We start from the raw sequence: 121,896 nt of genomic DNA, 5'->3' as shown, positions 1-121,896 counted from the left end.
AGGACCCCCACCTTCAGCCCCACAGCAGTGATGACAGGGCTGGAAGCTGGCCAAGCCCTGCCCCGGGAGTAGCCACCACCTCACCCTCTGCTTCCTTGCCCTGTCTCTGAGGCCATTGTCCCTTCTGGCTATATTACGTTAGGATTCCAGGCTCAAGGCCATGCTAGATGGTGAAGGCTGCTTGAGGCTGAGTGCAGGCTAGCTGTGGCTTCCAGCCCAGCACAGAGGTTCTGGATATGGTGATGTGGAATCTCCACCCTCCTCTGATATGCAGATTCAGCCACTGGTCATGTCCAGGTTCGTGGTGGACCAGGCTGGAAGTTGAGTCTGTTCTACCTCCCAAGTCCTTGAAGATCTGCCCACACCTCTGCCACTATGCCTCCACTGCCACAAGGGCAAGGGTCCCCTGCCATCGTCCTCCTCTCTGCAATCTTTGGGTTCTTGGTTAACCTTCCCTCAGCCTGGACACCACAAGCCCTTTACGGCACACAGGATACCACTCCCCTCCTGGCCCCCTTCCCTCAGGTCTCAGCTCCAAGATCTGAGGCTGCCTAATAATTCAGGTAATGTGTGTGTGCGGGGGTGGGGTTACCTCCACCAGAGTGGGTGGTTCTTCTGTAACCATAGCCCCTGGGGACTCAATCCAGCTGTCTTTTGTGGCTGGGCTAACTGCTGTCCACAGCCTGCTGTGAGGCACAGGAAAGGGGACCTGGGCTATGGTAGGGCTCCTGACCCTCCTGGAGAGAAAATGAGGGATAGGTTGCTCCTGGGTGGGGGATCCCCATGTCCTACTCTCAGACCAGTGGAGCCTCAGCCCCATCCTCCCAGTGAAGGGTGAAGGGGACAGGCTTCTGGGATGCTGGTGTGTAGTCCGTGAATGGTTACCATTCCTGGATGTCAATATGGGCAGGGGGCATTGAGTCCCCTCAGGGGTCAGCTGTGGGGCTTTGCCTGCTCTAGGAACTACCTGGAACTCTGGCAGACTGTAAATAACCTTCTGAAACCCAAAGAAAAAAGCTATGCATACAAAGGCTTCCTGTGTTAGGCACTGTTCTAAGCACTTTATATGGATGGGCTGGGTTCTTCTGTCACCATTTCACAGATTAAGAAATTGATGTTAGGTGACTGGTTCAAGGTCACACAGTGAACAAATGAGAAGCCAGGGTTCTGTTCCCCACCTTACCACAGATGCTATCTTCTTCCCTAGCCTCAGTGGCATGTGCCATAGGCCAACAATGCCTGTCACCACAGTGAAGCTTGTGAGGCCCAGAGCCAGTGGTCTGTGTCTGGGCCTGCAAGCCCTGGAATGTGTGTATGGGAGACAGCCCCTGGTCCCTGCGGGCAGGCAAGCTTTGCTGTGAGGCCCTCTCTCCTCAGTTCTGACTAAGACTGGTTACCTCCCAAGAGCAGTGAGTGTGCACTGCCCAGTTCTTCAAGAGCATTTTCCTTGTACCCCTAAGCTCACAATTGTCACTCAGATCTGCCCCTGATCCCTAAATGCCCCAGATCTGGACATTGTGGGAGCTTGCACGCACGGGTAGGGCAATCTCCCCTAAAAAAAAACAGCTTTTAGGGACCAGGCCTGCTTACCAGAAGGCTTCTGTTGGCAAGTTGTTTCCCAATCTGAGCCAAACCCTTGTATGACTCTTACCCATGGATCACTTGGACAGCAAAGTGCCTTCTGCCTCCGCTCAGCCAGGGGCCTGGTTTATCCCATCCTGCTCTCAGGACTCTTCCACTTTGGCCCCAGGTTGTGGTTCCCAGCTCCTGATCTGGGGGGGATGGGCCCTGGGGCCCCGGACAGGCACTTCTACCCTAGCAGGAAAGCTGCCTCTTGACCAGGGTAAAGGAGGGAGCAAAGGGCCCCTGCTCAGAGCCTCAGAAATTGGATGCCCCATAGCGCTTCCCCACATTAGACCACAGAGAAACTGTGAGGAATAAGAAGTTAAGCTGGGCCACAGGCGGAGGGTCAGTCAAGGCTCTGGAGCACTGTCTCCCAGGCCCAACCCCTGGGATGGGGCAGTTCTGCACTTTGTCCACTCAGTGCTGCCTGCCAGGTGACCCTGAAGGCATGTCCACCAGCTGACCCTGCAGAACCTTGCTCACAGGCTATGAGCATGGCCTGGACACAGTCCAAATGTTCCTTGGTGTAATGGTGCCAGGCCTCTTGGGGGCTGATGCTGTGATCACAGCTGGCTCACTCACCAGCCTGCCTAGTGCTCTGCTTCCTCATTCCCCTGCCAGTATCCTCTGGTGAGGGGGTGGGCCTGCTCTTTGCAGAGGCATGGACACTCATTATCCACTCACAGATGGGCCCACACAGGGACAGGAGGCTGCGACAGGATCTGGTTTATTCTGCCATGGGAGGGTGGTCCTGAGAGTGGCGGGTGCCACCCTGTCCCGGGCGGAGGGAGGGCCCAAGGGCCAGTTAAGGCCAGTGGCGGGAGAAGCAGGGGGCACGTAGCCCCTGGAATGCGGTGAGGCCAGGCTGAGGCCCAGAGGCAGCTGTGGTAGGCCGGGGCCAGTGCCCCTGCTGCCCAGGGTGGAAGGCACCGGGCTGGGACCGGGCCATGGCTACAGGGCCGTGGACCCAAGCCACATGGGCACCCCGGGAAGTGGGGTACAAGGTCACATGACACGGAACATGAAACACAGGCACACGGCTCATGAGTAAGCACATGGACAAGTGGGCACAGATTCACAGGCCCCAGAGGGACACCCAGCCTTGGCCGGACACATGGACACAATGGTGGTGTCATACACACCACGGGACACACGGCACTAAGGGACATGTGGACTCAATGGCTACAGGGGACAGACCCAGGCCATGGAGTGCAAGGACAGGGAAAAGGGGCCTTTTGGCACGACTGCACTAGAATCGTGAGAAGAGGGCAGTGGGGACTGGTCTGGAGGCACCTGGGGGCAACCCCCATGCAGAACCCCTCGGGGACTCAGTCTGTCTTCCACACTTTGTTGAGTAGCTTCACCACTTCATCGTAGATGACAAATACGATGGCCACGTCCAGGCAGACCCGGCCCAGGCGGGGGATGGTGCCCTTGTAGAATCTGGGTTGTGGGGGGAGAGGTAGGAGGAGAGAAGGCAGATGAAGAACAGTGTCCCTGGACAGTGAGAGTGGGTCCAGGGATCGGAGGGACAGAGGACAGGAACTTAAAGGTAAGGACTCCCTGAGGGATAGCCTGGGGCTGGCAGTGGGTATGGGGTAAGGCCCAGGTAGAAGACTAGGGAGGGCCTAGGGTGGGGACCACAGCCCTGCCCCTCCCCCACTCACGCCTTGAGCCCCTCATTCCTCAAGATCTGCAAGCCACAGTCCCACGTATTCCGGTATTTGTGCGCCTCCAAGCCCTGCGGGATAGCATCATGCCATAGGGTTCAGCAGCTAGCCCTGTCACAGACTCCCTACCCCCTTCCTGGCCCCAGCCCCACCTGCATGCGGGTCTTGATCACATCCAGAGGAGTGTTCCCGAAGACACTGGCTGCACCAGCGACAGCTCCAAACACTCCAGTGATCAGTGGGTTCATAGGCTTGTTGGGGTTGTCCCCTGGATGTGGGTGGGAGTTGCAATCAGAAAATGATGGGAAGGCAAAGGGGAGGGCTCTTCAGGGCTGGGGAGGAGCATGGACCAGAGCCTAGGAATGTGGGGGCCCCAGGAGGGCAGGTCCTGGCAGGGAAGATTGAAGAGGAGGAGTGTAACCCAGAGTGGCTGAAGGTAGGGTCTTGGGGTTGCAGACCCAACAGATACATACCTCTGTACCAGTTTCTCAGGGAAGTCATGACGAAGAAGCGGATCGCCTGGTTAGATCCCTGCTTCAGCACGGTGGCTGTGAGGCCCTGGTAGGTCCCCTTCAGCCCTGGGGAGTCAGCAGGCATGGGAGTCATACTGGTGCCTTCCAGGCCTCAGCTGGGGAATGGGGAGCAGGGCGAGTGGCACACCAGAGCACCAAAGCAGGAAGCGGAAGTTCAGGCCAGCCTGGCCTAGGTCCCTGGCCCTACCTGAGAAGGAAGGTATTATAGCTTACCTTGTTCTCGCACAATCTCTCTGACCCCATGGAAGAATCCTCTATACTTGGGGTTGGGGGATGTCTGGTCATGGATGAACTTCACCTGTGAAAGGAAAGCAAAGGCCCTGGCTGGAAGGGCACACTTGGCCCTTTGGCTCCCAGCCCCAGGGCTCATAAAAATCAGATCAGGGTTGGAGATGCAGCTCTTCACCTGGAAACAGGGCTACCCGAGGCCACCATGAGACACAAGGCCCCAGCAAGCAGGAGGGCTGGCCTTACCAAAGAGTCGCTGCAGTTATGTTTGCTGGTTATTTCCCACAGCTTAGGCAAGAAACATGTTATGTTTTCTGTTTATAAAAGCGTTTTTTTAAAAAAAACCCAACAGTCAGTTGTCCCATGCCTTTAGGACAGAGTCCAGTCTCCAGAGGAGGTCCTTTCTGCACACTTCCTGTACCCAGCCCCCCAGGCAGTTCCCCCTGCACACCCTGTCCTGTTCCAGCAGGACCCTCTCCACCTCCCTGGTCTCCATGGAGCACATGGAGTGACCCAGCCACCCTAGCACCCCTCTGCACAGCCTCCCCCAACTGGACCCTCCTCACCTTTATGGTCTCCATGGGGCACACGACAACCACGGCTTCTGCCACGCCGGCACCCAGGCCACACAGCAGTCCCCGAGTGCTGTCCAGGCGTCCCTGGGGATCTCGCATGTGGTTGCTGAGGAACTCAAACATCCCGAACCTGGGAACGCCAGGCAGTGGGGTGAGGGGGACTGCAGCCCCCGCGGATGCCCTCCCGCGGCCACCCACCCAAGCCCACCTCACCTGACCGCCGCTTTAGGGATGGAGCCGTAGAGCAGGGAGCTGAGGCCTCGGTACAAGCCCAGGACGCCATGGCTGCGGACCGTCTGCCGCACGCAGTCCCCTGGATGAGGGGGCGTTCAGCGACCCCAGCCGCTCTAGAGACCCGCCCCCCCGCAGTTCCCCGCAGCCCACCAAGGGGAGCGCAGGGTCAGGCCGTGTCCTCTGGGTGCTGGCCCTCTGTGGCGTGCCGCCCCGCCAAGGGCAGCCCCCTACTCACCAATGCCCCGGTACCGCGGAGGGTGTGAGCGCTCGTCCAGCTGCAACTGTGTCTTCACGTACTCGGTGGGGAAGGTGATGCAAATTTCGATGCCGCCTGCCAGGCCGCCTGAGGGGACCAGGGACCGGGACTCTGAGACCACCGCCCCGCGGCCGGGTCGTCCCGCAGGCCGCCGCCGGCACACCGGCCCCTCCCCCGCCCCGGACTTTGTCCCACTCCATTGGTGTAGGGGAGGCCGGGCAGCGTCCCCTGCCCCGCCCACGTAGTCCTGGCTAGGCGCGGAGGGGCAACGAGCCGTGCGATCCCCCACGCGCTGGCTAGGGACCGGGGCCGCGCCCCCCGGTCCGACCCGGAAGTGGGGCGGGGCCTCGGCGTCCCGAGCCCACCCGGAAGCTCGGTGGGGCCAACAGAGGGGGCAGACTGGGGGTCCATGTCCCGGAGGGGCCCACCTGCCAGGATCGCCTTCCCCGGGTGCGTCAGCTTGGCCTTTCCGGACGCGGGCGCGGCGGCCGCCAGAGCGCGGGGAGCGGCCATGGCAGGCGAGGAGGCGGGGCGCCCGGCGTCGACCTCGGGTCCGAGCCGCCTGCTCTCCGCGTTTGGTCCGCGGAGACGGCGGCGGCGGCGGCGGCCGGTTATGGCCCGGGGGGCGGGGCGGTCGCGTCAGCTCCCGGGCTCCGCCCCGCGTGGTCCGAGGCGGGCCCCGCCCCCGGCCCGCCCTGCGCCGGCCGGGAAACTGAGGCCGGGGCGGGGCAAGCGAGGCAGGCGTCGGGGCGGGGCCGATAGCCCGGCCAATGACCGAGCCCAGGGTCCTTGGGAGGCGGCGCTGTGCCCGGGCCTGGATCTGTGGGTTAAGGTGCAGTTTCTAAAACCCGCCCCGGCGTCAGGCAGAATCCGGCACGGGAAGGAGCAGGTCTCATGGTCGTGGCGTCTGCCTGAGCGACCGGAGCCCCGAAGATCGGGATTGGAGAGATGTGCAGACCACTCCCTCCCCCATGGGGCACATGGGGCTAGTCCCATCCCTGATATTTGAGGGTTTGGCATTCCGAAACCCAACGGGTTGTGCGGCTACCATTCCCAGTTATGTATTTAGAACTCCATGCAGAGCACGCAGGAAAAGATCCCCAATACACCCTGGCTATCTCCCCCTAGGCAGCTTCCTCCCTGGACCCACATCCCAAAGAGGCCCCAGCAAATCTTTTGTCCCCTGCTACCCACACCAGCATCAAGTAGGGAAGCTTTGCCTTGATAAACCGACTTTAATATTCATGATCGGTAGGAGGCTCAGGGCCAGGTTAGAAGGTCCTTTCAGTTGCTCCTGCAAAGTGGCCTGGAGGGGGCAGCTCCGCCAGTGCAGAAGGAAAGCTGGTCGCCCCTCCCACCAAGGGTGGGGAATCTCTGCAGAGAACTCCCCAGGAATGCCTGGCTCCAGCCAGAGAGCCTGGAGGCAGAAGTCCACCAGAGCTGTTCTTGGACAGTCAGTGGCCACCCTGGCCTCCCCTGGTTTGGGGATGGCTTAGAGGCTGCCATCACCGGGCCTCAGCCAAAATAAATAATGTCCAGGTGTCCCTGCCTCCCATCAGGGTCCTCTGTGCTTTCCGGGTGACACGCTCCTCGAGGTTATCCCCGCAGAGGTGTGTTGCCACTGAGCGCCCACTACACGCTGAAGCCGTACACAGGAGGCTGGGCGAAGGCAGGTGCAGCAGCATATCCATAGGGGAAGCCAGCAGGGGCAGGGCCTGCCCCAGGGCCTGCTGTCAGCATCAGCTGCTGGCCTGCAAAGGGAGAAGCAGAAGGAGGGTTAGCAGAGTTCCTACGGCCCCTGAGTGACCAGGGGCCCAAGGAGCAGGGTCGAAGATCAGCCCTGACCGCCCAAAGCTCAGGCACTGGAGAAGAGGGGCCTGGGGACAAGGACAGTGGGAGTTGCTGCTGTGGGGCCAGCTACAGAGGCTGGCCAGGCTAGAGGGTAAGCTAGTCCCAAAATGGGACACTTACTTAGCTCAACTGGCTGGGTCTCAATCATGCCCATCAAAATCTAAAAAAACCAGATTGACATTAATGGTGGTGGTAAGAAGGACACAATGACCCTGAAGAGGACACAGTGGTGGGAGACGTGCTGCATGCTCACACCACACCCTCAGGCCTTTGTTAGTACCGCAACACACTCCAGAACCCAACAGCCTTTCGGTGCAGAGGACACCAGCTAATCTGTTCAACTGCCAGGCCATTCAGGCAGGCTCTCAAGTCGAAGTCAGCAGCAGCCTCACTGCCTAAGAGCAGGCAGAGCAGCACACAGCAGCAGCTGAGAGTTGGGCAGTGGCTAGGCACACGGAGCAGGCAGGGGCACCCTCACAGAAGGCAGGGACCCTCAGGAAAGGGAGGACAATGGCCGCACCTCAACATTCTTAGATACTGACCTTCTCCACACCCGGCAGCCATTATGGCCCTTCTGTCCCCCACCCTGCCCATTCCCTCTCTGATCTGAAGCCCAGCCAAGGAAGGACTCCCCTTGCTAGGGACAATGGGGTGCCACCTACCGAACAGGAGAGGGGTGGGCTCCGCCACATGCTCCTCTCGCTTGCGTAGGCTCTCCGAAGCGTCCAGTCTGTCTACCTGCAAAGAGGTGCGAGCGCTCGAGTACCCACCTGACAGGCTGCGTTCAGTCTGGGCCAGGAGGTGAGTGTGGGGCCAGAAGGCAGCAAACACAGCCTCCAGAAAAGTCAAGTGGGGATGGCTGGAGGGCAGACGCTGTACCCACAGTGACTACTGCCCTGCTCTGCAGGAAGGTGAAGCCTCTATAACTGGGGGGACATGGAGTGCCCAGCGGGGCCCTAATGATACCCCCCCCACCCCGCCGCTGTTCCACCACAGCAGTGGCCACTGACTACATGGTGCACATGCATCATAGCTCACAGGGCTGGGCCCTCCTCTGCATACAGGGGCACCTCCAGGACGACATAACACTTCCTAAATCTAGTTAGTCCAGGCTGCCCACCCCTCCTGAGGAGACCAGTCACTTGACATCTGGGACATCCCACCTGGCAAGGCGGATGAGCCACTTCAGAAATGGGGGCAGTGACAGCCATCTGAGGACAGGCTGCCTCCTTGCTCTTCCTCAAGCCTTTATCACGGGCTACCCCATGTAGTACCCATGGGCTGGAGTAGACACACCGAGGGGGAGGGAACAGAGCAAGGTGGTGCCAGAGGCCTGAGGGGCAGATAGCACTGTGCTAGCTAGCGCAGGCGGTAGCAACTGTGTTTCTGGGACACCCCCTGCCCCCACCAAAACATGCACTTGAATCAGAAAGAAGAAAAAATTATGTGCCCTGTGTGTACTCGGGCCTGGGAGAAAGCAGGCCAGGCACCAGAACCCTAGCCGAAGCAGCCTTGTTGTTGGTCCTGTGCACCCCTCCCCTTCCCTCCTTGGGACCAGAGCTGAGGTGAGGAAGGAGCAAGACAATGCAGAGGACTTGCAATCCATACTCTCTTCCTTCAGCTGGCTCCCACCCAGGCTGAGGTCTAAGCGAGGCCTGTATCCTCCCCTGCGAGAGCCAGGGGGTTCAGGGATGTGGGTTTTTCTCAGAGGGATGGTCCTCAAGCTTCCCAAATGAATCAAGAGGCCCTGGGCCTGGTTCTCTAGGCAGGAAGGGCCTGGGGCTTTCTTGTCTGGGCCCTTCCACCTCACAACAGTCTAGTCTGTTAGGCCCCAGCCCACATCCCACCACTGCCTAAGAAACCTTTATTGAGCCCACCCTATCCCCAACGTGACAGGAATCAGGTGTGGTGCTGGTGAAGGAATGTGGGACAGCAGCCTGCCTTCCTCCCAGGCTACGGGAGGTGTCTGGGGACCCAGGGCGAGAGAGCAGGTCCTTCCAGTAGGAAAGCAGCTGTAGCCCAAGCACACTGCTCCACTCTGAAGTAGCCATGCAGCTGCAGTGTCGACCAAGGTGACGTGGCCACGAGGATGAACTCCATCATCCATCAGAGAGAGGGAGTCTGCTCCTGCCTACCCCTCGAGGCCCCTTAGAGGGCCCAACCCCTGAGGCAATGAAGGTCTGAGTGATGTGAGTTCCTCTTATGTTAACCCATGGACCTTGACTCTGGGAAGAGATTCAAGCCGTACATACCCTTATTTATGTAGGGGCAGAGGAGACAGACTGTGGCTAAGACAATTTAGGGATGGGAAAAGCAGAAACCGTGGAACAGTTTCTGAAGACAAGCTCCACACAGCACAGAAAGTTCCTTTAGGGAGCTGCCATCCACTGTGGTGGAGGAACCGGGACTCTTGTAAATCCTACCAGTCTGTGTACTTAGTAGCCTGGAGATCAGCCCACATCACCAGGACTGCCCCTCTCCTATCCCCTGAAGAGTCTTGGGAGTCCTCCTGCTCAGATGTGCTGTGCGAATGGGACTAGGACACACTCTGGCAGTCTCTACTCCTGTAGCAGGGAGATGATCTTGAATGACCCATGGGACAGTCCTTTCCAGAGGCTGGGCAGCTCCCAGGAGGCTCTGCAGGTGGCAGAAAGAGCAAGCCCTCTCAGGCCGAAGCTGGCAGTGCCAGATACCCTCTGCCTCTGCACTTCTTGTTTCTTTCCTAACCCCGCACTAACCCCCCTGAAAGCCTCCTCCCTTCCCTCACACCACTGAAAAAGACCTCAGCCTAGTGGCCTCTTAGCATCGTGGGGCCTCCATGTGGCTAGAACGTGAGGTGTATGGCTGGATGGGCCAGTCGGTGCTACTGTGGTAGCTTTTATGCAGCCTTAGAAATAAACCAGACTAGGTGACAAGGGTCTCCGGATGGTGCCTCAACTAGGCCCCAGACCGGAATGCCTAGGGCTTCCACACAGGGAGAGAACTGGCAAAGAAAGCCAGAGTAGGAGGCTAGGGCCACCAAGTGGTAGAAGCAACTTACTGAGAATGAATGTGGCCTGGAAGGGCAGGGAGATATGCATCTGAGCCCACATCAGCTTTGGACCCAAACCTGTGCCTACAGCTGTAGAGGGGATGACTACCTACCTACCAAGGTGTTACCATTCCTACTAAGTGCTCAGCAAAAAAGGGTTACCACGACAGATGCACCCGAGCTCCACCGGAGGCACACTGAGAGGTGAACTGACCATATGGGGATGGAGCTCACGGGCTGTGCACTGGAGCTCTGCCACCTGGTGCCTCACTGTCCTCTCACCACAAAAGACCTTGGCTGCGGGCAAGCTCACCCGTCATGTCCCCTAGCAGTGTGCAGGAGAGCTGATGCAAGGGGAAGTGCTCAGTTCTATGCAGAGCTCCCCGAAGTGATTTTCTAGAATGGGTTAATGCTGGGCAGAAAACCACTCAACTGTGAAGGCATTAAGCCACTCTCCAAGGTGGGCAGGGCTGGCTGGGCCATCTGGGCTGACTCCCACAGGCCACCAGCCACCTCAGGGCCTCCACAGACCTAGGCTAGAGTCACAGCTGTGCTATGTGGCAGCCAGGAAGCCAGCACAGAGGCTGTACTTACTTTGCTAAGGTACTCCCTCATCACCTGGATGAAGTAGGGCATGGCCAGGTCCACCAGGTTGTGTCTCCAGGCCAGCTCCAGCACCACATCCGGGGGAAGCAGGTCGTAGCAGGTGAAGAGAGAAGCCGCGAAGCACTCCCGCTTGCCCTCATCCAGGAACCACTGCAGCAGCTTCTCAGCCAGCTCGGCATCTCTGGATTCTGCGGCATGCTGCATAGCGTCCTGCAACCAAAGCAGATGCACACCTCAGGTCTGCCCTGCCTGGCGCTGCCTTGAGTCCCTTTCTGGGTCGGAAGGATACGGAACAGTGCCAGGCTCTGTGAAGGCCATCCTCGCCTGCAGAGGGGTCTCTGCCTTGGATGCCCTCCGGTAGGAAGGAGTATCAGTTCCAGGAGGGCCATGGAGGGCACCAAGTGTGCTCCTGGCAGCAGGCTCTCACAGACCTGCTGAGACGCCAGAGGGAGGTGACATGCATGGGTGCAGCCACCCTGGGAGATGGGCTCTGGTCTTGTAGCTGGACTGGCATGCAAAGGAGTGCATGGGGCTGCTCGGGGGTAGGGCTGAAGAGGGATGGTAACAGCGCTAGCAGGGCCAGATGTAAAGGTCAGAGTCCCTGTGCTTGGCTCAACAACCAGCATATCCTTGCAGCAGCTGCAAGGGCCAGCCAGTGCTCAAGAAACAGCAATCTGCCCGTTCTTCCTGACAAAAAAGTCCTCTCAAAAATCCCTAATCGCTACTTTCATATTTGTCTAAAACATAAAGAACCATACCCACCCAGTGAGTAGTCATCAGTAAATTAGTGATTTCGATTTTCTAGCCACGATGGTGAGAACCGAACGGCCTAAACTCTTCTGGACCCTCCACCAGGCCTCTGCAGCAGGTGTTCCCACAGTGCCCTTCCAGACATGAGACTGAAGGCTGCAGGGGAGGCCTCTCAGTTGGGAGCCACAACGGGTCTCAAAGGCATTCTGCTTGCCCACCAACCGCTGCCTGCTGTGGCGGTCCCAGCTCCCTGTCTGCTCAGTCTTCCGACATGAGATTCCTACATGGGACCCAAAGTCCTCTAAGCCAGCTCAGTAGAGGGCCCTCTTGTCCCTGCTCCTGAAAGGAAACTCTCCCACCTGCTTGTTGCCTCTGCTGAGTCCTGCCTCATCCCCACACTGTTCCTACAAAGTCACCTGGCCTTTTTATGATGGGGAGCAAAGTCAGGGACAGCTCAAGTGACAGCTCCAGGACGCCTTCAGGTCTCCCTGAGCCTCTGACACCAATACCATCATTGCTCAGCACTCTACCCACGTGTCCTCCAGTCCAGCAGGGCCCACCCATGGTTGGGTGTGCACCCAATGTTAATGTGCACCCAAAAGTGGGCACTTCTCTTCCTCCACAGGCCCGGGGACTGTCTCACGAACTCTCATAGCATCAACCGCCATCATCAGAAAGTGGACATTTCCGGAACCCTTGTGCTCCAACTGTCCAAGGCAGTTTCCTAGAGGATTCAGGGGCAATAAGCCCCACAGATGATCTCTCAGTCTGTGCCCTCTCCCTGCATCCTGAAGCTAAGCTTGAATCTCAGATTTTCCCACACCTTCCCACTTCTTATCACCATACCTGACCCATGTCACTACTGGCGCACCTCTCTACCTCATCCCCCATTCCTCAACCTCCCTCCCAAACCACTGCCAGCACTTGCCAAGGCCGTGCTCCAAGCTCTCACCCTGTCCTTCACTGTCCCCAGTCTGTGACTACACCTCTGCAAGCTCCTGTCCTTCAGTCACGGGCACGAGGGGGTCCGTGAACCCACACGCCTGTGTGTGGGCCCCTAGCTGGACTTCCCCATGTCCTAACACATCCTCTCATGCTCCACCTGTCCCGCTGGTTGTAACAATCCCAGCTTCCCACGTGCAGTTACCACCCTTCCCCCAACTCCACTGGCTCCTTAAAGTGCTTACCCGACAGCCAAGCACCGACTGTGCTTTTACAACCAACCTCTGCAATCTGGAAACATGCTTCTTATTGCTTTATGACTGTCCTAGAAGCCCGCAGTGGCTACTCACCAAGCCCTCCAGGTGGCACACCATGACCCACTCTCCCAGGACTTCCACGCATGGCGGGTTCTGCTGCCAAGGCCTGGCTGACACTTGTGTGTGTGTGGTGGGGGGTAGCCCGTGCATCGTGGGCTCTCTACCACCACCCTGGCCTCCACCTACTAATGTAGCACCACTCTCCAGGTGTGAAAACCAAACATTCCCTGGGGGTCAGTGACCCTCACTGAAAACCAGGGCACTGGAAAGTATGCCCACAACTTTCTGCCTGTGGCTTTGTCCTTGTGGGTTCTCCTCCTGGCACACGTTGCTCCAAGTGGGATTGCTGGTTGGAAGGGGCCAGATGCCCTGGTGGCAGCTCCCACAGCCCTGCTCGCTCACTCACTCACTGCACGAGTGATGAGGGGCCATGCACTCAAGACCCTGGTGTGTACACTGGCAGGAGGGGATAGCTGGGAACTCCTAGTCAGGGGCAGTTTCCTGCTGGTGTGTTGCATGCAGCCCCACTACCTCCCCCTGGTGCCAGTGCCTGAGTACCCTGATGGATTGTCTCAGAGTTCCTCTGTCAGCACCCGAGGAAGGACCATGAGCACTGTCACTAAAAGGGAGGACAAGTCACATAACAATCCCAAACTGGAGGTAACAGTTGGGATGAAGCTTGACGTGTCCCTGATGTCCAGGGTTCTGTGGCGTTGGTCCATGTGCTGTGAGAGATGCCTGTCTTCATCCTAGAAAGGAACTCTGGAATGCCAAGGACAGTTCTGGAAGTAACACGTTTAGGTCAAGCTCATGGCCTGAGAAAAGGCTCCCCAGAGGCTCGTGGCATGAGGAACCCTTGGAAATCAGCTTAGCCACACAGCACAGGGCAACAATGGCCCTCTCATTCAAGAGCAGTTTACCCCACTGGGGCGATGCTGAGGCCAGGTGGAGCGAAGGCAATGCCTTCAAGGGCCTGGGATCTCTCCAAGCAGCCCACCGTGGCTGTCAGATGTCCGGATCCAGATCCAGACCTGAAGGTGGTACTGAGCCACCGCTCAATGGCAGAAACAAGTATTATGAATGTAATTTTCACGTTGGGTGTTTTTGTTCCCCATATCTTGATCGACAGAAAGCAAAGTCAGTGCCAAGTGAATGCTGCCACACTCGGTGTGGATAGAGTGAGACTCACAAATGCCTGCTGGGAAAGATTTAGCTCCGCAGAAGCTAGTCTTCTGATCTAAATAACTGTGAAGAGGATCTATGTTAATGACAGATAATAATCTTCACCCTGCATTCTACAAACATGTCCCCCTTAACTTTATCCTCTGTGTCCCCACCACAAGCATCTCCTGATAGGGGATTGTGGCCTTCTCACCACTTGTCCCCCCCCCCCCGCCCCCCGCAAACATCAGGAGGCACACATGAGCAGGTGAGGCACTGGGAACCAACCTTGTAGAGACGGTCCTTCTTGCAGAGCTCCACACTCTGGGCCCACCGGTTGTTGCCCTTGTATAGATAAGCTGCAATGCGCCTGAACTCAATCAGCTGGTGCTTCTCCAACCGCTGTGCCAGGGCGATGTTGTCAAAGTTGTCATAGGCATCGATAGATGCCCTCAAACCCTAGGAAGATCCAGGCCATTCCGTGGGTGAGGGACACAGTAGAGTGGAACCAAGAATTACTCATTGCCAGTTGCTGCCACCATGGCCTCAGCAAGCCCTCTCCCAACCCACCTCTGGTGCCCTGTGGGGCCTACAACCCCTCCTGTGCCAGGTCAGCCCTTGGAGAAGAGGGCTGGGGTGAGGAGGGGCTCTGCAGTCCCTGGGTTGCCCAACACTGGCTGCAGGGGTCCCTGTGGCAAAGGGAAGCCACTGCCCTCCAAGAGGGCTCCTTTCCCCAGACCCACCTGGTAATCCTCCTCTTCTGTCAGTAGGTGGTTGAGGGCTTCATTCACACTCTTGTTGTTGTGGCTCTGGACTGACCGTAGGTAAGGCTTCACTAGGGGCAACTGGCCTGCCTGACAGGTCAAGAGAATGGTTAGGGCACTCAGGCAAGTCATCAGGGCACTGAGTTGGGGGTCCCTGTGACACACTGATAAGCCAGCCATGTCTCCTTCTGGACACCCACAACTGATATACCCTACACATATGAGCACGTGAAGGGCTGCCTGGGTTACTGAGTAAATGCCAGTTTCATCTGTGGATATTTTGGCTGAAATACAAAGCTATATCTGAAACCTGAAGCAGTTTGATACATTTAATCTTTACATTTTCTAGGGATCAATTTAAAAAAACTACTTATTAAGGAACAGGGCGCCTGGGTGGCTCAATGGATTAAGTGTCTGCCTTTGGCTCAGGTCATGATCCTGGGATCCTGGGCTCCAGCCCCGCATTGGGTTCTCTGCTCAGCGGGGAGTCTGCTTCTCCCTCTCCCTCTGCTGCTCCTCCTGTTTGTGCTCTCTTGCTCTCTCCAATAAATGAAATCTTTAAGAAAATGAATAAAATCTTTGTTTTAAAGATTTTATTTATTTGACAGGCAGAGATCACAAGTAGGCAGAGAGGCAGGCAGAGTGAGAGAGGGGGAAGCAAGCTCACCGCTGGGCAGAGAGCCCAATGTGGGACTCGATCCAGGACCCTGGGATCGTGACCTGAGCCAAAGGCAGAGGCTTTAACCCACTGAGCCACTCAGGTGTCCCAAAAAACGCATAAAATTTTTTAACAAAAATAAAAATAAACTATTTACTAAGGAACTACCATTCAGATGACCTAGATGACCTTGGCCCTACATAGCCTTCTCTGGCTCTGGGATGCTGGGTCACTCACCTTTGAAAAGAAGCCAACAGTCCGGGTGTGGTCTAGCCGGGGTGCCAGCACAAGCAACAGGTCATTGATGAGCAGAGGTTTGTAATCCAAATAGAACTGCAGGGCTTTATAGTAGAGCTCCACATTGGCAACCTGTGGGTGGAGACAGAGCCACAGTGGAGACAGGGTTGGCCCCTGTCAATCCCCAGGCTGCCGCCCACATGTCTCAGATGCAGCACACTCCACCATAACTCCTTCCGGTTTGTGGCCAAATGCACTTTATCAGTGAGGGTTGTTGTGACTGCCCCCTTTAAGACCAAACACTCCCTCTCCCTCCCAACATGCCCCCTTTCCCACCTCTGACCTTTTTCTCCTCAGCACTTGCCCCTCAATGACCTAAGAGGCAGACCTTTGTTTCCTGCCTCGCCCTACTATCTGTTTGTTGCAGGGCTGATGCTCAGCTCATATATGTTGAGTGAATGAATGAGGGGTAACAGGCCAGGATAAACCCAAACACTAAAACATGGTTTTATCCAAGCAAGATTCCCCCAAGCCTCCCTGCAAAGCTCAGCCTGAGCTGTAAGCAAATTTGTAATGCATAGTATTATGTGTCACTGCTCTCAGACAAGACACCATGGTGTTCAGACTGGGCACCCTGTTATGCAGAGGGCTGAGTCGCTTCAGAGTGACCCTGTGACCCTAGGAAGGCCACCCTCCCAAGCCTGCTGACAGTGGGGCCTGGTGCTCAGAGGACAGCAAGGTGCTTCTTGCCTCCAAAAGGACGTGTGCCAGGTCTGTGGTGAACAGCATGTCCAAGGGAATATGCAGCGGTCCAAAGGTGCACACAAAGTGTAGTGTAGGAACATTAGTCATGCTGGGCGGAGGGGGTGGGCACCGTGGGAGCTTTCTAGCAACACTAGGTCCAGGTGAGCCAGCAACAATGTGGGCCCAGTGACATGTGCAGACCACATGGAAGAGGACTATCTATAGCCCCGGTCATTACTGGTACGCTTGATGGTTACTGACTTTATCCTCCTCTCCACCCCCTGATTTGGATGTGCCCCTCTCAGAGCAGAGCACTCACTGTCACCACAGATTCTGACCTAGACTGGCCCCGGGGTCCCTGGTGCTGCCTGTCAGTGATCCACTTGCATCAGAGCCCTGGAACCTGCTAATCTTCTAGCCAGGCCCTTTTACTCAATGGTATCTGGATCCAGTCAAAGGTCTCCAGCCAGACTAGATGTCTAACAATCAGAAAGGGAGTGGGGACGTAAGGTGGGGTGGAAGGGAAAGGGCACACTGTCCCTGCCTTCTGAACAAGTCATTGCAGCCTTCACTAAAGCATAGCCAGAGTGCTCCACATCCCTCTGCTTAAACAGTGGAAGGCAGAGCACAACTGGCCATGCTCCGTTCCCCGACTGCAGTGACTGATAAGCCGGACAAGACCTGGCCCAGCCACTCCGGGTGGGTGTTGTATTGGGCTGAGCCACCAGTCCGGTGACATGTGGCACTCTGAAGCATCCACTGCTCCCATCTAGGACACTGGCATCTGTGTGGCACCCTCTTCTGGAGCCATGCACCGGAGGGGAGCACCAACAAGGTCATACCCATTTGTGTAGTTCATAAGGACAGCCCCCGCTGCCCCAGAACTAGGGACAGGGCATTATTCCTGTTTTGAAGAAGAAAATCAGGCTCAAAGATTCTGTCATGAGCTCAAGGGTGACCAGTGAGGGTGCTCTGGTCCTGATACTTACTGTGCTACCTGTGAGAAGCACCTACTGTGGGCCAGGCACTTGCTGCTGATCACTTGGCACACAGGAAACATGTCATTTTATGGATCGGGTCAGTGAGTTCACAGTGATGACACTAGCTCTAAGTGACAGAGATGGCAAATGGCTGAGATGCAACCGGGTCTGTGTCACCCCTGCCTGGCCCTCCACCACTCAGTCCTATGACCAAGTGATCCTGAAGCTCTCCTGTTATGTGCCTACAATGTCCTCCCTGCCAGGCTACCACACCAGCTGGTGTCCTCTACCCCCTTCTCTCCTCCACACGTGAAGTGACAAGTCTCTCACGCAGCAGAGAGGCAGAGGTATCGATGTGTTGCACCAAGAATAGAACTCAGCTGTCAGTTGCGTGAACACTGTTTTGCCACAAGATATGGTCTTGTCAGGGCACCTGGGTGGCTCAGTCAGTGAAGTATCTGCCTTCGGCTCAGGTCATGATCCCAGGGTCCTGGGATTGAGCTCCACGTCGGGCTTCCTGCTCAGCGGGGAGTCTGCTCTCTGTCCCTTCTCCTCCCTGGCTTGTGCTCTCTTATACACGCTCTCTCGCTCTCTCTCAAAAAAATAAAATCTTAAAAAAAAAAAAAAATGTTCTTGTCTGCAAGCATGTGACCTCAGACCCAAGATGTCATGCTGACTTCCATCTTTCCTCAAGAATCTTCTGATCCTGACAACCATCAAGGTAGACTGCACTCGGGTCATGGGCCACAGCAGCTGCCTGGACAGCTTATAGCACTCCAGACACCGCTAAAAAACAAAAAGCACCGCCGCCTCAACCATGGCATGTCATCAGCTTTAAAATGCACCCTGAGGGGTGCCTGAGTGGCTCAGTCATTAGGTGTCTGCCTTCAGCTCAGGTCGTGATTCCAGGGTCCTGGGATCAAGCCCCACATTGGGCTCCTTGCTCATCGGGAAGCCTGCTTCTCCCTCTCCCTCTCCCACTGCTTGAGTTCCCTCTCTCGCCGTGTCTCTCTCTGTCAAATAAATAAAATATTTTAAAAAAATGTACCCTGATATCATTTGAGTTCCATGTGAAAAAAGCACGCCTAGAATTGATCAGGTATAGGTTTTCCAGCATGTTTTTCATGTGTGCTGGGGTCACAGGAATGTGAAATCTGCCTACCCTTCCATCAGCAACCTGCAGACCTGTATAGGGTGGGACATGTGCAGAAGGCCACTGATTTCACATACCACCACACTGAATAGCACTGCCATGTGTGACCTCCGGGGCTGAGACCTGGCTAGGTACCCCACCCGTCACCCACACCTGCCCTCAGCAGCCATATGTGGAACAAAGGCATACAAGTTCCTGACCCAGATGGTGAGGAGCCCATGCCTGACCCCCCCAAACCCTACCAGGAGAAACAGGACTGACACACAGTCAAAATGCTGTCTTTCACTGACAGACAGCAAATGGGAGAGACCTGTGGGCAAGTTATTCATGTAAGGCCACTGGGATAAAACAAGGACACTCAAGGCGAAAGGTCTGAGACTGATGACAGAAAGCTTCATCCCCTTCCTTCAAATACACAGATCTCACAGAGAAGGAGAAAATTGGAAGCTGGGCCCACTCTGAGCCCGGAAACAAAACAGCAGAGGCCTGCTCAGTGCTTGCACCCAGACCTGACACCTTCCTACAGTATTTGGCAGCTGGTGGAACAGTTTAGCACCCTGGTTTAGCCCAACTAGACTACTGGAGGGTGGAGGCTCCAAGGAAGAGCAGGGACCCAGAGGCCAGCAGATCCGGGCTCAGGACTCCACCTCCACAGGTGTGCCTGCTGCTCTGGGGCTAGCAGTTTTAGGGGAGAGACGTGCAGAAAAAATATGTCAGGTGATAGAAAATATGAAACAATACAACAGGAAATGGTATAGACGGGGTGTGGAGGTGGGTCCCAATCTGACAGAGAAGAAGGAAGAGCAAACACCAGGGTCTGGCTGTTCAGGACCCTTATGTGGGAGTGAGGTAGGGAGAGTGGTCCTAGACCCTGCCCTGCCTAAGCATCTCTTCCCTCTGTGTTTATGGAATCACCTCCACCTGCACAGAGGACAGTGAGACTCACAAGATGAAGGCAGATACAAATACACCGTAGGGAGCACAAGTTGGCCTTCATTCTGCCCACCCCTAGGACAGGCTAGCCAGAAGCAGACAGGAGCTGGTGCTCAGGCACCCTCTTACCTTGGCAATGACATCCTTGAACTGCCCTTCCCTCCAGGCGTCAGTAGGGTGATTCATCATGGTAAGGACGGCATTGTCGTACTCTTCATACTTGTCATAGAGGAACACCAGCTCTGCCCAGAGGTGCGCCTGCTCTGCAGCTCTCAGCACCTGTGGGGACAGCCATGGCCAAGGGCTGGGCTTGTGCCACACATGCAAATAGCAGCTAGAACCTCAAAGAGGGAGAGATTACCTTTGGGATGTTGACTCGGGACCAGAAGAGCTCCAGGTGCTCTGGCATCTTCTGAGGCTTGAATTTGGAGTAGAGGATAGCCAGCTCTGTGAACATGCCCATGTGGGCCCGCTCCAGGCCCAGGGCCGCCTCCAGCAGAGAGATCAGTTCCTCAAAGTACCCCCGATCCTGACAGACCGACAGACATGCTTGATGTCCCTACATCAAGGGACAACCCTAAACATGGTTGGGGTGGCCAGCCCTGCTCCCTCTCACTCTGGTTCCAGCCTGCCTGACATGTCTGCGCTGAGTCTGACTGGTTGCCATCACATTATTGCCTGAAAACCTCAGGGTTCACCCCCAGAGGACAATTTCACACCCTCCTCACTCCCTGTTTGCACGGTGTGGATAACTTTACTCCTGCTTCACTGAGAAAAGGAAGCCATTAGAAGCAAATGCCTGTGTTGACCCTGCCAGCATCTGTTACCTACTGAGGCTGCTGGGCCAGTAACTGTCCCTCTCTCCCTGGGCATCAGCTTCTCCCTCCACAGCTTGCCTTTAGCAAACATCCTGCTTATCCTCCCGTCCTGAAATGCTCTTTCTTGACTCCATGGCGTCTACCATAGCCATCTTATTTTTCTACTCTTTGCAGCAAACCCCTCAGCAGCACCCTGCCTGGCTGACTGCCCCTCCCCGCTGGGCACAGACACCTTGTTTTCTGGACTTTCTTCTTACTCTACCCCAACCCACATTGGAGAGCCCTAGGCTCATTTCCTGCTATTCTTTATCTGCTCCCCCCAACACCCCACGACCTCACTCAAGTTGTGTGTCTTTATGCCCCATCTGTGTGTCAACCAATGACTCCTATTTCATTTCTCTAGCTGAGTTTCTTCTCTGAGCTCCAGGCCCTGTTTCCCTCTGCCTCTCCTGACACCTCTATGTGAACATCCAACTGGCAGCTCAAACTTGGTATGTCCAAAACTTAATCCCCATCCTTCCCTTCCACCAGTCTCTGCCTTTAGTCTTCCCCATGTCCACTAGTGAAAACTCTAGCTCTAGTTGTTCAGGCCCAAAATAAATGGAATCATCCTTGACTTTTTTCTCTCACCCACACACAATCCACTTGCATACTGACTCAGCTGCACACTCAAATCCCCTCAAACCTGACTGCCTGATCACTTCTTACCCCAGATCACTCGCCCCAGGGCTCTCCTGGTTGCCACCTATTGGCCTGTTCCTAGAAGAGCCTGTTCTCAACATGTAAGCCAGAATGGCCCCTTACCTTCAGGTCCCATATCCTGCTGTGAGTCCTTCATGATGGCCTGTGTTCCCTCACATTCCTTCCAGGGCCCTTCCCCAATTATTTGGCATGTTTCGCCTCCGGACCTGCCCTGTCTGCTGAACCTTCCTTCAAACATCCCCATGACCAGGCCCCTCAGTTTCTCCAGGTCTCTGTTCAGGGTCCCCTTCTCAATTAGTGTGACCTTGATAGTCCCTTCGTGAAGTTTCACCCAGGCACTCCCGGTCTCCAAACAGGCTCCGCTGCCCCCTGTAACTCATCACTTCTAAACGTGATGTTTGTTGCCTGTCTGTCAACCTCACTGAATATAAATTCAACCAAATGAGGGTTTTTCTGTTTTGTTTACTGATAGCATTATCTAGAATAACACCCAGTGTACAGCAGGTACTCCAACACTTGCTGAACAAATGAAATATTGTTAGCCACCAGACTGCTTTACTACTTTCCCTGTTTACTTTACAGTTTTATTTCTTGAACTTCTGTGGAATAGGAAAGCATATATCACTGAGAAGTCATCCAGCCTAGCTTGACATTTTAGACTCCAGTGGCCCTCACTTTCAGAAGCTCACAGGCCCTTGAACCCTGCGACTAACTAAGTACCCCCATAGCCCTTACTATCCTCTCAGTGACGGGGGTCTGGGGATTGAATTCTATGGGAACAGTAACACTGCTGAGCAAAATCCAATTTGCAGTCTGCCCTGCAGATCCCACACATTCACACAGGCAGTTCTAGGACTCCCACAGACAGAGGTCCAGGGCCTGAACACACTGATGTCTATCAAACACTTGACAGCAGAGAGGAATTATGACACCAACACAGACAGCTCCCACTCTTCAAAGGCCCCCTGGTGTTCCCTACCCCAGGCTGGTGCATGTCCTCTTTCTCTATGGTACCTGATAATCACACCCTCTGTGGGCCACACCCTCTATGGGCCACACACTCTGGGGTATGGGCTGTGTCTCGGCTATGACTGGTCCAGTGTTCCCAGAAAGTTACCTAAGGGTTATTCACACATGCAAGCCACTGGCTAGGCTTCTGAAGGCCCAAGGACACAAGAAGAGGGGGGAGTACTCTTAAAAACACAAATACCAGCCAGCAGTGAGGTCCAGGATATCTAACAACCAATCTGATATGTGGATGGGCTGTCTAGCACATGGAAAGACTTTCCCATAGAGACAGTGCTTCATATGCCTACCTGTGGACGTGACACAAACTGAGGGGATGAGGGTCCCTTTATGTGGAGTGTTTAGGGGTCACTTGTCATCTCCACTGCCAGCAGAGATCATCTCTGGCCAAAGACTAGTTACCTGGTAATAGCGTATCAGCAGCTCCAGCTCATCTGCGTGAATGACAATGTGAAGACCACACAGCTGTGCAAGGCGGAACTCCTGCCCATCCACGCAGGCAAAGCACACCTATGGGAGGGAAGGCCAGACAGTGTGAGTGTCCCCCAGACAGGCACAGTGCCACAAGCCAGGTATGCAACTATAAATGCAGAAATACCAGCAAACAGGGTTTTTAAAGTTAGATTCTGAATAAGTAAATAATTGGAAGGTGAGCTGTGTAAGACTGGGAGAAAAAATAATGACATTTTTAATGTGTAGGCCATGGGGGTATTTGAGACCATGGAGAGAAAAGGGCTCATGCATTACCTCTAAGCCCTGAGGCGTGAGGATCTCTTTAGGTGACACAAAAGCAATGCTGGAATTGCAGGTTCAGGGTTTGAAAATGGTTTAACGAAGTTCAAGAATAATGGTAAAGGGAGCACAGATCATCTGAGTGCTGTTTATGTGGGAGGAGCTTACTTTAATAAATATTTTTTAAACTGAGCATTTGTTTTAGGCACTCTGTGGTATGTACACTTAATGATAACAAGTTCTAGGAAGTAAAAGAAGCCTCCTGGGCTTCTGCTCAAAAAGACTCATAAGGGGCCCCTGAGTTGCTCTTTCTTTCCTTCCTTCCCTTCATCCCTCCCTCCCTTTGATTTTATTTATTTTTTATTTATTTACTGAGAGAGAGAGAGAGAGACAGAGACAGAGACAGAGAAAAACACACGAGCAGAGGAAGGGGCAGAAGAGAAACAGATTCCCCGCTCAGCAGGGAGCCCCACTTGGGGCTCAATCCCAGGACCCTGAGATCATGACCTGAGCCAAAGTCAGATGCCACCCAAGCATCCCTAAGTTGCTCTTCTTTTAATGGCTGAAGATGGACCTCATACCCACAGGCAAAGTTGGCTTCTCTTGAAGTTTCCCTACCTCCCCATCTTCTATATATATGTGCATGTGTTTTCCTGGTAGACAAGGCAGAAAACCGAAATAAACAAAAATAACCCCACAACCCAGAGATAACTGGTCACTACTTCAGGACACAATTGTTACCCGCCGTTTTTCTTGTGAAATCTCTCTCTCCTATACTCACACCCAGAATAGAATTACTCTGGACATTCTACTTACTTTTCTCATGGAATATTGAAACCTCCCTTCCCAAAACCCTGCCTACTCATTTTGGTAGAGTTGCAATATGTACACTATTTAACCCTGCCCTTGATTTTGGACATTTATGTTGATTTTAATCTTTTATCAAACAGTACTTCAGAGATTCACTGAAGCCAAATGTTTTGCACCTCTCTTTACAATATTTTTTCTACTTGCAGATAATTCCGATATTATTGGAGAGCTATAAGACGTGCCCTTCCAGGGGCGCCTGGGTGGCTCAGTGGGTTAAAGCCTCTGCCTTCGGCTCAGGTCATGATCTTAGGGTCCTGGGATTGAGCCCCTTATCAGGTTCTCTGCTCAGCAGGGAGCCTGCTTCCTCCTCTCTCTCTCTGCCTTCCTCTCTGCCTACTTGTGATCTCTTTCAAATAAATAAATAAAATCTTTAAAAAAAAAAAAAAGACGTGCCCTTCCAATTTGCTACAAAAGACTAAAGTGCCAATTTATACTGATAATACCACTAATAAGGTGGTTTTTAAAAATATCTTAAATTAGGACAGTACTTCTCATGCTGATTAATTCCATGCTATTAAGACAGCTTCTGGGAACTGACTGGTCCAACATAGAACTCTCCAGGGCCTTTGCTTCAACCACAAATGCTAGCTTACAAGGTTCTCTGAGCCTTCCCAGAAGACTCGGAACCCTGCCTAGACAAGGCAGGCATCCAGATGCATCCCATCTGACACAAGGATGTGGAGGAAGGAAGGATAAGGAGGAAAGGATTGAGAGACCAGTGGTCACCTGGAGACTTTCTATGCTTACCTCCTTCCATGTCCGCGTGCTGTTGGCCTTGCGGCTGCTGTCCACCGCTGCCTGATACTCCCCGAGGTGTACGAGGGTGGAAGCCAGGCGGGCAAAGTTAGAAACACTGCTGTACAGCAGCTTGGCGGCCTCATACATTCCCTCCTCATAACAGCGGTCTCCAACCTATGAACAACCGGATAGCTTTGCTGAGACCTTCTTAAATGGGAAGGTTCCTTAGAGATGGTCTAAAGTTCCTAAGTGGCAGGGGTGTTTCTGATTTCAAAGAAGGTGAGTATCTTTCTGATCACACAGCAGCCTGGGCCACCACAGAGCTACTGAAGGATGAAGTGTGCCCCTCAGGCCCTGGACCTATTCTCCATCGCCTGCTCCTATGTCTGCTGTCTGTCATCTCCCAGATCTGCTCCCCAGTGGGCCTGGCCTCAGAGATGTGCTCCTTGCTGCTTCCAGGCCGGTCCCTTCCTCCCCACTCACAACTACCCACCAGAGGTGCCTGCAGACCACACACCAGCCCTGGTTCTTGCTGCCATCCACAGATCTCCCTCATTCCCTGACAGCTTTAGCTCTGAGGACCTGGTGTCTCTCATGACAACAGCCAGTCACTGTCAGCTGCCAACCCTGGGAAACCTGGCATGAGAACCTACTCTCTGCCTGCTGCCTCCCCTCCTTTCCAGCTCACTGACCTCCAGGCACCCCAACTCCTGCCCACCATCCCCATCTGTGCCCAGCTAACTCTCCTCCTGGCTTGCTGGTGTTGGCAAGCCATGGGGCTCTACACTCACTCTCTTGGTTGTACTTGGCTGTACTCACTCGGCCAAATCCCAGTCCTGCCCAGAGATGTTCTCTGCCAACTCTACACCCAAGACTGCAGAGCTAAATTCAGATAGCTGAAACCCAAAAGTGCCGCCTGGGCTCTCTGGAACTTCATGATGGTCACCCTAGAAGAACTCGCAACACTAGCAACCCTACTCCCCCAGCCCAGGTACTCGCTCCTTGTCCATCATTCATTTCCTGTCTTCTCTCCCCAAATCTCCAGCAGATCAAGCTGAGTGCCTGGCTTCCCAAAACCTGAGGAGACAGACACAACCAGAAGAGTCCTTCCATAAGCACTGGGACTGAGTCTGCCCCCTTGCTGCATCTGTGGCCTCACTTAGCCTCATTTAGCCTCCCCTGCTCCATGTCAGCAGCCCAGCAAGCCTAGCAGTGATTTTGTTCTCTGTACTAAATCACTCCGACGTGGTTAAGGACTCAGAGATAAGGATTGGGCAGTACTATTCCTTTTCCTTTCACTTGCCTGTATTTACCAAGTCTTGTTTTAATCAGTGACCATAACTTTTAAAATTGCCTTTATAATCAGAAAACTAACAAAGGTGTTAGAAAATGAAGCCTTGTCTAAAATCTCCCTCTGAATTCATAACAGAATTCTCCTGATGAACTTCCAAGCCCTTTCAAAACTCCAATCAATTTCCAACAGTTCACTGGGTCTTACTTGAAATAAAGAATCCAAAGTCCACTTTTGTGTTATTTATTTCAGTAAAATGTGTATATTCTTTCAAGTGGGGTTAGAATATAGTCCATTATCCTTTCATCTCCATCACTTTTTCTAGGGGTTAACACTTTACCCCAGGAAATAGGAGACTTTAAAGTTTTATTTAACATTTTTCCTTGAGGTCTGCTTAAACATTTTGGTGTTATTCCTACTTTAAAAAATATTCTTCCCATTAATGTTATCTGGTAATTCCTGACATATGGAAAAGCTATTGATTTCCAACATACCTCTTCTATGGCCAGTTACTCAGTTCACTTTACTCTTCAGTGATAACAGCCAGAACACTGGCACATGGTCCTGACACCTTTTCTAGAAGACTCACTCTGGTGCGCACAGCCAGGGGCCTTAATTTCCATACCAGTGACACTAACACAGGACTTAAGTCACGGTGTGGCTTGTTTCTCAGTGTCAAAGATCTGCACCACTCTAGGGAGTGATCCCTGAACCTGCCTGGAGCAGTCTGTGCTTCCCAGGGCATGGCCTACCTGCTGGATGTGAGCATTGTTGGGTCCATTAATACAATCTTCTAGCTCAGACAGACGGCTGGTTTTAGCCAGGGCAAAAATAAGTTCAGTCTCTATATAAGATTCACGGCCTTTTTTCCTGGCCATCTGTAGAAATTTAACTAGATCCTCCCAATTGTCTAAAACAGAAAACAAAAACAGGTTAATTCAGAACTGCTAAGTTTAAACAGGAGGTGCAGCTCCTCCCATTTTGTCCCTAGTTAAGATGTTTAATCTCCCACTCTACTTCAGTGAGGGCTTTGACTCCAGATAAAGTCTAGAAGGACTTGTGTGGCTGCTACACAGAGCCATATCCTAGGTGGGAGAGATGGAAGGGGCAGAACCACATGAAGGCTGATTCCGGGGATGGGAAGTTCCATGTCACCAAGTAAAGACCTCACCAGGAGACAGGATGATTATTGTAGCCCCAGGAAAAGGGAGTACCACAGTTAACTGGAAAGGCCAGAAGAAGCTCTGTGTCTAAGTTTCTGACCTTAAAATTATCATGATAGTGCTATCCATTGTGCTTAATCTATCTTGTCAACCAAAGAGCTAGTGTCTAGTTAACAGTCAGCTGAAGAGTTAGTGTCATTAACAGAATAAGAGTAATAGATTCTTTTGGAAAACTTTCACTTAGCGGTGTCCCCAGTATCTCTAGATGGGTAACACGGGCAGATGCCTGGGAGGCCACACCCTTCTCCAGCCAGGCTTCACACCAGTGAGAAGCAGAGCCCTGGGGAGAGGAGGTTAGCTTACTGCTCCTGCTGGCTGCCTGAACGACCTCGAGGTAAGAGGAAGGGTCATCAGCTCTAATGTAGGAGTCGATGGCTTCTTTCACCAAGTCTTTCTGGAGCTGGGCGCGGGCCAGCTGACTCCACACAGCAGGCTCATTGCATCTCTCTGCAAACTCGTATGCTCGGTCTAGGTTTCCAATGTGCTCGATCAGGACCTAGGAGTTACAAGAGGGCTCGCATTCTCCACAACACCGAGTCAGCTCCAAAGAGCAGACAGATTTTTGTTCAGTTCTACATTTTGCCTAAAGTTGCATGACCATTTCAATTCAGTCCAAAGCAACTGGACATTAAGTATTTCTCAGATGATGAATGGAGGAAAAGGATGAGACCTATACTGTACAGGCGGAAGATGCCAAGTGAAGAAGAGACACTCCCAACACAGGGCATAAAGAAATGAGAGACAGTCAAGCTTAGCTTTTTGGGCCAGGAGAATGACAAGGGAGTTGCCTTGGGGCATAGAGGGTGTAAAAAGGAGCTACCGTGGGGAATACGATAGCTCAGCAGACAGAAAGCAGGCTTGAAGGAGTCTGAAGGGCTCAGGTGCAGCAGCTGCCCCTAATACAGTTTGATCTCAGAGCAAGGCCATAGACCAGGTATGAAGCAAAAAAAGGAGATGTGAGATTTCACGGGCAGGTACAGAAAAATGGTAAAAATGGTAAGGGAAAGAGGCAAGGACATAAAGAATCTAGAAAGACAGCAGTTAAAGTGATCTGTCCCATGGTTTATTTTATTTCATCTTAACTGTTTACTGTATTTATGGTTTTCATTGTAAAGTAATATAAGCACATTATGTAAAAATTGGGAAACTTTTTTTTATACTTAACCTTAAAATTTCTTACTTTCATTTATAATTTTTTTTATTGTGTTATGTCCCATGGTTTATAATTTTTGGAAATAAAACCAGAAAAAGTCAACAGGCTGGTAGGAAAGGGAGGAGGGCTAAGGGAAGGGCTCTTGGTGGGGTTGAAGGTAGGCAGGAGGGCTGGTGGGACTGCTCTGGGAAACTGAGGCAGCAGGGGGTGAAGGGCTGAAACAGTCGTCATGTGTGAGGGCCTCTGAGAATCAGACACCTCAGTCACCAGGGCTCATCACATGACTTTGATTCAGGTACCCAAGTCTAGAGGAATGACCAGCAAGTGTGGGTGACTGCCACACAGCAAGAGCACCAGCAGAGTAGGAGGCAACAGCCTGGAAAGATGGGTTACCGATGAACAGAAAAGAGCACAAGGATCAGAGAGACACATTGAACAACCAGAGGGTGTGACACCCTTGGTGATGATGAGGACACAGTGTGGCAGAGGTCCCTAGGTCTACCATGACAGCACTCAGAAGCTCACCTGGATTGCTGAGGCATTCACGTCAAATTTGCGGAAGATGGCGAAGGCCTCCTCATACAGTGCACTGCTGACGGCGATATTTGCAATGTCTGGGGCATCATAGTTGTCCAGGCGGCTGATGTACTCCATGACCCGCGTGCGGTCCGCCTTGATGGCAGTCAGGATCAGCAGATTCTGGAGATTCCTTAGGAGAGGTGGTGGTCAGCACAGTGTCACAGGAATGAAAGCTGTACATAACACTCTTCGGGAGGTTGACCAGCCCAAGGTCCCCGATTTAAAAGTATTTAAAACACACACACATATGACTGATGAATAGATACAACAGAGTATTTATGAAGTATATATGGTCCAAAGCCTTGAGAAAGCAGCAAGTAGGAGAAATCAGAAAACGACCAATCCCTGGAGGGCTGCTGCAGCTTCTCCAGAAGCTGCCTTCGCTCCCAATTCACAGATATCTATTTTCCTGAACTGTACCTCTATTAGCTCTTTGTGGTTCTTTATAGCTCGACCATATAAATTGTGTATCTAGGGGTGCCTGGGTGACTCAGTCAGTTGAGGTCTGTTTTTGGATCCTGGGATCCAGTCTGACACTGGGCTCCTTGCTCAGTGGGGAGTCTGCTTCTCCCTCTCCTGCTCCCCCTTCTTGTGCTCTCTGTCAAAAAAATAGTCTTTTAAAAAACTATATTTAAGCAATATAGATAGTTTTGCATGTTTCTGAACTTTCCTTTAATCATACCAGATATATCTTACAAAATTTGTTTTCTTTTGTCTCATTTAAAGATCTGGGGGGAAAATCAATTTAATGTACCATATTAAGAATTTAAAAAAGAAAAACAACATGATCATATTGTTGATTCAGAAAAAGCATCTGACAAAATCCAGCACCCATTAATGTTAAAGACTCTGAGCAAACTAGAAATAGAAGGCAACTTCTTCAACCTGATGAAGGGTATCTACAAAATATCCACAGGTCTGAATGGTGAGAGACTGAATGCTTCCCCTCAGGATCAGGAACAAGATAATGTTTTTTTTCCCCACTTTTATTCAACATTCTACTGGAGGCTCTAGTCAAGGCAGTTAGGCAAAAAAAATAAATAAAAAGCATCTAGATTAGAAAGGAAAAAATAAAACTGTCACTATTTGCAGGCAAAATGACTGACAGAAAGTTCCAAGGAATCTTTGAAAAAAAAAAATCCTAGGATAAATAAGTAAACTTAGCAAGATATCAAGATACAAGGTTAACCATTGTCATAGTTCTGTATACTAGCAATGTACAATTATAAACAAACAAAAAACCCCCCTTCTACCTATTTACAATAGCTCCCAAAACATGAAATATTTAGGTATAAACCTAATAAGACATGTGCATGATCTATATGCTGAAAAATATAAAAAAGCTCATGAGAAAAATTAAAGATCTAAATAAATGGAGAGACATATTGTATATACTCAACACAGTAGATACCAACTGTCCCCAAACTGGTCTACAGATCTCATGCAATTCCAATCAAAATTCCAGAAGGTTTCCCGGTTGATACAGACAAAGCTGATTCTAAATCTTGAACAAGAATAGAGTTGGAGGAATCATACTACCTGGCCAAGGGATTTTTGGCAAAGATGCAAAAGGAATTCAATGCAGAACGGATCCAACAAATAACACTGGAATGACTATACAACCACATGCAAAAAAATGAACCTAAACTTCACACGTTGTTGGACACTGGACCACATATCTAAATGTAAAATGTAAAACTGCAAGACTCTTAGAAGGAATTCGGTGAGAATCTTTGACCTGGGATTAGGCACAGAGTTCTTACCACCAAAACACAATCCACAAGAGAGACGTTTGACTTGGAGTTGATCCAAAAGAAAACTTTTGATAAGCAAATGATACCACTAGGAGAATAAAAGGACAAACTCCACACTGGGAAAAAAAATATTTGCAAATCCCATATAAAACAAAAGACTTGTGGGGCACCTAGGTGGCTCAGTTGGTGAAGCAACTGCCTTCGGCTCAGGTCCTGATCCTGGAGTCCCACATTGGGCTCTCTACTCCGCAGGGAGTCTGCTATTCCCTCTGACCCTCCCCCTTCTCATGCTCTCTCTCTCTCTCTCTCTCTCTCAAATACATAAATAACATCTTAAAAAAAAACCCACAAAGTCTTATATCCAGAATGTATAAAGAACTCTCAAAACTCAACAGTGAAAAACCAAATAAGCCAATTAAAAAAAAGGGCAAAAGATCTGAGAGACTTCATCCAAGAGGATATACGAAGGGCAAGTGAGCACAGGAAAAGCTGTTTAACATCATTAGCCATTAGGGAAGTGCAAATTAAAACTACAATGATGGGCCACTATACACTTATTAGGACGGCTAAAATAAAAAATACCGATAATACCAAGTGCTGGTGAAGTTGTAGAGAAACTGGAATTCTCACACATTGTTGGTGGGAATGCAAAATGGTACAGTCACTCTGGAAAACAATAGGTTGGCAGTTTCTTAAACAGTTAAACATACATATACCATATGGCTCAGCAACTGCTAGGTGTGTTCCAACAAAAATATGGACACAAACATTTACAGAAGCAGTATTCACAGAACCCCAAACTGAAAGCAATCCAACTGTCCTTCAGTGGGCAAGTGGATAAACAAACCATTGTACATTCATACCACAGAACACTATACAGCACTAAAAGAGAATTATTGATGCACCCAGCTTAGATGGATCTCAAAGGAATTACACTGTGTGAAAGAAGCCAAGCCTCAAAAGACTGCATACTATGTGATTCCCCTTACATGACATTCTTGAAAAGGCACAACTGGATTGATGGTGATGAATCAGAGATGGGTGATTGTCAGGGGTACAGGGGATGTAACTGTAAAGGGTAGTTCACACGAGGGAGTTTCATAGTCAGGCAATTGTTCTATACGCAGATTGTGGTGGTTATGTACATGAATCTAGGTATGTGTTGAAATTCCTAGTATTGTACGTCCCCCACAAAAGACCAATTTAACTGTAAAATTAAAAAGAATGGGAAAAAAGTATTAAAAAATTAGGTCCAAGATTCACCCATGTTGTTGTGTAGCACTCCCTCCCACCGTGACATGGTACTCTGCTGGATGACTGTACCACAGCCCTTTTACGGATGGGTATCTACATTGCTCTCAGATCTTTGCTATTGGAAATAGTGCCTCTTTGTGAATTCTTGCACGTGCCTCCTGATACACATGAGACGAGTTTCTTCAAGGTTCAGAATCAAGAGTGGAAACACTTTCTAACAGGCACTGCTTCCCAAGAGGAACACACATTCCCAACAGGGCACGTAAGAGGCCCAGCTGCTCTACACTCATATCAAGGCTGATTAGGAGAGCTAGATGGCCTCGGCTCTGCAGGAGGAAAGGGATGGTACACAATGGCCAGACTGTGCTTCCTTGATGGCGGATGAGGCTGCATGCTTGCCTTAGACTTGCAGCTGTCTCTCCTCTTGCTGAAGGACTGCTAAAGTGCTTTGCTGAGTTTTCTATCAGGTTGTTTGAGTTCTTCTTTCATTATGTGTTCTCCATGCTAGTTTTTTTTTGCTTATGTATGCTGCAAACATCTGTTTGTAGCTTCTCATCTTTTTCTCACCTTTTCTCATCTTATTATGATAAAGTTCTTAAGTTTAACATAGTCTTATTTACTAGTTTTTCAAATGGTTATATATTTTTGCAACTGGCTTATGTATTTATTAGACCACAAATATATTTTTCTTTTATTTTTTTTAAAGATTTTTATTTATTTAACAGAGAGAGATTACAAGTAGGCAGAGCAGCAGGCAGAGAGAGAGGGGGAAGCAGGCTCCCTGCTAAGCAGGGAGCCTGAGCAGGGCTTGATTCCAGGACCCTGAGATCATGACCTGAGCTGAAGGCAGAGGCTTAACCCACTGAGCCACCCAGGTGCCCCTATATTTTTCTTTTAAACATAAACTCTAAAAACATGATAGTTTTGACTTTATATTTTTAAATCTTCACATTGTGTGTCATAGAGATCCAATTTTAATTTTTACCCATAAAATCATTTGTCCCAACATCATTTTACTCAAGTCTATTATTTCCATCTGCATAGCCACTCTGTCATAAATAAATATTTTACATATGTGTGGGTATATTTTAGTGGGGATTACTTACTGGCCCTTTCTACTTCAATAATTTTTTTTTAAGATTTTATTTACTTATTTGTCAGAGAGAGTGTGAGCGTGTGCATGCATAAGCAGGGGGAGTGGCAGGCAGATGGAGAAGCAGGCTCCCCACTGAGCAAGGAGCTCGATGCGGGACCCAATTCCAAGACCCTTGAAACATGACCTGAGCAGAAGGCAGAAGCTTAACTGACTGAGACAACTAGGTATCCCTCAATAATGGTTTTTATATCAAAGTCTATTTTGCATGCTTTAAATACAGAAAATATATATAAAAACATAAAATGCCATACTATATTAACATATAATATCAATATAATACCAGCATCTTTAGGTTTACATTTGCCTAATTTTTTTTTTTAAGATTTTATTTATTTATTTGAGAGAGAGACAGTGAGAGAGAGCATGAGCGAGGAGAAGGTGAGAGGGAGAAGTAGACTCCCCGTGGAGTTGGGAGCCCAATGCGGGACTCGATCCCAGGACTCCGGGATCATGACCTGAGTTGAAGGCAGTCGCTTAACCCACTGAGCCACTCAGGCGCCCTACATTTGCCCAATTTTTAAAAATTCTTTTATTTCCAACTTCTCATTAATGTACTCTGAAGTCATATCATCCCATATCCTTTGGCTTCTACTGAGGCTACTGAAAAGTCTGCTGTCAGTCTAATTTATATTCATTATAAGTAATCTATCTTCTGAGTATTTAAAAAACTTTTTTTGATGATCCATAGTTTTGCTATTAAAGGTGGTTTTAAAAAATTCATCCTACTTGGGATTTGCTGGGTTTCCTAGATTTCAGAACTAGGATACCATCAGTTCTGCTAAAATCTCCATCATTTCCCCTCCAAATAAGATCTCATTCCCTGCTCTCTCTGAGGCTCTGATTAGGTCTACCTTCAACCTGTAGAGATCTTAAACTCTTTCACAGTTTTCACCTGTCTTGGCTACATTCTTGCAATTTCTTCACATGCATCTTTCAATTCTTATTCTCTAATGCCCCTAAACCCATTTGGAGTTTACTTCAAATCCAATTATAGAACTTCATTTTTTATTTATCAGGTATATGGTATTTTTAAAAATCTGCTTGAGGGGCTCCTGGATGACTCAGTTGGTTAAGCATCTGACTTTGGCTCAGGTCGTGATCTCAGGGTCCTGGGATCAACTCCCATGTCGGGCCCCCCACTCAACAGGGAGTCTGCTTGTCTCTCCCCTTCTACTCCTGCTTGTGCTTTCTTGGGTTTCTCTCTCTCTCTCAAATAACTAAAACCTCTAAAAATAATCTGCTTAATCTTTTTTGGGGGTATTTAAACACATTACATGTAATTTTACATTCCATGCCTGATAATTCCAATAGCCACAGTCCCTCTAGCAGATCTGAGTCTACTCTGTTTTATTGCTGGCTCTTACTAATGGAGCCTTGTTTCCTTATGCATTTTGTCCATATTTTTACTATAAGCTCATTATTTATTGGAATGTTATATCAGAATTCTCTGAAGCCTTGCTAGAGGGTAGGCTCCTCTTAAAAGGATTTGTGTTTGTCTTTGGCAGAGATCTGAAGGCACTACCTGATGGCAATCGTTTTAAAATTAAATTCCTCACTTGAGGATTTTTAATCCCATGCCAGTTTACAGAATTTGTACTAAAACCTGTTAGAAGGCCAACTTCTCGGGGCCAGTTTTGTCCTCACAGTCTAGTACCACGGTTTCAAAGAGCTCTTTTTTATTTTGTTTTGGCTGGTCTCTCAGCAGAGGGCTGGCTGATACTGGTGGTTGATCCTTGCACTGAGGAGGGGCTTCACTGCACACTTCACACCTTTTGTAGGCCCTTGCGTCTTATCTCCTGTCCTCTGTGTCCTATAGGGACACACAGCCCACGTTTAACAGAGTTTGGCAGAAGTCACTAGCTCATGGACTCATTTTAAAGGATCATTTGTGTATTTCATCCTACATTTTCAGTTTTTCTACTTACACAGGATCTGTGTAAGTATATAGTATCTAGTCTGCCACACTGCTAACTCAGGCTACTTTCACTTGCATGGAAAACTACGTCTGGTGAAGCGCTCAAGTCACAGAAAGAAGGGCAAGAACTTGAAGGTCCCACTGCATGTGAGAGAAAAAAACAGTGTCCAAGGAGCCAGCACACAGAGTCAGAACCACCTTTAAGTGTTTTTCTGTGGGAAGTACTAACAGACTAAGATCTAGCAAAGGAGGCTGGCCTGACAACAAGACAGAATACCCTAGCCACCTCAGGTACCTTATCTCTAGAATCCTGTAATCAATAAGGGCATAGGATTCCATTAAAATACAATTTCACGGGGCGCCTGGGTGGCTCAGTGGGTTAGAGCCTCTGCCTTCGGCTCAGGTCGTGATCCCAGCGTCCTGGGATCGAACCCAGCATCGGGCTCTCTGCTCAGCAGGGAGCCTGCTTCCCTTCCTCTCTCTCTGCCTGCCTCTCTGCCTACTGTGATCTCTGTCAAATAAATAAATAAAATCTTTAAAAAAAATACAATTTCACATTCCATAATTTATCATTTAGCATTTCTCAGTTTAAAAACAAACAATAACCAGTAACAAAATTGAAGCAGTACTCCAAACCTCCCAAAAAACAAGAGTCCAGGGCCAGATGGCTTCACAGGGGAATTCTACCAAACATTTAAAGAAGAAACAATACCTATTCTTCTGAAGCTGTTTCAAAAAATCGAAACAGAAAGAAAACTTCCAAACTCGTTCTATGAGGCATTACCTTGATCCCCAAACCAGGCAAAGACCCACCAAAAAGGAGAATTACAGAGCAATATCCCTGATGAATATGGATGCCAAGATTCTCAACAAGATCCTAGCTAATAGGATCCCACAGTACATTAAAAGGCTTATCCATCATGACCAGGTTGGATTTAATCCTGGGATGCAAGAGTGGTTCAACATTCACAAATCAATGTGATAGAACACATTAATAAAAGAAAAGACAAGAACCATATGATCTCTTAATTGATGCAGAAAAAGTGTTGGACAAAATATAGCATCCTGATTAAAACTCTTCAGAGTGCAGGGATAGAGGGCACATTCCTCAATTTCATAAAAACCATCTATGAAAAGCCCACAGTGAGTATCATTCTCAATGGGGAAAAGCTGAGAGCTTTTCCCTTAAGATCAGGAACACAACAGGGATGCCTACTCTCGCCACTATCGTTCAACATAGTACTAGAAGTCCTAACATCAGGAATCAGACACCAAAAAGAAATAAAAGGTATTCAGATTGGCAAAGAAGTAGTCAGACTTTCTCTCTTTGCAGATGACATGATACTTTATGTGGAAAACCCAGAAGATTCCACCTCCAAATTACTAGAACTCATACAGTAATTCAGCAATGTGGCAAGATACAAAATCAACGTACAGAAATCAGTTGCTTTTCGGGGTGCCTGGGTGGCTCAGTGGGTTAAGCCTCTGCCTTCAGCTCAGGACATGGTCTCAGGGTCCTGGGATTGAGCCCCGAGTCGGGCTCTCTGCTCAGCAGGGAGCCTGCTTCCCTTTCTCTCTCTCTGACTGCCTCTCTGCCTACTTGTGATCTCTCTCTGTCAAATAAATAAATAAAATCTTAAAAAAAAAAAGAAATCAGTTGCTTTTCTATACACTAAAATTGTCACTGGAGAAAGAGAAATTAGGGAACCGATTCCATTTACAATAGCATCAAAAACCATAAGCTACCTAGGGATAAACCTAACCAAAGAGGTAAAGATCTGTACTCTAGAAACTACAGAACACTTATGAAAGAAACTGAAGAAGACACAAAAAGATGGAAAAACATTCCATGCTCACATACTGGAAGAATAAACATTGTTAAAATGTCTATGCTGCCTAGAGCAATCTATACTTTCCATGCCAACCCTATCAAAATCCCATTGGTGGAATACTATGCAGCCATCAAAAAACCCCAAATCTTGCCATTTGCAACGACATGGATGGAACTAGAGGGTATTACGCTAAGCGAAGTAAGTCAATCAGAGAAAGACAATTATCATATGATTTCTCTGATATGAATAATTTGAGAGGCAGGACAGGGGGTCGTGGGGGGAAGGGAAGGAAAAAAGAAACATGGTGGGACCAGGGAGGGAGACAGACCATAAGAGACTCTTAACCACAGGAAATAAACTGAGGGTTGCTGGAGGGGAGCAGGGTGGGAGGGATGGGGTAGCTGGGTGATGGACATTGGGGAGCATATGTGCTATAGTGAGTGTTGTGAACTGTATAAGACTGATGATTCACAGGCCTGTACCTCTGAAGCAAATAATACATTATATGTTACTTTAAAAAAATCCCATTGGCATTTTTCAAAGAGTTGGAACAAACAATCCTAAAATTTGTATGGAGCCAGAAAAGACCCTGAATTGGCAAGGAAATGTTGAAAGAGAAGAACAAAGCTGGGGGCATTATGTTGCCTCATTTCATGCTATATTACAAAGCTGTGATCACCAAGACAGCATGGTATTGGCACAAAAACAAACACATAGATCAGTGGAACAGAATAGTGTCTCCAGAAATAGACCCTCAACTCTACGGTCAACTAATCTTCGACAAATAAGGAAAAAATATCCAATGGAAAAAAGACAGTCTCTTCAAAAAATGGTGCTGGGAAAGTTGGACAGCTATATACAGAATAATGACATTCGTCCATTCTCTTACGCCATACACAAAGATAAACTCTAAATGGATGAAAGACCGCAATGTGGGACAAGAATCTATTAAAATTCTAGAGGAGAACATAGGCAATAACCCTTTGACATCAGCCACAGCAACTTCTTTCAGGACATGTCTCCAAAGTAAAGGAAACAAAAGCAAAAATGAACTTTTGGAACTTCATCAAGATAAAAAGCTTCTGTACAGCAAAGGAAACAGTCAGCAAAATGAAGAGGCAACCCATGGAATGGGAGAAGATATTTGCAAATGACATGACAGATAAAGGGTTGGTATCCAAGATCTATAAAGAACTTCTCAAACTCAACACTCAAAAAACAAATAATCAAGCCAAAAAATGCGCAGAAGACACGAACAGACACTTCTTCAAAGAAGACATACAAATGGCTAACAGACACATGAAAAAATGTTCAACATCATTAGCCATCAGTTCAAATCAAAACCACATTGAGATACCTCCTTACACCAGTGAGAATGGCAAAAATTAACAAGGCTGGAAACAACAAATGTTGAAGAGAATGTGGAGAAAGGGGAACCTCTTACAGTGTTGGTGGGAATGCAAGTTGGTACAACCACTTTGGAAAACAGTATGGAGGGTCTTCAAAAAGTTAAAAATGAGCTACCTTATGACCCAGCAATTGCACTACTGGGTATTTACCCCAAAGATACAGATGTAGTGAAAGGAAGGGGAACATCTATCCCAACATTCATAGCAGCAAAGTCCACAATAGCCAAACTATGAAAGGAGCCAAGATGCCCTTCAAAAAACGAATGAATAAAGAAGATAAGGTTCATATATACAATGGAATATTACTCAGCCATCAGAAAGGATGAATACCCAACTTTTGTATCAACAAAAGTTGGAAGGACTGGAGGAGATTATGCTGAGTGAAATAAGTCAAGCAGAGAAAGACAATTATCATATGGTTTCACTCATATGTAGAACAGAAGGAATAGCAGGGAGGACCCATAGGGGAAGGGAGGGAAAACTGAGGGGGAAATCAGAAGGGCAGACGAACCATGAGAGACTATGGACTCTGAGAAACAATCTGAGGGCTTCAGAAGGGAGTGGGGAGATAGAGTAGCCTGGTGATGGGTATTAAGGAGGGCACGTGTTGTAATGAGTACTGGGTGTTGTTCATAAGTAATGAATCATGGAGCACTTAAAAAACAACAAATAAACAAAGTCCAAACATATCCTCACAAGTCTCTTTAACACAATGCCACAGACCTTGAAAACCCTTCTGGATTTCAAAATAAACAATACAAAGTTGAAGATCAAAAAGACTTATGAAACAGTTAATTTTGAAAAAAAAAAAAAAAACCTATAAAATAGTACAACCTACAAAATATACCTTATAATTAAGTCTTTATAGCAGGATGCAAATACACTGGTCTGTTTGACGCAGAATCTCTGATAATGAATTTTTTTTTTCTGATAATGAATTTTAAAGTGGAAATAAATGCTGGGTGCAACCACACTGAAGCATGCTCTATTATTATTTCCAAAGAGTCTGCTCATGCTGTTGTTTCTGCCTAGAATATTCTTCCTATCCAATCTCTACTCATCATGGTTCTACATTACATCTCCAGCAAGTCATGCCTGATATATGCCCAGATTTAGTTTTCTTGCCATCTGTTTCCAAGCTTTGTTCACCGTGATTTCAAGAGTTTAACATGCTTGGGACATAGTAGGTACTAATGAATATTAGCTCCCTTTCTGAACACTGTGGTTAAAGAAGAACAGTGCAGAGCAGAGAAGCAAGAAGGACAAATTCCTGGAAAAAGTAGAATTTAGGTTGGGCTAGAAGAGATAGGTAGGACTGAAGATACAGAACGCAGTGAGAAGACACTGGGGAGCAACCAGTGAGGCTGGACTGGTGAGGTAAGACAAAACCTGACAGAAAGTGAGCATGAGGCGGGTGGCTTGAATCTGACTGATTTAGCAGCTACCCTCAGCATACTCTCACCTGTGCTCACTGAAGACGGAGTTATCCAGAACAATCTTCTCCAACAGTTCAATCAGTTCATTAGGCAGATCAGCTGTCATGAAGGCCTTGACAGTGACTGAGACCTCTTCAGGATCCTGTGTTTCTGACAATGCCGTCTGTACCACCTGGTTTGAAGTATCATTTGAAAGAATTTGGTTAGATAAAGTCAATTCAAGACTATCTTTGATGCTAAACAGAAAGGAAGGATTACCCCATGGCAGTCTGAAATAGACACAGAGAAAACAGAAGATTTCTCAAGGCAAAAAGGGAAGGTTGTCTAAAGAAGTCAATTTCAGAGATTTCAGCCTGCTCTATTTGACAATTAGTTTCTCTCTCACATCAAAAGGGCTGCAGACTCATCTCTGCCCCAGTAACCATACTACAAATTTACTCCAAAGCCAGTAACACAGTGCACTTAAATCAGCGGCTGAAATGCATGTTTGCTTTTATCTTTTGTTTTTTTATGTCACTGTTCATAGCAAATATGGCCTCCCTTTTTCTAATGAAGACACCACTCCAGGGAAGCTCTTGCTAGCCTAGAGCATCACAGCTGCTCTGGCCCAACCCACTTCCAGGGATGCAACTGACTATACACCCTGAGCTCCACAGCCTCAGACCCATGGCAAGGGCAAGACTGACAAAAAACTGGCCACACCACCTCTCATTCAGTTACAGGTGTCTCAACTACAAAAGAACTCACAAGTGGGGAAAAAGACATTTTTCCAAAGAGTACACTTCCCAGATAACATCAGGCTGGAAGGCCAGCATTGTTCTCTTTGCATTTTCTGCCAAAGACCTTCAGTGACTTCAGGATCTATCAGTTTTGCCAAGTTTCATCAGGGATGGGCCATGGCAATGCATTAATGAGAAAGAACAGATAGCTCAGAGGAGGTATACCATAGATAATATAGAGCTCTGGCCATGAACTTTCACCCTATGAACAGGAGGGCTGCAAAGGACCTGGAATCAAAGTCAGCCCAGTCCACCTCGCAAGTGGCCACTGTATACTCAATGGCACCATGGGATACAAAAGTTCTTCTGAGGCGTTTATAACAACCCTAAAGGTTATACAAAGGCATGTAAGGCAAGGGGCTATCACAGAAGATAGTAACAAAAAGGGTGTACTTAAGGGAAAGGAGAACTGTGACAGCACACAGAATCCATCCAAAGTAGGAGGTATATTTCCTGCCATCATGACATCTGTCCATTCTTGGAAAACCTTAGAGCACTTTAAATACACACTGGTTATTTTAAGGGCAAAAATAAATTTCCACCATCTATTTGAGTCAACAGGATGCCTAATCTAAGGTTACCTCAGGAAGCTGCTTCCTCTAAGTAAACTTTCCATGATGAGCTTCTCCTGCAGACCTAAAAGCAGTCTGCTGCCGTCATGCAGTCCCTCTAATTAGAGAGGCATGGGAGGTGAATGCCCCTCAGGAGGCGGCTATGAATATTCAATCCCAGCAGACATAATGACAGGATCAGGAGCTTCACACAGACACAGGAAGACTAAGCGGCACCTCTGGCTTCAGCTCAGTGCGGCATTAGAGCTGCTCATCCCAGTGCCAATGCAACGAGACCTGTAAGATGTGCCAGGCAGCTGGACCACACCTGGAGAAGTATCTGTTGTCTGCAAATTTGGAGAGAGATCTCTAGCGGAATCTAAATCTACTCTGTCCCAAGCCCTTTGTTGTTCAATGTCTTTGTCAAGTTCAGATCAATCTTCGGACAAATCTTAGAGATGGGTAACTCCAAAGCTGATATAACGAGGTCCAAAATAACTCAGGCTTCTAGCCATCTAAAAGTGTTCCAAAGTAAAGTTTATTAAGAAAAAGATAATGGCACAGACATGAGGAACAGTGGACAGCAAACAAGAAGGTGAAATTCAGAAGAGATAGAGGTGAAAAACCCAACAAGCCCACCTAGTGGTTGCTAATGCACACAAAGGAGTGCGGGGAGGGCACTTTAGTTGATCTGCTCAGGCCTGAAGGCCACTTGTTGGGCCAGGGTCTTGCTCCCACCTGGATCTCAGCCCATCCCTGAACAGTGTCCCCAGAAGCCTAAGGGACAGTGGGGATGGTAAAGTATCATCTACTGCCTAAGGGTACAGAAAGCCCAGTGAGTGGCTGAGGTCAACAACCATCCTCCAGGCAGCACATAGAGGAATCCTGGCCTCGGCACTGTGCCCCAGCTCTGAGTAGGCACTGGATAGTCACAAGGGTACAAGGGGTTCCTCAATAAAGGCAGGTTCAGCTGACACAACCTTAAGAGCTACTTACCTTGCGTTATTGAGGGCTGAGCTGAAAAAAACCCACTAAGGATCCAGCAAGCAAGCAGGCCGCCAGATATTCCTTTTACTGGGGTAGCACATCCCAGCTTTGGAGATCAGGGCCAACTCTGTGCCTTTAACCAATAAACAACTCCAGAGAAATTCACAAGATAGTCTGGTCATGCATCTGAAGATGTTATGTTAAACATAACAATTCAACTAGTCACTCTGGCACAAGATGGTGAGTGGGCAAAAAGCAGGCATGCATACACATACTCCCATTTCCATTCCTCACCTGGTCGATCAGCTGTCTCCTGGATGGGTTGGTCTCCTCAAGGACGTGAGCCCAGAGCTCTGGATCCTTCCTGCGCACCAGGTAGCGGGCCTCACTTTTGAACAAAGAATTCTCGTTGCAAACCTGAAATGAGTACACTAGTGTGTATAACAGAGCCAATCAGTGAAAACTATTTGGGGGACCCACCCCAGTCAGTTCCCTCTGACCCCTGAACTTGTTTAGTTCAGCCAGAGCCCAAATGAGAAATAGTACTTTGACATGGAAGGAGCAGCATCCCAAAGGGGTGACAACGTACTTCTCAGAGTGACAGATTACCTCAAAACACAAGTTTCGTAGTTTATAACAACTCAGAATGGGTATGGCTATGTGGTAGCTCCTCTCCACATGAACCTAACTGTTGCCTTCTAAAGTGGCACTACCCAGAATTTTCTGAAACAAAGAAAATGTTCTAGATCTGTGCTGTGGAATATGGTATATGTAGGAGGAACTAATTTTTAAATTTTATTTAAATAGTCACCTTCTCTAAAGTGTTATCAGAATAGCCCAGGACAAGTATAAAATAACATATATGCTGCAACATTTCAAATATGCTTTCATTGATTGAACTTGAGATCCTTTTTTGAGTATTTTAATACATTTCCAAGAAACCAACGGTCCACTGCAACATTCCAATATGTGAGGCACTCACGAAGGCCTAGTGGGAATCAGACTGGCTGGGTACCAGGCGCCGGGCACAAGACTAAATGCTGCGTATGTGTCCCAACGGCTGCTCATGTGTGCATGGCATGAAGCCAGGAGCAGGCTTGGTCTGGCCTGCTCTGAAATCTCACTGCAGCTTCGAACCTTCTGACACAGCTGATTGTAACAAGCTCTTTTTTTTTCTCATCTCAATACTGCTTCACTAAAAGGGAATGTCAATCATACATCACCCGGTAGGACAGATGGGTGCAAAGATCCCTAATCGGTCACTGAACTGAGTTTCAATAAAAAAGTAGTAAGTTCAGCCAAAAGGTGGCTTATGGTATGAAACTAATTTAAGTCCCAACTTCACAAAAACTGGCTCCCTAGAGCCAGTTTATTTATTTGCTATGGCAAATAAATAAGGCAAGGTGCTATGTAGACCCGGCCTGTCACATGCATGGTCAGTGTACAAAGCTAAAGTAGGATGAGAAACTGGTGCCCGGCTCTTGAGCTTTGGCTCTGTATGTTTGATACCCTAACAGATTCTTCCCTGGCTGCTGAGTTTTTACCATATTGTCAGACACTCTGAGGCACCCAGGGCAAACAGACCAATTGCCTACAGTCAAACATCAGGTGCACCTACATGAGATTTCTGAAGTTTTAAGTCACAAGATTAAGTTTCAAACTATTTGATACTTAAGTAATAAAACATGTAGATCCAAGCCAGGGCAGCAGTAAACAGACCTAGGGGGGATGTCCCAAGAAGGGGCCAGTAAGAACTCTGTGGTCGGCAACAGCTGGCATAGGGCACATGTAAGAAGCTGCCCTCAGGGAACACCTAGGTGGCTCAGTCGGTTAAGCTGCTGCCTTCAGCTTAGGTCATGATCCCGGGGTCCTGGGATCGAGTCCTGCATTGGGCTCCTTGCTTGGCAGGGGGCCTGGTTCTCTCTCTGCCTCTGCTTGCCACTCTTGCCTGCTTGTGTGCGTGCGTGCTCTCTCTCTCTCGCTCTAACAAATAAATAAATAAAATCTTAAAAAAAAAAGAAGCTGCCCTCAGAAAAGCAGGAAGTGTGGGGCACCTGGGGGGCTCAGTGGATTAAAGCCTTTGCCTTCAGCTCAGGTCATGATCCCGGGGTCCTGGGATCGAGCCCTGAGTCAGGCTCTCTGCTCAGCGGGGAGCCTGCTTCCCCCTCTCTCTCTTTCCCTGCCTCTCTGCCTACTTGTGATCTCTGTCTGTCAAATAAATAAATAAATAATCTTAAAAAAAAGAAGAGCAGGAAGTGCAAGCACACACAGGACAGAAGTATCCAGGGTAGAGAGGCAAGAGGGGAGGCAGTCAGGCTGGTGAGGACAGGGTTGTGGTTCACGGAAAACCTCCTGAGTCAGGCCAAGGAGTTCAATTTTGCTCTCAGGACCCGAAGTAACACTGAAGACTGTAGGCAGAAGGCTGAAAGGTCAGACCTGGGCCAGCCAGGGTTACAGGTACAATATATACAAACAGGGCATAAGCAGGTAGGAAACAAGGAGTCTGAATCAAGAGGAAACCAAGTTGGTGACAATGTAACCACATGATCTGCAATTGTCAGGCTCAGAGGAAGCCCTCCTGAGCCCCCACCGAGGAAGCCCTGCCCCAGGAAGCCAGAGCAATAGCTGGCAGGCTAGCGTATTTGCTGCCTACCTTGATGAGCTCAAGGTCACACTGCCCCCGCTCATAGGCAACACAGGCCAGATGTGGGTCCCGCTTCTCACAGTAGCGGCCCACCACACGGCTGTCGTAGTAAATGTTCTCTCTCAGGAAGCGCTCAGGGCTATTGTTGCTGTCGATGTAGATCTTGGCAAGTGCATTGTGAGTGGCAGGCTCTTCACAGCCTTCGTGACTCCGGGACTCCAGCCAGGGAAGCAGCAACTTTAGCCTTTGAAAGAAGGAAGAGCACTGTACAAGTCTCAAAACTAACAACTGAAACCTCTAGGGCAGACCCTGAACTCTGAAGCTTGCTTCTAGAAACAAAAATCTCACTCCGTTAACCCCAGGTTGTTTTAGAGACCAAAACAGACTTGAGTTCCAAACTGATTTCAATTGCTAAGTTTTTCCCAAAGATCTGTACTACCAATAGCAAACAACTCACTATTAGATCTAAGATTTGTTACATTAAAGGCCAGCCACAGAGACAGTTGGTCCTGAGGCCTAGAGGCTGACTGAAAAGAGACTTTGGAGAATTAGTCATAGACCTAACAACAAACACTAGAACCCGGGGGCAAGAGAAGATACCAAGCTAGGACCCCTTACCTGTTTCTTTTTTCTACTTCAGCCACCAGCTCATCAGTAGAGAACTGTCCTCTCACCACCATGATTAAGTTTTTAATTACTTCCTCAGAACAATCCACATCAAGCAGCCCTCCAACCACAGCAGGGATCCGGCTAGGGTTGACCTAGAATGGTCAAGGTGGTGACTTCAGTGCTGCAGGCACAGGTCACTGCTACAAGTCCCCCAAGGCCTGGACAGTGTGGCTGTCTGAAAGGGCTCCTGTGGTGGACAGAATGCATATTTGAAGCTCCAACCCCTAATGTGACTGTATTTGAAGATGGGCCTTGATGGACATAATTATGGTTCCTTGAGGGCATAACGATGGGGCACTAATCAGAGAAAAAGCCATATAAAGGCACAGTGAGAAGGTGGCCATCTGTAAGCCAAGGAGAGTGGCCTCAGAAAGAACCAACCCAAGGTGGTGGGGTCAGTGCCTTGATCTTGGACTTCCAGCCTCTAGAAAATGTCAACTGCTTAAGTCATGCAGCCTGTGGTATTCCGCTATGGCAGCCCAAGCTATGATACCACCAGTCTCAGACACATTCAGGAGCAGAGGTAATCTCTCAGGTGTAGGCTATTACCACCAAGCAAGGCACAAAAGCAGCTGGGTGTCACCTGGGAGTGACGGTCCCAGTGATGCTCCCAGTAGTACCTTCTGAACGTAGATCTCGATGTACTTCTGCAGGTTGTTGCGGTACAAGTATAGGACAAGGTCATGGACAAAGTCAAACCGATCACACACGATGATGAGGGGAAGCTGGTCTGTGAGCTTGGCCTCCTGTGTATTGGCAAAGCACAGAAACAATGCAGGCAGTGAAGACCCCAAAGAGCCAGACTGCAGGGACCATGAATCAATACAGAGATGGCACTGCTTCTGTAGCAGAGTGGCTCCAAGGAGACTCAGGATGAAACTGGTCTAGATATGCTGTCGTTTAAGGCATTTGCTTTTGGGGATATAGTGTTTGCCTTGGGAAAGATACTACTATTTGGTTAAAGAAGAAAAGAACTCTGCTAAATCTGGCAATAACACTGCAAATTGGTCTAAAAGCAAGTAACTCCTGGATTAAGACAAACAGATCATTATGTATAAATCTGACCGAGACCCAGCATCAGAGAGTATAGACTACTTTCGAGAACACCTGCCAATAAGGGCTGCCTTTCTGGACATGCAACCATACTCCATGGAACATCAGCCACCAATGCAGGGGGCTGCCCCAACTCTGCAGTCCACCACAATAATGTCTCCCCCTCCCCTCATTTGGACATACCTACACGACACTTCTCAGGTGCCCTTGCACCCTTGCAGTTCTGGGTGTGGCCATGTGACCTAGTCTCCTCTAATGGAATGAGAATCAAAATGCCACATGAGACCTGCAACTCCACCCACAAAACCCACTGGAGCCAGCTCCTCTCTTTCCTTCTTCCAGTTGACCAGGAAGGCAACATTCGAGGTGGTATGCTGAAGATGGCAAAGCAACACAGCCTGGTCCTTGAAAGATGGTTGGAAAGGCTACCCCACTTAGCTCCACATCCACTCCTGTCTGCGCATGAGGAAGAAAGACACTTGCTTTTTCGCCCCTAGCACTGAGTAGCTTATTTGCTCCATAGACTTTCCCAAACTAATTAACAGAGGAACAGTTGGGATGTTGCTGAAACATAATGCAGCAATAAACTAACTCCCTCTACTCACACATAAGATAATTAAGAATCCAGCCTCAAGGATTATAAAATGAGCAGTAGCCTCCTCCAAGAACTTTAGGCCACAAGGTAGAGCTCTGCACTAAGGACCCAGGGGACATTGATGGAGGAAAAAGCCAGCTTTCTAACTCTGCCTGATGGTTTGCTCAAGGAAGGAGGTGATAACCTGGTCCCACTTACCTTCAGGAAGTTCTTCACCCGCTCTGGGTTGTAGCAATTACTCTCCCGGCATATCCTCTCCACCTCCTTGATCTGCCCCGTCTTACAGGCAGCCTGAATATATTTCAAGTGCACATCTGGATCTTGGCTGAAGTTTACAATTGAGCCCAGGAAGTAGAAGAGGCCTACAAAGAGAGACTGTTCCATCTTATGCCCTCCTACTATCTACCTGCCTTTTCCACAGTCGTAGTCCACCTGCCCTTGATGGCCCAGCCCACAACAACAATGCTCCACTCTCCCAGCTCACACAGCCCACTCACAACTTACAAAATCTATGTGAAGTTATTCTGCTTTGGAATCTCCCTCAAGGAGCTAGTCAGATTTCCGTGAAACTTGGGAGGTACACCTGAGATGTTCTGATGTGAAATACCTCATGTGTGTATGTGGAATCCTTCTGGGGACTCAGGCACATCCTACGGTCGGTCATCTTCAAGAATAATTCAAACTGAGGTAGCCTAAGAGGGCTGTGTGGCTGCTACTCTAAAAAGACAAACCAGGAAGAGGAAAGCAGAGGCTTTCACTGGGAGCCTTCAGAGTCTGTTCTGTGACACTGAGCTGTTGGCACACATGGAGCCACTGAGGAAGGGGGTGCAAGATGAGTCACAGAGCACTGTTACTCCTTAGAGGCTGACTACCTCCTGACTCTCACAGGAGCCAGCCAGGAGGTACTGTTGACAAGAACAGGACAGGATACTCAGAGAAAACCACCTTCCCTGAGGAGGTCTTTGGCTGTAACCTGGGAGAAGGAACCAGAACCCTGAAGGCAGACAGCTCCCACCAACCCTACTCTACTGCCATCTCCCCACCCATGTAACCTAATTGCTGCTGCAGCCTTTCCTGTAATGGCGTCTTTTGACAAGAGGGGCAGCCCCCTAAAGGGAGGTCTTGCCTTCACTCCTGCAACATTCTAAGCCAAGAACAGTGGCTTAACACCTCGCTGTACAAATGCTCAGTTTCTATCCCTGCCTCAGCCTGTCCCCAGCAGACACTCACCTGGGAAAGCCATCCCCCAACCAGCACATTCTCGGTGTGATGCCCACAACAGGGCAGAGGAAGCCAACCACAGTCAAGCCTGCCAGCCCAAAAACCACACAGGGCTGAGCCTCCATGGGGCTCTTACTCAGAGGAAGCCAAAGGGGCCGCCCCCTCAGAGCCATGCACTCCAGCACTACTGGCCCAAGTTTTCTGGTGAACACTCAGCAGAGTGTGTGACACAAAGATGCCCAGTTCCATAGAGGCTCCAGGGACACTAGGGGGATTCTAAGCATCCCCACCCCAATGCCAACCAATTGCTTCATTTGCAAATGCCAAAAAAAGCGACCTACGCTGGGTAACACACACCAGACAGCAGAAATCTTCTGCCACTGACCAACACATCAGCCTGGCCTGAAGGAAGACTCAGGTTGGGCAGGCAGACACCGACACCTGATGAGGAGGTGCAGGTGGCTAGAGGCTGTGGAATTTACCTTCGTAACTCTTGAAGGATTCAAAGAGCTCCACCAAGGACTGTGTGCCCAGCTGCTCGTGGTACTTGGAGGCCACCTGCACACACAGCTGAAGGTTCTGTCTGATGCTGGCAGACAGCAGAGCATGAAGACACGCCAAAGAATCCTCCACTGACAAGGAGCCAAAGAAGCTGACGAGCCACTGGGAAGCAAGGAAGAGTTTGTCCACAGCTAAGTACCATCCTCGATGTTGCCAACACTGGCAACATAACTGGATCAGTTTTTCCCACTGAGTGTGAAACATATAAAGATTCTTCACTTAAAAGGACTGAAAAGCAACTATCCCTTGTGGCAAAAAGTGGAAGCCAGGAGTTAACTTCAGATGAGACACTAACCTCAACTATTCATCCAGCTGTCCAGAACCTGCAATGCCCCACAATTGATACAAAAACCTATTCTGTAAATGGAATGCAATACCAATTAGCTTCTGCTAATGGTTTTACACAACCCTGCTAGAGCTGTCAATGTTAATAGGTTCTCCTCTTTTGGGTTAAGTCAGAGGTGGACTATGGGAAGAAAGAGGTAATGAGAACCCAGTTGCGTGGGTGAGCAAGGGGAATTTGTGTGTTGGCGGAATGAGAATTGTGTATAGCAGTGACAAGGCTCACGCACAAGGAAGACACATGCCACACTCCCACAACCACAGACATAGGGAAATTTTGGGAGCATGTGACCCTAATGACAGGTGGGTGTCATCCACAACAGAAGTGCCCCAACGGTGCACCAATACCTCGGGATTGAGGAGGTGAGTGTGGACCACAGCCCTCTTGATGTCGTAGAGGTCCGTGTAGTGCTCCAGTGCACGCTGCAGGAGGCCCGCTTTCTCACAGAGCTGGGCAATGTGGGCCCGATCATAATGAGTAAACATCTGATTTCCAAGAATGGCATCTGCAACCTATGAAATGGTGAGGTCAGGAAGAAAGCCTGAATTGTGGCAATAACTTTTTAATAGTAGCTGCTCAAACCATGCCTCCCAGGGCATAGCTACAGAAAGTAATCATAGGAGAGAGGGGCTTTACCAGGTCCAGGTTTTCCCCCATCTCCAAGCAGAGCCCTAGCCAGCTTTGCAAGTGACCTGAGGCTCTTTGAACAAGGCGTTGTCCTCCTAGGGTGCAGGGCCAGGTGTGTATAAAAGCCTGAGGCTCTGCCCTAAAGCATATTACTGGGATCAGGCCAGGCTACTGTATTTGTACAGTTTTCTATGGCAAGTCAAGGTCAATATGAGAGCATGAGTCTTTAATGAGCTCAATCCTTGGACTAGCAACAGTTACAATTAGACCTGGAAGTAACAAATCCTACTGGTATTCATTAAGCTTCTCAATTTTGTTGAAGGTAGAATCGGGGAGAGGAGGGGTGTGTGTGAGCACGTGCACGTACAGGGGGTTACGTCTGAAAAACAACTAACAGTCCTGGAAAGAATTTTGATGAAGCTTAATACCATCTTTAAATAAGCAACCTCTGGACTAAGAATGAGTGAGTCAACGAGCAACCTCGCTGCCTTGTTACATGATCTGACCCTCAGTATCTAACTACAAGTGAGTCTTGATGAGACATGCTCCCGGGTGTCACCCAACACACTCTTTCCTGTTCCTTCCTGGGTATGGAGTACCAACCATACAGTGACCACAGACCTAGTTAACATCATGCTGCTCCAGGGTAATGCATACTCTGGGCTCCCTAACAATCCCAACCAAGTGCTGAGAGCACAGTTTTGTAATATCTGGAACTTATCTGATGCTCCCCTCCTTTTGTTTTCTTCAGAACTATCCTTACTATTTTCTTTAGAAAAAAAGTTTCCTCCTTATTATAGCAATAGTATCATTTAAAGAACTCAGAAAATATAAGATGAGCCAAGAAGGAAAACAGCATCCAGCCTCTGACATCCAGAGAAGACTGCCCCAATGTTCTGGGTGTTGTATCCAGCTGTGCACCCATCCAGGCTGCCCCTGTTTCGGGTTTGGGCTCTTCTTAGGGTCTATCTGCTCAATTCCTGAATGGTGTCTAGTTTCTGCTTCAAAGCTCATTTAACAAAAGCTGTCATATATCATCTCCAACTCATAAGAGTTCAAGAGAACACCAAACACCAAATTAATAGCACTTTTGTTTTCTAGAGGTGAGACATGACCCACACAAGAGCAGCTAACTTGTGGATTGGAATAACCTGAAATCACAGAACAGTATAATTAACACAGTGTTTCCTAATCACAACAATACATGACTATAAAGACAAAGAACCTAGAAGACAAATAAGTAAAGAACAAAGTGAACTATGATCCTGTCCACTCAGACAACCATCAAGCTAAAAGCTTGATGTAAATTTCTCCAAACTCCTTTCATGCATACATATGCAAAATTAATTTAAAAAAGCATATACATGTGATTTAATATCCCCCCAACTTTCAGTTCAAGAAATGCCCCACCACAATGAGCTACCACTTCACACCTATTTAGGATAGCTATTATTATTTTTATTTTTTTAAGATTTTATTTATTTATTTGACAGACAGAGATCACAAGTAGGCAGAGAGGCAGGCAGAGAGAGAAGAGGAAGCAGGCTCCCCACTGAGCAGAGAGCCCGATGCAGGGCTCGATCCCAGTACCTCGAGATCATGACCCGAGCTGAAGGCAGAGCGGCTTTAACCCACTGAGCCACCCAGGCACCCCTATTTTTTAAAAACACACCCAGAAAATAACAAGCACTGGCAAACATATGAAGAAATTGGAACCCTCATATATTGTGGCAGGAAGAGAAAATGGTGTAACTGCTTGGAATACAGTTTGGTGGCACCTTAACAAGTGACGTGCAGAATTACCAAACAATCCGGCAAGTCCCCTTCTGATGTGTGCCCCAGAGAGCTGAAAACAGGAACTGAAACTCATACCTGCACACCAATAGCCACAGAAGCACTATTTGCAACAGCTGTAAGGTGAGAGCAACCCAATGTCCATCAACAAATAAATGGATAAACAAAATGTGGTATACACATACAATGGAATATTATTCAGACATAAAAAGGAATGAAATTCTAATTCATGCTACGACACGGATGAATCCTGAAAATAATGTTGAATGAAACAAGCCAAACTAAAGGACAAATATCATATGAATCTACTTACATGAAGTATTTAGAACAAGTAAATTCACTGAAAAGGTAAATAGAATAGGGTGTTACCATGGGCTGGGGAAGGAAAAGGGGAGTTAATGGATATGGATTTTCTATTTGTGATGATGATAAAAGTTCTGGAAATACATAGTGGTTAACGGTTGCACAACAATGTGAATGTACTTAATGCCACTTAAATGTGCACTTAAAAATTGTTCAAATAGGGGCGCCTGGGTGGCTTCAGTTGTTAAGCGTTTGCCTTCAGCTCAGATCATGATCCCAGGGTCCTGGGATCGAGCCCTGCATGGAGCCACGCATTGGGCTCCCTGCTTGGCGGGAAGCCTGCTTCCCCCTCTCCCACTCCCCCTGCTTGTGTTCCCTCTCTTGCTGTGTCTCTGTCAAATAAATAAATAAAATATTTTTAAAAAATGGTTCAAATAGTAAATTCTGTTATGGATACTTTACCACAGCGAAGAAAAGAAAAGAAGAAAAAAAGAAAAAAGATTTTGTTTTTGTAATTGTTTCTGTGAAAGTTGGAACTGTTTCTATGAAAGTTTGTACCACAGATTCTGGAAATCTCTTGTAGGAAGGTCCTAGAGAATGTCCACTGAGGCACTAGCACATCCCAGCCCAAAGGCACTGTGTTTAGGTGTGCAAGTCCCACACAGAAATGAAACAGGTCCTTTGTCCCTTGGTTTCAACCTAGATATGGCACTTGCCTGGGGTGCATGAATCAGATTCATCTCCAACAGGCGAGTCTGGAGATGCCCCTCAGCTGGGCGATTATTCTTCAAGGCATCCAACAAGAAGGAAGTACACTGCTGAATTAAACTGTTTTCCATGAAAACATCTACAATCTGAAACAGATAGCAAGCCACATTTTTACCCAAAGGAAATGGATTTTATTTTCCTATTCAAATAGTTCCTGAAATTAAATCTCATTTAGAAATTCAATAATTAGTTCCTTCCTTTGCCTTTTTATTTATTTCTTTTAGTAATCTCTACATCCAACATGGGGCTCAAACTCACAACCCTGAGATTAAGGGTCTTCTGAATAAGCCAGCAAGGCGTCCCTGCATTTTCTTATATTACAAAATTCAAGTAATTCATGGCCTTAATTTTTAGGAAATTTTGTGAAATTATATCACCCATGTCATATTCACCAACAGGGTATTTTACTCAAGTATATCAAAGGAAGTACTTTTATCAGTGTGAATCCCCCAAATGCTCTGAAGTGATTCAAGTAATCTTAACAATCCATTACTTAATCAAATTCTAGAGGCAGTCAACACCTGCTGTCCAGCCCTTACACTCTAATTATTCAGGCAAGCTGGGAAAACGCAAACACTGACTTAGATACCAATCATCAGAGTTAAAATAGATATCAAAGAATAAGCCTTAATATGAAGTGAAATATAGATAATGAACTTACTGATTGTGTGTTTCCATGTTTAAGTACAAGAAAAAAGTTTATATTAAAAATACTCTAGAGGGCACCTGGGTGGCTCAGTTGGTTAAGTGTCTGCCTTTAGCTTGGGACATGGTCCCAGGGTCCTGGGTTAGAGGAACTGCATCGAGCTCTCTGCTCGGTGGTGAGTCTGCTTCTCCCTCCCTCTGCCAGTTGCTCCTTCTGCTTGTGCTCGCTCTTTCCCTCTCTCTCTCACTCTCTTTCAAATAAATAAAAAAAAATACTTTAGAACTATGAAATACAATCCAGATGTAATCTGGAGTTTTTCCCTTTGAGGTCTATACAAATTTGGCTCAAACCTCTTAATCATGATCTCCCAAATCCTGCAAATTCCACGATGTATAAACCCAGTATAACTGTACTTATAATTATATTTATACAGGTTGCTGGTTTTGCCTTGCTTCAAGCTTTGTTTCATATCTCTGTATTACCCAGAGCCCTTTGCACCCAGCTTACTGAAGGCAACTAGACATGTGTTTATATCTAAACACTAACTACGTTATGCTAAAATAATAGTCTCATGTTCACCTAACTCCAGGTTAGCCAGACACCCACAAGATGAAAGTCTGCAGACTAGAAAGCACTCACCATAACCAGGTACGCAGGCAGAACTCAGGTGGCCTCAGTCAGCAGAGGATAATGAGGTGGGGCTCGGGTGGGCCTACTGCTGTCAAATAACATCCTCACTCCCCACCCCAACCACCACACAAAGAAATAAGATTCTCACAACTGGACACCTAAATCCTCTAAAACACTTCAAAACAAAAGTAAATGACAGGCATTCAAACAATATAAGACTAGAAGACAAGCTTCCCTGGTACATCAGATTTTTAAAACTGGAAGATGAATAGCAGACAAAGAAAAGAATCAAGACACTGGTAAGAGAAAAACAAAAGAGATCTTCTTGACAGTTATACAAGCCACAAAAAGCTGTCTCAAACAACCACTGATGCTCACCTGGTCAATGTTGGCCAACGGCTCTTCCTCTCGCACTAGCATTTGAGAAAATTGCAGGCCCTGGTCTGGACTGATCCTCATCACACTCCTCAGCAAAAAGATCCAGTCTGGGACATAGCCAACCTAGAGGCAAGGGGACACCCATCAGAAAAATAAACAAAACACTCTGAGTGGTTAAGGAAAAAAAAAAGCCCCCATCCTTTTTTTGGAACTTGTGTTTACAAAGAAATGAGAAATGATATTAGCATGTGTACATGCTGCACCTATGCCAAACACAACACCCACTTATGTGATGATGCCATGTATGTGGAGGTACAATCAATCAACTACACAAACAGCCTGGACCACAAAGAAGTCACCCTGACAAGTGTGCCAGCTCTGACCAACACCCAGCACACAGGCCAGTTTGCTTCATGGTCAAGCTGCGGTGGACCCCCACTGAAACATGGGTTTAACACACAGTTGGTGCTGAGGGGTATGAGGGAAAAGGGAGAAAAAGAACAAGATAAAATTACAGAAGGGGCACCTGGGTGGCTAAGTAGGTTAAGCATCTGCCTTCGGTTCAGGTCATGATCCCAGGGTCCCAGGATCGAGCCCCACTTTGGGCTCCCTGCTCAGTGGAGAGTCTGCTTTTCCCTCTGTCTGCTACTCCTGCTCTGCTCTTTCTCGCTCTCTCTCTCTCTCATTCTCAAATAAATAAATAAAACCTTAAAAAAATTATCAGAAAATCCCCAACTGGAAGGGAACTGGAAGGACTATAAGCATAAGACAGGAAAACAAAAAACTGAAGAGAATAAAATAGGATCATTATCATTGAGTGATAGATGCTAGCAGCAACACTGACAACTCACACTAGAACACTGCCATAGAATGAAGGGTATTTCGTAAACCTAAGAATCAGCAATCACCCACCACAAATTAAGTATCTGTGAAATGCTAATGGTTAGGCATGCATTACCTTTTTGGCATAGAGGACAATTTTTTGGAATTGGCCTGTTTCTGCAAAACACTGGATAACTTTGCTCGGCACGTTCGCTCGAAGATACACACTCAGAGCAAGTGTAGGGTCAGCAGTTTTGACCAAATCTCCAAGTTCTTCTGAACACTCCAGCTGTGTTGTGCCAAAGAGACAGGGCAAGATTAGGACCAGAGGAACCTGTGACTTCATTTTCAAATGGTGCTGAGGGTTGTGATTTCATGTTTGTACCTTATCTTCTTTCAGCCACTTTTCTAAGAGTTGCTTGCGTCCCTGCTGAAGCACTGGACGGCAAAGTTCTAAGGATTCAAGTTTATTGAGCTGACCCTGATCAAGTAGGATTCCAAAGTACTGGAGCAAAGGAGAAGCCTGCCCAGGCTGGGCAGGAATACTCTGGAACTTTCGAACAGTATCACTGGTACGTAGGACTCCCTGATGACAAATGGAAATGTACATTGTTACGTTATAATCACAAGCTGTCCCTTTACTTAATTGGCCTGTATTTAAAAAAAAAAAAATCCGGGACACCTGGGTGGCTCAGGCCATTAAGTGTCTGCCTTCAGGTAAGATCATGATCTAGGATTAAGCCCCACATTGGGCTCCCTGCTCACAGTGAACCCGTTTCTCTCTCAACTCCCTTCTTGTGCTCTCTCTCACTATTTCTCTTTCTCAAATAAATAAAATATCTGCCAATGGAAATTCTACCCTGAATTAATTGTCAGGGACAGAAAGTCCTGTACCACAGCAATGGCTTCCACTTTCAGCAAAAATCACAAACATAGGGACGCTTAAGTGGCTCAGTCAGTTGAGCATCTGCCTTTGGCTCAGGTCATGATCCCAGGGTCCTGGGATGGAGTCCCACATTGGGCTCTCTGCTCAGTGAGGAGCCTGCTTCTCCCTCTGTTTGCCGCTCCCCTTGCTTGTGTGCTCTTTCTCTCATTCTGACAAATAAATAAATAAAATCCTAAAAAAAAAAAAAGACCAGAAACACAATGGATATCAGTCCCACAAGTGACTTCTAACAAGGGTTGAGAATCAGGCTTCTAAATCAGCCTTGCAGTAGCGAAGTACTACCACCATTACATTCTAATTCAAAATACTCAAAGTCCTGGGTGAAGATTAGAAATGGTTTGTTCATAAGCATCACTTGAAAGACAGAAAAATCCCTTTCAAGGAGAAGCAACTCAAAACCTTTTATCTGCTCAGAAGCAGAACTAGGGCCAGGACAATTTATCCTAATGAAATAAATAAAAGAAAATGCCCTAGGCAGTACTGTTACACTCCCGATGAATGAAGAAAGTCAAGAGTAGAATGTGAGTAAATGAAATGTGGTACAACCACTTGATGTATAACATAGCTCTGCATTTTCTATGCTAAGAACCTGGGTGTGAAATACGTATGCACATAAATAAGAACTGAAAGAATTTTTTAAAAAATGTTGCAGCAGGAATATGCTTTTCATTGATTTGTCTCGTTGTCGTCAGGCCACTGGTGCAAAATTTTAAAGCTAAAACAACTAAAAAAACAGTTAAGAAATTCCAACATCAGTAGTGAATGTTTTTATAATTTATTTTACTCTCAGGCTGGCAAACAGCATTCGAGGGCCATTACCTTTGGTGCAGATGCTGCTACTTTGGCGGCTTCAGCATAGCTCCCCTGTGCAAAGAGATTACTGAATTTTCTCACAAATAACTCCTCCGCCCCAGCCAGGTTGCTACGAATGGCCAAACGCAGACCAAGGTCTGGATTCTGAAGCACATTGGTTGCATAATTCACAATGTTATCTTCCTCAACACAAATGGACAGCACCTGTAAAGAACCAACAAGTGAAATTGGCCTAACCCAGGACAGTGCTCCATACACACACACTGCCAACATCCCACTCGCAGGCACTGCAGTATCAGCAAAGTTCTAAGGCTCAGGCTGGGTATGTCTAGAACATTGGTTCCAATAGTGACAAGATGCACAGGAGGCAAACACCTAATGGCAGCAGAAAATACCATGGTAGAGCAACAGCATGGTCAAATGAGAAAAACATCGAGTTGCATGGACATTGACTATTGATGCATCCAAGATGACTCTGCCAAAATGACCTATTTGGGTAGGTGGAAGTGACAGTTTTTCATCTCAATGTTCTTTTTTTTTATAGCACAGATTTCCTTCTTTTAACTGTCTTATTAACTTTAGTTGAGAAAGGTAATTTAGGTAGAATAGTACCTGCTTTTCAGCCCTCCCCAATTAACATGTGCCTGGCCTGAACATGTTAGTGGTATGTATCAGAACCACTGCTCCATTGGTAGAAGCTTTGTGCAGGGAGCTACTCTTCTCAGAATCAATCCTATGTTAAGAATGGTGCTATCTGAGAGGCAAAGCAATGGTAGGAAGGAAAAGGGAGACAGGGGTATAAGTTCAATAACAGGAGCTAACTATATTTGATCACTTTCCTGAAGGAGAAGGAAAAGTTAAGCTGCAGTCCCCAGTGAATGGAAAAGATGGGAGATGAACCCTCAAAGTTCCATACCTGTCCCTTTTTGTTGACACCGATAATTCCAGAAGTAGGTTCATGTGGAGCAGTGACAAAGATCGTGTCAGCACTAATACGGTTCATGTAGATGCACACGCCAGACTCTAGGTCATACAAATGAAGATAGCCATACTTTGTGATCAAGTAAATAACACCATGTTTAGCTCCAATCTATAGAAAGACAGAGAACAACAAGTGGAAAAGTAAGGAGAAGCCAAATAGGGCAAAAGGGTTCACAAATGATGAAAGAGTATCTTGAGTTCCTTAGCCCAATAGGTCATTTATCACTGGCAGGAGCAGTGTGCTACTGAGACGTGGATCCCAAGTTGATTCTAGTCATGCCCACTTGAGAACTAGTTTTAAAGCCAATACTTTCCCTGACTCCTCTCTAATAAAGGTCCAGTAAGTCAGGCTATTCCATTTGTCTTTTAGATCTAATTATCCTCTCCCTGACTTTCTTACCAAATCCCTTCAGAAAAAGCTGTGAGTTCATAAAATAAGGAGAAAGTTCCGGATAAACTTAAAAAAATTATAAAACCTATAGCACTTTATTTATTTTTTAACAAGTTTATTTATTTACATCATCTCAACACCCCAAGTGGGGCTCAAACTCATGACCCCAAGATCAAGAGTCACATACTCCTCCAACTTAGCCAGGCACCCCGAACCTATAGTAATTTTGAAAGTATGGTAGCAAAAAACAGAGTACCAGAATAGGAAGAAACAAAAACAAACAAAACTTAACTGAGAACCCTGAAATAGAATCAAACATATATAAGAATTTAACATGAATGAGTAGCATTTCATAATAGTAGAAAACAGACTTTAACCAGTATACAATACTGATATAACCAACTGGCTACATGGGGATGGGAGATGAGTGTAAAGAACTGGTTCTCTGGGCGCCTGGGTGGCTCAGTCATTAAGCCTCTGCTTTCGGCACAGATCATGATCCCAGAGTCCTGGGATCAAGCCCCTCATTGGGTTCCCTGCTCAGCAGGGAAACCTGCTTCTCCCTCTCTCTCTGCATACTGCTCCCCCTGCTGTGCTCACTCTCTGTCAAATAAATAAATAACATCTTAAAAAAAAAAAAAAAGAACTGGCTCTTCATCTTATTTTTTAGATCAAAATAAATTCCAGGTGGGTCAAAGATTTTTACATAAAAAGTAAATAAAACTCAGAAAGTAAAAGAAGCAAATATGGGTGAATACTTTCATCACTTTGGGGTGTAGAATTCTTTTCAAAACATGATACCCAAGCCACACAAAAATGCAAATCTTCCACAAGCTGGAACAAACCACAAATAAACTTTTGCTATGACTAGAGAGAAATATTTATTTGAAACACACCAGGCACTTAGTATCCGAAAACTACACAGAGTTCTTACAAGATAAAGACCCCAAGAAAAAAAGTGCCAAGATCAGGAAGAGACAATTAACAAGATGCGTACGAGTGGTAAACCCACCCCATCTTGACAATAATCACAGGGAGGGCATGAACATCACTAGACATTGTCCAGCATGGTCGTGCACACGTCCCTAACCCAGTAGTTTCATCTGTAGTTTATCCTTGAACTGAGCATTGGATTAACAATACTCCTTGAAGTGTTTACTGTAAACATAAATACCCAATGGGGGACTGTCTAAATGAGTTAGAGATATCCACAGAACAGAAGATACAGACATTAAAATATTATATATATTTAGTTGGTGTGGGATGGTCTATGACACAGAGAAGGTCATAAAGCTGAAGGCCAGTGCCAAGCCATTTTTCACAAGACTCTATTTGCAGGGACATGTCGGTGGCTCAGTTGGTTAAGAGTCTGCTTTTGGCTCAGATCATGGTTCCAGGGTCCTGGGATTGAGTCCTACATCGGGCTCCTGCTTAGCAGGGAGCCTGTTTCTCCCTCTGCCAGCTGCTTCCCCTGCTTTTTCTCTCTCTCTCCGACAAATAAATAAAATCTTAAAAAAAAAAAGAAGACTCTATTTGTATATATCTTCACAAATGCATGCATATGAAAAAATTTCCAAAGGGGCAGTCACAGTTAGCAGTGGGGTAGGATTTCAGTTGCTATTTAATTCTATTGTTATGTTTATTGATATTGTTGGATATTAATGGACAATATATGTTTCTCTAAAACAGAAAAAAGGTCAATTTCTCTTTGTGGGGAAAAAATGTATTTGATTATATATCTATTTCCAGAAATCAAGCTTAAAAAATTATCATTTAAAAAAAATTTAAAAAGAAATCATCATTAAGTATTGTCAAATATGTGAGAACAAAAAAAAAGCCAACAGCTAAACCATCCTACAATTATGGTACGTGCCTAAAAATAAATGTTTACTTCTCAAAATATTAACAAAGAATGTCATACCAAATGCCTATGATGTACTGGGCAAAAAAATAAAAAGGGAGAGTAGATTGTATGATCTTACATATATAAATATGATCCCAATTTTGTTGAGAAAGTGTATCTAACTTTTTAAATATGACAAATAGTGAGATCTCTGATCATTCATCTAGTGGTAAACATCCAATTGGTTCAGCTATAAAGATTGTTTCCTTCTTTATATTTCTGTATTACAGAGAACATCTAATCTTTTGTAATAAAAAGGAAAAGGCCTGGGACTTTGGTATGTGAGTTGGACAAAGTCCCTGTATGCAGAAAAAGAGTGCTCCTTTCCAGAGAATGTTAACACAGCATGAGCTAGAACATGGGCATCAACGTTATCCTCTTCATGTTCTAATATATCTATTCAGGCATCTCCTGAAGCACAGGAACCTGCAAACCTGCTGTTCCCCACCACCCTCCCAGATCCATATTTGTTCTAACTCATGTAGTGGGCAGCACATTCATACCTGCATAGCCACTGGGAAATCAGTCTGAGCCTCTGGAGGGAAAAACACATCCACAGCTTTCTTTACGAAAGGCTGGTTTCCTGCTGCAGGCTGTCCGACTTCAATTATGTGCAACTAGAGAAGAAATTTAAGTCAATCCAAGTAAACATTGGTGGCAGACTGATGCTAACCAATGCCCACTGGTAAGCAGAGCCACAGCCCACACTTTGTAGGGCTAATGATAAAACTTACAAAGAAAATGACAGTCTCTCGGTTGGAGTGCTCATGCTATTTACTAACCTGCTGCCCACTATCAAGGATACAGGAAAAAACAACACTGGAAACCTGAGCAACATTTAGTTCCAGCATGTTGGCCGAATTGCTTCTCCCCTCTCTGGGCTTTAGTATAGAAGCCCATGAAACAAGGGGCTCTGCTGGACATGGCTCAGACTAAGACAAATCAGTTAGTAGACAAGATCTTGTAACTGAATGACAAACTCACAAGACAGTCGATTGTGCCAAAGGCCTGAGAGCTTCTCAAGGTTTTGCTTGGGGAGGGGGGTGGTTCATAAGAATCTTTGGAGAATCAGGAAGAATGAGAGTGGATAAGGGGCTCCATCCCTGCTTTTATCAGAATAGCTTCAAGTTCCTCTCATCTAATGGAAATGTACCAAAGCTAAAACAAGTCTGGAAAAAATCACAAGTAAGGGTGGTCAAAGACACAAAGTGACAGGGGTTGGAGGGGGTGCCCAGCAGAAGAAACTGATGAATGTAAACTTAGAGAATAGTGTGGATTTGGCCTGGCAGAGAGGAGGGGGAAACACCAAAGAGGCTTGAGGTAAGCAGCGAGATGGGCTAGAAGGGGAGGGCTAATGTAGCAAGTGAGCAGGGGCCACTGCAAGTTAAGATGCAGGGAGACTAAACTCTTAGCATACAGGCACTTAAAAGAAATGGTAGCTTGGGAAAATTCTTTTTGAGGGGTGGGATGGGTCTGGGGACCTAATAAATCACTATTCTCTAACCCAAATATGGGTAACAAGGGCTTCATCTGCCATAGAAGTGAGACTTGCTAGAGGATGGACAGTGGTAACAGGAATAGAATGTAGCTCGAGGGCCGTGTTTCTTGCTTGGGAGTTGGGAAGGATGGGGACACTCAACAGAAGCAGGGGCATGAGTAAGAAAGCCAGGCTTCTTTGGGAGGTGGCAGGAGAAGGGCACAATTATCGGCAAGTGGTACTGTCCTATAAGAAAGGAACAAGGAAATAAAAAAAAAAAAAGAAAGAAAGGAACAAGGAACTGGAGTCCAGACAAAACTCAGATCCATATGAGGAGACTACGGAGCCATTCCCATAAGTGCAGCTGCACTGGACTAGAAGGGGTGTGCACAGGGGGCAAAGGCTGAGAGGTCTCTGAAGGGACCCACACTTGCCACTGTGGTAGGGGAAGTGAGATTCAACCACAAAATGAGGTGGTTCTTGGGATGGCTGCTGTGGGGGGGGTCCCCACCATGAAAGACTGTTCCTAGCCGCAGCTTTGTCCTGAGGGGAACTGCCTGCCTCACAGCTGAGTCCAGGAGATAAATGGGCACACCTGTCTTACAGGGGGCTTGTTCTGGTGTGTTCTTCTTCACCGGGAGCTTGGCGGGACAAGTTCTGCCTTTGCAAGGGTGCCTGTGGCTGCCTAACTCTGTCTGTGGCAAGGTGGAAAGCCTCAGTATAAGACATTTTTGCCCGACTCCTATTTTTCTACTGGTTCTCAGCTAAGGAGGGCATAATGTATATTACACAGGAGACCAAAGTATCCAATGAAGAATATTTAAGATGACGAAGTTTGGGACCACATACTGATTTAGCAGTCTTCTTTAGGGAACACTTGAGGGCTAGTGACCAACTCAAAATAATGACTTCAGGGAGTATTTCTGACAAGAGTATACTGAGATAAGGACACTGTTTTAAGGCCACTCTCGAGGTGAGTGATGCAACTATGGAACCACACAACTATGGAACCACAGGTCTATCCAACATCCTGAATTCTTACACCTCCTATCTCTGCCCACAGCAACCCGGGTGAACAGAAGCTAGCCATGTGCTTGAGCCTAATAAAACTCAACCTGCTCTCAGAGCATGGCCTCCACTCTGCAGCTCCCACCACCTGGCCAGAAGCACACAGGACCCACGCCTTACATTGGGATAGTGTGCATTGGTTCTTTCACAGCTGTTGCCTCCACGAGCCTGCTGTGTGAGAACAGAAACCACGTGTGCATAGCCCACGCTTAAGAGACTCTGTCAAAGAGGACTTTTTTAGGGCAAAGGGACCAATTAATTGGTAGAGCTGACCTCACATTACTGACTTTACAAAGACTGGCTGTGAAACCATCAATGTGTACAACAGGGAGTTGCTCTAAATACTCTAAGAACTTTCATTTCCATGAAGCACCTGCAGGCTGTTCCCCACTCCCAACTATAAACTGGTTTTGAAACGTTGGCTAAATGTTTACACTTGGACAGAGACTCCCAACACTCACTCAGGACACCTTTCTGAGGGTGAAGACAAAGTGGAGAGCTTACCTTGCCCCCTGCGGGACTCCGTACAGCAAAGCAGAAAAGGGTGGCAGGCTTGGCATTCCCCTCACTCTTGAACTCTGCAAAAGCAGCAGCATGGCCTTCTATGGGTTGTGAAACCTTCCTATCCACAGAGTAGAGCTGCATTGCCCCAACGACACGGTTTTGCTAAGACAAGACATTTTGCAATGAAAGGGAGAGAAAAGAGAGGATATAAATTGTTAAAACAAATGTTCCTAAAATGAAAGTCTCATATATTGATAATAGTTTCTCTAATAAAAATCAAGCCTATTAGATATTAAAGACATGATACAACTCTACATTTGATGTGGAAAGATGGCCACAAACACCAGGGAGAAAATAAGACTACAAAACAGTAAGACAGTGGTCCCAATTTGTTAAACGTAAAATGTGTGTATACACGTAGGTATGCATTTATACATGTTTGTGGATGTGTGTAAGCGTACAGTCAATGTTTGTACATGTAAATCTATATATACATACATTCTATGCATACACATAAATGCTCATATAAAGTAAGTCTTGGGAAGAAAAACTAAAATGTTTAAAGAGTAGTTTAATCAGGAGGAGGAGATTATGGGCTAATTTTGAAAATTGGGTTTTCTGAAATTTATAAATAGCAAAAACTGTATTTAGTAAACCCCAATAAGGCTAATATCTTTTTAAAAAACTAATTAGGCTAATATCTTTTATAAAACTTAGAACTTCCATTTTCTAGAAAAGAATTTCTATATATTTATATCCAATGTCAAATGCTCAAGAAGCAAAGTAAAGAGATGTAAGTAAATGAGACATGACAGCATCATAGCTCAAGCCCCTAGAATCCAACATTCGAATAGCTATCACAGTCCAATGAGCCCCTCTGCAGTCTGTGCGTAAATTCAGATCCCCAGTGTATCTGCCACCTACCCTCACTCCATAAAAAGGCAAAGGCTTCAACATTTTTCTTTTTAAAGAACCTTCCCTTTGTACTTTTCTACTGAAAACACTTATGCTGAAGTACTATGCAAAGTACCAATTCATGCTACTACATGATGAACCTTGAAAACAGGCAAAGTGAAAGAAGCCATTCACAAAGACCCCCTATGAAACATCCAAAATAGGGAAATCCAGAGAGACAGAGCAGACGAATGGTTGCCAAGGGCTGGAAGGAGGGAAGAACAGGGGGGCAACTGGTAAACTAGTGTGTGCGCTCTAGCAGAAGAATGAGCAAGAGAATTCTTAAGTAACAGTAAGGACAGGACAAGACTCACCCTCCCAGGTGAGGATGGGAAAATTGGAGACAATATGGAGACAGTATTTTTGAGGCCCAATGCTAGAAAAGTCTAAAGCCAAAAAGAGGTGGAGCAGAGAGAACACCTGAGATCAAGACTGAGACCTGGACTCCTGCACTGGCTATCTTCATGGACCCACCCAGAGGCTATACATGTGGCCCTGAGCCAGTGACCTGCTTGTGAGCCTTAAGTCTCCTGCCTAGTAAAGTCCACCTTGCAGGGGTGTTGCGTGTTGTGCGCTTTGGGAAAGTGCATATTGAGGACTGCAGCTGACAAAGATTCAATGCAAAAATGCTTCCTTTTGCGCCAGGCACCATGCAAGGAGCTAAGGATAAGGAAAGTGAATGTAACCCAGACCCTTCCCTTAAGGACACATGATAAGGGTTTCTGGCAAGGAAGCAAGCAACAGCAACACAGGGTGCTAACTGCTATGGCCCAGGATAGAGTGAGATGCTGTGACTCCGCTCACTCAGTCTGGTGGGTCAGGAAAGGCTTCCTTGGTGACAAGTAAGCTGGAGTAAGAGGTCACAAGGTTAAAAGCAAAAGCTGTTTCTAACAAAGGGGAAACATTTGCAAATGCTTAGACAGGAGGTTGCAAACTGCTGCCTGAAGGCCAAAATCTACCCTCCACATTATCTTCCTGCCTCCTTTTTGTTGAGATAACATTCACTAAATAACCTATAACTACCCATTTTAAAGGATTCAATTCGGTGGCATTTAGAACATTCACAATGTTGTGTCTCTATCACCTCTGTGTAGTTCCAAAACATTTTCATCATCTAAAAAAATCCTTGTGCCTATTAGAAGTCCCCATCTCCCTGCTCCTCAACCCCTGGAAACCACAAATTTTTGTCTCTACAGATTTACCTAAAGATTTCATATAAATGGAATCAAAATATGTGCCCTTTTGTGTCTGACTTGTTTCACTCAGTGAGGTTTTCTAGGTTTATCTATGTTGTAGCCTGTATCAGTACTTTATTCCTTTTTAGGGCTAAGTGATACTCCATTTTATGTATAAATCACATTTTGTTTATCCATTCATCCAGTGGTAAACATTTGGGTTGTCTTCATCTTTTAGCTATTATAAATAATGCTGCTATGAATATTTGTGCACAAGTTTTTGTAAGGGAGTGTTTTCCTCATTTTTCTTGGATAGCTACCTAGGAGTGGAATTGCTAGGTCAAATAGGAACTTTATGTTAAATTTTTTGAGGAATCATCAATCTGTTTTCCACTGGAGCTGAACCATTTAACATTCCCACTACTGACATACAAGGATTCCAGTAACTCTGCATCCTTGCCAAAAAATTACAGCTTAATTTAAAATTGAGCTCGATTTACAGCTCAATTAAAAAATTAGGGGTGCCTGGGTGACTCAGTGGGCTGAAGCCTCTGCCTCCGGCTCAGGTCATGATCCCAGGGTCCTGGGATCAAGCCCTGCATCGGGCTCTCTACTCAGCGGGGAGCCTGCTTCCCTTCCTCTCTCTGCCTACTTGTGATCTGTCAAATAAATAAATAAAATCTTTTTAAAATTTTTTAAAAAATTACAACCATCCCAATGGGTGGTACCTCATTGTGGTTTTGATTTGCAATTCCCCAGTTACTAAGGATGTTGAACACCTTTTAATGTGCTTGTTGGCTATTTGTATATCTCTGGACAAATGTCTGTTCAAGTTTTTTGGCCCATTTTCTAGTTGAGATATCTTTTTGTTGTTGAGTTGTAAGTGTTCTCTAAATATTCTAGGTACTAGACTCTTCTCAGATAAATGATGTACACACTTCCACTCTTTAGGTTCTCTTTTCACTTTCTTGACCATGTCTTTTGATTCACAAATGTTTTTAATTTTGATGAAGTCCAATTTACCTATTTTTTCTTTTGTTGCTCATGCTTTGGGTGTTATGTCTAAAAATCCATAGCCAAATACAAAGTCATGAATATTCTTCGTGTCATCAGTTTTGCCTCTTATATTTAGGTATTTGATCCATTTTGAGTTAATTTTTAAAGATTTATTTATTTTGAGAAAGAGAGAGTGAGTGTCAGCTGGAGGAGGGGCAGAGGGGGAGAGAAGGAGAGAATCTTAAGTAGGATCCAGGCCCAGCTCAACCTCACAACCCTGAGATAACGACCTGAGCCGAAATCAAGAGTGGGACGCTCAACCAACTGAACTACCCAAGAGCTCTGAGTTAATTCTTATAGATGGTACAAGGTAGGAATCCACTCCATTATTCTGAGTTTGATAACCGTGGTGTGCCAGCACTACCTACTGAAGAGAACAGTCTTTTCCCATTGATTGGTCTTACCACCATTGTCAAAAATCTACCGGCCAAGATCAGCTGTGTGGCGCAGCTGGTTACGTGTTTGACTCTCGGTTTTAGTTCAGGTCGTGATCTAAGAGTCCTGGAACTGAGCCCCACATTGGTGTGGAGTCTGCTTTAGGTTCTCTCTCTCTGTCCCTCTCCCTCATGCTGTCTCTCTCTCTCTAAATAAATAAATGAAATTTTAAAAAAAATCAATTGGCCACAGATGTATGCTTTATTCCTGAACTTTCAGTTCTATTCCATTGGTCTACATGTCTATCCTTATGCTCATGGGTTTTTGTTGTTGCTAAATACTTGTGTGATAGTATGATAAAAATAAGAAATACATATTCAGTCTTTGTCTCTTGTTCCTGGCATAGAACTCCTAAAACCCTTGCAATTTCCTAAGTGATATGAGTGAGAGGTGCATCTTCATGACACAAAAGCTTATGGGGGGCCTTAGATAGCTTCTGGTTTGGAACTTTAAGTCCCACCACATCCTGGCCTCTAGGGAAGGGAACAGGGACTGGAGACAGAGTTAATCACCAATGACCAATGAAAATATATATAGGAAAAAAAAAAGAAAGAAAAGAAAATATATAGAGAAACCCCTGAATTACAGAATTCAGAGAGCTCCTAGCATCAAGGTGCTGGGAGGGTGGAAGGCCTGTACAGGGCATGGAAGCTCCATGCATACCCCCTTCCTCCATGCCTTGCCTTATGCATCTCTTCCGTTTAGCTGTTCCTAAGTTGTATCCTTTTTAATGAATCAGTAACAGTAAGTAAAGTGCCTTCCTGGGTTATAGGAGCCATTCTAGCAAATTATCAAACCAGAGAAGGGGGTCATGGGAACCCCTAATTTATAGCTTGTTGGTCAGAGCTGCTAGGAGCCTGGGACTTGAGACTGGCATCTGAAGGCATGGGGGCAGTCTCGTGGGATTGAACCCTTAACTTGTGGAGTCTACACTAATTCTTGGACATCCAGTTAGTGTCCACAGAGAATCAGAGAACTGTTTTGTGTAGAAAAGCCAACAGCTTTGGTGTCAAAAGTATAGTGAGTAAAAAAGCTTTTAGCTTGGATTTTTTTTTATTGGTTTTTCTTTTTGTCAGTAAACCACAAATAAGTAATACTGTGATTTATAATCTTTTCTTTTAAATTATTTTTCAAACATGATGATTTCCTTATAAATGAGCATGATTCTTAAAGGTATTTTTAACAACTTTATTGATCTATAATTCATTTACCATATAATTCATTTGAAATATACAATCCAATGTTTTTTAGTTTATTCACAGGATTGTACAACCATCACCACAATGTACTTTTTAAAACACTTTCATCCCTTAAGAGAAACCTCATTAGCAGCCAATCCCCATTCCCACTTCCCATGTTCCACCCCCAAACAACTACTTACCCATTTTCTATCTCTGTGGATAACTATTCTGAATGTCTCATAAAAATGGAATAATGCAATATGTGGGTTTTTATGCTGACATGTTTCACTTACTTAATATTTCCAAGATTAAGAATGGTAATGGTATATAGCATATATCAGTACAGATGACTCTTGAGCAATGCAGAATTTAGGGTCATGGACCCCTGACATGGGCAAATCCATGTATAACTTCTGATTCTCCAAAAACTTACCTACTAATAGCTTACTGTTGACCAGAAACCTTACCAATAACATACAGTCAAATAACATGTATTTTATATCTTATATGTATTATATACTGCATTCTTAACAATAAAGCTATAGAAAAGGAAATGTTGAGAAAATAGATTTACAGTACTATACTGTATTTACTGAAAAAAAAAAACCTTGTGTCTAAGTAAACCCATGCAGTTCAAACCCACATTGTTCAAGGGTCAACTGTACCACTTCTTATTGTCAAATAAATATTCCACCATATGGATATACATTTTATTTATGCATTTATCAGCTGATGGACATTTGGAATGTTTCGTACCTTTTGGCTGCAATAAATAACGTTGTAACTGATGGTTACCAGAGAGGAGATGGGCATGGGGACGGGGGTTAAATAAGTGGTGCAAATTAAGGAGTGCACTTGCGATGAGCACCAGGTGTTTTACTGAAAGTGCTGAATCACTATATTGTACATCTGAAACCAATATTACACTGTATGTTAACTAACTGTAATTTAAATAAAAACTCAAGGGAGGGTGGTGTACCTGGGTGTACCTCAGTTTCAGTTACATGTTCCACTCTTGATTTTGGCTCACATCATTATCTCAGGGTCGTGGGACCAAGGTCTGTGTTGGGCTCAGTGCAGAACTGCTTAAGATTGTTTCCCTCTCCTTCTGCCCCTCCCCCACTCGTGCTCTAATATAAATAAATAAATCTTAAAAAAATTAAAAACTTAAGGGATCATTAGATGGCTCAGTCGGTTAAGCATCCAACTCTTGATTTTGGCTCAGGTCATGATCTCAGGGTTGCCAGATCTAGACCAGTACTGGGCTCTGCACTGGGCATGGAGTCTACTTAACATTCTCTCTCTCCCTTTGCTCCTCCCCACTCCTTCTCTAAAAAAAAAATAAAACTTAAAAAAATATACATAATACTGCTATGAACATTTTATTTAAGTTTTCAGTAACTTTTTAAAATATATTTTTTAAAGATTTTATTTATTTGAGAGAGAATGAGAGCCAGATGAATCATAGAGAGAGAGGGAGAAGCAGACTCACTGCTGAGCAGAGAGCCTGATGCAAGGCTCAATCCCAGGATCTTGAGACCATGACCTGAACTGAAAAAGGCAGACACATAACTGAGCCACCTAGCCACCCCAGTAACAATTTTTATCTTAAAGTCCATTTTATTTGATATTAAGATAGCCAATCCGGCTCTCTTTTGGATACAATTTGCCTGGTATATCTTTCCCATCCTTTTTTCAACCCACTCTATCTTTGAATTTAAAGTGTCTCTCCAGTAGACAGCATATATAGTTGGATTATGGGTTGTTTTTTTTTTAATATTCTGCCAATCTCTGCCTTTTAAGTGTTCAGTCCACTTGATGCAACTACGATAGAGTAAGATTTACTTCTGCCAGTTAACTATTTTTTCCCTATATGTCTTATGTCTTCTTTGCTCCTCTATTATTTCATTACCACCTTGTTTTGTGTTAGATATTTTCTAGTGTGTCATTTCAATTATCTTGTTATTCCTTTTGTGATTTTTTTAAAAAGTCATTTTCTTTGTGGTTGCCTCAGGATTACAATTAATGTCCTCTAATTTGGATTTGTATCAATATAATTTTTATACTATACAAAAACTTTGCTCCTTTGTAGCTCCATTCCTTCCTCGCCTTTGTTCTATTGTCATAAAAGTGCATATTTATCTATTTTATATACCTATTAACACAGATTTATAATTATTGCTTCAATAGTCATCTTTTAACTCACAAGAAAAGAGTCATAAACAAAACTACCTTTATATAGTCTTTTATATTTACCTATACAGTTGCTCATACCAGTGTTCTTTATTTCTTCATGTGGGTTTGGGTTTCTGACTTGGGTCCCTTCATTTCCACCTGAAAGATTCTCTTGAGTATATCTTATTTTTTCTAAATTAATTAATTAATTTTATTATGCTAGTCACCATACAGTGCATCATTAGTTTTTGACGTAGTATTCCATGACTCATTGTTTGCGTGTAACACCCAGGTTTCCATGCAGTATGTGCCCTCCTCAATACCCATCACCAGGCTCACCACCCCCCATCACCTCCCTCCCCTCTAAAACCCTCAGTTTGATTCCCAGAGTCCATAGTCACTCATGGTTTGTTTCCCCTCTGACTTCCCTCCCTTCATTTTCCCTTCCTTTTCCTAATGTCCTCCATGCTATTCCTTATGTTCCACAAATATGTGAGACCATATGATAATAGTCTTTCTCTGTTTGACTTATTTCACTTAGCATAATCTCCTCCAGTCCTATCCATGTTGAAGCAAATGTTGGGTATTCATCCTTTCTTCAGTATTTCTTATAGGGCAGATCTATTAGAGACAAATTCTCTCAGCTTTTGTTACCTGGTAATGCCTTAATCTCCCCTTCATTAGTTGAAGAATTTGCGGGATATAGAATTCTTATTGACCATCTTCTAATTTTTTTAAAGCACTTTGATTATATCATACCACTGCCTTCTGGCCTGGTTTCTCATAAGAAATCAGTTGTTAATCTTATTGAGAGTCCACTGTACAAGATTAGTTTGCTTCTTTCTTACTGTTGTCAAGATTCTTTGTCTTTTGATAGTTTAATTATGATATATCTGGGTGTGGATCTCTTTGAGGTTCCCGGTTATGCAGATTAATGGTTTTCATCAAATTTGCTATGTTCAGGGCCATTATTTCTTCAAATATTCTTTCTTCCCCTTTCTTTCTCTCCTTCTTGTGTGACTTTCAGTATGTGTACTGGCCCACTTGAATGGTATTCTACAAATCTATGAGGGTTTTTGTTTTTTTTTTAAAGTAGGCTCTGTGCTCAACATGGGGCCTGGGCTCAACCCTGAGGCCAAGGCACAATCAACTGAGCCAGCCAGGCATCCCATAGGTTGTTGTTGTTGTTTTAAATACCTCCTAGTTCTTTATTGTTATGGTTTATATGGAAAGACAGTGTTCTTATACTTTCTTTAGTTTTTTGGGCATGCTTTCCATCAGTTCTTTGAAAATATTTAAAATAGCTGACTTACAGTCTTTTTGAAAGCTACTCCAATGTCTGGGCTTCCTCAAAACAGTCCCTACTGGGGCGCCTGGGTGGCTCAGTGGGTTAAAGCCTCTGCCTTCGGCTCAGGTCATGATCCCAGGGTCCTGGGATGGAGCCCCACATCAGGCTCTCTGCTCAGCCGGAAGCCTGCTTCCCTTCCACTCTGTCTGCCTCTCTGTCTACTTGTGGTCTCTATCATATAAATAAATAAAAAAAAAAAAACAAAAAAAAAACAAAACACCAGTCCCTACTGACTACTTTTTCCCCCTTTGAGTACGGGCTATACTTTGTTTCTTTGCATATTTCATTTTTGCTGCTATTGTTGAAAGCTGGAAACTTTAAATAACATAAAGTGACAACTCTGGAAATCAGATACTCTCCCCTACCACCACTTCCTGGGTTTATTGTAGTTGTTTAACAAATTTCCTGAACTAATTCTGTAAAGTCTGTATTATTTGTCATATGTGTTCACTGAGGTCTCTTCTGAGCTAGTGGTCAGTTAATAATTTGAAAGAGAATCCTTAAATGCCTTGAATCTCAGCCTTTGCTGAGAGAGTGTATGTATGTTGAGATATGCCTTCAGTACTCTGGCAGGCAGCTTACAATACTGCATTGGCCTTCGGCCTTCACATCCTGCTTGTACAGAGCCTCAAGATCAGTCAGGGGGCGCCTGGGTGGCTCAGTGGGTTAAGCTGCTGCCTTCGGCTCAGGTCATGATCTCAGGGTCCTGGGATCGAGTCCTGCATCGGGCTCTCTGCTCAGCAGGGAGCCTGCTTCCCTCTGTCTGTCTCTCTGCCTGCCTCTCTGCCTACTTGTGATCTCTCTCTGTCAAATAAATAAATAAAATCTTTAAAAAATAAAAAAAAAAAAAGATCAGTCAGGGCTAAGGCCCTGTCAATTTTTTCTTGGGCAGGGGTAGAGCTCTGTGCATGTACATAGTCATCTAGTTTCCCAAGAATATGCTGAAACTTTTGAAACCCCTGTGAATATCTCATTCCACAGCTTTTTATTTAAAAATTTTTAAAGCCAGGGGTGCCTGGGTGGCTCAGTGGGTTAAAGTCTCTGCCTTCAGCTCAGGTTATGATCCCAGGGTCCTGGGATAGAGCCCCACATCGGGCTCTCTGCTCAGCAGGGAGACTGCTCCCCCCACCCCCCACTCCCCGCCCCGCCTGCCTCTCTGCCTACTTGTGATCTCTGTCAAATAAATAAATAAAATCTTTAAAAAAAAAAGCCGGCTTATTTTTCTCAACTACTAAGATCCCCACAGGCAGCTGTGATGTTAAACAATTGCTGCTAATGGTGTATCACAAGTGTCCCAAGAGATAAGGCCATTTGCAACAAGCAAGAGTGAGTCAAGTCAAATAAAAGGCAAGGTTTGTGGGCGCCTGGGTGGCTCAGTGGGTTTAGCCGTTGCCTTCGGCTCAGGTCATGATCTCAGGGTCCTGGGATCGAGTTCCACATCGGGCTCTCTGCTCAGCAGGGAGCCTGATTCTCTCTCTCTCATCTACTTGTGATCTCTCTCTGTCAAATAAATAAATAAAATCTTAAAAAAAAAAAAAAAAAGGCAAGGTTTGTGAATGGAGATTTCCAAGGAACTACCAGGTAGGTCAAATAATGACATTTCTCTAGGAAAGGTGCTTTTGGGGGAGCTCTAAACATTCCTAGCCTCCTTCAGAGGCTGTAAGGTTGCTGTATTTTACTAGTTGGTCGAACTGTTGGCTATCAAGGCCATCAGGAAACTGTACAAAAAGGGATGGGAACAGCACAAGTAAAATGTCGCCAAGCTTGTTATTCTGAGACGTAGCAAATTTTCTTAAATAAAAGTTCTTTGGATTTTTGTAAACCTATAGTTAATTTCCAGACATCTGAAAAAACTGTTTTTTCTAAAAAAAAAAAATTATTTACTTATTTGACAGAGAGAGAGAGAGAGCACAAGTAGGCAGTGTAGTAGACAGAGGGAAAGGGAGAAGCAGGCTCTCCACTGAGCAGGGAGCCCAATGTGGGGCTCAATCCCAGGACCCTGGGATCATGACCAGAGCCAAAGGCAGCTGCTTAACTGACTGGGCCACCTGGATGCCCCTGAGAAAGCTGATTTTGAGAATTTTTGCCAGGACTACTTTTATGGAGGAGATTTTCAAAGGTCCTTACTCACCATTCCTGCTGATATCCTGTGTGTAATATTTTATGTTTTACATATTTTACATTTCTCTGGGGTATATAAGTGGAATTTCTAGATCATATGGTAACTCTACATTTAACTTTTGGAGGAAATGCTAAACTATTTTCCCTCATAGCTATGTGCTTTACATTCCCACCAGCAATGTATGAGGGTTCCAATTTCTCTACACCCTTGGCAACATTTGTTACTGCTGATCTTTTTGATTATAGCCATCCTAGTAGGTTCAGTGAAGTGACACCACATTTTGTGGGAGGGTTTCTGTTTTGTTAAGTAAGCTCTTCACCCACAATGGGATTTGAACTCATGATCTGAGATCAAGAGTGGCATGCTCTACTGACTGAGCCAGCCAGCCGCCCCTCACACTATGTTTTCAATTTATACTCCACAAGGACTAATGATGTTGAACATCTTTTCATGTGTTATTGGGCATGTAGATACCTTTATGGAGAAATATCTGTTCAAATCTTTTTTTTTAAAGATTTTATTTATTTATTTGACAGACAGATTACAAGTAGGCAGAGAGGCAGGCAGAGAGAGGAAGGGAAGCAGGCTCCCTGCTGAGCAGAGAGCCTGATACAGGGCTCGATCCCTGAGCCGAAGGCAGAGGCTTTAACCCACTGAGCCACCCAAGCACCCCTCAAATCATATTTTATTAAAAAAAAGGTGTATATTTTATTTTGCCCTTTTTATTTAAGATTTGTAATATTCTTTAAATATTCTGGATACAAGTCCCTTATCAGATATACGATCTTGAAATATTTTCTCCAAATGGCAGGTTATTTTTTCACTTTCTTGATGGTATCATTTGTAGCACAAAAGATTTTAATTTATATATTTTTTTAAAGATTTTATTTATTTGACAGAGAGAGATCACAAGTAGCCAGAGAGGCAGGCAGAGAGAGAGAGGGGGAAGCAGGCTCCCTGCTGAGCAGAGAGCCTGATGAGGGGCTTGATCCCAGGACACCAAGATCATGACCTGAGCTGAAGGCAGAGGCTTAACCCACTGAGCCACCCAGGAGCTCCTCAAATCATATTTTACAAAAAAATTTGTATATTTTATTTTGCCTTTTTAATTACTGAGTTGCAAGATTCTTTAAATATTCTGGATACAAGTCCCTTATCAGATATATGATCTTGAAATATTTTCTCCAAATGGCAGGTTATTTTTTCACTTTCTTGATGGTATCATTTGTAGCACAAAAGATTTTAATTTTGCTTTTATATGTTTTTCTTTTGTTGGTCATGCTTTTGATACTGCATTTACAAAGGTTCTGCTTAACTCAAGGTCACTAAGATTTGCTCCTATGTTATCTTCTAAGAGCTTTACAGCTTCAGCTTTTACATTTGAGTCTGATCCATTTTGAGTTAATTTTTAGTATGATGAGAGGTAGGGGTTTAGCTTCATGCTTTTGTATATATGGATAGCCAGTAATCCCAAACCATTTGTTGAACAGACTATTCTTTCCTCTGTTGAACTGTCTTGGCATCCTTATTAAAAAACCCAACAGACCATAAATGTAAGAGTATTATATATGGACTCTCAATTCTACCTTATTGATCTATGTGTCTATTTCTATTTTAGTACCATAATGTCTTGATTTTTTAAAATATTTTATTTATTTATTTGACAGAGAGAGAGAGATCACAAGTAGGCAGAGAGGCAGGCAGAGGGAGAGGGGGAAGCAGGCTCCCCACTGAGCAGACTGCCCAATGTGGGGCTCAATCCCAGAACCCTAAGACCACAACCCGCGCCAAAGGTAGAGGCCCAACCCACCGAGCTACCCAGGCGCCTCAACTGTCTTGATCATTGTAGGTTTGTAGCAAGCTTTGAAATTGGGAAGTATGAGTACTCTTATTTTGTTGTTTTCATCAAGACTGTTTTGGCTATTTTGAGTTTCCTGCAATTCCACATGATTTTAGGGTTAGCTTATCAATTTCTAAGAAGAAGTTAGCTGATATTCTGATAGGGATTACAGTGAATTTGCAGATCAGGCTGGGGAGTACTAACATCTTAAAAATATTAACTATTATGATCCATGAGCACGAGATGTCTTCCCATCTATTTAGATCTTCTTTAATTACTTTCAACAGGGTTTCATAGTTTTAAGGATATAAGTTAAATACTTCTTTCGTTAAATTTATCCCTAAGTATTTTATTCTTTTTGATGCTACTGTGAATGAAATTTCATTTCTGAATTGTTCATTGCAAGTGTGTAGGAACACAACTGATTTCTGTATACTGATCCTGTACCCTACAACCTAGTACTTGTTAGTTCTAGAATTTTTTATTAGATACCTTAATATTTTCAATATATAAAATCATGTCATCTGCAAACAGAGATAGCTATAATTCTTCCTTTCAAACCAGGATGCCTTGTATTCTTTTCTGATTGCTCTAACTAGATCTCTAGTCTGATGTTGAACAGAAGTGGCAAAAGTAGGTATCTCTGTCTTATTCTGATCTTGGGAAAAATTTCAGTCTTTCACTATTAAGTAAGATGCTAGTTGTTTTTCTCTGAAGCCCTTTATCAGGTTAAGGAAGTTCCTTTCTATTCCTAGTTTGTTGAGCATTTTTATCATGAAATGTGTTGGGTTTTATCATAAGCTTTTTTCTGCATCTGCTGAGATGACCAAAAGGTTTTTGTCTTTTATTCTATTAATATTGTTCATTATTTGAATTGATTTTTGGATATTAAACCTACCTGGTATTCCCAGATAAGTCCCACTTGGTCATGATATACAATTCTTTTCATATGTTGCTGGATACAGTTCACTAGCATATTGTTGAAGATTTCTACATCTATAATCAGAGGAGAGAGTGGCCTGCAATTTTCTTGTGATGTTTTTGTTTTTGGTATCTGGGTACTAATGGGCCTCATAGAATGAACTGAGAGGTATTCCCTCCTCTTCTATGTTTTGGAAAAGTTTGTGAAGGATTAGTACTAATTTTTCTTTGAATATTTGGTAGAATTAACCAGTGAAACCATCTGGGTCAGAGTTTTTCTTTGTGGGTAGTTTTTCCATTACTAATTGAGTGTCTTAATTTATTGTATAGGCCTATTCAGAATTTCTACTTCTTCTTGAGTCATTTTCAGTAATCTATGTCTTTCCGGGAATTAGTCCTTTCATCTAAGTTATTTAATTTACTGGTATACAATATTCTTGTAGTCTCTACTAATCCTTTTTATTTCAATATGGTTTGTCCCAACTGTTTCGGTAAATAAAGTTGTACTGGCATGAAGCCATGGCTATTCACTTACATATTGTCTAAGTCTGCCTGTATTAAAACTTCACAGCTGAGTAGTTGTGACAGAGACCAAATATTTTTGGCCCACAAAGCAAAAAACATTTACTATCTAAGCCTTTATAGAAAAAATATGCTGACCTCTGGCTAAGAAGAATAAAATACTTGAAGTACTCAGGTCAAACTGGAGCAAAGGGCTTTTGAGAAAGTATTAGAGGCAGTTAAAAAGTGGAATGAATTAACTATGATCTAGTTTTGTAAGTATCAGCTTAAAGCTTCATTCCAACCCCTCAGACCTCATCATTTCTGGGGGAACAAATTTATTTCCAGACCAGATTCAGTACAAAGACTGAGCTTCATGAAATAAAGAGGAAATTCAAAAACAAAAAGTATTTTGGGCAAGTATTTGGGAAGAGTGATAAATGCTAAACTGTGACTAATTTTGTTCCTTGGTTGAGGGTCCTATATATCGAGGGCCTTCTTTCTGAAAGCAACATAATGGCTCAAAAAGCACAGCTTTCTCCTTGACTCTTGAATAGCATGAAGGACTAGGGAAGAGGGATCTTCCAGCTCCCCTCCTGGCTTCACAGAGGTAGAGTGAATCAATTTTTTCTTTTCGTGCCCATACCACCTTGAAAATTCACCATGACAGCATATGTCATAGAGATTTTACCTGTTTGTGACTCTCTCGTGATTTATCCCAGCATCTGCAGGCTCCATGTAAGGTACACTCCTCACCCCTCACATCACAAACACTTCACTGACATCATTTCCATTAGCAACACCAGAACTGGGTGCAATCTCTGCCTACCATAAGAGCCAGCAACATCTAATTCCTTTCAATAGAAAACCAAAGGTCGAGTTTCCACATGAGAAACACTCCATACACAGCATCTATCTAGGGTTAGTAACTCCCCAAGAGAAAATTATTCCAGATAACAAATGCTACATCACAGAAAATGTCCTAGGTGTAAAATTATTCCTTTTATGAAAGCCTGGGCAATCAGACCCAAACAAGCTGTCATGGGTGAATCATTATAATGTTATTATCATGTGCAGGAGCAATGGGAATGCCCATTATTCCAGATATGATATGAGGTTTCCTACAAATATATTCTCATTCCAGCTTAACCTGACAAGAAGAAGTAACTAGGGCTGAAAGGAAGCCATGGGCCTATCACTAAAAGGCTCTGTGATTAAGCAAGTCCCTTAAGTTATACCGAATAGCTACCAGGTCACCTGAGGAGACAAACCGTCAGTGTAATATAAAGATGAAGGGTTAGAGCAGAGGTACTTCAACTCTAACCTCATCTATGCCTCAGAATTCTGAGACAAATGTTAGGCCATCTTCAAACTCTCCTCTCCCTGAGAGGCATCCCATGCATCACGAAGTTCTAGCCACTTCACCTCTAAAATCTCAAGCCTTGCCTCGTGGCACTTGGCTGGCTGAGTCGGTATAGCATATGACTCTCTTTTTTTTTTTTTTTTTAAAGATTTTATTTATTTATTTGACAGAGGAAGACACAACAAGAGAGAGGGAACACAAGCAGGGGGAGTGGGAGAGGGAGAAGCAGGCTTCCCGCCAAGCAGGGAGCCCGATGTGGGACTCAATCCCAGGACCCTGGCATCATGACCTGAGCTGAAGGCAGACACCAAACAACTGAGCCACCCAGGCACCCCAAGCATGTGACTCTTGATCTCAGGGTCATGAGTTCGAGCCCCACATTGAGTGTTGAGATATAAAATCTCAAGCCTTGCCTCTCCTGTTCATCTCCAATGCCAGTGCTTCCATCTAAATCACTCATGGCTCACTTCTCCTGGGAGTTACAGAGTAGAGGAGACTCCCAAAGTGGAGAGAAGTATCTGTTCCATCTTCGCTCACTCTTCACCTTTCTCATATATGTCTTTATTTCAGAACACACTATATGGCTTTCTTCCTGTATCTGCCTGTCAACTAGCTTCCCAGCCTCCAGTCTTCATGGTGGGCCCTCTTCAACATCACTGATAGCATTATTTTGACCCCATTATGCTGCAGAGAAGGAAAATAAATCATATCACTCACTTTAAAATCTGCTGCAGAATTCCAACTGCCAGCAGCATGCACCTCAGTCTTGTCTCCACCCATCTCTTACCCTTGCCCCTCTAGCTGCCTCTTAAGCATCTGAGAGGTATTAGCCAAAGTGATGACCCCAGACTCCCAGGAAGAGCCATTCACACAGTTTCCTTTCCAAGTGCACTCTTAAAAGTGGCAAAACACAGCTTAGAGGCCCCCTCTGTCACGGGGCCTCTCTGACTTAAGGTATTCTTACACAGCACTCTCTTCAAATGTCTGACAGTTTTCTAGGTGCTAGAATCCCACATTTATACTTTTCCCACTAGGCTATGGAAGATGATTTAATGGCCAGCATTAGCTAATAAAGATCTAAAGTCATACATCCTGTAGTGAAGTATCTGGTGACTAGATTAGCCACCAAAAATGAAAAAAGGAAGCACAGCAGAAAGTTACCCCTTTCGTCATAAAAGTTTATGAATTAGTAGGAACCCCTGGGTGGTACAGTCAGTTTTAAGTGTCTAACTCTTGGTTTTGGCTCAGGTCACGATCTCAAGGTTGTGAGATCAAGCCCCACATCAGGCTCTGTGCTCAGCGAGGAGTCTGCTTAAGACTTTCTCTCCCTCTCCTCCCGCTGCCTCTCCCTCCTGTGCTCACTTACTTTCTCTTCAATAAATCTTTAAAAAAGTGTATGAATTAGTAATATTCCATTAAAGCCCTTAAAATAGAGCCCTAAAACTACCTCCCATAAACCTATAGGTTCCAAGTCGCTCTACAAAATTCCTCAGCAATTCACTTCTCAAAACTGTGCCAGAAATAGTTTTCAGGATGAGTATCAGTAATCTGATGGAATGCAGTGTAGTCAATGTGCCAAAGTTAACCTAAAATTCTTACGTGATCCAAAGTTTGGATTTCTTGTTACCTCTATTTCTTTTAGGCCTGGGCCTATTTCTTCTGCCTCACACCTGTACCAACTTCAGTATTACACTTCTACATTGCATCAGACCTTCTTGAAGGCAGCCAAAACCTTACCTGAGCTGAGATGCCAATGAGGAGCAGCCACTTCTGGTACTCGTCAGTCCGGTAGTGGATCATCTGGCACCCTGCCAGACTGGCATGTCTATCAAACATCTTCACAGGTTGAGAGTCACCTTCCATGCTCCAGTGGTAGACTGTGGTCTCAGTCACCAAGGCAACAGTGTTTACAGAGACCCATTTCCAGAATATCACCTCTTCTGCCATTGTATGAGACTTCATTTTACTCTTCATTTCAATATTAAAGATTTGAAGTGTCTTCCCAGCTAGTATTTGATGTGATGAAGATTAGAGAAAGATAAATTAAAAATGTGAAAGACGAATTCTTACACTCTTAATTCTGAATCCTTTTAATATTACTTTAAGTTGTACTACTTACAAGTAATCTGATTAAGAAGGGAAAAGAGCTGCCTGAGTGCAATTAACCACACTTTGATGTCTTAATATAGAAAAGCCTTCTTCCTCAGAAGAATGTAAAAGTGTATGAATAACAATCAGAAATTAGTTCTTTTGAAGCAACTATCAAGAGAATCAATTTTAAATTGGTATATTCTAGTCTTAAAATACTTTCCTGGGTAAGTTAGCAAAAACAAGACATTCTTTCTTTGTCTGGTGCCTCCAACTTTCAGGAAAGAATACCATCATCCCTTCAAATTACACAACTTCTCCAGAAAACAGGGTCATTTTATCTTAAATTTTAGACTAGTGATGTCAAACAGAATTTTCTACAATGTTGGAAATGTTTTGCACTTGCACTTCCAGTATGGAAACCCTAGCTACACATGGCTATTAGGTACTTGAAATGTGTCTGCTAAGACACATTTAAGGAAACTGAACTTTTACTTTCATTTAAGTTTAATTAATTTAAATTGAAACAGCTTCACATGGCTAGCATCCAATGGGATAGCTAGGTTCTAGAAAAAGACTTTAGCATCCATCCTCTGGCAAGAGACTCCTGTCGTTTCCACCTCTGATAAAAAGCTAAGTTCTGATCTTTGTATCTATGCAAAACTCAGAGCTAACATGAAATACTGCTTCCTCCCAAATCAGGACCAACACAAGGATTATTATTTCTCTGACCACTTCTACCTGGCACTGTGTTGGATATCCTAGCTACTGTAATAACACGAGAAAAGTGAAAGGCATAAAGATGAAGGAGGAAATAAAACTGCCTTTATTCACAAACAACTTTTACAAAGAAAATCCTAAGGAATTTACAAATCTATAAAGCCATTATCAGAACTAATAGGCAACTATTAACAATACTGCAGGGTATGAGGTCAATATACAAAAATATCAATTGAATTCCCAGATGCCAGTAGCAAACACTTTGGAAATAAAATTTTTAAAAGAACTGTAATATCACTAAAAGGAAAACAAAGTCCCTGCCAACCAAGAATCCTATATCCAGCAAATCTGGCTTTCAAATATGAGGGAGAAATCAAGACATTCTAAGATAAACAGAAGCTAAGGGAGCTTGTTACCACAGCACTAAAGGAAGTCCTGCAGATTGAAATGAAAGGACATTATAAAATAATTTAAAGCCATCTGAAGAAATAAAGATCCCAATAAAGGTAAATACGTGGGTGATTATAAAAGCTTGTACTTTTGTAACTTTGGCTTACAACTCTACTTTTTGTTTTCAACATGATTTAATAGACTAAAACATTACAAAAATCAATGAGTAGTCTAAAATCTAGTATTGTAACTGGTTTGTAACTACACTTTTTGTTTTCTATATAACTCAAGAAATGAATGCATTAGAAAGAATAAATTTATGCTTTTGGACAAATTATGTATAAAGATGTAATTCTGTGACAGTAACAATAAAAGAGGTGGGAATGGAGATGTAAAAGAACAGACTTTTTGTATGTTATTAATGTTAAACTGGCAAAATTTCAAATTAAACTGTTACAACTTCAGGATGTTAAACACAGTCCCCACAGCAAACAAACAAACAAACAAGCAAAAAACAGCTATAGAATGTACACAAAAGAAACAAGAAGAAATTTAAATGTTTTCACTGAAAAAAAATCAACTAAACATAGCAAAGATAGTAATAAGGAAATGAAGGACAAAAAAGCATAAAGTATATGAAAAACAAATAGTGAAATGACAGAAGTCCTTCCTCATCATTAATACATTAACTGTAAATGGATCAAAAGACACAGACTGGCAGAACAGATATAAAAACATGATCCAACTATATGTTGTCTACGAAGACTCACTTTAGATCTAAAGACATAAAGAGGTCAAAATGAAAGGATGAAAAAAGATATTCCATGTAAATTGTAATCAAAAGAGAGCAGGGATGGTTAATTTCAGACAAAATAAACTTTGAATCAAAGAAGATTGCAAGCAACAAAGAAATACTTCATGCTAAGTGAAATAATCCAATCATAAAAAACCAAATACTGTATGATTCTACATATATTAGGTAGGTAGACTAGCCAAAATCATAGAGACAGAAAGTAGAATGGTGGTTCTAGGGACTGGGAGAGGAAGGAATGAGCAGTTACTGTTTAATGAGTACAGTGTTTCAGTTTTGCAAAAGGAAAATAGTTCTGACCTTAATGGGTGTACAACAATATGAATGTATTTAATACCATTGAACTATACACTAAAAAATAGTTAAGATAATAAATTTCATTATATTTAGCCACAACTCTTTTTTTTTAAGATTTTATTTATTTGACAGAGAGAGAGAGAGATCACAAGCAGGCAGAGAGGCAGGCAGAGAGAGAGGGGAAAGCAGGCGCCCCGCTGAGCAGAGAGCCCAATGCAGGGCTTGATCCCAAGACCCTGAGATCATGACCTGAGCCCAAGGCAGAGGCTTTAACCCACTGAGCCACCTGGGCGCCCCATCAACAACACACTTCTAAATAACCCACGGGTCAAAGAATAAATTACAAAGAAAATTAGAAAATATGTTGAAATGAATGAAATAAAAAGCACAACATATAAATTTTGGGTTGCAGCTAAGGCAGTATGTAAAGAAAAATACATAATCTTAAACGTCAAGATCAGAAAAGAGTATCTCAAATCTATAAAGTAAGTTTCCACCTTAATAAACTACAAAAAGAACAAACTAAACCCAAAGCAACAAAAAATAAAAATTAAGAGTAGAACAAAAATCAAGGAAAGGAAACAGAAAAATAATAAAAGAAAATCAATAAAACAAAAAGTTGGCTTTTCACAACAATCAAGAAAATGGGATGCCTGGGAGGCTAGGTTAAGTGTCTGCCTTTAGGTCAGGTCATGATCCCAGCACCCTGGGATTGAGTCCTGCCCTGGTCTCCTTACTCAGTGGGGAGCCTGCTTCTCCCTCTGCCTACTGCTTCCCCTGCTTGTGCTCTCTCTGACAAATAAATAAAATCTTTAAAAAAATAAATAAAAGGGCGCCTGGGTGGCTCAGTGGGTTAAAGTCTCCGCCTTCAGCTCAGGTCACGATCTCAGGGTCCTGGGATCAAGCCCCGCATTGGGCTCTCTGCTCAGTGGGGAACCTGCTTCCCCCTCTCTCTCTGCCTGCTGCTCAGCCTACTTGTGATCTCTCTGTCAAATAAATAAATAAAATCTTAAAAAAAAAAAAAAAAGAAAAAGAAAACTGACAAGCCTTAGACTGATCAAGAAAACAGATAAGACCCAAATTACCAAAATCAGAAATAAAGAGAGGACCTCTGGGTGCCTGGGTGGCTCAGTGGGTTAAGCTTCTGCCTTCAGCTCAGGTCACGGTCTCAAGGTCCTGATCGGGCTCTCTGCTCAACAGGGAGCCTGCTTCCCCGTCTCTCTCTGCCTGCCTCTCTGCCTACTTGTGATTTCTCTGTCAAATAAATAAATAACTCTAAAATTTAAAAAAATACATTAAAAAAAAAGATAGGTTGGGGTGCCTGGGTGGCTCAGTGGGTTAAAGCCTCTGCCTTTGGCTCAGGTCATGATCCCAGGGTCCTGGGATCGAGCCCCGCATCGGGCTCTCTGCTCAGCAGGGAGCTTGCTTCCTCCTCTCTCTCTGCCTGCTTCTCTGCCTACTTGTGATCTCTGTCTGTCAAATAAATAAATAAAAAATAAAAGATAGGACCTCATAGATGATCTTGAAGAAATTAAGAGGATTATGAGTGGATGGTATAAACAATTTTATGTCAACACATTAGAGGACTTAGAGGAGCCAGATATATATTCCTAGAAAGATCAATTACCAAAACTGACACAAGAAAGAAAATCTGAACAGATTTACAGCAAGTAAAAGAATTCTTAGTTTAAAACCATCTAAAAGAAAAACCCAACCTCAGAAGGCTTTCACTACTGAATTCTATCAAATACTCAAAGATGATAGAAGAAACAAGTCTTTCACAAACTCAGAAAGCAGAAAAGTGACCCCTTCCTACCTCATCCTGTAAGGCCAATACTAACCTAATTCCAAAGTCAGAAACATTACAAGAAAAGAAACCATAGACTAATCATCACAAAAATGCACAGAAAAGCCCTTAAAATATGAATAAACAAAATCCAGCTACAAACAAAAACAATCATGGGGCACACCTGGGTAGCTCAGTCGGTTAAGCTTATGACTCTGGGTTTTGGCTCAGGTCATGATCTCAAGGTTGTGAAATCCAGCTGAGCCCTGTGTAGGGCTCTGAGCTCAGTGCAGAGTCCGCAGGAGATTCTCTCCTTCTTCCTCTCCCCCACTGCTTGCCCCTCTCCTTGTGCACTCTCTAAAGATAAATAAATAGGGAAGCCTGGGTGGCTCAGTGGGTTAAGCCTCTGCTTTCGGCTTAGGTCAATCTCAGGGTCCTGGAATCGAGCCATTGGGCACTCTGCTCAGCAGAAAGCCTGCTTCTCCCTCTCTCTCTGCCTGCCTCTCTGCCTACTTGTGATCTCTCTCTCTCTGTCAAATGAATTAAAAAAATCTTTTAAAATAAATAAATAAATAAAATCTTAAAAAAAAAAAAGCTATTTTGAAAAATACAAAGTTGAATTACCAATACTATCTGGTTTCAAACTTACCATAAAGCCATGGTCATCAAGTAATTGGCACAAGATTGGGCATATGGATCAATGAAATAGAAATGAGAGCCCAGAAATAGATCTTTCTATTCATGGTCAATTGACTTCTACCAAAGGTGCCTAGATAATTCATTTGGGAAGAACAGTGTTTTCAACAAATGGTTCTGGGTGGGACAACTGAATGCCCTTATTCCACCAAAAAAGAAGGGAGGAGGAGGGGAAAACGGAGGAGGCGGCGGCAGAGGTGACAAGGAAGAAGAAGTCAAAGAGGAAGGAGAAGAGGAAGAAGAGGAAGAAGCAGCAGTAGCAGCAGCAGCTTACCACACACCATACACAAAAATGAACTCAAAACAGACTATGGACCTAATGCAAGAATTAAAACTAAAAAACCGGGGGCACCTGGGTGGCTCAGTGGGTTAAGCCGCTGCCTTCGGCTTGGGTCATGATCTCAGGGTCCTGGGATCGAGCCCCACATCGGGCTCTCTGCTCAGCAGGGAGCCTGCTTCTTCCTCTCTCTCTGCCTGCCTCTCTGCCTGCTTGTAATCTCTCTCTGTCAAATAAATAAATAAAATTTAAAAAAACATTAGAAGAAAAAATAGAAAATCATGATCTTGGGTTAGGCTAAACACTCACAGGTAGAACTCCAAAATCACGATCCATTAAAGAAAAAAAACTGGTAAACTGCAGTTTATCAAATTTAAACTTTTTTCTTTAAAAGATACACTAGGAAAATGAAAAAATAAGCTACAAATTGGGAGAAAATATGTAGATCACATAGTTGGTAAGTGATTTATACCCAGAATATATAAAGAACCCTCAACATTCAATAAGACAAATAAGCCAGCTAAGAAATGGACAAAAGATTTAAACAGACATTTCTCTAACAAGATACATGAGTGGTTAAAAAAGTAAAGTAAAAAAGATATACAAATGGAACTGCTATAGTAAAAAAAGATAATATTAGTATCAAGTTTGCATATATGTTACAAAAACTAGAATGCTCATACCTTGTTGGCAAGAATGTAAAATAGTAGTCATTCTGGAAAACAGTTTGGTGGTATCTTAAAAAAGCTAAAAAAAATTATCATATGATCCAACAATTCCACTCCTAGGCATTTACCCAAGAAAAATGGAAATCTACAGCCACACAAAGACTTGAAGGCAAGTGTGCACAACAGCAATATCCTTAATGGCCAAAAACTGGTACCAATCCAAATGTCCATTAAACTGGTAAACAGAGAAACAAAATGTGATATATCCATGGAATAGTGGAGTACTGGAATCTTACTCACCCATAAAAAAGAACTAACTACTGATTTAAGCTACAGTGTGGATGAACCTCAAACATACTATGCTAACTGAAGGAAGCCAGGTATAAAAGACTGTATGTTGTATGATTTATTTGAAATGTCCAGAAATGGCAAATCTATAAAGCCAGAAAACAGATCAGTAGCTGCCTAGGGCTGAGGGAGGAAGTGGAAAATGACTGCAAATAGGAATAAAGGAACTTTTGGGGGTAGTAGAAATGTTCTAAAACCAGAGCAGGGTGGTGGTTCCATAGCTCAATAAATTTACTAAAAACACTGAACTCTATGCTTAGAGTAAGTGAATTTTATGGCATTTAAATTATACCTGAATAAAATGGTTAAGAAAGAAAAAAGACTAGACTAGAAGTTCAACTGTAGGATGGGGGTACCTTTTAGTTTCAAATAGCCTGGGATCACAGAGAAAATTTCCTCTAGTTCGAAAACTTGTCAAGTTCTCCTTAGACTGGTTATAAAGAACTTGTTTTACATGATGTGCCAAATATTTAGCATCACAAAGAATAAAACAAAACAAGAAAACCCTACCAATCTCCTTTGGGAATCAATCGGCTGTCAGATTCCAGTTGCCAGGGTAAAGAATGTGCTACCACAAGGGGGCTCCATCTCACCACCTCTCCCCTCCCTATCTGGGCCAAGAGCTAAGTGCTAGGCTGGCACTATTATTATAAGCCTTTACGCAACCAACCGCTAAAAATTAAGAGAAAAAGGTAGAGTTTGCAAAAGAAACACATATGACTACTCAAAGTGCTACGATTCATAATAAAAGTAAAAAATATACTTGGACCAGCAATGCAAGTAGTCAGTCAAGTTTTTCTATTTAGGGATATATAGGATCTTTGTCACTATCTGTTTTTACAACTCTTTAAAAATATAAAACCTGGGGCGCCTGGCTGGCTCAGTCATTAAGCATCTGCTTTTGGCTTGGGTCATGATCCCGAGGTCCTGGGACCAAGCCCCGCATCAGGCTCTCAGCAGAGTCTCCTTCTCCCTCTCCCACACCCCCTGCTTGTGTTCCCTCTCTCACTGTCTCTCTCTCTCTAGCAAATAAATATATAAAATCTTCTAAAAATAAATAAATAAAAATATAAAAACCATTCTTATTTGGGACTGTACAAAACCGAACAGTTTACTGATCCCTCACTTAATATTAATATTAATATTAATACTAGTATTAATGTTCCATTAGGATGATGAGCAACTACTGACGAATTCTAACCCCTCACCCCCTACTGCTTCCCGATCTTTAGTCAAGGGTAAAATTGTATCTCTGGTTTTAAAATGTTCACCACAAAAGCACCAGTAGAGACAGTATGAAGAGAGACTGGGGTGAGTGAATCTGCTCTAAGTTTCTCCAGAAGGATGCGCAGTGATAGGGGCTGAGCATCTCTGGAGCTCTCAGCCAAATAAAAGGACAAACTGTGAAGGCAGACCTTTTTAAAAAGAGGTCCTTCTCATCACGAGCCCCTTTCCAATCACAAGACATCACCAGTCAAAATGAGGTCTGTGAGATTCAAGACCAGTACCCTTGACTTCACTTTCATGCTTTCACACTGGGACCTATGCAGCAGCTAAGTCATATGAAACAATAAAAGTATAATTAAATTATCTCTGTAATTCAGCCACTGTACAAATACCTTAAAAAAAAAGAACAGTTTTCCTCATTTTGGTCTAGGGTCTTTGAAACACAGTGCTACCCTTGCTCATAATTTATACTATAACGGTCCAAGATCATCCTAATGGCCACAAGATTGCAGTAAAAATAGGATACTTAAAATTTTATCAATTTGGTTCCACAGCTCACACTTCCTCATGCAAAAGAAAACAGCACTCAATTACTATAGCTGAAAAAAATTCATATGAACACCGAGAATGGGGAAAAAAAAAAAAAAAAGAGCAGCCCCTGGTCCTCACATCCAGGCCATGTTGCTCTCCTAGTGGACATAAACCATCTCAGAGAACACCAACTTCAGACAAGTCCCTCTAAGACCATGATAAAGTGAGACAAACAATTTTACTAACTACAGACAAAAACAAGGTAAATGTCGCTTCAGAATTTTACTAAGTACAGACAAAAACAAGGTAAATGCGCAACACACAAAATACCAAACAGCCCCTCTCATGGCTGCTACTTCTTTAACCAATGCCAACTTTATCTTCACTCTATGCTCTTCCTTATAGCTAAGATTCATTGAGATAACCTAATTATAAAATTAGTCCCACTTTCTAACAGTACCCAATCTACAGCAAACTCGTGTTTCCTTAGACCATCCCCAAATCACCCAATGAAATCCCAAATCCTACAAAAGTTTCTTTCTAACACCTTCTAATAATAGTGTGATACGTCCAAGCTCCCCATGGTGTGGTTTCGCCCTTTCTGAAACAAGTAATAAACCCAACTTGTTCAACTTCAAATGTGTTGCCAGTGGCCTTTGGTGGGGGGGACCGACAGTATTAAATCGTGAGTTCTCTCCATTCCCCTACCACACTTCAAAAACCGCCTCCAGGAGATGCACGGTGCACACCAGTAAAGAGAACTGTATCAGAGGACCAGGAAGACTAAAATGCTGGCCATCTCTGAGACCCACAGAGAATATACCAAACACCAAACGACATGATAAATAAGGTCTCTCAAAAATATTGCAAAATAGAAAATACAGAAAAGCCAAAAGAATCATGAAGAATCCATAAAGGTTAGCAATTTTTTCAACTAAAATTAGTTTATACCATTTACACTACATGTTCAAAAAATATTTTTTAAAATATTTATTTATTTGACAGAGACAGAGAGAGATCACAAGTAGGCAGAGAGGCAGGCAGATGGGGAGGGGGAAGCAGGCTCCCTGCTGAGCAGAGAGCCGGATGTGGGGCTCGATCCCAGGACCCTGAGATCATGACCCAAGCCAAAGGCAGAGGCTTAACCCACTAAGTCACCCAGGCGCCCCCAAAAAAATCTGACAAGAAATAGAGTTGATAGAAGAAAAGATCATTTAAAATTTTTTTAAAAATCAGCTTTCTTTTAAATAGAAAGGTCATAACTTCCAGATGTCCATTTACCTACTGAAAGGACAAAGTAGACCCTATTTCTGTAACTAAATAGGAGCACAGGCAAAGCTAATATTTGGCATTTACTAATTTTAGCTCCAGAAAGAACTTTCACTTTTCAAGGTAAGTGATAATACACCTTGCATAAAATATTAACAAGTCCAGTATATACATAATCCTTTCAATTTCCCAAATCATGGCAATATGAAGATTCTATATTCTCAAATAACTACAAGATTTCAAGTACCCAATATCCCCTGAGTTCAAGGAAGCAAAATTCTATTAAACAACAGCTATACTGTTATCGATGTGTTTCACAAGAGAAGTAGTACCTTGGCTCATACTCTAGGATGTCTGGAGCACCAGTGTAAAGCAGCCCATCATGAGGTCCAGGGCACCACACAGTCCTCCTGGTGAACATGCGCAGTGTGGTGTTGGCCCTTCCAGATGTAGCAGTCATAAGGATGAGGCCCTGGGCATTCGCTCCCTCCTGTATTTGGCTATATGCATGACGTCACAAAAAACTCAGGAGCTCAGGAACCTCTCATTAAATAAGGTAAGTAAAACACAGCTTTGGCTAAAACTTTTGGAATTAAGTTTAATATTATTGATGACATTTTCCTGTGAGTTTATTGACAGATGTCTGCTATTTAAGGTAACAAAGCAGGTAAAGTGAGGTAAAATTCCTTTCTGAAAATCCCATCAGGCTTACCTTTCAGAGCTATCACCTTAGAGGCTGGATTCATGATGGCGCTTTCAGCAGAGATGGGCCGCCTGATCGGCGCCATTGGATCGTTCATGTCAATAATCACTACCTGAGTCTGTTCACCAACCTTCTCTCGGACACATATAAACTTATCAGATTCCATGGTCAGTGTACTGAATCCAATGTTGGCTGGATTAATTCCCAGGTTTTGGAGCTAAAGAGAAAAGAAACATCTGATTTAAAAGTAAGTCTTTCCTCTCTGAAACAGATGAAATCTAGCCCATTATTTAGGGAAGTTTAACAGGAGGAAGAGGAAAAGTTAAATAAGAATTTAGAAAAAACTTAACATCAAGTGATTATTCAAGGCAAACACTGACTTGTTTTTCTATACCTTTAGTAAGTACGGGCAATGCATCAACAGCAGGCCATGAATCAACTCTCAAGGAGCCTACAATCCCACAGGCTGATGAGAACACACAAGACTAAGAATAAAACCAGGAAGAGGGAAGGATGCCATCAGTGCCAGAGACAGGAAGATATCAGCTGGGAGGAGGTAGAAAAGCCCACAAAGAATACCTCACAAATAAGGAGAGCCTCAGCAGGAAGAGGGTCTTGGAGAGGTGAAGGCAGGTAAAGAGAGCAGAAAGGAAGAAAACACAAAAACTGGTTTCTCCAAAAGCAAGCAATAAAAAAAGAACTAGGCAAGAGTTTTTCCTTAAAGCAACCCCACAAACCATAAAGTCTGATTTCTCAGTCAGTTTAAATATTTCTTGGTGAGTCTAAGGTTAATAAAAAGTCAAAAGGTCTAGTACATTTTGGAGGTAGACAGATTGCTTGAACTTATGTGAAACTTAAATCAGGCACCTTTCTCCAAAGACCACTTTATAGATAGTGCCTGGTTTAAATAAAAACCTATTAATGAGGTAAGCTTCAATGAAAAACCCTGGGAAAACACACACTCAGGAAATTTCTATCACACCTATGAAGAACCATACTTATTTCTATAAAATTCTCTTGCCCCCATCTACCTACAAGCATCTTTGTTTCTAAACATTGTTCTGCTCAACTCAAACCCTACTGCTCCTGACTTAACCCTTTACTAACTGTTACCCTGTGTGAATTTGTATAAAAGTTTATGCTCGCAACAAAGATTACGGACAACTTGTTAAAAATAACTACCAGCCTTAGGAAGAAGCACAAATGAGGCTGTTCATACTGCTAGTATAATTTTTTATCCTATCATTTTTTTCCCCATGAACTCCTCAAAAGCAGGGACTATATCTTACTTGTTTCTTGTGATACAGAGGCTAGCACATACTGAGTATTCCAGCTGCTGAGCAGAACAGGTTGGAGGACAACAGGTCACCTCATCTGACCTTTCTGCTAACTCAGGAGGCAAGTTATGCCACACACAATTTACACTAATGCAACACACGGTTTTTAGATTAAGACATCTTCCCAGAATCACAATGCTGATTAATGATGGGGACAGTTGTGAATAAAGCTTGCGCTCTGAACCACAATACTGAGTTGTTTGAAATTCACGTTTTATTTTCACACATCTGAAGTAGCAGCTTAATGCAGTAAATGTAGTGAATGAAAGTTGAGACTTTTTCATAGCAAGTAATTTTCACACATTCATTCCATAAATAAGTACTGAAAACATACTACCTACTAGCCACTAACTAGACTCCGAAAACAGTAAGATACATATGATATAGTCACACTATTTAGAGCCCACAGACTGTGGAGACTAACCATTACTATTAGGTTAAACTATATGAAGTTGCTGATAAGAGGGCAATGAAAAGTTCCATTGGGCGCAGAGGTGGGGAGGGGGGAGGAGGGGGAAGTAAACAGGGTGAAGTAAGTTCCCAAGAGACCTACACGGTCTCCTTTATTTTTTATTATGAATTATTGTAAACATTATACTATATAAGCATATAGTAAATTTAGATAGCACCCTAACATTCAAGCACCCAACACCCAACACTGTCAAATCTTTACATATCAGAGTCATACACTTAAGTGGGCCCAGATTTTCTGAATTTTCACTTTATTCTTAGTTTGGGGATCATTTTGAATTAAAATGGCAACATTCTGATTTCAACTCCAAATATCAAGAAATACCTATACCCAATCTCCTGAGCACCGCACGTTCTTAAATATTAGTGACTGAGTCCAGCCAAACACAGGACAATCCCACCAAAATAACTTTTACATCCAAAATATCAAATACCGGGGCGCCTGGCTGATCAGTCAGTTGAGCCTCCAACTCCTGATTTCACCTCAGGTCATGATCTCAGGTCGTGGGATCAAGCCCTGCGGTGGGCTCCACGCTCAACAAGGGAAGGGTTCTGTTTTGGATTCTGCCTCTCGCTCTCCCCACTGTGCGTGCATGCCTCTCTCTCTCTGTATATATATAAATAAGTCATAAATAAAAAAGTAAAGAAATAAAATATCAAATACCGCTAAGCTTTACTCCATATGCAGAAACAGAATTCCAGAGAAGTGGTGTGCTCAAAGCGATTTTTTTCTCATTAGTTAGAAGCTGTAGCTAAGGATTCCTGATTCCAATAATAATTATTCTGAAAGGTAACCTAGATACACATTTAAAACAGTCCATATACGAGTTAAGCAAAAGTACACAAGACACTATCTAATAATCCTTTTCTGTTCTCAAGACCTGCAATTAAATGAATCCAAATTCAAATCTGACACTGGGGAAAACATAAGAAGAAATTACTCATCCAACAGTCCAGTGGTTTCTATATTTAAAGGGTTTAGGGACAGTAGTCTGAATGCGGAGGGTTGCAGCTGTGTTTATACAGGGCCGTTGGGTGAAAACACCAATTGCCCATATCAAAGAGCCAAAACGTTCCAGTTGCACTGAACAGGTTTTCATGCCTCTTGTATTTGAAGATGCTAGTCCTTTCTCCCTCTGTATATGTCTCCTCAGACTCATTCATCACTGCCTTATCACTGTGCCCAGCACATGGATATTCAATAATTAATTAGTAAAGAAGTTACAAGTTTAAGGCAGTTAAGAAAATAATTTAAAGTAACATGGGGCACCTGGGTGGCTCAGTGGGTTAAAGCCTCTGCCTTCCGCTCAGGTCATGATCCCAGGGTCCGGGGATCGGGGATCGAGCCCCACATCAGGCTCTCTGCTCAGCGGGGAGCCTGCTTCCCCATCTCTCTGCCTACTTGTGATCTCTGTCAAATAAAGTAAAAAAAAATCTTTAAAGTAACTTAAAAATATAGATTTTATATGTTAAACTTATCAGCAAGTTTTTTCCTAGCTTAAAGAGGGAGCTCTGTAAATGAGGACCTATGAAGGTCTTTTCTAGAACTAACCTAAAATTCTAGGACTAGGTTAGTTCAGGGTACTTTAAAAATTACATTTTTATCATGCTTTACAGAACTTCTCTCAAATTACATCAACGTACGTTTTCTGTATTTTAAAACCAATGCATGAGACCCTATATTTATACCTGTTAAATGTCAACTAGTTGGATTCCAGCCTGTTAAGATCTGCTTGGATTCTAATTTTGTCATTGAACTTTGCCAGCCCAGCTCTGCGGCATCCTTCTTTAGCCAGCCGAAAGAGATCGTAATCTCCCCCTGGCATGGAGGCCACCAGCAGGCCTCAGGCAAGAGACGCAAAAGAAGAAAATATAGAACGGACTGAAAGGAAAAGATTTGGGGAAACAGCAAGGGAAAGCAAAGAAATATTTATAGGATGGGGTGACTGGTGTCAACAACTATTGCCCCAGAAGGATGTTAGTAAGCAACACTGTCGAATACATGCAGCAATCTGTATGTAATCTTCAGAGAAAGATCTTCAAACTCTGTTAAGTTACAAAAGCAAAAGGAGGGGAATTTTATAACAGAATTCTTTTAATCATTTTTTTAAAGATATAATGGTTTTCTTAATAGTAGTTTCATCTGGGTAAAGAGACCTAGTGTTTGAACAGAAAGGTTTAATTTTCTTTTCTTTTTTTTTTTTAAGATTTTATATATTTATCAGAGAGAGACAGAGAGCAAGTGCATAAGCAGGTGGAGCAGTAGGCTGAGGGAGAAGCAGATTCCCCACCGAGCAAGGAGCCTGATGTGGGACTCCATCCCAGGACCCTGGGATCATGAACTGAGCTGAAGGCAGACGCTTAACCGACTGAGCGACCTAGGCATCCAGAAAAGTTTAATTTTTCATTTATATGTTCTATCTGGGGTTATTCTTTCCATGTATACATATGATTTCAAAGCTTGTTCCACACACATTTTGCCCTAGCTACAGACTTTGCTCAAGAACCTGGTGGAAAGGGACCTTGACTAAGATCCTCCTAGCACATGGTAACTATTTTAACCCAATAAACTCAGAGACTACTTGTGTAGTTTGGGGATTTTGAACATTTAAATATGTTCTATGGTGATAACTGATTCTTCTAAGGAGGACCTGTCCAAATTCACTTAATATTTGCTTAATTACCATGTCACTGTTGTGGATTCTCTTGCAAAGGCTGACCCTTCCACACACCCTGGGTGACTGGGTGGTTACTTTCTTCACTTCATAAATAAGAAAAGCAGAAGGTAAATGGCTGGCCCACTATCTACTTCCAAAACAAGTCCACCCAGGGTAAAATTTAACAGTTTACACAAGACCTTAAAAACATTTTACATGGGTGCACAACAATTTCAGGGCAGAAGGAGCCTAGTGTTGTTTGTCTTAGTATACCAAAAACCATTTCACAACATACAATGGCAATGTAATGGTAACATAAACCAAACATGTACTAGGCTGTGAGTACAGCATCTTTTTTTTTTTTTTAAGATTTTATTTATTTATTTGACAGAGATCATGAGTAGGCAGAGAGGCTGGCAGAGTGGGGGGGCAGGCTGAGCAGAGCGCCCGATTCGGGGCTTGATCCCAGGACCCCAGGATCATGACCTGAGCCGAAGAACCCACTGAGCCACCCAGGTGCCCTGAGTATAGCATCTCTTTTCAGAGTGATTCCCTGGGGCCTCTCCAGCAGACACAGGTGCCCATGACGGTTTTCTTTTTTTTTAAGATTTTATTCATTCATTTGACAAAGAGAGACACAGCAAGAGAGGGAACACAAGCAGGGGGAGTGGAAGAGGGAGAAGCAGGCTCCCCACGGAGCAGGGAGCCAGATGCAGGGCTCAATCCCAGGACTCTGGGATCATGACCTGAGCCAAAGGCAGATGCTTAAGGACTGAGCCACTCAGGCACACCCACATGACTGTTTTCAATTCAAGCTCAATCTACTCCTTAGAGTCCTGCCTTACCTACTCATGTGTAAAAGGCTTTCTTTAATTATGAATAATGACTAGAAGATTGATTCAATCCAACTGCATGTGAAACTAATCTAGAAAGAAAGGCCAAAGTCCTCATCTCTCAGAGATTCTAATTTAATGTTTAAGGTGGCGCCTAGAAAGGTGTTTCCCAGCCTAGGTTGGGAAGCACTGATTAAGACTACTGACCCCCTCACTCCTATAATTTACACAGATCCTCTTGGCAGACTCTGTATCTGTTAAAAACATCACCTCAGAGATATGCTATCTATCAAAACCTTGAGGGAATGCATTTGTATGTTCTCTGTGTACTGAGCTGTGTCACATTTCAAAACTCTTACAAACTATTCCTCTTCTGAATCAAGGTGTCACTGGTTCTTAGCCCTTTAGCTTTTTTCCATTCTCAGCTTAAAAAGCAACAACCTTCAAACTTATATATCTTAATATAAAAAAGTTCAAACAGTACACAGAAGAAAAATATTTCTGCAGAACTAGTCCTCCATTCAACAGGAGGGTGGCAGGATAAGTAAAACTAAATAAATTGCTACAATCTCAAGCTAAAGTGGAAGAATGCTTTATTATAATGCATTAGATATAGGAGTACAGCTTCTGCTTTGGGTACATTCCTGAAAAGTTGACTGTAGAATAAAAGTTCCTATACACTAATTTGTTTTTGTTTTTTTTTAAAGATTTATTTATCTCGGGGAGTGGCAGAGGAAGGGGGAGGAGGAGGATCCCAAGCAGAACCTCCTGCTGTGCACGAATTCCACCCCCCCCGCCCCCGCCAACCATGGGGCTCAATCCCATGACCCCACCCAAAATCAAGAGTTGGAGGCCCAACCAACTGAGCCACCCAGGCGCCAATCCCCATATGCTGATTTCTATTTTCCCAGTGACCATTATAAAACGATTGTTTTAACCGCTGGGGAAAATCTGGCCCAAGATTTTTCATATGAAACCAACCAAAATTAAAAACAGAAAAAAGATAACTAGATTCACAAAATATAAAGTGATATGGTAGACAAAGCAGGCGGGGGTTGTGTGGCAGAAACAAAATGTGAGATAAGTAGGAGTATTCTTTTTTTTTTTTAAGATTTTATTTATTTATTTGACAGACAGAGATCACAAGTAGGAAGAGAGGCAGGCAGAGAGAGAGGAGAAAGCAGGCTCCCTGCTGAGCAGAGAGCCCGATGCGGGGCTCGATCCCAGGACCCTGGGATCATGACCCGAGCTGAAGGCAGAGGCTTTAACCCACTGAGCCACCCAGGCGCCCCAAGTAGGAGTATTCTTAATAAAGTAGACTTACAGTAAACTGGTCACAGGTGAGCTATATGGAGGGCCTAGAAAAGCCTATAAACTGTTATTAGACAATCTACATTACAACTAGTCAGTCATTGATTATACAAACATTTCAATATGGAACTGGTTTCATTCCTTCAAAGATATCAGGGTCTATTATGTACTAGGCAGTGGTAATACAACTGCAGATAGGAGATCTGAGATTGCAGTCCAGTAGGGGAAGTGACCACCTACACACCGTATGGTTAGGGCCATCATGAGAGAAGCCCTAAAACTATGGGGGCACACAGGAAGGGCTCCTAATTCTGACATGTCAGGGATAGCTTCCTGTCACTTAGGCAGAAGGCTAAGTAGGCCTTGGCTGGGTAATAAGAGTGAGGAGAAGAGAGCGCCTGGGTGGCTCAGTCAGTTAAGCATCTTCCTTCAGCTCAGGTCATGAGCCCAGGGTTCTGGGATCAAGTCCCACATCGGGCTCCCTGCTCTGAGGGAAGTCTGCTTCTCCCTTTGCCCCTACCCACTGCTTCTGTGCACTCTTCCTCTCATTCTTGCTCTCAAATAAATAAAAGTAAATGAAATTAAAAAAAAAAGGGGGGGGGAATGTTCTGTAAAGAGGCAATAAGCCCACAGGTAAGAGTGCTGGGCTCCAGAGAAGGTCCTGAAGGACCAGACGGTGATAAGCAAGAAAGCTGAGCAGGTGCTGGATTAGGCAGGGCTTTATTGGGGAGTCTGGCATTTTCATCGTAGAAGCAAAAGGGAAGCATTCACTGATGAACTTTAAGCCTTTGAGAAAATCTCTTTGCCTGTGTGCTAGAGAAGGGAAGGCAAGACTAGAGGTAGATGACCAGAGACAAAGTTAGTCCAGCCATTTAGGTGAGCAATGTCGTCATAGTCCAGGGTCATGTCCAAGCTAAGAGTAGCAGAATAATGCCCAAAATACATAGGAGAAAGAACCAACAGGTTAGGGAGAAGTCCTGGCTGTCTCCTAGGTTCCTGGCTGGAAACTGGAGAAGATACACATTTGGAAAGAAAGAAGAACCCTATTTTGGAACATGATGTGTTGTTTGAAGAACGTATGGATCATCCAATGGCCTTCTGCAGGGGCCAGCTGTCATAGTGGCAGTAACAACTGACAAGAATTGAGCATTTTGTTATGTACTAGACACTGTCCCACATCTTACATTTATCACATTCATTAACTCAAAACGTCACAATAGCTCTGTGAAGTAAAAACTATACCCTTTATCTCTGTATTATAGATGTAGAGATGGACACACAAAAACGTTACAAAAATTGCCCAAATTCACTTGGCCAGTAAGTGCCTGAGCCCAGAGTCAAACCCTTCCATTTGTACTCAGTCTGTGCTCTTAACCAGGGCCTACTATTGTCTCTCCTACATATATCTATGAGGCTCAGCAAAAATATGCAGCCTGCCTGGGAACGCTGAGCATATGGGAATACATATAAATCACCCAGTAGAGCATACAAAATGAAAAGACAGAAGAGCTCAAGACAGACCCCAGTCTTATTCCCAAGAGGAGCCCACAAAGGAAACTGGGATGTGAGCAGAGAGATAGGAGAAACCCTGGGAAACTGTGGTATGACCAAAAGCAACAGAGAAAGGGTCATGAAGAGGCAGTAATGTACGGTGTCAACTATAGAAGATGTTTTGGAGTTTGAATTCTTTTTCTTTCTTTCCTTTTTTTTTTTTTTTTGGAGAAGGGGCCAGCAAATTACAGACTCTGTATAGCCCAACTAAAAGTGAGTTTTATACTTTTTACAAAATTTAAAAAAGAGGGAGTGGGAGACTATGTTTCAAGAGACAATACATGGCTCTTAAAGGCCTAACCTATATACTAACTGGTCTTTATAAAAAAGTCTGTATGACAACTTGACAACTTGTGACCTTGGCAAGAATAGATGCACAGGAACGGTGGGGGCAAAAACCAGACTGCAGGTTATTAAGGAATATAAGGGAAGTTATGGAGGGATAAGGTAATTCTTTCATGATGTCTAGCTGTAAGATAAGAGCTTCAAGGGGACAGGGAGAGGGAGAAGTTTGTGTAAAGACAGAGAAGATATAAGCATGGTTAAACACAAACATGGAAGAAGACACCAAGAGGGAATGGATGAAAACACAGGAAAGAGAAGGCCTTGTTAAAAGAGGGAAGGAGGTGGGATCCAGAACATACACAAGGGCAGGGGGGACACCACTTTTGAGATAACAGGAAGGCAGAAAAGGGCAACTGCAGACAAGTTTGTAAGGCTGCAGGCATGAAGGTGAGGAATATCCCAGTTTATGGCTTCTGTTTCTCCAATCATCTGTTGCCAACAACGGGGAGTGGCAGGATTAGGGATTTAAGAAACAAGCGGAAATTTTGAAATGTCTGTAGCTAAGGGAGAGTGTACAGACTAGAAAAACGAGTACGGAGAAATCTCAACAGCTGGCTAATGTTGGAGACCACAAACCACATTTACATGGCCTATATGTTAATAAGTCATAAGTATTTTCCAAGTAATAGAATAGTATTTTTTCAAGACATTATGAACTTCCATAGGAATTTAAAATGTCTTACTGCTTCCTTGCCTTCTGAAGAGAACATATTTAGTGGCTAAAGCACAGGCTTTGGAGTTAGTGATCAGAGTTAGAACCCAAGCTGTCACTTACTAGTTGTGTAATTTTACCTTTATTGCTCACTCTCTCTGTGCCTTAGTTATCTATAACTCTGTGCCTCAGCTACGATAAAGACCAAATTAAATGAGATTTATAAAATACATTGTAGGGGCGCCTGGGTGGCTCAGTGGGTTGAAGCCTCTGCCTTCGGCTCAGGTCATGATCCCAGGGTCCTGGGATCGAGCCCCGCATTGGGCTCTCTGCTCAGCAGCAGGGAGCCTGCTTCCCTTCCTCTCTCTCTGCCTGCCTCTCTGCCTACTTGTGATCTCTGTCAAATTAAAAAAAAAATAAAAAATAAAATACATTGTATAATGATTAGCAAGAAAAAGGGCTCAATAAAATGGCTCACATTATTGTATTGTTCTAATTAGCAGCAGCAGTAGTATTTTCCTATTTCACATTACTGTCAAGAGATGGGTGTTCAGGAGACTGCTACCTCCACCAACCACAGCTCTATCACTAAGTGACCACAGAGGAATACTCCAGGGATCGAGTTTCCAATCTGCATAATAAGAGGATCTGACCCGTCACTATACTCCCAGGGCCTCTCCCATCTGGATACAGAGTTAGAAGTGCTCTGTGCTGTGGGGAAAAAAAAGATATTCCAATCCAAAACATTCCTTGCAATCCTGCAGTATAGTCACAATGACCGGAGTCTGATTCCTGCTCTTACTTGCTGAACAACTTATTTAATGTCTCTGTGTCCCGGTTTCATCACCCAGAAAACAGGGAAAATCATATGGATCTTATGGGATTGTGATGGTTTTTTTTTTTTTTTAAAGGAGGCTCCATGCCCAGCGTGGAGACCACCGGGGAGCTCCAACTCAAAACTGTGAGATCCAGACCTGAGCTGAGATCAAGACTCAGAGGCTTAACGGACTTGGGCACCCAAGCGCCCCAGAACTGTGATGATTTAACATAAAGCACAGAGCCAATGGCAACTATATACCTACCCCACCTCCTCACTTGTAAAATGAGAATCGTTATCAACCTTCACAGATGTGACACATGCGTGTGATGTGAGTGAAGCACTCACTGTACATCGTGACAGGACTCAACCCCCAGTCAAACACAAACAGCCAATCTTTATTTCCCTGAAGCACAACTCTATTAGGAGAGTTGGGAGATAGAACAAACTGGGACCTCATTAAAAAGCTAAACTTTGGGGGTGGGTGTTACTGCATTGAAAGGGTCTTATTAAAACACACCATGATCCCTCTCGCTCTTTGGTCAAAGGATTTAACGATCCTTCCTCCCACGAAACCACTCCAGTGACTTCGGTAGCCAACAGACACAAACTGAGATGTAAGAATCGAGAGACGCAAAAGGGAAATGAGGCTCAGATTCAGATTTCAGAGTTGTAAAGCTTGCGAGTGGAATCCAAGCGCACCGCTCGTCAGTCTGGTTCCAGCTCCCAAAAGCACTGAAAGACATTTCGGGACATCTTCAGTTTCCGTCACCCGGCGCTCTTAGCATGCCACCGAGATCTGAGCCGTCCGAGAAGGTTTACCATCGCTACCGGATAACGGGTTTCAGAGACCAGCACACCTGGCGGGGCGGCACGTGCGGGCCACCGCGCCCTCCCACTACACCGGCCGGCGCGTCCAGACACCAGCCCGCCCACCCCGGCCGGCCCGGGTATGTGCGCCCCGCCGCGTCCACTGGACTCGGGGTCCAGGGCCAGGGGCCGGAGGTCTGGCCGGTCGGCCAGTCAGCGGCTCCCGCCCGGTCCCCCGGGAGGCGGGGCGGCGGGGGGCGCGGCTGACAGGACGGAGAGCGCGACCCGCCCTGTAGCCGGCCGGGTCTCGGCGCCGGAGCCCTGATCTCACCTGGAAGTGCTCCTGGAAACGGATGGGGAGGATCTGCGCCATGGTGGGCGCGGGGCCGAGGCGGCAGCGGAGACGGAGGCGGTGGTGGCCGTGGCGGCAGCTCCCCTCACGCGGGCAGACGGGCGGCGGCAGCAGCGGCGGTGGCGGCGGCGGCAGCCGCGCAGGCGCACTGCTCCAGTTCGCGTCCCGCACGCGTTCTCTTCGCCGCACCAACCCTGCGCGGGATCCCTCCGCCCCTCCGCCTGAGGGTCCGCGAAAAGTAGTCCCGCGCGTAGCCGCACTTCCGGCACCCGGGAGCGAGAACCAGTCTGCGCTGCCCTGGGGACGTATCCCGGGCAGGCGTGCGCTGGAAGGTCGCGGGGTCCCGGGCTAAACCCCAGCCTGTGCTCCGGGCAGGTGTGCAAGGGAAGGGGGTGGGGAGGTTCCGGGCCAGATCCCTAGCCAGTGCATAGGGCAGGTGTACGTGGAAAAGTGGAACGCGTCGGGGGCTGCTCCCCGCGGATACTCGGGACCGGTGTACGCGGGAAGATGGACCGAGTCTCTGGCCGCTGTGCTCAGGACAAGTGTGCGCGGACGGGGACTAGGCGTGGGCTGTCCTCAGCAAGTTTCCTGGGGAATAGGGTTTTCAGAAGTAAATCAAGTTCCCGGACTGCCCTTGTCTAGAGGCTTCCATGTGTTGGGGGTAGCGGGCAGTGGGGGAAGTTCTACCTCAAACTCTGGGCAGTTTGAGGGACAAACAAAAGGGACACTCTTTTTCAGTCAGGCACAGATGTGCCAAAACACCGTGAAAGGAGTGTGGGAAGTATGTGTGCAGATAAGTGTCTGCACGAGGCTCAGCTCTCGTTCTTGTAGGGAACATCTTTCCTGGCTCATGCAATTTATATAGAGTGTGCTATATCAGAACATCAGGCCGGAGAGCCTGCAAAGATCACATCTAGCAGCAGATGACTAACGAGGAGCCACGGAGGGTCACCTGGATTGGCTGTGGTCGCACAATAGTGGGAGCAGTTCCGGAACGAGAGCCCACACCTGCTTTGCCCAGCGGTCAGTTGTTTTCTGAGGCACCATTTGAAGATGTGTTTTGCATGCAGATGGCTCAGCTGCATAAAAGAGGTTTGTCAGGGAAGGGAAAGCCTTTGGCATTCTGTGTAAGCGTTCCCACAGTGTAATCGATACCCTCTGTATGCTTCCCTTTGCTCACTGGTAATTTTAAGAAATTAATAGTCCACCGTGAATAACACAGTGATTGTGCAGTTATTTACACAGTAGCTTCACAATCTAGTATCATCCAAAAATATGTTAAAGAAGAAAGGCTGCTCACTTTTCAAATGAAATCACTTTTTCAGTATTAGCCAAGAACCTTTCGCAGACTGCCCTTTCAACATCTGGGTAGCCTCACCATCTAACAATAGATCTGGCTTTTGCTATGGGTAGTACCAACCAAATCTCTCCATTTTGGCAGTTATGCCTGTGACTCCCAAGTACCTTTCACACCAAACATGTAAATCCTTTCATATTAATTCGTATCACTCCCTAAATTACCATTCCCCCCACACAAAGTGGGGGGCCTTTTGAGGGGTCAAAACTAAAAATGTACATCCTAGAAGAAAGAATTTCAAGAAAATTGTGGTTAAGCAAAATGATAGGATTCTTAATAAGTCCAGACCTCGCTGTGTGTCTGTACTTGTAAAGGAACTGAACATTCTGATTTGAGAAGGATTCTAGTATTGTCATCACTGGTCAGTGACCTGCATACATATATTTACAAATTTATATATTCTATATACTTTTTGTATGTGCATTGTGTACCTATTAGCAGGTCAAAAACTTGGATAATGCTGTGGCATAGGGGTATGAGGAGGGCAATTTGGTGATATTTATGCATTTTCTGTTCTGCCTAGGGTATCTATTCTGCAGTTGTTCTTGCAGACCATCCTACAAATAAAATTCCAAGGGAAATTAGCAACTCATGGTAAAAATAGATAGCTAGATAGAGACAGACACATAGATAGCCAGCCAGCCACATGACCACTCAGGGAAACAAGCCACCACAAGAAGCAACCAGGAAGACCAAGAAGCAGATACAGACTCACAAAGGTTGAGAAAATGAGATTATTACAAACAACTTCTAAATTCCTATATTTAAGAGAGTTAAGCAACAGCTTAAAAATACATGTGAGAAAATACATGCAGGAAACCTGAAACTCTAAAGAATGACCCTAACAGGTTTTTGAAAAAGAACCAAATGGAAATTCTAGAAATGCAAAATGTGATAGAGTACATACAGTAAAGCCTTGGCACAACATTGTAAGTGGGCCCGAAATGATCTAATCATGCCGTGAGGTAAATAAAATGAGAATAGGAGGAGGACAGGGGTGGGAACTATCAGTGATGAACAAGTTAGGAGACAAGACATCGCACTAGTTATTTGAACAGAGGGAATTTAATTTAAAAAAATAGTTAAGGGGCGCCTGAGTGGCTCAGTGGGTTAAAGCCTCTGCCTTCAGCTCAGGTCATGATCCCAGGGTCCTGGGATCAAGCCCACATCAGGCTCTCTGCTCGGTGGGGAGCCTGCTTCCTCCTCTCTCTCTGCCTGCCTCTCTGCCTACTTGTGATCTCTGTCTGTTAAATAAATAAATAAAATCTTTAAAAAAATTAGTTAGCATGAAATTACATTACTAACCAAATAGCTGGAAGGGTAAAACAAGAACCCAAGTTATCATGGAGGTTTAAGTGCAGGAATTAGCTACCATACATAGAGCTCATGGATAAATAGGACCTGAAAATATTCCAGCTTCGAGGAAGGCCTCTGGGGAGAGGGATTGATTGCCCAGCTAGGGCCAGGGTCTCTAAGACTAGGGGAGGGGTCTACGTATGTATGTACATACAAGGACTTGTATGTACACTGCTAGGGAGGGTCAGTGGAGCTGGCAGCCAGAGTTCTGAGAAGGAGGTGCTCTTCTGTGGGAAGAATCTGCTGAGCTGAGGTAGTGCTCACAGGAACAGATTCTGAAGTCACTCTCCCATGTCCTTCGGGGCAGAGTCTAATGGAGAATCTGCCAGCACAGAAATATTTGTTTCCAGAGTCAGCCCTTGCACCACAAGGCAGTTTATATAAGGAGAAGGGAAGAAAGGGCTGAAAGACAAAACTTAATAACTGCCATAGAAAACCTGTTACATCCAAATTAAAATTCCCATGTGGCTTTCAGATAAGTGAAATTAAAAAGCCCATGGAGGACTTCTGTTTCCAGAAAGCATCAGAGAACTAACAAGGGAATGAATAATGATGAAGTCAATATCCAAGAGAAAAAGGAAATGACAGGTTGGCCTGGCATTCGAGATGCTTTTTCCTGAGAGGCCAAGTCCAAGAAAGGGCTGAGAAGGTAGGACTCTGACATTATTTTTATCATACTCATGCCCTAGATAGACAAAGTTTAAGTCTGGGAACCACCAAGAAGGTACCCTAATGTATTGTTTGGGGACCACAAATTGTTTGGGATACCATTCAAATCATTTCAGTCCTTGCCAGCAGCAAACATAAATTCTCTAGGGAGAGAGAGAACCTCACGATGGACCTCACATTGTTTCTACCATTGTTCGTATGCAGTTGTTACGCTCAATCAAAAATAGGCATCCAAGGAGAGAAGGTAAAAGATTGCAAAACAAGAGAAATAACAGAAAAAAAAAAAACCCCACATCTATAGAGAATCGAGGTAATGCCATTTCCCCAAAGACTTTTCCAGGGCTATGCTTAATATGGTTAAGAGAATTAAAGACAAGATTGAGAATTTTATCAGACCTAGGAACTATAAAGAACCAAGTGGCAATCCTGTAACTGAAAAATATAACAAGTAAAAAATTCGATGGATAGTGTTTGTTAGCAAGTTATACGTAGCTGAAAAGAGGAAACCAATAAAGCTAGAGTTAGGTCAGAGGAATATTTCCAAATTAGAGCACAGACAGAATAGGGTAGAAAATACAGAATATAGACAAATATAGAGGATACAATACCAAGGCTAACATACATGTAACTGAAATCCTTGAAGTGGAGAGGATGAGGCAGAAGCAATGTCTGAAGAAATAATGGCTTAGTTTTTTGAAAATTGATGCAATAGATCAAGCTTCAAGTTCCAGAAGCATTACAGACTTAAATCAGAATTCGTAAAAAGCAAACCATGCTTAGGCATGTCAGACTAAAAATGGCTGAAAACTTAAAAAGCAAAAAAAACTTAAAACCAGCCAGAGTGAATAGACTTTCTAAGGAGCAGTAATTAAGCTGAGAACTGACTTCTTAAACAGTAGAAACCAGAATACAGAAGAATCATACTTTCAAAGTGTGAAGAAAAAAAAAAAAAAGCCTGCTAACCTAGTTTTATATTTGGGGGGAAAATCCCTTAGGAATGTAAGGGAAATTATATTTGCAGACAAATGAGATCTAAGGAAATTCATTACCAGTAGACCCCAACCAAAAACAGTACTAGATTGTCTTCAGGAAAAAAGAAATTATCTCAAATGGTGAATCAGAGATAGCGGAAAATTAAAATTCAAGAAAAATATGTTGGTAAATCTAAATGAAAGTTGACTGTATAGCACAAAATAATAACACCTTCTGGGGTGAAAAAAATATCAGATTTAAAATGTATGAGAATCATAGTCTGTAACTCAGGAGTGGAGTGAATGGATTCAAGGTATCTTCAGACCAAGATCCAAGCATCATCTGAGAAAAGTATAGAGAGAAGTTAGGTTTGTAGTAGATTGAATGGTTGGTCCCATGTCTTAATTCTTTGCAGTAGGATTCATCCATATCCTTGCCATAGATTTGTCATGAACTAAAGATGCCTCTTCACCCCTTGGTTTCAGACTTGGCTCTGTGACTTTCTTTGGCTGCTTGGCCAGCAGAGGTTTAAACATCCTCCGTTGTTACACCTGCAGTCTTACAGTTCTGCTGCAACTAGGAGTACAATATGTCCACAGGAGTCCCAGCCTTTTCAGCTTGAAGCTCAGAATGGAGCATGCAGACAAGAGCCAACCCCAATCTGAAGCCTAGATGCAAGTTTAGCCCAAATCATCCAAACCCCAACCAACCCACAGACCTAGAGTGAGATGTAATCTAAAAAAAAAAAAAAAAAGAAGAAGAAGAAGAAAAAGAAGAAGTAGCGGCGCCTGGGTGTCTCAGTCATTAAGCATCTGCCTTCAGCTCAGGTCATGAGCCCAGGGTGCTGAGATGAGTATCAGGCTCCCTGCTCCACGGAGAGCCTGCTTCTCCCTCTCCTGCTCTCCCTGCTTGTGTTCCATCTCTTGCTGTCAAATAAATAAAATCTTTTTTTAAATGAAGTAAATGTGGTTATAAGCATAAGTCACAGAGAGGTTGAGGTTGTTACATTATTGTGGCAATGTGGTAATTACATTATTATGGTAATATCGATGGATACAGAAATTGGTACCTAGAAATGATGTACTTCCAGAACAAAACCCAGAAATATATGGCATTGCTTTGGTACCAGGTGATAGGGTAGTAACAAACAGCTTAACAAAGCTGGAAAATTGGAGTTCTGTATTATTAATTGACAAAATTGCCTCTGGTAAATGTTTTGGGTTAAAAATTATGTTCCTCCAAAAGTCATGTTGAAGTCCTAAACTCCAGTGTCTCAGAATGTGTCTGTATTTGGACACAGGGTCTTTAAAAGAGGTGATTAAGTTAGATGATGTTGTATGGGTGGGCCTAATCCAATCTGACTGGTCCCTATGAAAAGAGATTAGAAAAAGACACAGAAATGGCCATCTGAGGACACAGGGAAATGAAGGCCATTTACAAGCCAAGGAGAATGACCGGAGGAGAAACAACCCTGCTGACAGTGTTTTTGCTTTTTTTTTTTTCTTAATGTCTGGCCTCCAGAACTTTGAGAAAATAAATTTCTGATGCCTAAGCCTCCCAGTCTTTGGTACTTTGTTATGACAACCCTAGTAAACTTATAAGTAATTTATGGGAAAGAAAGTGTACCAGTTGGGTAGAACGAATAAGGCAAATGTTGAAAACATGGGCTGGTTGCTTCTGTCTTCACTTGATAGGGTTCTACCACACACACAAAAATGCACTCAGAAAATGACCAATTCGTGGGGCACTTGGGTGGCTCAGTCAGTTAAGGGTCTACCTTCGGCTCAGGTCATGATGTCAGGATCGTGGGATTGAGCCCCATGTCGGGCTCCCTGCTTGGCCAGGAAGTCTCCTTCCCCATATCCTACTGCCCCCTCCCCCCACTGGGGCAGACTTGTATACTCGTGCTCTCTCTCAAATAAATAAATAAATAAATCTTTTTTTTTTTTTTAAAGAAAATGACCAATTTGCAAGTTGAATTTAGAAGCAATGGCAACAGTGCAAAAGTTGCAGCATTGGAAGATGAGACTGTTTCTAAACCAAATGTGAGGCCATTACCCACACAACCTTAGAAAGAAGTCTGTATCTAAAACTTGGCCAGTAAAGATTAACAAGGCAGGAAACAACAAATGTTGGCAAGGATGTGGAGAAAGGGGAACCCTCTTACACTGTTGGTGGGGATGCAAGTTGGTGCAGCCACTTTGGAAAGCAGTGTGGAGATTCCTCAAAAAATTAAAAATAGATCTACCATATGACATGGCAATTACACTATTCGGTATTTACCCCAAAGATACAGATGTAGTGAAAAGAAGGGCCATATGTACTCCAGTGTTCATAGCAGCAGAGCCCACAATAACCAAACTGTGGAAAGAGCCAAGATGCCCTTCAACAGACGAATGGATAAAGAAGATGTGGGGCATATATGCAACGGATTATTACTCAGCCATCAGAAAGGATGAATACCCAACTTTTTGCATCAACATGGATGGAACTGGAGGAGATTATGCTGAGTGAAATAAGTCAAGCAGAGAAAGTCAATTATCATATGGTTTCACTTACTTGTGGAACATAAGGAATACAATGGAGGACATTAGGAGAAGGAAAGGAAAAGTGAATTGGGGGCAAATTGGAGGGGGAGACAACCATAAGAGACTGTGGACTCTGAGAAACCAACTGAGGGTTTTATTTTTTTTAAGATTTTATTTATTTATTTATTTGACAGAGCACAAGCAGGGGGAGAGGCAGAGGGAGAGGAAGAAGCAGAGCAGGGGAAGCCCCATATGGGGCTCAATCCCAGGACTCTGGGATTATGACCTGAGCCGAAGGCAGTGACTTAACCAACTGAACCACCCAGGTGCCCCAAAACTTGACGGTTTTAGAGGGGAAGTGGTGGGGGAATGGGTGAGCCTAGTGGTAGGTATTAAGGAGGGCATGTATTGCATGGGACATTGGGTGTTGTACATAAACAATGAATCTTGGAACACTGCATGAAAAACTAATGATATATTTTATGGTGACTAACATAACACAATAACAACAAAAAAATACAACTTGGCCAGTAAGACATGGACTCAGGGTAAATATCAATTGAAGATGTAGCTGTGACCCACTTTGTTAGGGTGATACTAGGTAGATCCTTTCAGCTGGATAAGGGTGCTCCTATAAAGGTTAAGAGTATGTTTCTGTATGTTTCTGTAGAAGCCTAATGTGCTCAAAATAAATTCAGAGGCATGTCTTGAAAAGAACGTTGGGTGTGGTTTTTGGCACATGGAGTTGACTCATGACTTTGGCCCATGGAATCAAATACTTGGAAAGCCCATTGCTAAGGGGTGAATGTTTGTATCTTCCCCCCGACCCCACAACCAAATTCATATGTTGAAACCTTAATCCCAAGACGATGGTATTCAGAGATAGTTCTTTGGGGGTGATTAGGTCATGAGGGTGGAACATTCATGAATAGTAAGATCAGTGCTCTTATAAGAGAGGCCTGAGAAAACTCCCTTGCCCTTTCTACCTCGTGAGGATGCATGAGAAGCTGGCAGCCTATAACCTGAAAGGGAGCCATCACCAGAACCCAGCCATGTTGGATTTCCAGCCTCTAGAATGGTAGGAATAAATTTCTGTTGTTTGTAAGCCACCCAGTCTGTGGTACTCTGTTAGAACAGCCCGAAGGACTAAAACATCCACAAAGATTTTGTGAGTGATATTGGTAAAGGCACCATCACAATAGACTAAAAGACAGTGACTCTGTTTGAGATAAAAAGACTTCTGGGCACCGAACTTTCTGCAGGTTGAGCATGTTGAAAAACCTATCACCACCATAAAGGTATTTTCTTTGATGTATTCTTCAGAAGTGGCCAAGGAGATTGATGGAAAAGCAACGATCTCCCAGAGAGTGGAGCCAAGAACAGTGGACAAGGGGGAACGGGGGAACGGTTCACAAGGACAATTTCCTCCCCACAGGCTAGGGATGCCTGGCAACTTGTGCCCAGAACTTTATAATTACTAAGGGCCAGTGATTTCGGTGTGCCTCTCGTTCTTCCACTTTACCACTCCCATTCTTTGCCACTGGGAGTATTCATTGTAATTTTCCTGTCCCTTTCCACCACTGTATGTTAGGTGGGGTTGGGACAGGGAGAGGGGGCAAGTAATTTGTATGTTTAGTGTGTACATCTATATCCCAACTGATACAGATCTTGAAATCTCGGACTTCGAGCCCAATGCTGTGATTAATGGAGGTTTTGAGGCCTCGGGATGGGATGAGAACATTTTTCATGCAGAATTATAATGAATATTCATGAACAAAATTGTGGGTTGAGATAGTTTGGATTATAATTCAAGTAATACTTACTTTCTACTATTCTACTATTCCCACTATTGAGATGAAGCGTATTTTCCTATGGTATTTTTAAGCTTAACCATATGACTTGTTTGGGCCAATGTAATGTAGATGGAAATGACATGGCATGAGTTCTATATCCCATCCTTTCAAGACATCAGTTACTCTTCTGAGAGCTTCCTGTTCCGGCATGAGCAAAACATGCCCCAGGTGGTGAATGTGTCTCCTGTCTGAGCCCCACAAAGAGGTGCATGGACAAAAGACAAAACACAGAGTCTGCTCAAGGAATTTAATAGGAGACCTTCCTCACACACAAGTGGGACCCCAGATGACTCAGCAGCAATCCAGCTCCACTTGGAGGGGACATCAAAGAAAGTTGCTTGGGTGGTTTAACAGAGCAAGATGGGGAGGCAGACCTCTAAGATGTAACCATAAGCCAGGCCTTGCACACACTGGCAGGCCAGATTTGTATCTTTTTGTTTGTCCATAAAACCCCAAGCCATGAATTTAGTCTGTGGTGCTCCTAGCCTGGTAGTGCCACCTAGGGGCCTAGATGAAGCAATTCTAGTGACCTTCAGAAAAAGGTACCTTCATCCTATACCTCAAAAGTGTCTGACCAATACTATTCCAAGGAAATTAGTAGGGCACAATCAACTATGATTATAGAAGGAAATAAGATACAGTGGGGTAGAACAAGAAGAAATAAAGACAGAAGAAATAGACCCACAAATAATTCATGTATTGGAGTGATTGTTCAGATGGGAAAAAAAAATTACAGTATCTCAAGTATTAAAAAAGAAAGACTACATGGTGATCTAGTAATTCTACTTCCGGGTGTATGCCCAGCAAAAATACATAAATATATTCATCAGAAGACATGTGTTAAAACCAGAACATTCCCCCCACCTCTCTCTGCCTGCCTCTCTGCCTACTTGTGATCTCTGTCTGTCAAATAAATAAAATAAAATCTTTAAAAAAAAACCAAACAGAACATTCATTGCAGTACTATTTACAACACCGCCCAAATTGAAACCACCCAAATGCCCACTAATAGCAGAATGGATATGAATAAATTGTAGTGTGATCACACAATGGAATGTTATAAAGCAATGAGAATAGATGATCTAAGACTACACACAATGTTATGGCAGAAGCTCGTAGACATAATGTTGAGTAAAAGAAATCAGACAAAAAAGAGGACATATTTATGATGTCATTCATTTAAGGAACAAAAATAGTCAAAACTAATTTATGTATAAAAAGTAACTTGGTACTGGGACGCCTGGGTGGCTCAGTCAGTTGAGCGGCTGCCTTCAGCTCAGGTCATGATCCTAGTGTCCTGGGATCGAATCCTGCATCGGGCTCCTTGCTTGGTGAGGAGCGGGCTTCTCCCTCTGCCTCTGCCTGCCACTCTGCCTACTTGTGATCTCTCTCTCTCTGTCAAATAAATAAATAAATAAATCTTAACAACAAAAAAAACTTGGTACTTTTGGGATTTTGTTGTTGTTGTTGTTTGTAGTTCAGGTGGGTTTTGTGACTGGAGAGAGAAGGCAGGGTACATCAGGCATGATGTTACTGTTCTGCTTCTTATTCTGAGTGTTGATTATATGAGTGTTTTCCTTTTGTGAAAATTCAGTGAGTATTCAATTGTATTTTGTATGGCTGCATAAAAACTTTCCCCAACTTTGCACTTTAAAACAACAAATATTTATTATCGCATACAATTTTTTATAACAAAATTACCACATACAATTTTTATAGCAAAATCTGTACAAAAATCTTGAATTTTTTGTAAGAATCTGAGGGAGACTGCCTCAGGATCTCTCATGAGGTTGTAGTCAACCTGTCAGCAGGAGCTGCAACTGATGTGGAAAACAAAGAAAAAAAAATTAAACTTCATTATATCTTATAGCCCATTGACAAGTACTTGGGACAGGCAGGAACTCAACTGCCTTTCTCCAGGAACTCAACTGCCTCAATGTTAATGCTTTGCTAAAGGCAAAAAACAACATTAGCTTGACATTAGCCTGACCTCCAGGATCCTGTAAGTCTACTTTAACATACGAAAATTCCTTTGGAAACTTCCTTTATCTTTACCCACCTCCCCCTCTCCTGACCAAATACATGTTGAGAGTCATATTCTAAGCATCTGGCCCACTGATATACATCTGAAGGGTCTCATGACTAAAGTTTTACTAGACCTTAAATGACCTCATCCTAACAAGAGCTAGCCCCTCAAGGTCTTGGAAACCTTGCTTCCAAATTCCTCAGAGATTTATCCCTAACCCCCACCCAGCTTGGAATTATATAATTAGCTACTCATCACAATCCCAGGGCAGCTCTTTCTGCCCATGGGTGGGTCCTGTCCCTGTGTTTTAATTAAACCACACTTTTTGCACCAAAGATGCCTTAAGAATTCTTTCTTGACCATTTGCTCCTGGACCCCAACATTTTCACATCACAATGATTGGAAGGATCATCAGGAGCCAAAGGTTAATTCACGTGGGTGTTAGCAGGCCTCAGTTCCTCACTGGCTGTTGGCTGGAAGCCTCAGTTTCTCCACATGGGGCCCCTCCAAAGAGTGTCGGAGTGTCCCCATGGCTTGGTAGCTCTTTTGCCCCAGAGTGAATGATGAGAGGGAGAAGGTGAAGGTGAAGGAAAGGAGGAGGGGGAAGGGAGGGAGGAGAAAAACCCTGAAGTTTTTTTTTCTTAAATTCAATTAGCCAACTTACAGTACATCATTAGTTTACATGTAGTGTTCAACAGTTTATCAGTTGCATATAACACCCAGTGCTCATCACATCATGTGCCCTCCTTAATGCCCATCACCCGATTACCCCATCCCCTTGCCCACCTCCCCTCCAGCAAACCTCAGTTTGTTTCCTATAGTTAAGAGTCTCTCATGGTTTTTCTCCCTCTCTGATGACTTCTCATTCTGTTCCCTCCCTTCCCCTATGGTCCTGTGCCCTGTTTCTTATATTCCACACATGAGTGAAACCGTATGATAATTGTCTTAATCTGATTGACTTATTTTGCTCAGCATAATACTCTCTAGTTCCATCCATATCAATGTAAATGATAAGTATTTATCCTTTCTGATAGCTGAGTAATATTCCATCATATATATATATATATATATATATATATATATATATATATATACACACATATATATACTGCATCTTCTGTATCCCTTCAAATGTTGATGGACATCTTGGCTCTTTCCACTGTTTGGCTATTGTGGAAATCACTGCTATGAAGATTGAGGCTAACAGCCTGGGTGGCTCAGTCAGTTAAGCCTCTGACTCTTGGTTTCAGGCCAGGTAATGATTTCAGGGTTGAGAGCTTGCCCACATTGTGCTCAATGAGGAGTCTGCTTGGGATTCTCTCTCTCTCTCTCTCCCCACCCCTGTGCTTATACACACTCTTCTCTCTCTCTCTCTCAAGTAACTAAATAAATCTTTAAAAATAATAATAAATTTAGCATAGTGTTTGGAGCTCCATCCATGTTATAGCATATTTCAAAGTTTCATTCCTTTCATTGAATGATATTCTATTGTATCCAAATTAGAGAGAAAGAAAGAAAAGTATCTCTGTAGGTGACATGATCTTGTATGTAGAAAACCCTAAAGATTGGACAAAAACTATTATAACTAATAAATAAATTCATCAAAATCGCAGCATACAAAATCAGTAAACAAATAAATTACATTTCTACCCACTAACACTGAAAAATCTGAAAAAGAACTAAAAAAGACCATTTCAGGGATGCCTGGGTGGCTCTGTTGGTTAAGCATCTACCTTCTGTTCATGTCATGATCCCAGGGTCCTGGGATGGAGTCCCACATTGGGCTCCTTGCTCTGTGGGGAGACTGCTTCTCCCTCTGCCTGCCACTCTCCCAGCTTTTGCTGACTCTCTCTCTGTCTCTAACAAATACATAAATCAAACCTCTTAAAAAAAAGAAAGAAAAGAAAAGAAAATAGTTCCAGAGGCAACTGCATGGCTCAGTTGGTCTGTCTCTTGATTTTTCGGTTGAGTCATGATCTCAGGGTTGTGGGATTCAGGCCCTGCATCAGGCTCTGTGCTTAGTGGTGAGTCTGCTTGAGATTCTCTCCCTTCCTCCCCCTTTGTCCCTTCCCCCCAATCTCCCTCTTTCTGTCTCGCAAATTAATAAATCTTTAAAAAAGAGAGAGAAAATAATTCCACTTACAATAATATCAACAAGAAAAAAAAACACTGAAGAATAACAAAGGAGGTAATAGACGGGTGCATTGAATACTATAAGAACATTGCTAAAGGAAATTAAAGAACACATAAATAATTAGGAAAAAAACTATGTTCATAGATGAAAAATCTTAATATTGTTACAATGTCAATGCTAGTTAAAGTGTTTTACAGATTCAGCACATTTTGTGTTTTTCAGCATACAAATTTTTCACCTCCTTAATTAGATTTATTCCTAAATACTAATCTGGGGGATGCTATTAGAAATAGAATTTCTTATTATCTTTTTTGGATTGTTTGGATCTGTTTGGATTGTTTATTCCTGGTGTACTATAAACACAACAGGTTTTTCAGCAGCTTTACTAAGCCCTGAAGCTTTACTAAATTTATTTGCTTTAGTAGCTTTCTTGTGGATTACTTGGTATTTTCTATATATAGGATTATTTCACGTGCAAATATAGTGGTACCCTTTCCTTTCAGTTAGTGGTACCCTTTCCTTTCAGTTTGGATGTTTTCATTTATTTTTCTTATTTAATAGCACTGGCTAGAACGTCCTTTACAGTGGTGGAAGCACGCATCCTGAACTTGTTTCTGATTTAGGGGGAAAATCTTTCAGTTTCCACTGAGTATTACATTAATTATGGATTTTTAATGAATACCCTGTATCATATTGAGTAATTTTCCTTCTATTCTTAGTTTTCTAGTTTTTTTTTTTTTATCATGAAAGAGTGTTGGATTTTGTCAAATACATTTTCTGCATCAGCTGGGGCTTTTCCCCTTTTTCTATTAAAGTATATATTATATTGATAGATTTTATCTTGACCTGCTCTTGCATTCCTTGAATAAATTCCACTTGATCATGCTGCTGGACTTGATTTGATAATATCTTGTTGAGGGTTCTTGTGTCTATATGAGCAATGAATATTGGTCTGTAATTTTCTTTTCTTGTGATATATTTATTTGGGTATGGTATCAAGGTAAGGCTAGCCTCAAAGACTGAGTTAGGAAGTGGTACTGCTTCTTCCATTTTGGGGGATAATTTTAAATTAATTAATTAATTTTTAAAAAGATTTTATTTATTTATTTGACAGAGAGCAAGAGCACACAGGTATGGGGAGTGGCAGAGGGAGAGGGAGAAGGAGAAACAGGCTTCTCACTGAACAGGGAGCCGACAGGGGGCTTGATCCCAGGATCCTGAGACTATGATACAAGCCAAAGGCAGACCCTCAACTGACTGAGCTACCTGGGCACCCCAATTTTGGGGGAAAAATTTAAACAAGATTTTTAAAAAAGATTTTATTTATATGACACAGAGAGACACAGTGAGAGAAAGAACACAAGCAGGGGGAGAGGAGAGGGAGAAGCAGGCTTCCCGCTGAGTAGGGAGCCCAATGTGGGGGCTCAATCCCAGGACCCTAGGATCATGACCTGAGCTGAAGGCAGCTGCTTAACGACTGAGCCTCCCAGGTGCCCCTTAAGAAAGATTTTTGTTAATTCTTTGTAAAATGTTTGGTAGAATTCACTAGTAAGGCCATTTGGTCCAGTACTTTTCTTTGTTGGGAGGTTTTAAATTACTGTTATTTTTTCAGTTTTTATTTGAATTAGTTAACATAAAATGTAAGTTATTTTCAGGTGTACAATTTAGTGATTCAACACTTATGTGCAAAACCTGGTGCTCATCATGAGTGCACTCCTTAATTAATCCCTATCACCTATTTAATCCATCTGCCACTCTGGTAACCATGAGTTTGTTCTCTAGAGTGAAGAGTGTGTTTCTCGGTTTGCCCTTCTCTTTTTTTCCCCCTATGATGTTGGAGAGGATGCAGAGAAAGGGAAATTCTCTCTCTCTTTTTTAAAATTAATTAATTTATTTATTTGACAGACAGATCACAAGTAGGCAGAGGGGCAGGCAGAGAGATAGAGGAGGAAGCAGGCTCCCCACTGAGCAGAGAGACCGATGCGGGGCTCAATCCCAGGACCCTGGGATCATGACCTGAGCCGAAGGCAGAGGCTTTAATCCACTGAGCCACCCAGGTACTCCGAAAGGGAAATTCTCTTATACTGTTGGTGGGAATGCAAACTGGTGCAGCCATTCTGGAAAACGGTATGGAGGTTTCTCAAAAAATTAAAAATAGAACTATTTTACAATCTAGCAATGCAGTATTAAGTATTTACCCAAAGGATACAAAAATACTGACTTGAAGGGATACATGTACCTCAATATTTATAGCAGGATTATCAACAATAGCAAATTATGGAAAGAGCCCAAATGTCCATCAACTAGTGAATGGGTAAAGATGTGGTATATATTTTTTAAATTTTATTATAATATATATAAAAGATATATATTTTATGTTTTTACTTAGCCATAAAAAAAGAATGAAACCTTGCCATTTGCAAAGATGTGACTGGAGCTAGAGAGTATAATGCTAAGCAAAACAAATCAGAGAAAGAAAAATACCATATGATTTCACTCATTGTGAAATTTAAGAAACAAAACAAATGGACATGGGGAGGAAGAGGCAAACCATAAAAAAGACTCTTTTTTTAAAAAAGATTTTATTTATTTATTTGACAGAGAGAGAGAGAGAGATTGACCACAGAGAGAGACAGGCAGAGAGGGGGAAGCAGGTTCCCTGATGAGCAGAGAGTCTGATGCGGGCTCCATCTCAGGACCCTGAGACCACGACCTGAGCTGAAGGCAGAGGCTCAACACATTGAGCTACCCAGGAACCCCCGTAAAACAGACTCTTAATTATAGAGAACAAACTGAGGGTTGCTGGAGGGGAGGTGGATGTGGGGATGGGTTAAACAGGTGATGGGTATTAAGGACAGCACTTTTCATGAGCATTGAGTATATAAGTGATGAGTCACTAAATTCTATACCTGAAACTAATTTTGCACTATATGTTAACTAATAGAATAGAAATAGAATTTAAATAAAAACTTGAAACTTAGGATGCCTGGGTGGCTCGGTCAGCTGAGCATCTGCCTTTGGCTCAGGTCATGATCCCGGTCCTGGGATTGAGTCCAGCATCCAGCTCCTTGCTCAGAATGGAGCTTGCTTTTCCCTCTGCCTGCTCTGTCTGCCTCTCCCACTGCTTGTGGTATCTCTCTCTCTCTGACAAATACATAAAAATCTTTACAAAAAACCTTGAAATTAAAAAAAAAGAAGAAGAAAGAAAAAAGAAAGTCTGGAAGCATCACAATTCCAAACTTTAAGTTATATTACAAAGCTGTAGTGATCAAGTCAGTATGGTACCAGCACAAAAGTAGACACATAGATCAATGGAGCAGAACAGAAAAAGCCAGCAATGAACCCAAAACTATATCAAGTAGTCTTTGATAAAGAAGAGAATATCCAATTAAAAAAAGACAGTCTCTACAACAAATAGTGTTGGGAAAACTGGACAGCAACAAGCAAAAGAATGAAACTGGACCACTTTCTCACATCATACAGAAAATAAATTCAAAATGGATTAAACATTTAATTGTGAGACAGGAAACCATTAAAATCCTAGAGGAGAACACAGGCAGTAACCTCTTTGACATCAGCCATAGCAACTTCTTGCTAGATATGTCTCCTGAGGCAAGGGAAACAAAAGCAAAACTAAAGTATTGGAACTTCATAAAAATTATAAGCTTCTGCACAGTGAAGGAAGCAATCAACAAAACTAAAAGGCAACCTACAGAATGGGAGAAGAAAGTTGTAAATGACATATCTGATAAGGACTAGTATCCAAAATACATAAAAAACTTATAAAACTCAACAACTAAAAATCAAATAATTCAATTCAAAAATGGGCAGATGACACGAATAGACATTTTCCCAAAGAAGATGTACAGAGGGCCAGCAGGCACATGAAAAGATACTCAACATCGTTCACCACCAGGGAAATACAAGTTAAAACTATAATGAGATATCACTTCACACCTGTCAGAATGGCTAAAATTAACAAGAGGGGAAACAACAAATGTTGGTGAGAATGCAGAGAAAGGGGAACCCTCTTGCACTGTTGGTAGGAATGCAAACTGGTATAGTCACTCTGGAAAACAGTATAGAGGTTCCTCAAGGAGTTAAAAATAGATCTGCTGTATGATTCTAGCAATTGTACTGCTAGGTATTTACCCAAAGAATACAAAAATACTAATTTGAAGGGATATATTCACCATGTTGTATATAGCAGCATTAGCTACAATAGCCGTATAATGGAAACAGCTTAAGAGTCCGTGAACTGATGAATGGATAAAGAAGATACAGTATAGGGGCGCCTGGGTGGCTCGGTGGGTTAAGCCTCTGCCTTCGGCTCAGGTCATGGTCCCAGAGTTCTGGGGTCGAGCCCCGCATCGGGCTCTCTGCTCAGCGTGAAGCCTGCTTCCTCCTCTCTCTCTCTCTGCCTGCCTCTCTGCCTACTTGTGATCTCTCTCTCTCTGTCAAGTAAATAAATAAAATCTTTAAAAAAAAAGAAGAAAAAAAAAAAGAAGAAAAAAAAAAAGAAGATACAGTATACATACACGATGGAATATTACCTGCCATAAAAAAGAATAAAATCTTGTCATTTGCAATGACATGGATGGAGCTACAGAGTATCACAGTAAGCAAAATTAATCAGAGAAAGACAAAAACCATATGATTTCACTCATTGTGGAATTTGGGAGGTTTTAATATTACTTAAATCTTTACTTATTATAGGTCTGTTGAGATTTTCTATTTCTTCTTGAGTCAGGTTATCTAACAGATATATAATCAGATTATATAATCAGATATATAAACAGATTATATAATCTGTTGACATATAATTGTTTATAGTTACATACTTATAATTTTTTAAGTGTCTCTAAGGTTGGTAGTAATGTCCCAGTTTAATGATTAGATCTTACTTTCACCCTAAAGTTTTGTCAGTTTTTTATTGTTTTTTTTTTTTAATTTTTAATCTTTTTTTTACATTTATTTTCAGCATAACAGTATTCATTGTTTTTGTACCACACCCAGTGCTCCATGCAATCCATGCCCTCTCTAATACCCACCACCTGGTTCCCCCAACATCCCAGCCCCCACCTCTTCAAATCCTTCAGATTGTTTTTCAGAGTCCATAGTCTCTCATTGTTCACCTCCCCTTCCAATTTCCCCCAACTCCCTTCTCCTAACTCCCCATGTCCTCCATGCTATTTGTTATGCTCCACAAATAAGTGAAACCATATGATAATTGACTCTCTCTGCTTGACTTATTTCACTCAGCATAATCTCTTCCAGTTCTGTCCATGTTGCTATAAAAGTTGGGTATTCATCCTTTCTGATGGAGGCATAATACTCCATAGTGTATATGGACCACATCTTCCTTATCCATTCGTCCGTTGAAGGGCATCTTGGTTCTTTCCACAGTTTAGCGACCGTGACCATTGCTGCTATAAACATTGGGGTACAGATGGCCCTTCTTTTCACTACATCTGTATCTTTGGGGTAAATACCCAGTAGTGCAATGGCACGGTCATAGGGAAGCTCTATTTTTAATTTCTTGAGGAATCTCCACACTGTTCTCCAAAGAGGCTGCACCAACTTGCATTCCCACCAACAGTGTAAGAGGGTTCCCCTTTCTCCACATCCCCTCCAACACATGTTGTTTCCTGTCTTGCTAATTTTGGCCATTATAACTGGTGTAAGGTGATATCTCAATGTGGTTTTAATTTGAATCTCCCTGATGGCTAGTGATGATGAACATTTTTTCATGTGTCTGATAGCCATTTGTATGTCTTCATTGGAGAAGTGTCTGTTCATATCTTCTGCCCATTTTTTGATATGATTATCTGTTTTGTGTGTGTTGAGTTGAAGAAGACACAAAAAGATGGAAGACCATTCCATGCTCTTGGATCGGAAGAATAAACATTGTTAAAATGTCTATACTGCCTAGCGCAATCTATACTTTTAATGCCATTCCAATCAAAATTCCACCGGTATTCTTCAAAGAGCTGGAGCAAATAATCCAAAAATTTGTATGGAACCAGAAGAGACCCCGAATCGCTAAGGAAATGTTGAAAAACAAAAATAAAACTGGGGCATCACGTTACCTGATTTCAAGCTTTACTACAAAGCTGTGATCACCAAGACAGCATGGTACTGACATAAAAACAGACACATAGACCAGTGGAACAGAGTAGAGAGCCCAGATATGGACCCTCAATTCTATGGTCAGTTAATCTTTGACAAAACAGGAAAAAATATACAGTGGAAAAAAGACAGTCTCTTCAATAAATGGTGCTGGGAAAACTGGGCAGCTATATGTAAAAGAATGAAACTCGACCATTCTCTTACACCATACACAAAGATAAAATCAAAATGGATAAAAGACCTCAACGTGAGACAGGAATCCATCAGAATCCTAGAGGAGAACATAGGCAGTAATCTCTTCGATATCAGCCACAGCAACTTCTTTCAAGATATGTCTCCAAAGGCAAAGGAAACAAAAGCCAAAATAAACTTTTGGGACTTCATCAAAATCAAAAGCTTCTGCACAGCAAAGCAAAGAGTCAAGAAAACAAAGAGGCAACCCATGGAATGGGAGAAGATATTTGCAAATGACAGTACAGACAAAAGATTGATATCCAGGATCTATAAAGTTTTGTCAGTTTTGTTGAACTTTTCAAATAAACAACTTTTGGTTTCATTAGTTTTCTCTATTATTTTCCTATTCTCTATTTAAAATTCATTCTAATCTTTATTATTTCATTTCTTCTATTAGCTTTGGATTCATTTTACACTGCTTTTTCTAATACCTTAAGTTGAGAAGTTAGGTTATTGATTTGACATCTTTCTTCCTTTTTGGAGTAGATATTTACAACTATAAATTTCCTTTGAGGACTGCTTTTGTGGCATTCCATATGTTTTGGTATGTTGTGTTTTCTTTTTCAGTTGACTCTAAGTATTTTTTTTATTCCCTCATGATTTGTTGTTTAAGAATGTATTGTTTAATTTCCACATATATGTGAACATTTTCTCTTTTTGTCATTGGTTTGTAACTGCATCCTCTTGTTGTAAGTGAAAATACTTTGTATGATATCTGTTTTAAGAGATCTATTGAGATGTGTTTTATGATGTAATTTATGGTCTATCCTAGAGAATTTCCCATGTGCTCTTGAGAAGAATGTCTGTTAGGTTTAGTTGGTTTCTTGTGTTGTCCAACTGTTTTATTTCTTATTACAATCTGTCTGGTAGTTCTATGTATTATTGTAAAGTTAGCTATTGAAGTCCCCAACCATGACTGTAGAACTATGTCCCCCTTCAATACTGTCAATTTTGTTTCATGTATTTTGAGGGTTTGTTATTAGGTTTGTAAATGGTATATCTTCTTTCTATAAACCTTTTATTAACATATAATATCTTTATTATAATTTTATTAATTTAAAATCTATTTGTCTGATATTAGTATAATCATTGTAGCTCTCTTTTATTTATTATTTGCATGGAATTTCCTTTTCTGTCCTTTCACTTTCAACCTATCTGAGTTTTTGGATTGAAAGTGAACACTAACAGGAAGCATATAGTTAGATCATGTGTTTTAATCCATTGTTAATGACTGTCATGTGACTAGTGGGTTTAATTTAGTTACATAAAGTAGTAACTGATAAGGAAGGAGTTCTACTATTGTGCTATTGCTTTCTTATATTCCTCATAGACTTTTTGTATACCTCATTCTCTCCATTACTGTCTTTTTGTGTTTAGTTAATAATTTCTGTAGTAAAGTTTTTGGTTGGCCCAGTGATGAGTATTGAGGAGGGCACATATTGCATGGAGCACTGGGTGTTATATGCAAACTATGAATCTTGGAACACTACATCAAAAACTAATGATGTACTGTATAGTGACTAACATAACATAATAATAAAAAAGTTTTTATTCCCTTATTTCCTTTTGTGTATGTTGTATACTTTTTTTGGTGATTACCATGAGGATTAAATTTAATATCCCAAAGTTAAAACAATCTAATTTGAATTTATACTAACTTAAACTCAGTATCATACAAAAACTCTCTTCCTATACAGCTAATTCTCCCTTTTTTCAGTTTCTTATGTCACAAATAACATATTTATATTTTTGGTACTCAATGCCATAGATTAGTAATTTTTATGCACTTGTCCTTTAAACAATGTGGAAAATGAAGAAATGGAATTACAAGGTAAAATTGAACTAACACATATAGTTTGATTTTCTGTATAGCATCCTTTCATTTCAACTTGAAGGATTCCCTTTAGCATTTCTTGTGGAACAGCTCTAGTGGTAAAACACTCTGTTTTTGTTTATCTGAGAATGTCTTAATTTCTCCCTTATTTTTAGAGGATAGTTTGGCTGGATATAGAAATCATAGTGGATTTTTTTT

General features: G+C 43.9%; 2 protein-coding genes across 3 annotated transcripts; both read right to left on the bottom strand.

Annotated features, from left to right (window-relative positions):
- Positions 1-2,331: 2,331 nt before the first annotated feature.
- SLC25A1 (solute carrier family 25 member 1) lies at positions 2,332-5,730 on the bottom strand. Its single transcript, XM_032875913.1, has 9 exons — positions 5,548-5,730; positions 5,099-5,206; positions 4,843-4,942; positions 4,621-4,759; positions 4,040-4,124; positions 3,767-3,871; positions 3,446-3,561; positions 3,291-3,364; positions 2,332-3,066 (listed from the first exon to the last, which is right to left on the bottom strand). Exons 1-9 carry the CDS (start codon positions 5,630-5,632, stop codon positions 2,952-2,954), a joined length of 927 nt encoding a protein of 308 aa, XP_032731804.1. The 5' UTR covers positions 5,633-5,730; the 3' UTR covers positions 2,332-2,951.
- Positions 5,731-6,500: 770 nt separating this feature from the next.
- Positions 6,501-100,736, bottom strand: CLTCL1 (clathrin heavy chain like 1). Of its 2 annotated transcripts, XM_032875912.1 has the most exons (33): positions 100,586-100,736; positions 89,480-89,687; positions 79,397-79,665; positions 62,589-62,750; positions 60,043-60,156; positions 57,181-57,354; positions 56,271-56,468; positions 54,891-55,091; positions 54,642-54,794; positions 53,684-53,806; positions 51,978-52,115; positions 48,885-49,049; positions 48,116-48,296; positions 46,611-46,774; positions 45,385-45,510; positions 44,714-44,856; positions 44,105-44,339; positions 41,746-41,868; positions 39,161-39,306; positions 28,325-28,508; positions 26,950-27,142; positions 26,176-26,333; positions 24,142-24,306; positions 22,195-22,302; positions 19,608-19,775; positions 19,376-19,525; positions 15,437-15,568; positions 14,521-14,631; positions 14,066-14,236; positions 10,596-10,817; positions 7,633-7,708; positions 7,091-7,130; positions 6,754-6,870 (listed from the first exon to the last, which is right to left on the bottom strand). In XM_032875912.1, the coding sequence occupies exons 1-32, from the start codon at positions 100,625-100,627 to the stop codon at positions 7,111-7,113; spliced, it is 4,923 nt and encodes a 1,640-aa protein (XP_032731803.1). In that variant the 5' UTR covers positions 100,628-100,736; the 3' UTR covers positions 6,754-6,870; positions 7,091-7,110. The 2 variants fall into 2 exon arrangements, with proteins under 2 accessions (XP_032731802.1, XP_032731803.1); XM_032875911.1 differs by lacking the exon at positions 7,091-7,130 and having other exon boundaries at positions 6,501-6,870.
- Positions 100,737-121,896: the final 21,160 nt, after the last annotated feature.

This window comes from Lontra canadensis, unplaced genomic scaffold (assembly GCF_010015895.1).
Source record: "Lontra canadensis isolate GAN:19392208 unplaced genomic scaffold, GSC_riverotter_1.0 scaffold57, whole genome shotgun sequence".
Taxonomy (NCBI): Eukaryota; Metazoa; Chordata; class Mammalia; order Carnivora; family Mustelidae; genus Lontra; species Lontra canadensis.
Note: the sequence above shows the minus strand (reverse complement) of the source record. Positions and strands in the feature narration are given on the sequence as shown.

Excerpts from the sequence above, each read along its gene's own strand:
- SLC25A1 (XM_032875913.1), bottom strand. The coding sequence starts at position 5,632 with ATGGCCGCTCCCCGCGCTCTGGCGGCCGCCGCGCCCGCGTCCGGAAAG. Across the intron at positions 4,760-4,842 it reads ATCCCTAAAGCGGCGGTCAG|GTTCGGGATGTTTGAGTTCC; the intron begins GTGAGGTGGGCT and ends TGGCGTTCCCAG. Across the intron at positions 3,562-3,766 it reads CCTGAGAAACTGGTACAGAG|GGGACAACCCCAACAAGCCT; the intron begins GTATGTATCTGT and ends ACCCACATCCAG.
- CLTCL1 (XM_032875911.1), bottom strand. The coding sequence starts at position 100,627 with ATGGCGCAGATCCTCCCCATCCGTTTCCAGGAGCACTTCCAG. Across the intron at positions 44,340-44,713 it reads GAAGTAGAAAAAAGAAACAG|GCTAAAGTTGCTGCTTCCCT; the intron begins GTAAGGGGTCCT and ends CTTCTTTCAAAG. Across the intron at positions 14,632-15,436 it reads CTGTTGGCTTCTTTTCAAAG|GCAGGCCAGTTGCCCCTAGT; the intron begins GTGAGTGACCCA and ends TTGACCTGTCAG.